Source organism: Pangasianodon hypophthalmus, chromosome 13, assembly GCF_027358585.1.
Source record: "Pangasianodon hypophthalmus isolate fPanHyp1 chromosome 13, fPanHyp1.pri, whole genome shotgun sequence".
Lineage (NCBI taxonomy): Eukaryota > Metazoa > Chordata > Actinopteri > Siluriformes > Pangasiidae > Pangasianodon > Pangasianodon hypophthalmus.
The window spans coordinates 23,483,971-23,596,959 of NC_069722.1; the positions used below are offsets into that span (position 1 = coordinate 23,483,971).

At 37.1% G+C, this 112,989-nt stretch overlaps 3 protein-coding genes and 1 long non-coding RNA gene across 5 annotated transcripts; 3 read left to right on the plus strand and 1 right to left on the minus strand.

The window, feature by feature from the left end:
• Window positions 1–624: 624 nt before the first annotated feature.
• On the plus strand, window positions 625–3,972 carry si:ch211-76l23.4 (uncharacterized). The gene is made up of 5 exons (XM_034309778.2): window positions 625–785; window positions 2,553–2,656; window positions 2,752–2,881; window positions 3,177–3,419; window positions 3,528–3,972. Exons 2-4 carry the CDS (start codon window positions 2,554–2,556, stop codon window positions 3,382–3,384), a joined length of 441 nt encoding a protein of 146 aa, XP_034165669.1. The 5' UTR covers window positions 625–785; window position 2,553; the 3' UTR covers window positions 3,385–3,419; window positions 3,528–3,972.
• Window positions 3,973–36,884: 32,912 nt separating this feature from the next.
• Window positions 36,885–61,101, plus strand: gsg1l (gsg1-like). Its single transcript, XM_026947119.3, has 5 exons — window positions 36,885–37,533; window positions 47,724–47,771; window positions 53,240–53,392; window positions 56,791–56,902; window positions 59,755–61,101. Exons 1-5 carry the CDS (start codon window positions 37,245–37,247, stop codon window positions 60,077–60,079), a joined length of 927 nt encoding a protein of 308 aa, XP_026802920.1. The 5' UTR covers window positions 36,885–37,244; the 3' UTR covers window positions 60,080–61,101.
• Window positions 53,266–104,463, minus strand: LOC128319751 (uncharacterized). The gene is made up of 3 exons (XR_008303221.1): window positions 103,931–104,463; window positions 55,364–55,515; window positions 53,266–53,385 (listed from the first exon to the last, which is right to left on the minus strand). It is a non-coding gene; the product is annotated as an uncharacterized LOC128319751 (long non-coding RNA).
• fbxl16 (F-box and leucine-rich repeat protein 16) lies at window positions 84,758–111,936 on the plus strand. 2 transcript variants are annotated; one of them, XM_026947022.3, is made up of 6 exons: window positions 84,758–85,150; window positions 97,089–97,680; window positions 99,997–100,505; window positions 101,588–101,672; window positions 104,495–104,558; window positions 105,509–111,936. In XM_026947022.3, the coding sequence occupies exons 2-6, from the start codon at window positions 97,105–97,107 to the stop codon at window positions 105,655–105,657; spliced, it is 1,383 nt and encodes a 460-aa protein (XP_026802823.1). In that variant the 5' UTR covers window positions 84,758–85,150; window positions 97,089–97,104; the 3' UTR covers window positions 105,658–111,936. The 2 variants fall into 2 exon arrangements, with proteins under 2 accessions (XP_026802823.1, XP_026802824.1); XM_026947023.3 differs by having other exon boundaries at window positions 110,750–111,936.
• Window positions 111,937–112,989: the final 1,053 nt, after the last annotated feature.

Genomic DNA, 112,989 nt, shown 5'->3' on the forward strand with positions numbered 1-112,989 from the left:
AAAATAAGTTTAAATATATTAATATAAATTAATATATTAATAACAACAACATTAATAATAATAATACTAATAATACTTATCCATTATATAATATTTACATAAATAAATACAACAACAGCTATATATATTCTGATGAATTGTTCTGTGAAACTCTGTGACTAGTGGATGTTTATCACAATCACAAAAAAATTCTGAATGAAATTAGTTTCTTTGACATGCAAATAAGCCTAATTTGCATACAAGAATAAATACATAAATAAAATAAAATAATCATGCAAAAATTCTTCTGATGGAAACTTTCAGCAAAAGAAGTTTGTTTCATTCTGAAATGAGTAAAAAAAAAGTCAAGTATATATATATATATATATATATATATATATATATATATATATATATATATATATATATATATATATACATTATGCTACATCATTGTGCAGTTTTAGCTGTTTTTGTTTGTTTAGTCAGCAAATTTTTTTAATCATTTCTGCCTCTGGCTTCTTTTTGCCACTTGCACTATTTATTCTCACTTGAAGAATGTTATGAACCTGCAGGGTGAAGATCCTATTCAACTCACAATGACTTGCTTATACTTGCTTGTGTGTGTGTGTGTGTGTGTGTGTGTGGGTGTGGGTGGCAGCTCAGACGATGAAGAGAAAATGAGAGGGTGTGTGTTTTGTATATTCAGGGCTTTCTGAAGCGTGTGCTGTGTACTGAAGCTGGAGACTCTGTTTGGACACTACTGAGGCGCCCTACTGAGGACACACATCTATACTCACTAACAGGTATTTACACTTCTTTTAGGTTTTGTTCATGAATATAAATATTGTAATTCATTAAATTTCCCTTATATATCCATGTGTGTTATAATGTGGTGAGCACATGCAGGATTCTGGGGTATTTGAGCTCCAGTTTGAGGTTATGGAGCCATTTCCATAACCTCACTTCATCTCCAGAGTAAAGTTATGAAGCAAATTACAGCTCAAGTAAAAATCTCAAACATGAGTTTGAGACCAAATTTGAAGATGAGAAAGTAAAGATTATGCAGGAATTTTTTAAATGCAGTTAATGTTCAGACTAAATTATGGAGGCATTCAGAACTCAAAAATGGGAAAATAATAAATTTGAGACAAAGATTAAAGAAAAGAAAAGAAAGATTATGGAGGATTTTTAAGGCTGTTGTTCTTCAGAGTGAATGTATGGAGTCAATTACAGCTCAAAAATGAGAAAAAAAATGAGTTTGAGACTATTTAAAGATGTAACTTAATGATTATGCAGGATTCTTAAGAAAGTTAAAGCCCAGAGTAAATTATGGAGAGATTTAGAGGTCAAACATAGATAGAAAGTGAATTTGAGACAGAAATCAAAGATGTAAAAGTAAAGATTATGCACAATTTTTAAGGCAATTATTGTCCAGAGTAGATTATGGAGGCATTTAGAGCTTAGAAATGTTGGGATTTTAAGCCAGTTCATCTCCAGAATAAATGCGTGGAGCCAATTACTGCTCAAAAATGGAGAAAAAGTGAATTTGAGACAACTTAAAAGAGGTAAAAGTACAGATTATGCAGGATTTGTACGACTGTGGAGACATTTAGAGCTCAAAAATGTTGGAAAAGTGAATTTGAGACAAAATTTCAAGATGAAAAGATAAAGATGTGGAATTTTGTGGAATTTTGAAGGCTGTTATTCATCAGAGTGACTTTATGGAGCCATTTAGAGCCAAAAAATGGAAAAACATGAATTTAGGATAAAATTTAAAGATGTAAAAGTAAAGATTAGGCAGAATTTTTAAGGCAGCTGATCTCAAAAGTAACTTTGGAAAAACGTGAATTTGAGACAGAACTCACGATGTAAAAGTAAAGATTATGAGGATTTTTTTAAAGCAGTTAAAGTTAAATTGAGTTGTTTAGAGCTCAAGAATGTTGGAAAATGTGAATTTGGGATAAAATTTAAAGCTGTAAAAGTAAAGATTAGGCAGAATTTTAAAAGCAGCTGATCTCAAAAGTAAGATTATATTTAGAGCTCAATGTTGGAAAAGTGGCAGTTCATCTCCAGAGTAAATTTATGGAGCCATTTGAATCTCAGAGATGTTGAGGAAGGACATTTGAGACAAACTTGAAAGCTGTAAATGTAAAGATTATACAGAATTTTTATGGTAGTAAATTATGGAGCTATTTACAGCTCAAAAGTGAGATAAAACATAAAGATATAGTAAACATATAAACAGGTTACACAATCTTTTAAAATAAAAAAAGATTACTGAATATTTTTAAGGCAATAGATTTCAAAGGTAAATTTAAGGTGTTACACAAAAACCTAATGAACTCTTGGGAAACTATTATAAAATATATGGAAATATGCATAAATTTGCAGTTTATGTTCTTCTTAACTCACTTATCCAGAAAGCAATAGCTACTTTATTCCGATTGGGATCTGGGATAAGGATGTGGGTGTGGAACGTTCCTGCTGTGGGACAGAAACGTCTAAACATCTCAGAGTTTATGTTTCTCCACCCGTTTTGTGTTTTTGTGTTTTGCTGTTTTGCTTGCCAGGATGGGATTCAGGGTGAGCTTGCTGCTCCTCGCTCTAGCCGTGGTTGTCGTGTTCGGCCAGAAGAAACGCCCTGGAAATAAGGAATGGAACTACCGTGATGGATGTGAGTTACTTTTATGGTCATCAAGAATGACAAACATGCAGGGAAAAAAGTGCTGACAAGGCTCTTTTTTTAAAGCATATGAAATGTCTTTCCAGCTGAGAAAGTGAACATGCGAGGTGTGGCGAATTTGACTCAAGTTCTGGATGACTGGAGGTTTGATATCTTGAACCAGGTGAAGAATCTTCTGCAGAACGACCACCAGACCTTGCTGCCTGATTACTCCAGGTAGTGTGACATCACTATGATGTGTTTTTTTACTTCCATCGCCTCTTGACTTTCCATCATCTAGACAGCAGACCGTAAACTTTGCTGGTTTGAGGTTTGTGGAAAAGCCTGGAACTCAAGTTCCTGGATTTATTTCAGTGCAGACCGTGTGATTATGGCTACTGGAAATGCTGCATGCTCAACCAAGAACTTCCTGGATGGTTTACTTAGTATGGCTTGGATACGAGTCAAGGATAATTACACTCGCTAGTGGTCACACTCATATCAGTTGCACGCTTTCTTTTTTCTTTTTCAGGATCCAGCCTCTGTCTGAGGCTTTGGATGACTTGTACAAGGAGTTCAACGCCTTGAAGGCCCACCTCGGCGAGCTGACGGAGAAGTTCACGCCCATCGAGACCTTCATCGACGAGCTGAAGACGGAAAAAGCCAACGCCGCCGCACCAGTCGCACCAGTCATTCCGGTGCGAAGGAGACTGGTCAAGACTCGAGCTCCAGCTTCGTGAAGCCGCTGAGCTTCCAGAACTTTCCATTAGAGCTGGTACTCTCTGAAAAACCATACATAGAAATATATCTATATTAAATAAACCACCACAGTATGCATTTATATAGCTGTTTTTCTTTTTCTTCTTCTTCTTCTTCTTTTTAGCATCTTGTTACTGCATGTTGCTGGGAAACAGGTAATACACAAAATGCTGAACAAGCCAAGTCGCCCCATTTTGTGTTTTCGGGTTGCATGTCAAAGCAACAATCTGTAAGAAAACAGGAAATATATACACAAATCTATACATAAATCTAGATCTGTAGACTCATTTGATTTGATATATTGATTATGTTATTTATAAACACACATATATCTCTCATTATATAGAATTCTATCTTTTATCAACACACACACGATCAACACACACACAAATCGATATGGATTTAGTGTCATGACCCATTGTAATCAGGACATATATTATTTCTAGCACATGAGCTAACATATTAGGACATTACTGTGCATTTATATCTCTCTGAGAATGGTAATGTGGTGCTTTATTTCTTTCGGCTCATGATCTGATCTAAGCTACGAATAAAATCTGATGTTTGCATGTATGATCTCTGAGTGATATTTTGCGAAAAGAGACACATTCTGTGGTGACGCTGATAAAAAACACTTTGTGTCGTGCTGTTATGGGAAAATAATCAACTTTGGGGTGATGTGATGTTACCAAAGAGTCTCCAAAGTTGATTATTTTTCTGTAATAGCACCTCTTATATCACGGCAAATTGCCAGCAATTGCATTTATTTAAATACAAAAATTATTTTTTTAATCCTTTTATAGTTACGGTTAGTAAAAAAAATTCAACTCTATATTCTACACTTTGTTTATTCAGGGTTGCTTTTTTTCCACTGGAAAGAGAACAAGACAAATTGTAGGAGAGATAAGATAAGATAAGATAAGATACCAGGTAAAGCCTGGAAAAAAATTCAATGTTATTTGCAATGTCAATGCTTAGATCTTAGGAAAAATGTTTCCCAAGTCTGAAAAAAGCCTCGTGTATCAGATCTGACCACATCATTTTCTCCATATAAAGAAATCAAGTCATATCACCTATCCAGTCATAAGATGGAGGACAATCTACAATTTCAACACAAAATCATGAACATCAACCATCTTTTTTGTCCTTTTTTTTCCACCCAATACAGTGATAATTCAGTCAGAGCTTAATTAACAAAAAAAATTAATCAACAAAAAAAGAAAAATCAGTAAAGTGCAATTGATGATGGGGAAATAGCCGAATTTAATCAGTGATAAAGTTTGCACGCAAGGTAGGTGATCCTTAAAAGTGGTTTAGGGTGAAATTACGTTAGAACATCATGGGAATGGGTTGGTGGGTTAAATTAGGCAAGAAGACCTGTTTTAATCACATTTCTATATAACAGTATTGTCCATATAATAACACATGAATGGAGTGGTGCTGTGTCCATATTGTTGGATATGAAAGAAGCATCCACCACATCCGTAATCCTAACTGAACCCCATCTTCAAAAGATCAAATCTAAGTTCTTGTCATTACTATGACCAGGTTTTACACACCAGTGAGAGCTGCAGCACTGGGATTCAGACAGCACAATACAAACCAAACTGAATTCCAGCTGAGAGTTTGGTGTACGAGCCGTGCACCACTAAACCACCACCACCAGGGGGAAATCTACATCTTTCTCTCTATAAACGATGACGCAGGAGTCATGGCCAATACATCAGGAATTGGAACATGGTGTGGGATGTTACCCCATCATCATCATCATCATCATCATCAACATCCAGTTATGAGTTCAAGTCTATGACACAATTGAAACCCACTAGAAAATGACAGAATCAATCAGATTAACCCGATTTTCTTGGGTTCATAACTCAGGAGTGTCAGGAATCATTTAATAAAAAAGGCATTTTATAATTAGAACAGGATTTCCTCATATATTTTTTCAAAAATTAAACAAAATATAACAAACACGTAAATAAATAATGTAATAAATATCCCAGTCATGGAAAAAAAAAAGAAATATCCTCATGTTTTTATTAGTTGACTTGTGAGTCACATTCTTGTGTGTCGAAATTCATCCCAAAATTATTTAATTCCCCGTGACGAATAAGTAAACAAATAAGAATTTTTTTTTTACTCAGCATTCCTCATATTTATTGAGATCCATTATATTTCCCAGGAAATGCAGTACCAATATTGAGTTTATGATGCAGGCCTAAATAATAGCAAACCAGAATCAAGAAGGTCTTTTAGATATTTGATTTAGTATTTGAAGTATTTTTACAGAAATCTTTTAAGCTCCATTTTCCACATAAAATCCTTCTCTTTGCTAGACAGCTTTTCTTTCATTTACTTACTCATCACTGCACATCCGGAAGTGTTTTATTCCTCTTACACCACAGCAGTTTTACAACACTAGGAACATGTTGTACATTTTATCCATTTATAGCTGCATTTAATGTTGATTTAAGTTAGCTTCCTGTTCTCATTTATGTTATAGCAGCGATAAACAGCTGTTCCCTTGCCAGGCTGTCTTTTCACACTGGAGACTCCTTCCATAAATGTTAAATAAACATCTCCTCACAGACAACTTCGCCATATCATCGATCCCAAAAAGCACTTTTTTAACACGGTTATCTGGAGCGTCAACCATACAAGTCCATGTGAATGAGCCGTTACTATAGAAACAATAAGATATTAATATACAAGTGCGTTAATATAAACTTGTGATTTGCAGCTGCAATACTGTCAGAGCTGCTCTTATAGAAAATTAATCAAACCTTCTGACCAATCAGACCTACAGCAGGTCCAAACTTTTGAACAGCACTGTAAATATCACGTATAAATATCCAGATTTAAATAAGTTTCAGAAGTTTTTTTTTTTGTAACTCTTCATAACTCCAAGAAAGACAAAGCGCTCACAGAATTACTTAAGCAGGAGGTAATTCATCACTGTCAGCTGCCAGACTGACTGTTTCTTTCTTAGATCCTTACGTAACTCGTTCCATGTTGCAGTCACTCCTATAAACCTGAGCAGAAACACATAGCACAAGAAGATCGACAAGCTTTTATTGAGTCTTGACTCGGTCTCGATAAAAGTGCCGATCCTGATTAAAGATTTAACAAGCTCTCAAAGCTGGAAGGATTTAATCCAAAGAGATTGGAGGTCTTCCAACTTGCCGAGACTGCCAAAGAGGAACAGTGCGATGGATTATGGGAGACATTTCTATGTTACTGCAAGACAGTAAAATGCATTAAAATAATAAAGTGTCGTGGAAATCAAATGCTGTAGAAATTCCAAAAAAGCAGTATTTTGGATGTTTATCAGGTGTTACACAGAATTCAGAACATGAATGAATCTACAGTGTATTCAGAAAGAATTCAGTTCTTTAGAGAAAACCTTTGTTTTCTTTTGTATTCTCACAAATAATCCTATCAGAATCTTCACATATGACAAAGAAGCTTGAGCTCAGATACTTCCCATTGTCACAAACTCTCAGATCTCCATGAACTCCAACTCCGAGAATCCCCGGCTGATCAACGGTATCTGCTTTCTTGGGCTTCCCATTTTGGATTGGTCATTTTGGCTCTACTGGATTCATGGTTTTTAATTTGTTGCCTGTTTTCCCACTTATTTCCTTGTATTTTGCCAGTGAAACCTGGCTTTCTATTTAACCTGCAGTCATCCAATAATGATCCTTTGAGATGTTTCTACAGCTTGATTAGTTCACTGTTGCTTTGAAAAAGCACACCTCTATATAAAGCCTCACAGCTGACAAACACCAAGCTACAGAGTCAAAGGAATTGTTGAAGCATAAACCTGGGATATTTTCTGCAGGTTTGAAGGTACTGAAGAACACAGCGGCTTCCATTATTCTTAAATAGAAGACGTTCTGAGCCATCAAGCCTTTTCTTAAAGCACACAGGAATATGGAACTTAGTCACGGAAGTGGCCAAGAAGCCAAAGTTCACTCTGATGGAACTCCGGAGGTCCTGCATGGAGATGTGAGAACCTGCCAGAAGGACAACCTTGTCTGCAGCACTCCACCAATCAGAGGCTTGCATGGTAGATAGGACGGATGGAAGCCACTCCTCAGGTTAAAGCCACATCATGGCTCATTGACAAAACACTTAGAGTACTCTCAGGCCACGAGGAACGAATCGAAAAAGAATCTGTGATCTGATGAAACCAATGCTGAACACTTTTGCCTGAATACCAGGCATTAAATCTCTACTGTGAAACATGGTGGTGGTGGCATCATGCTGTGGTGATGTTTTTCAGAAGCAGAGACTGCAGCAGATCAATGTACAGAGACTAAATTGAACAAGAAACATGCTCTAGGTCACTTAGGACATTAGAATCACCTTCCAACATGATACTGACCCAAAACATACAGCTATGAGTGACTTTAAGATCAGTATGTGAAGGTTTTATGAGCGGCCCAGCCAGAGACCCGATTAAAGATCTCTGGAGAGACCTGGCATTACAGCATCGTTCCTTCTCCACCCTGTGATAAGCTTGTGGCATCAACCCAAGAAGTCTTCAGACTGTAACAAACTGCTGAAAAAAATTATTTTAAAAATAAAAAAATTAAAAATTAAAAATAAATAATACCCAAACTACTGAGTAAATTATTATTATTTTTAAAAAAAAATTAATTTACAAAAGTTTTTAAAACCTTTTATGCATTTAAATTTTTTTTATTTTAAACAAACAAGCCAAAAAGAATAAGGAAAAAACAAGCATAATGCTTTCTGAATGCACGGTATGAACTCCAGGAAATCTGTTTTTTTTTTTTTTTTTTTTTTTTGATTAGTAACTAAAGAACACTTAATAAAGTGGCATTATTTTCATTGCACAAACCCAGCTGCGTTTAATTACTTGTTTGTGTTTGTAATATTTTAATATTGCATGCAAAGAGAATTCCAATATTAATCTGTTGCATTAAAACAAACCTCATCTATTATTAACTAGCTCTGTAATATGAAACACATTCGTTTAATGAAGTTTAAATAATCTGCATAGATTTACCTCCACAAGGGAAGAGACTAATGCAAATTGATTTGGCTCTTGTTGACATAACTGTTCTCATACTAACATTTGCAAGCATATTTTATTTTAAAAAAGCAATTAGAGTTTACTCGAAGCAATTAATTATTTAGGGGTTAATTCGGCATTCAGACTGGATTAAATTTCAATATTGAAAATCCACCTCATTATAATTTGTCTAAATATGAGAGTCGCATGTACAGAGGAGTTTATGAGAAGTATTTTGTAAAATATCATTTGCCAAAGAAATAGACAAGACACAGACAAGAAATAATGCGAGAAATAATAGTGAGAGGACGTGCATGGTTTGTAATTGAATTAAAAATAAATATTCGAAAAATCGCTTGTTTGCGTAACTAAACATCGAACAGTCGTTCAGCCATGTTTGGTGTCTTACGTTTGCTCATTTAGTTTTGTTTATGAGCTACAAGGCTAATTTTGCGAGTTTATAAAAAAGTAATTGAAGCTTATAGCTACTGAATGTCTAAAAAAGATGTTGTTTGGATCAATAATAAAATTTGTACATAAAAAATGACAAAATGTCACAAAAAAGCACAACAGTGGGGTGGTGTATGAAGCAGAGTTACTGTTACTACCCTACAGCTGATTATTTTCCTATAACAGCATGTCCTCAAAAGTATAAAACATGCTAATTTTATCTGTTTATAGTTGTGGAACATCCAAGAGACAAGTTAGTTCCTGTCCTCACTTATGTTATAGCAGCTATAAGCAGTCTTTCCCTCACTAGCCTCTCTTATTTCTCTTAATAAAACATAAAAATGCATCATGTCATGCATGTTAGAAAACCTGATACTGGAGACTCCTTCCATAACCGCTAATTAAATGCCTTCTCAATGTTTAATAGAGAAGTATAAACTCTTAAATTGAGTGAAAATAAAAATACAAATAATAAAAATAATTCACCAAGGAATGTAGGAAAACATTTGCTATGGCTAGCTACCAACATACCAACATACAGATTATTCCTAATCTCTCAAAAGTCAGCTAGCATGATAATAACTCGGCGATACACACTAGCAAATGCTAATCACTAGCTGCCACAGTTCAATGCAACAGATCTCGTTGTGGTCACGTGTCAAGAAGTTGCCGTACGATGTTACAAATATATTATTCTATTGAAAATGTAGCAAGTAGAGTTTTTTTTGTAACGTAGAACGTAAAAGTCAAAAGAATTAAGTAAAAAAAAAATTAAATAAATACAGGAACAGTGTGGCAGAGTGACAGCAAACAACGTGCCAAAGCAAGAAAGGCTTCAAAATGGCCGACAGATTTTAGCTTTGCGACTTTCCATTTTGTGCATTTTTTTGTGTCAAACTTCACATACACACACACACACACACACACACACACAATAAAATAAACAAGCGACCGTCAGACACCACATCTGTGCTAATTTTATGTTCAGACAAAACAAAGTCCTCGGTTTTGAAACAAAACTTAGAGATTAAGAAGAGTTTATTCGCCCTACACGTGGCAGCCACGAGGAACAGGGCGTGACCCATCATTTTTCAATTACAGCCCACAGCAGGGAAGGACGTCCATTACACAAGCAAAGTGTGTCTGAAACAGCTGTGGCGGGGATTAATCGAATAAAAGACAGATAGAAAAGGAGATTAAGTGTTTCCCCCCGTCTGTTTCACAGCACTCGACTTCTAGAATGTCACTCTGTTTTCTAAGGATTAGCGCCGTTTGACGTGATGTTAAGTGAAGGTCTGCTGGCGTGCACATTAGGAGAAACAAATTTAGTGCAAGACATAAGGGGAAATTGGTTTCCCGAGTGAAGGCTTTTAAATGAAACAGGAATACTGTTATTAAATGTAAGCAAGACAGGAGGAAGCAGACTACAGGGCCTTGCCACTGGGGTGCCACTTAGCCCTTATAACTTAAAAATTAAACTTCAAAAATCATTTTTTAACATTGAATGTAAGAAAATATGCATTTAACTACTCAGACAACACTATTTCATTTTTTTGTGAGGTTTCTTTTATGACAAATTGGATGTTGCTTTTAAATAAATAACACTATTCTTTAGCATAAAATTAGCTAATACACACAGTGTAGTTATCTAGCAGCTATGCTAATGACTTGAGGACATGCAATTTATTTACTTGAAAAAAAAAAAATATATATATATATATATATATATATATATATATATATATATATATATATATATATATATATATATATATATATATATGGTAATCCTTTCAAAGTAAACTCATCAGTAAATATCACAATATCATTAAAAATATAGTAAAGAGAATACTTTTCTTCTTCGCATGATCTTCAGGAAATCTGAGTGATGCAACTTCCTGTTGAACATTCCACAGGGACTATTTCATAGGGGTGAATTTATAGGAGTGAATAAACTACAATAGGCAAATTTTAATAACTTATAATGGACGAATCATGGAAAGGGACATTTCAAGATTGATGAGGATGTTCCAGGCATTAATGCAAAAATAATATGATTTCTAAAGTGTTTTAAGGATTAGATTTGAAGGTAAGGTGTAGATATGGTGTGCTAGAAGAGGCGTAAAAATGCTGTTTTACTAATGTTTTAAGTGATCGCTCTGAAGCATGCACATTTAAGACACTTTAGCTGTCATAAATATGTTTTTTTCAATTATTTATTTCATACAGATTTGGAAATTTAATATCAATGGCACCCCAATGTTTATAACCTGTCATATCATGTGTGATGATATTCTCAAATCCTAGCAGTCTTGTTAGTATTCTGTAAGAGTTCTCTTTTCTTCTGAGCCGTTTGACATTGCGTTTCAGAAAAAAGGTGACACCAAAATGCCACATGTCAGAAACTTCGACAGGAAAGCCGTCGTGAGGGGAAGTGACATGAGGGGAAGCTGAAGTGTCTCTGTCATCGCAGACTGACTTTATAAAGCCGCACACAGTAGATATTGTACATTTGATAGGCTAATTATGTGCCATGTTGGATGATACGTAATTGAACAGTGATGATTTTACTGTTCATTTGCACTGATTTAGCTAATTAAAGCTAAATAAAGGTAATTCTGATTTCTAAAATTTTTTACTATTTTTGGACAATTTCCTCCACCAGCCAGCTCTCATCTATCATACGACAGTTACTAACCCAGGAGCGTGAAGACTAACATGTGCTTCTTCGTGACACCTCAATATCTCTTCTAACTGCTGCTCATGCTGCATCACAGGGCTGTGTAACACACTCAGAGGACAGTGCTTTCTGCCCTCTTCCACATACATGAACTCGTGACTGACTGGTGTTGTTGCGATTGACAGGGTAGAGAGAATATGCCCCTCCCACCCAGAGAGCAGGGCCAATTTTGCAATCGCTGGTTGATAGGGCAAACGCTTTTCTGTTGTGCCACTCGATGGCTCAGCTAATTTTTAAATAATATTTTTTTCCAAAAAAAAAATTTTTTCCAGCTTTACCTCTGATGGTTACAATGCGCTGACACTGGAGACTCCTTCCATAAACGTTAAATAAACATCTCCTTAGACAAAACATCATCAGAGCTACATTTTTGTATATTGTTTTTCATTGTTAAAATCTGCTTGTTGTTAGTCTAAGGTTATGTAGCAAATCCACCATACAAAACTAAATTGTTACAATTAAAAAAAAAAAAAAAAATATATATATATATATATATATATATATATATATATATATATATATATATATATATATATAAAATCTGATTGGTGATTGATTTTATCATATATATATAAATCAACACCTTCTCACCAATCAGATTTTAGAATTCAACAGTGCTATGGTAAAATGTCATATAATATTCATATTCTGTATATTATTAATATTCTGTAAAACAGAAAACTGCCTTCGGACATAAAAAAAGGCTCTTTATTGATTTATTTAAAGCTCAGATCTTCAATCTTATCCGTGAAAGGGCTGGTGTGGCTGCAGGATTTTATTCCAAACAGGAGTCACACATAATTCTTCTTGTTTAATTAGTCATTCTTGGATATTAGGTGTGTCTCCTATGTCAGTTGAATAAACAAAAAATAAAAAAAACGTGCAGCCACACCGGCTCTTTGTGGATAAGATTGAAGATCGCGGGCTTAATCTATTCATTTAATGTTCATTTGTTTGTTTTGCTTCTTTTCATGTATGAGCCGTATATATTACATTATTATGATCGATTGATATATATATATATATATATATATATATATATATATATATATATATATATACACACACACACACACATTAGGAATAATCAGGACATTCAATCAAATTTTTAGTGACTCTGTGGTGATTTCAAAAGCGCAGCGCCGCCTGACACGTGGCATAAATCTGCAACTCCCACTGAACTAATTCACACTCCATTCAGTGATGCACATTATAAACTATATTTATGGAAGCAGTCACAGAAAAGCCTGTCTGATGGCAGGTTTGTGTGTGTGTGTGTGTGTAAACAAGAGACAAAGTTAACATGACATCATTGTAGTGGGTTTCATCAACAGTGATGACGGTTCTAATACAATACATTAGAGATATATCCATAGAGCAAGAATTATATTGTCCTCTTAGAATTCCTAAGAAGTAAGCAATTAACATATGAAAATAAGAAAAATAAGAAAATGATCAGTCTGATGTGAAGGAGTTACTGTTACCACCCCAAACCTGATTATTTTCCTATGACAGAACTTCCTGAAGTGTTTTATTCCTCTTATATCAAAGCCCAAAATGACATTTTTTTATTTATTAAGGAATGAAACATTATACTTTTTTTTTAGTTTACAGTTTTGGGAGTTTACACACATCTGTATTATTCCGCTGATTATGAGCTAAGCAATGGTCACGATTACTCCAAGCTCTTTCAAATAGGGAACCATGAAAATTAGAAAAGATATAAAAAAAAAAAAAACATTAAAAAGGGCATACAAACAACTTACTAGCCTAATTTGGTCTGAATTGGAAAAAAGAGTGGAATAAGAGCAATACCTCTTCATTCACCGGCAAACAGCGCGTTACTAAACATGCTAACTATATTAGCTGTTACGCCGAGCAGACGGCTAATGGAGCTTCTAGACTAGCTGCTAGTTTCCAGGCTCAACAAATGTATTTATTCAAACTTCTCCTTGTGTTGTAAAAGCAATAGGACACACAAGCTTGTGTGTTATCGTGAATAACATTGGCTGAAGATCTACAGCTATAATGTTCTTCGTGATCATTTGTTTATTGCTTAAATATTATACTGTATGCTGTATACAGAATGGTAATAAATTGTCAGATATTCTGACACTGATGCACCATGGAGACTTTATAATAATAAACTACACGCTTCACATCAATGTAGACTATTTTGTAGCGCTGTCTAATGTAACGCTGTCTGACAAATCTACAGTGATAAACTTCCGCTGAGTTAATTCGCCGAAGTTCGATGCTCATTGTAAAAGTCAATTTAACAATCTCATTCCAAATTTAGTTCATTTTGGCTCATTGTTCTCCCTGAGCTGAGTAAAGTCCTTTTGTCTAAAACCTGGTTCTGATCCCACTGTGAGATAGCACAGCCCGTTCTCCATCATCCCCCTGGCATCCCACTGCTACTTACCGGGTTTGTCAAAGAGTGCAGCACAGCCTCCCCTGGGCTCAGGCGAGCGGCTAGGCGCCTGTCATATCACTCCGAAACTGACTGCTGCTTCTCCTCGCGCTGATGGAAACTCGTCTGCCGTGAATGATGGGGGATCTGTTATCAAAAATACACGGCAGGTACAATCCTCTCTCTCTGGAAATAAAGGTTATCCCTGAAGTCTTTCTGGTGATACACCGTCATCTTTGCAAGGCACGGTGTGTGGGAAAGGGTAAAAATCTTCTGCCTTGATTGACAGGTGAGATCAGGCATTGTGACAGAGAGTTGCCTGAGGTCTAAAATTGCACTGGGGGTCTGAATTAACAACTTTGGGGGAACAATTTCTAGAAAATGAACTCAATGAAGAGTTTTCTATGTGGAAGTCCTACTCTAACTCAGTATTCGCACTTGTTTGATTAAGAATTACTTACTGATACTGCCACCATAAAACCCCCTCTCTATAAAACTCTAACAGGGAACATGGGATATAAACTTGAGAAGTTCAGAAATGCATGAATACAACTAGCAAGACTTCGCAACAGAAACAGCTATAAATGGTATAAAGAAAAAAAAACAATTAAGGGTTAATACAAAAGAGGTGAACACAGTCAGATAACAAACCAATGACAGGACAGGGACAGCGACAGGACTAGAACCAAAACAAAGGCAAACATGAATGAAAGCACCTGTGATCAGTGTTCAGCATGCTCTGAACCACGCTGAGGGGAATGTGTGATGCAAAAATCTTCATTGATACATATGATAGGTGCTATATCTTATTATTTTTATGCTTTGACGTGATTGGCTATGACACTCTGACTGTGGTCTACGAAATTCATCAAATAGTTTTTACTTTGAAAATGATGTCTATATATATTTTTAATAAATAGTTTTCTGGCTTGTCCTACACCCACAGGCCAATTCCTTGACATTCCACAAGACATTAATATTCATAAAGCAGGCACCCAATGATACAAGCAAGATATTTTACCGAAATTAGTTTTTTTTATGACCCGGTTTCAAAAAATTGAGCAAGATTTTTTTCATTACTATTTAATGCTGTGAAAGCAAGAAATTAATCAGCTGGACACAGTTGTACTGCCTGGTGTGTGTGTGTGTGTGTGTGTGTGTGTGGGTAGGTGGGTGTGGGTGTGTTTTCTTACTGCTATCCTCAGATAAATGAGCTATTCTGTAAGTATGAGGAGTCAGAAAACAGTTCAGTGCTCACTGAAAAAACTTTCCCCAGAGATTACGGAGAGTTTTATGATTGAGAAACAAATTACAGGAGATAGTTTGTACCAAAAATGTCTCATTTTTCTCACCTATTTCTAATAATTTTTCATTTTACGTCACGTGATCAAACTACAGACCTCATATATCGTCCCTAGTAAACTAAATCATGTTGAAAATAGTAAACTGAAATAGTAAAGGCAAATCATGGATAGAATATGGATATGGATGGATTGGGAAACGGAAGTAGAAAGGTGTCATGGCAGGGCTTAAAACGTTTTATGAATCTTCTGGTTCTTTACAACAAAACTTGGAAACAATTTTACATCCTTGTCTTACACTATCTTAAGAAAAAATAGGCACATAAAATCTCATCATGAAAATCAATGACTATCGATGTTGTTCTGTATTATTTGTTACTTTTTGGTTCTTATCCTCATTTATTTGTCTTTGTATTGCTTCCTGCATTGTCTTTATTTTCTTTAGAAAGGATGAAATAATGATAAAAAGTATACAACGTACAGAAGTATTACAAACATAGTTATACCTAGTCTTATTTCTATTAAAAACCAAAAAATGCTATTTATTATACATTCCACTAACTTTCCACAGTCTCTTTATAAACCCCTAGAGATGCCGTAAAAAGAAAGTGTCTCTCTGCTGTACTAAAAATGAAAAAGAAAAAAAATTAGCCTGTTGGAAAGCCGTCAAACTTGATGGAAAAGATAAAAAAAAAACTGTATAATTGAAACTGCTGTCATCTTTATGTCTAATAGCCCAATATCCTAGACTCCAGTTTTTATTTTCTCCTTTTCACAAATGCTGATTACTCCTGTGTGAGCATAGCTAGTCCTCTAAAAACGTTTGGCACCTGACAGAATCGAAGCCTCCTTATATATGTCAGTAATGAGGCATTAACTAAGCGACACTAAGAGGGTGAAGAAGGGATTAATTTGACACTTAGAAAAAAAGGAGAGAGAAAAGTAGAGATTTTCTCCTGCCATAACCAAGAGAGAAAGTCGAGGCGAAGGTACAAACGAACTGGCTAAGATTTCAAATGTTTCATTAAAAATGCTGCCAGGGCTTCGGAGCGTTCACCGAGGAGGCTTGTGCTTAACTTCCTGGCATTGCTAATAGATTTTTAGCCCCGAGAGGCCGCAGAGATTCAGCCTGCTTATCTGCTCTGCCTGTTTCCAATTTTCCAGCAGCACTTGCTCCTGTCGGTTCGCCTCCTTTCTGTCACGGATAACAAGTGTAAACTTATCCTGTACCTCGACAGGACCGCACAATGAGGAATTGGAACCCAAAAGGATGTGTTTGCACTTTTGGAGATGCACTATAGAAAAGTTAGGACCCTTTTAAAATAGAATTAAAAACATTCATATAACAAAGACAAATCTTCAGTTAGGAAATGTTTAACTATTTGATAATTAATTGATGTGACTGTTACATAGTAGACATGACAATTCATTACCTAGACATAAACCAAACACAAAATGAAACACAATAAACACAAAACTAGGTTACGGCTAGTTATAAATAAAAGCAAATAGTGTGATAATGCGAAATAATGATGTATGATAAACCAGGATACAAACGCACTAAGGTTTTTTTTAATAAACGAAAGAACTATAGCAAGAAGCATGAACATGTGATAACCAAGAACATTAACTGGAAATATAGTACATACACAGCATGATTAAATCAAAACATAACACAAGTGGTACCCTTTTCTGGAAGCTAAGAACTCTTAAATATCCAATGAACCCTTGAAGAACCATGTCCATGTATTAACCAGGTAAGTGTGTGGAAGAAACTCCAAATTATTGATCTTACAGTTTTCTTCTTAATATCTAAAACTTATCAAATATTTAACATTTAGCTATCATGGTACTTGGTGCACTCCACAAAGAGGGTTCATTAATGGCTCATTGGATATTTCAGGATTCTTTCACTTAGGTGGTATTAAGAAGAAGATACTTACCAAGAATTTGGAGAAAAGGGGGTTCTTCAAGGCTTCTTTAAGTGTTCATTGGGGGGGAATTAAGGGTTCATAGCTGCCATGAAAAGGCGGACCACCAAGGAACACTCAGTGGAGAGTTCCTTAAAAGAAAGGATTAGTTTTTAAAGAACCCTACAACAAACTGCTTCTGATCAGAAAGGATACCAATAAGAAATAGAAGTTACCAACCCTTAATTGAAGAACCCTTGAAGATCTCCTTTTGTAGTGTGTGGTACAAACTCCAGATTATTGAAACTTATCTTCCTCTTAACACCTACAGCACTTGTTATTTCTCAAAGGGTTCTTGAAGGGTTCTTTAAGGTTCCATTGGGTAATGAAGGGTTCTTGGCCTCCTAAGAGGGACCTACTTGGAATCCTTTTTGATGGAGAAACACTCTGTTTAAAGGTTTCCTCAGAGGCACAACCTTAAGGGTTCAAAATGTTCAATTTGTGAAATTTTATCCATTCCCCAATCCCACAAGAAAATATTGGGATGGAAGACACAGGATGAGATTGGAATATTATGGATGTAACCCTGAAATGCATATTGGACACCATTTTCCCACTCTTCTCTGGAAGATGCTTTACATCACAGAACCTCACACTTAAGAACACATTTATCCATCTTGAAACTTACTGAATCGTCTCCACCCCATGGATTTTTGGTAAGCTCTGCCTAGGTAGGAGGAGCTGGATCAGGTCTGACTCCATATCCCAGGCAGGAGAAGCTACATCAGGTGTGACTCTTCCCCCCCCCAAGTAGGGGAAGTTGGATCAGGTCTGGCTGCACCCTTGAGGTGAGTGGGGCTGGATCAGGTCCATCTCCACCCCCTGGACCTTTGGTACTGCAACGAGAGGTGCTAGCTCAAAATCTTCTTAGATGTAGCAACAGTAGGATCCATCCTGAGACCATGTTTAAAATTAGTCTGGACAGTTGGACATATGCTTCTTTCTCTTTCAAAGATGTGTTTTAAAAAATGTATAAACATCTCCACATCTGCAGTGCTGCGTGGCAGTTGGGAAAAATATGAATCGGAGTGTTGATGAAAGATCAGGATCTGCAGGAGATGCCTCCATAACTCATTATGACAGAACTTTAATGATGCCACAGAACAGCAGGAGGCTGAAAGAGAGACACTCAGCTAATCCTGGAGTTTAGCTGGAGCTCACTCTGAGTTTGGCTTGATAAAAACCTGAAATACGCAACACAGTTCTGATGTCATTCCGTGTAATTCCTCAAACAAAAAGCTAAATTTAGATGGAGAGCAGCCTGATATACAGTTTGCTTGAGGTTCATAGTGAATATGTTTGATGTGCGCTTAGATGAGGCAGGATGCATGGGTGTAATCTCAGCATGGTACTTATTAGGTATCGTTGTCAATGTTCACAATTGTAAACTGGGAAAACAGGCATGGGTGAAGACCAGGAAAAATAAATTCAATTCAATTCAATTTGTATAGCACTTTTAACAATGGACATTGTCACAAAGCAGCTTTACAGAAATGAGTCGCAAGACTTATAAACACATGAGAAAATTCATCAAGACTTTGAAACAGAAACATCAGAGTTTAAATAAACAAACTAATCAAGGCTAAGACATGGAACAGGTGAACACAGTCAGGTAACACATCACTGACAGGACAGAGGTTGAGACCACAGTGCTTATTGCATCATTACATAATGTTGTTACAACATTTTTAGAAATTTCTATTAATTGTGTATTTATAATTAGGACAACAATTACAAAATGCATAATTCTATGAATCTATTAATCAATAATTAACACTTAAAATCTAAAACAAATGGAGGCAGGATAGTCTGATATATATTTCAATTTAATCAAATTCTTAAAAAGCATAAAATGCATTTCTGGTAAGTGATAGGATTATTTAAATAATAAATTACAGGATTCAACAAATAATGAAATCTTTATCATGAGCTCAGATTTTTTTGGACCCCACAATAAATCAGGCAATATCACAGAGAGAAGATGATCCGATATACTCCGAGTCCAACAGATGTAGCCACGCCGCTGATGCAATTTCAGCCGACCTTTTCCAGTTACAGAAAGAAACACAGAAGATGGCGTGTATTGATTCATTTTCGGATTGAGGCAGGGGGCCTTAGAGCTCAATCAACAGGTTTCGCCTGGAAAAAAAAAAACAGACGGAAAATAAAATCTGACCCACTGAAGGATGCGTGCTCCACCTGTCAGTCAGCATTCGCCACTTTATAGACACACACACACTGGCTGGTGAGAAGGAAGGTGAGAAAGGCAAGGATTTGTGTTGTAAACATTTGAAGTTGTTCTAATAATTCCATGCAGCATATTAAGTTAGTGCACCGCAGTACAAATTAATCTCTGTTCATTAAATTGGCTGCCAGACACAGACAGACACCAGTGTGGGATTTCTTCTGTCTGAGCCATTAGTCTGCATAAAGAATTAAAACAAAGCCCACTGTCTGAGGGCACTGCGTTCATTCAGATTCAACTATGTCCTTTGCCAGTTGCTTTTTTTTGTCTTATTCCACAGTGCTATTGAATTCTCTATTCTGATTGGTCAGAAGGTGTGGATGGACAGCTCTGACAGTAGTGCAGCTGCGAATCACATGTTTATATTAATGCACTCATTCTAATACATTATCGTTTCTATAGTAACAGCTCATTCACAGGGACTTGTACGGCAGACGATTTAAAAAGTCAATGATATGGGGAAGGAGTCTCCAGTGTCAACGCTTTGTGACAGTCAGAAGTAAGCTTTAAGTTTAACTTTACGTTTTCTGACACTCTTCAGGACTGAGGTGTTTACACTTTGCGTTGTCTTGGTAACATGACAAACACTGATACTGGAGACTCCTTCCGTAAATGTTAAACAAACATCTTACAGAAAACATCTTGCTTATCCTAATGAGCTGTTACTATAGAAACAACAACATATTAAAACAAGTGCATTAATATACAGTAAACCTGCTGTCAGAGCTGCTGTTATAGAAAATTAATCAACAACGTCTGACCAATCAGAATCGAGAGTTCAGTAGAGCTGTGGTACAGTAAGTAAACAGCACACTCAGTTTTAAAGGATGTGTGAGGAACTGATTTGACTGGATGTCACCTAAGTAATAATGTATTCACTGTAACCCCACCTTTGTTTTTTTTTTTTTTTTACAATTATGCAGATCTTAAGAATTTATCAGCCATGCCTATGTGCAGTAATAGCATGATTATGACAAAACAGAGCATAGGGAGTGCGACAAAGAAGCTTTTATTTCATTATTACATTTTTTTGAACCAGACCAAGCTGCTTTAGCTGATTAGTAAATTTAGCTGAAGGACAGTGATCCATCAGCCTACCTGTCTGCCTTGTCAATACCCCTGGAGCACACATTCACACACTTTCATAATCCAGTCACGGATCTGAAGCAGGAGTTGCTGGAGTGTTTTTGGCAGCAGGATCGGGAGCTGCCTCAGCCTGGAGACGCTTTCACACCTCAGTGATTAGCATGCTGCCTTTTCATTACATTCTCTGGCCTGGAGTTGGAGCGCAGTTCTTGCCTTTATCCTCTTTTATTGGTCTCCGTCTGGCTTCTTTAATTACAGCGCAAGCTGAGCAGAAGCCGATTAGATGCTGATGGGAGAACGCTGAGCTGTGTGAGCAGCATATGGGAGCTGTGCATTAGCGTGAACCGGGGGGAATTTAGTCGGAAAAGCGTGGTGTTTCTTCTTTCTCCGAAATGTCATTGATCTCCGCAAAAGGCAACAAAAACAACACTTTTAAAGAATCTGCTAGTTTCCTACCGAGCAGCTAGCATTGGCAGAGCTATTTAAGCAATTTCCTTGTTTTTTCTTGGATTGTTCATCATTTAAAATACGCATGAACCCCTACTGAGGTCAAACTTAAAACTTTAAACATTTAAATGTGGATTTTTTCCCCTTCGAACAATAATGATTTAGCCGCTAATCTTGATTACACACCTTTTATTCATGTTTATTGTACGTGGAACATCCACTATACGATAAAATGAATCAATGCCTTCTGACCAATCAGATTTGAGGATTCAAAAGCAGTAGGGAATAATGATTTTCCAATGAGGTAATATACACTGTTGGTTTTTATTTTGATCTCTACACCATTCCTGCTGTATTCTCGCTGCACAGTTACTGTGTTGGCGCTGAAACATACTGTTCCAGTATAGGAGCATGTGGGTTACACAGGTGGCCAGGCCTCAGTGCCTCCTACACAGGACGTGGGCATCGTCATGGGCTGAGCTCATGGACACTGCCGTTAGTGACATGTGTGAACCCAGAAAGCCATCTGGTCTTCCCACGGGACGCATCATTGCACTTCTGACCTCATTTCCAGCGCATCCACTCAGTTACTTGTTTACTATGTGTTTAAACTGCCGGCTCCGTGCAGGGTCATGATTTTAAATTTAAAGGTGATGTCTGTAATTTCTGAACATGTTCCTTGAATTTTTTTAAAACGGTTCTCAGTTTAACATTTGGAGAGTTTCAAATCAATGATGTTTTAACCTTTTAACATATTAATAAAATTTATAAATAATGTTTTTTTTAAGTTTTACCATTTTTCCCCAACATTCTTGACATTGAACCTTTTAGCCTTTAAAACATTTAACCGTTTAATGTTTTAACATTTTAAATTCAATAACAACAAAACATTGTAGTCTCACATAATCAGGTCTTTTAATGTATTTAGCATGTAATCAGCTCTGTAAGTGTGTTTAGCAGTCAAGTCAAAACAAAGTTCGTCTACCCTTCTAGCTGCGATTGTAATTCACCTCGCAGGCAGCAGAGGGCTCTGAAAGTAATAAACCACTCCTTTAATCAGGCCAAAGAAGTTCAAGGAAGTGTACTGTAGCTATGTGGAAGGCCAACTTTGTTACGTCTGAGTGACACTGAACCTGAGTGACTGTATAATTTATCACAGAGGATTTACTACACACTACTGCACCCTTGATCCACTCATGGGAAACTAATAACAGCCGAGCGTTTGCTTGTTGTTCAGTTTGCCCGTGATATTTGTCTCGCTGGAAATGGGACAGATTTGGAATAGCAGCAATAGATAATGTCCTCTAACTGAGTCAATCCAGCAGGTGTTTAATATCGCGAGCCAATATGGTGGCCACTATGTGCGTACTTCAGGCTGCCAGGTGGCCCATGTCACATTTCACCACCTGCAGCTCTGAGCCAAGCAGATGCTTCCTGCCGAGGGGGGCCTTGAGGATGAGTTTGCATGGCTGTGTGTATATGTGGAAGTTGGCGTATAAGCACATTTGCTGAGATAATAATCTCCTCTGAATGACACGCGCTAGGTGTTAACGTCGGCTTTGCCGGAGTCAAGGTGAGTGTTTCATTAAGTCTTGGTGTCAGTAGGCAGAGCTGAGTCATCTGCTAGTTTATTTGCTACCAGCGTTATTGGAACTCGGTCTGTGTCAGGTGCGGCGGAAACGGTATAGCAGCGTCTGGAAAACTTGCCGAAAGAATATATTAAAAGATGCTTCTTAAAAATAAAACTATTTTTGGTGATGTCAGTCGAGTCCCATTTCAGAGGCGATAAATCATCAGATTCATCTGTTTAGCTTGACATCGAAATTCACTTATACTCTACATAAATGATAAAACACTTTCTGTCATGCTGTTATTGGAAAATAACTAACGATGTGGTGGTGTGATAAAGTGGAAGACTTTTACTCCTACACCAAGTTGTCAACAATTCCAATTTTTAATTTATTAATGCGTGACATCATTTTTATCCATTTATAGCTACATTTAATGTCATGGAACAAGAACAAGTTAGCTCCTGCTATCACTTTTATACTGTATACTTATCACATGTTATACTGTGGCAGCTACATACAGTCTCTCTGTTTTGCTCTGTTAAAATTACTAGGACAAAAAAAGAGAGAAACTGCAAAGGTGTGCTGAAGACTTTGCTGTTACAAAGCACTGACATTTGAGACTCTTTCCATATGTTTCCACAAAAATTTAATGTTTAAACATTTACCTTGTTCTTTGATCAAAAATAAAAAAAAATGTAAGTGCTGGCAAATTGCCTTCGTAAAAGTGAATATACTTCAGATTATACTGTTTATTTTCCTATAACATGAAGAATGAAGAAATCCTAAAGTCCCTCTAGAATAACGCTTACTCACGAGTCGTCTGGAAAATCACTGCCTGACCGATCCGGTGTCAGTTTCAGGTTGGAGTTATGACGCAGTGGCTGATGATCAGTGAGCTGATGAGAAGAGCTTGGGACCTTAACGAGCCCTTGTGTCTTTCTCATCGATCCATTTGGCAGACTTTAACAGAATACACCAGCAGTTTGGATCCTAATCTCTTTCTACAGCATCTGTAGTATTATCCCTGTAGTAACCATGACAACTACAGCTAGGATCACATTTAGGACAATAGCTATTAAAGAAGCACAATTCCTATATTGTTTTATTTTTAATTTTTTTAAAAAATCTTATCTTAACTCCAGATAGCAAAAGAGGATCACCCTAATGCCCCTAAAAAATGTCCTAAACCTAATGGTGGCTTAACTTCTGCTAGATTTTTGTTTATCAGAAGATAAAATATTTTTGTTGCTCTTAGGCACAATATTAGCTTGCTTACTAAAATTAACATTAACATATTGGCATAGCATAATGGCTGTAAAAAAAAAAAAAAGTTTTGATTTTACGGAAAAAAAATTTAAATGTAACTCTAAATGGATAAAAAATTACATCATTTTTTACTAAATAAAAAATTGTAATCCTTGGAAATTTGTTATTAGAGGAATAGTAACTCTTCTTCATCTCACCACCCTGTCGTTGATCATTTTTCTATAACAGCATGACACTGATTGTTTTATTCCTTACATAAAATATTAAAACATTTGATATAAATAGAGAAAAAGATATTATTCCTAATTTAAGATTTTTTAAAAATGCCACATTTTTTAAAACTCCCAGCCAATCAGAGCGTAAGTTGTTTGCCAGGCAACTTTAAAAACAAACATGGAGGACAAAGTGCCATTTTTAAGTGAATATAAGGACTTTACGACGTGTTGAATCAAAAATACTTCATTGCTAATATCCCAAAGTTGTTGGAATGTAACTACAAATAAGAACAATCAGCAGTAATGTGACCTGATGTGACGTCTCGCTTTAAATGCAGCTGCATACAGTCAGGAAAGGAAGCTAGGCTAGTTAGTTAGCGGATTCTAGCTAGGACTGAAGAGCGTTGTTATGGTTACAGTGCCGATTTTTTTCATATCTGCACAAAAAGTTGTTTAAAACCACAACATTCGCTGCTGAGCTTCAGTGACTGCGCTTAGACAGTTTTCCGTTCTGTTCAACACAGGGAAACGTGTCGAAACTGTTGTTCACGATAATCAAGGACACAGTGACGAGACGTCAGGTAGAAAAATGAGTGAGTGAGAATTCCTTTTCAGGTGCTGTCACGGCAATCATTTAAGAACAACGTCTCCTCGGTTGTATTGGTATCATTTATGTGATTTAGCTTATCTCCGGGCGCTATGATAAAGACATACTTCACGTATCATGTCAGTTTTGTTAAATGATGTGACGTATCTATCAAAGCGATAACATCTGCCCATGATACGATGCTGCAAGCGAATCACATGACTCTAACAAGACTCTACTGGCAATATGTTCTCATCTCGTCTCATCCCTTTTTTTTTTTTAAACCTCTGCCTCACCTGATCCATTCCCGAACCCATAAACCCTGCTGAATGAATTCCAGCATTATTTAATGCCTGCCGTGAACGAACGCCTTTTAGCTGGATAATATATAGTAAACAAAGTGTTGAATCATACGTTTTAACGTGAAACACATTAAAAATTAAATATTGATCCTCTCCCTGCTTTCAGTGTCATATTGCCCAGGTTTTTTTTTGTTGTTGTTTCTTGAGGTCATCTGTCTGGGCCCGGTGCCCATCGATCAGCCTTTACAAGCAGCACTCCAGGTCAAGGCTGACGAGCAAGGCCGCTTGGCATTCTCGTGAGACATCAGAAGACTTGTAAAGATTTCTGGTTAAGCCTCAGCCGAGCAGAGGAAACTGTAATTGGAACTGACAAGATGGCCAGATATCGCTGTGATCATACGGAGGAAGCGGAGATTAAAGGGAGAAGACTCTAAAATGTGGTTCGTTCTCATCAATAAGACTTTCTACAGAAAGTTTTACAGCTGTGGTTTTTTTTCCTCAGCTAACAAGTTTCGATTAGCAGAACATTTTTCTGAGTTTTTCCTCAATTTGGAATTTTTTTTATGCCATTCCCTGGATTGCTGTCAAATTGTGTTTTTGTTCTTTGATTTTTTTTTTCTTTTCTCTACCACTTCTTTCCTTCTCTTTTTTTTCTCTTGTTCTCCTTGGAGTGCTGTTAATAGTCCAGAGAAATATAACTTTATAAACTGCAAAACAAAGACGTTATTGTCCTCAAAAGAAGGGTGGCGAGTGGGCTAATAAATAAATAAATAAATAAATAAATAAATAAATAAACCTTTACTACATTACCTGTTTTCGAAACACTGAGTAAATATTATTTTTTAGAATTTTATATAAAGTGAAAATGGCCATAATACACATTCATAAATTTAATTGGAAAAATAATCCAACTAAATTACAGAGCTCTAACCTCAGAACTTGTAGATAAATATAGACACAAACAGTGCAGTTTAAATTAAAAACTTTTTTGTAAATTTTTTCAAAATTGAGAATATATATCTAATAGCCACATATCCTTGTCTAGCTTGCATTTTACTACCGTAAAGGCAGATAACGATGCATGACGAGTCTTCAGTGCATTTCTTACAGCATTTTATTAGACATTAATGAGCCTTAATACATGTGTTAGTACATTACAAAGAATTCTAAGCACAGTTGTAATGATTTATGAATATGATACAATCCACGTGCTACCAATCCATGAAATAAAGAGCTCCTAAAACATCCAGAACAACAAGAGCAGAGACACATTCAATCTCAGTGCAATGAATAAAACATGGCTTACTGAAGCAAATTAAAGTCAAAAAGAAGTCTCAAGCATAAAGCTGGGGGAAAAAAAAAGATTTGATACATGACTCCGGGGTGGGATTTGGCCTGCGATCCCAGGCACTTTCATTACAAAGTAAAATCAGAGAGTGTTTAGGCACAACTGCTTCAAATGTCAATTAGTGTTGGGGAGACATTAAGGCTAACAGGAATGCATATGCAGAGACGCCTAAAAGGTTTTTTGATTTTTTATTTAGTCCTGCCAACAATTTTTTTTTACATTTGCATACATACAGATATGTACCAATGCACGATAAATGCAGAAAGTTTTATAGTGTCAAACTTGTTTGCTTTACACTTGAATCCTGCATCATAAGACTTGCATAAGCAGGTCATAAACATCCTTTTTGCATGTTTTTATATCTTTTATTATACATCTTAGGACACAATTTAATCGGAACGCTTGAGGAAATAAGTGTTACGTCTGCTTTTGACTGCCAAACGTTGTAAAGTAGGCATAACGTGCACTCATCAGTGGCCATTTTATTAGGAACACCAGACTAATACTGGATAGGACCCCGCTTTGCTCTCAGAAAAACCTCAGTTCTTCATGGCACGGATTCCACAAGGTATTTGAAACATTCCTTTGACAGTCTGGTCGGTGTTGACATGACTGATTGTGATCACATACTTGCTACAGATTTGTCAGCTGCACATTTATGCAGCGAATGCAACAATACTTAGGCTATGGCATTCAAATGATGCCCAATTGATTGTACTGGGAAAACATTCCCCACAGCATTACTCCACCACCACCAGCCTGAAGTCTTGACAAATGGCAGGTTCATGGATTCATGCCGTCGACACGAAATTCTGACCCTAAAGCCAAAATGCTGCAGCAGACATCCATCAGAGTAGTTGATATTTTTTCCAGTCTTCAACTGTCCAGTTTGGGTGTTCCTGTGCCCACAATAGCCTCACATTCCTGTTCTTTGCTGACAGAAGTGGAACCTGGTGATCTCTTTTGCTGTTATAGCCCATCCATCTCAAGGTCCAGCATGCTGTGTAAATTGAGATGCTTTTCTGCTCACAACGGTTGTAAAGAGTGATTATTTGAGTAGCCATAGCCTTCCAGTCTGGCCATTCTCTTATCAACAAGGCTTACCGGATGTTTTCTTATGCACCATTCTGTGCAAACTTTAAAGACTGTTGTTGTCATGTAATCCCCCCTCTTGCGCATAAGACATACTAACGAGCATACAGACGTTACACGTTTATGACATGGCTATGTCAGCCTTATGATGCTGCGTTCCCATGTTACAAAACTCTCACTAAAATCATAGAAATAATGGTAGATAGTATTAAAGATAAACCAATCAGACAGACTGAGCTTTTTTTTCATCCTAGTCTGGTTGTGTAAATCAGTGGATGGTGTTGTAATGGGCTTGTTGGGCTGGCCGGAGGAAAAGAGGAGATTTACACCCGCTCTCCTCCACCCTGATGGATGTCTCAGAGTGTTTGTTCGTCCGGCTCTCCTTGCACTATTTCAGAGACAAATATGAGCTCCTGGCAGCTAATTCTCTCATGCCACGCCTGATACGCAGGGCTATAAAGCAGTGAGGCCTGGCGAGATGCGGCGTGTGCGAGGTGGGTGATATGTGTCGGAGTTATATAGACGCCTTCTTGAGAACTACAACGTGGAAAATGGAAATTTGATTATCTGCAAGCTGTAAAGCTGCAAACGCGTCAGCTGTGACAGAATCATAGCATTCTTCAGACAGCCTGTTATAGCAAGTGCTTATATTCCCGGGTCATATTTGTTTTTTAAAATTTCACACACAGATAACTTTATAGACTGCACTGAGCAGTAATATTACTAATATTACTGCATAACAAATCAACTCAAAGAGTGACCTCGCATGAGTCAGCATTAAGAAATGAATAATACCTCTGTCTGAAGCTTAATGCTTAATTGTCATAATTACACAGGTATAGAACTACTGGAAGGTTGGTGTGCTATTATATCACAGCACTGCTGATATAATTCTCCAATCTGATTGGTCAGAAGGTGTTAGTCCTTACTTAGCCTACATTATATCGTACGGCTGGCGCTGTGCTTACACAAGCAATTTCCATCAAAATAAAATTAACATGAAGCTCCCTCATCCATCAGAGCAGACAGATTCACTGACAATATTACACAATTGCCTCATCCACCATATGGAGCCATCCAAATAAAGACACATCTGGATTTCTGATGAAGGAACAGACTGAAGTTAGAAAGCAGCAATCAGAGGATGGGTTAAATGGATCAGCCGAGGCTTCAGCAGAGGAGTGAGTGTCTGAGCTCAAGTCATGGCTCATGTCAGAGCCGGATTTATCCCTCTAACTTTTCTTTTAAAGAGAGTGAAACTGACACGCAAGCAGCTGTCGGCACCTCTGCTTCAATCCACCGGGGTTATTAAAGGAGACAAGACAGCAGCTGTTCTCCTCACCACTGTCCGCTCCTCTTTTCTTCTTTCCTCTTCTTCGTCTTTCCTTCTCACTGTCCTCTCTCTTATCTTTTCTTCTTCTCTTTCCTCTCATACTTCCTCTTCTCTCATCACCTCTATTTTGATCTCCTTTCTTCATTTCTGTTCTTTCCTCTCTGCTTTCACCTTCCATGTGATATATATTAGCAGCATATAAAAAAAAAAGCAACAGGAAGATCACAACATGAACATCCCTTTTATGAGCGATCACTTATGCTTGACCACTCTGCCAGCCTGGATCACACAGCCAATGATGCTCAGAATCAGAAAAATAAAGCCAATGAGCCTCAAAATATGAGTCATGAAGCCAACAATTCAAAATCATTCAGACAATTAACTGATTAACTTGAATTACAGAAACTATGAGCATCTAAATCTGAATAATAAAGCCACCGAGCTCAAAAATGAACCATGAAGCCAACAAGCCACTAAATCAGAATCACTGAGCCAGTTAACTGATGAATTTGAAATAAAGAAGCAATGAGCCTCTGAATCCAAACCATAAAGCCAATGGTCCTCTGAATCTAGATCACAGCGCCAATGAGCATCTAAATCTGAATTATAGAGCCGGTAACCCTCTTAATCTTAATCACAGAGCCAATGAGCCTCTGAATCTGAATGATAAAGCCAGTGAGCCTCTGAATCTTAATCATAGAATTAACTCTGAATCTGAATCACAGAGCCAATATGATACTGAATCTGAATCTTACAGCTAATGAGCCATTGGATCTGAATCAATAAGTCAATATGATTCTAAATCTGAATCAGAAAGCAAATGAGTCTCTTGATCTGATTCAAAGAGCCAATATAATTCTAAAACAGAATCACAGAGCCAGTGAGCCTCTAAATCATAGAGGTAATGATCATCTGGATCTGAATCAAAGAGTCAAGATGATTCTGAATCTGAATCATAGAGCCAAATATATTTCTGGATCTGAATCATAGAGCCAATTTCCATTTATATCTGAACTGCTGAGCCAATGAGCTGCTCAATCTATGAGTCTATGAATCTGAATCATGGAGCCAATGAGCCATTAGATCTGATTCATAAGCCAATAATTCTCTGAATCTGAATCATAGAGCCAATTAGCATCTGAATCTGAATCATAGAGCCAATGAGCGTCTGAATTTGAATCCCAGAGCTAATGAGCCTCTGGATCTGCATCATGGAGTCAATGAGCATCTGAATTAGAATCATGGAACCTCTGAATCATTGTGACATTCTCCTGTAGAAAGTTCCTGTAGAAATGTCTGATGAAGTTGCTGTTCATTGTCAGGAAGAATCGTATCCTCTCGTGATCTAAAGGGCCACACTGGCGTTCTGTGAGGTTAAAGGTCAGGACATGGAGACCTGATTCTTGTTGCTCATCTGTCCTGCAGTTCTGCTGAATAATGATCTGTACAGCTTCCCTCCATAGTGACTGGCAGTTCTGGCACATGACATGACCGCCTGCAGCGTGCCAACGGCTCTCTGTCTAACTGCTCATAACAGTTCAGGCATTATGGAATTCCCAGTGTGTGTTTTTTTTCTTGCTGTGACCTAAACTTAGAAACTAAACTCAAGGCTGATCCACCTGGATCTCATTAGGAAACAAAATGCACTCAATGGCCTTTTATGTGATTGGCACATTGCAATGCCTCACTGCCCAAGCTGGATTGCCCAGGGCTTAAATCACACTGACGGATTTTTTTTGGAAAAAAAAAAATTCACAAGCTGAGCCTAGGTCCAAAAATGTATCTGATTCCTAGTCATTCACTCACTCACTCACTCACTCACTCACTCACCACGAAGCTCTTATATCTGTTTCTGCTGCTACATACAAAAGTACAACATGTAACTTTTTTTTTTTTTTTTACTGATATCAATAAAAATCTCTCAGTCACAGAACGAATGAGTTTCTGAATATAAATCATACAGCCAATGAGCAGAATCATAGAGTCAGTAATCCTCTGGATCTGAATCATAGAGCCAATGATCCTCTGAATCAGCCAGTCAGCTTCTGGATTTGAATCATAGAGCCAGTCAGCCTCTGAATCTGAATCCTAGAGTCAATAAGTTTCTGGATCTGAATCATAGAGCCAATTTCCATTTATATCTGAACTGCTGAGCCAATGAGCTGCTCAATCTATGAGTCTATGAATCTGAATCATGGAGCCAATGAGCCATTAGATCTGATTCATAAGCCAATAATTCTCTGAATCTGAATCATAGAGCCAATTAGCATCTGAATCTGAATCATAGAGCCAATTAGCATCTGAAACTGAATCACAGACCCAGTGAGCCTTTGGATCTGAATCACAGAGCCGATGAGCCGCTGGATCTGAATCATAGAGCCAGTGAACCTTTGGATCTGAATCATAGAGCCAAATAGCATCTGAATCTGAATTATAGAGCCAATATGATTCTGAATCTGAATCACAGAGCCAATTAGCCTCTATATCTGTATCACAGTGTCAACAAGCAGCTGGATCAGAATCATAAAGTCAGTGAGCCACTGGATCAGAATCATAAAGCCAGTGAATTGTGTGTGTGTATGACACTAAAGGTGTGAAACACTCTACACAAACGCAGACTATATTCAATTCTGCTGCTGTGACAGCACGACAAACTTTTTTTTTTTACTGATATTAATAAAAGTGCTCACTGAAGTATGTCGGCACTAAATCACTTTTGAACATAGCACACAGTTTTGTCATCTGAATGACACTGAAAACGAAGCGAACACCGTTAGGAGTGTTTCTCCTCTTATATACACAGAGCTGTCAATCATCTCTAAACAGAAATGTTGAGCAACTCCCTTGTATTGTATTGGTTCACTTTCATTACAGAATTGCTGTTAAAAGCAGAACAACTTCCACATTTAAAGGACAGGCTTCAATGATCTCATCTACAAACACTCACATCAGCCTCGACCTGCGTACTTCAGCTGGGGTGTGGATACGAGTACGGTCAGAAAAAACCCCACCAGGGTTATCTGTAAGAGCGCTGCTTCATATCAGTGACCAACTGCGTGTCTTTGTTAGCAGTAATTTAATATTCCTTTTCCAATTTCCTTTTTTAATAGCGTGAATGAGAAGCAGCACAATCATTGTTAATTGAGTACGTTTTATATTTAAAAACAGTAATAATTCAATTAAATGAAATCAATAACTTACCTTTCCTTTAACAAAATAATCTTAAATAAAATGTTTTTTAAAATAATAATAATAATAATAATAATAATAATAATAATAATAAAATATTTTAAATATATATATATAAGAAAAACAGAAGACACAACAGAGACAAATTGAGGCAGTTGAGGAAAATTCAGGAAATGGTAGTCCATGGGATCTTAGACAATACAGACATGTTTTTTTTTTTTTTTTTTTTTTTTTTTTTACACACACCTAACACCTAACTGTAGAGGTGCCAAGAATTTTGAAACCAGTGCTGCAGATTTAAACATTTTCATGATTGTTTTGTTCGTATAAAACAACCTGAGTGTACACTATTTGTGCATCAAAACAAGGAAATGAAAGATTACATTATCTGGAAAACAAGAAAGAAATTAACTTGTGATTTCTTTTTTTTTTTTTTACCCTGGTCAGGATTCAGAGAACAAAAAATGGATTAAAAAACGTCTGCAGGATTAATATCCATGCTGTAATGAATTATTAGGTTATTGAAAGGGACAAGAACGTTGGATCTGATATTAAATAACCTCGCTGCCATGCTTGCGCTAGACTCTGTAATGCAGTGAATTTGACCCTGAACAGTAATAAACTGTAGGACTTTGCTAAAAAAAAAAATCTGAAATGGAAAAAAACTGTGAATGACTCGGCTTATCAATGTTTTCCAAAAAAAAAAAAAAATTGCACGGTTGAGTAATTTGCATAAATGTCATTAAGCGGTGGAAATGACTAACTTCCTCTATTTTGCTGATGCACTTTCAGCAAAATTGTACTGAAAATGACTCCTGGATGTGGCATTGACTCCAGATGACTTCTACAGTTTTGTTTGATAGTCTGCTGTGAGAAAATGAGAGAGAGAGCGAGAGAGAGAGAGAGACAGAGAGAGAGACTATGACTATAGGAAGATGTAAGCATTTCTGGACGTGACAGAGTGTTTAAATTAACCAAAAACCAATTTTTGGACCAGAAAACCTTGTATTTGTTGACATTTGTTAAACCTAGCATAGAAAACAAGCCAGCAGTGTTGCCGCTAGCTAGTGTGTGTGTGTGTGTGTGTGTTTGTGGGACAGAAATATTACGCCATCTGATGCGACAGCCGTAACAGTCACCTTGCATTTCCCCGTGTGTTCAATTTGCTAGCTGCCTCGTTTATTTCTCCGGAGCCTCACACTGTTTCAAATCAACTTTGGATTGAAAGTTGTGTAGATTTGTGTGGAGAAATAAAAATGAATGAAAGATAACTGATTTGTTTTAGTTTTCATTGACCGTAATATCAATATCACGTGACTGACAATTGGCAGAGATTTAACAAATAGTAAAACAAACAATTAATGCAGTCCTTTTTAAGATTTATGTCAGCTTTGTATATTGTTTTAAATAAAAAACTCAACATTTTCCCAGAAAATAATTACAAAAAAAAAACTATTTTCTAGCATTTTCTTTTCATTTTCAAGCATTTTCTTTCTTTCTTTCTTTCTTTTTTTTTTTTAGGCATATTTTCGAGACTGGGACAGCACAGATGTCTGCAACCACAAAAATGACATCATGTACCAGACATTTATTTTATAATATTAATGAATGAAACACTTGCTGTCGTGCTGTTACAGGAAATTAATCAACGACATGATGGTGTGATGAAGCGGAGTTACTCTTATTACTGCAAAGTCGATTATTTTGCCAAAAGAGCACATCCTGAAGTGTTTTATTCTTCATATACCACAGCAATTTGCCAACAATTACACATTACCATAGTTATTTATTTATTAAAGAATGGCATTTTTTATCCATTTATAGTTACATGCAAATGCAGCTTGTCATGTTACCAAGAAACCACAAAACATCAACTCTTTTGTCCTGGAGACTTTCATGTTACGAGAAACGTAAAGAAACAGCTTAACATAAACATCTCCTTACAGAAGCCTTCACCAAAAAACAAACACCATTTTTAAACTCTTTATTATACAAATCCCTGTATCAGTGTTACTATAGAAACGATAACCAATCAGAACAAACGCACTGATAATTAACAAAACCTGTGAATTGCATAGGCTGCATGACTTCCAGAGCTGCTGTACAACACCTCCTGACCAATCAGAATCCAGAACACGATGGTATAAAATTCCTTACAGCATGTGTTCAAGTTCGCTGATATTCTGAATGTCTATTACACCATTACGAGATGTTTGCAGTGATGTAGTTTGCTTTTTTCTCAGAGTGTATCTCATACACTGAGCCTTTTTATTGATCAGAAAGTGACCATTAAGGGTGAAGTGATAAATTTGTGTTGTGGGAGGATGGCATGAGACGAAGGGTTTTGTTCTAATCGATAAATAGTGCTTTGTCTTTATGGAAATGATGGCAAGATAGGTTTAAGCTGTTTGTTTACTCAGTTTCAGTCTTACAGCCCACATGCTTGTCAAGCGCCAGCGTTGGTATATGGCCATGAAATAATGAGGAGCGCAGGGTGGCCGGGGTCAAACAGCCTCCTTTTTGCAATGCTCACATTTTCAAAACGGTGGTTGTAATGAGACGCTATGAATAGGCCAGTGCCGGAGATGTGGTTATATATTTGCAGTCTTCCTTAAACAGACAGGATCAGAAAGTGAGGAAGAACAAAATAGCTTATAGTCATCCTCAGGTTATCAAGGGTCATGGAACTGATACGATAATGGAAGGTGAAGGAGCTTCCTAAAGTTCTCAGTTGTTTAATATTATTAAACAACACTCAAATGGAAAAAAGCCCTTAAACATCTCTGCCAGTATAACTTGTTCATTGAGAACCACAAATAATCGTCCTTGGACTAGTCTGCCACGTGAGATTTCGCAACATGCACTCAGTGTAATGATAAAGAAGGGAAGAGAGAAGCCTGCAATCACTCGAAAAAAGCACTTAGAAACCGAATCCGGGGAGAAGACGGACTTTTCAACAAGATGACGAACCCAAACATACAGCCAAAATAACTCGAGACGTAGTAGAGGGTGCTCGCGTGGCATAGCTAATCTCTCGACTTTTTGAAATTGCGAGGGATCCTCGTAACCTTGGGAATTGAAGCCGATGGCCAAGAGGAATACACCAAAAACTGAATGCTGCAAAAAGTAATTATGTCTTCCTGAAGCTGCAACTGCCAACAACGGCCTTATAACAATGTTGCTCATTTGTGGTGCGGAATGGAAACAACTTATCAGACATTTTCAATCAGTATAAACAAATGAATTACAATATCTTATCTGTAAAAATCTGTTATAAGATTAGTCAGGGCACTGTTGGGTTTCTGTGTGTAGAGTATCGTGACTGTGTTCAGTTGCTGGTGAGTAGAGTGATGGGAAAGGGGAAGCGTGTGAGCCCCCTGCTGGGCAAACAATTCACACCTCTCCACAATAACACAGGTACAGAGATAAAACGGTCAGCACAACTAAAGCTTTTTTAGTAAAATATTGTAGACAATCAAATGATAACAGTAGGCTAGGTTACCACTAAAGTTTTTTTAATGCTCTTGAATACATACTTTCTGTTCATCTTTATAAGCACATACTGTAAGTCAAGTCATTATGTGAGTGAATGTGACGTGGATATACAGTATGCACTGGAGGTATATTAAATAACACACACAAAAGTGTCTGAATGTTTATCATCCTCCCTCACTGTAATAGTTTTATTAACATTCTCTTTTCTCTGTTCTTACGTTTGGGGTAAAACATGAACTCATGAGAACTTTGGACAAATTTGAGCGAGGAAAACTAATGTGGTTCAACTTTCTTCAGTTTCATTTCTCTCTCTCTCTCTCTCTCTCTCTTAATTCTAACCATGAACTGTGCACTTAGTTGTGAAATTGCAAGTTTCAAACTTGCAGAAAGACTGATGAAAAGAAATGAGAGATTTAGAGAAAAAGAGCATGCAAAAAGGAGTTTGAAGGAGATGGAGGGAGAGGCAGAGGATGTGAGGAAGAGGAAGTATGAGAGAGAGATAGAGAGGAAGCCATGTGAAACAGAAAAAAGGGAGAGACAAATATAGAGAGAAAGGAAGCAAGAGAGGGAGAAATAGAGAGGGAGAGAGGACAAGAGAGACAGAGGGAGTCGAACAAAGAAGCAAAGACTGATAGATAGAGGAGGAAAGAGAGGGAGATTAAAAAGAAAAGAGACAGAGAAAGCCAGAAAAAAGAGAGTTTGAGAGAGAGAGAGAGAGAGAGAGAGAGAATAAGGGCAACATAAAAAAGAAAAAGAAAGAGAAGGAGGTTGAGAAAGGGAGAAAGAGATAGACCAGACCAAGGGGAAGTGAGCTAAATAGTAAGAGACAGAGAGAGACTGGGTCAAAGACGACAAGGAGAGAGAGAGAGAAAAAGATAAATGTATGAAAGAAGGATAAAAGAGGGAGGGACAGAGAGACTGATTGTCTGAGGGAGAGAGAGAGAGAGAGAGAGAGAGAGAGAGAGTCAGGAATGGAGGGAGAGACAATGACAAAGAAAAACAGGGAGGTTGAGAAAAGGAGAGAGTGATAGACAAACCTTAATAATAAGAATAAGGGAGAGAGGGAAAAAGGGAGCGAGAGAATTACAGAAAAATGGTGAGACATTGATAGAGAGAGAGAATGAGAGAGAGACTGCATGAAATGAAGAAAATAGAAGGAAAGACAGAGAGACACAGAGGGAGAAAGTAAGGAAATCAAAGAGAGAGAGAGAGAGACTGATAAGTGCAGAAAGAAAGAGAGTGGGAGGGAAAGAAAAAATCATAGGGATAGAGGGAGATAAAGAAAAAGAGTAGGAAACGTGAGAAAGAGTATTTCAGAGAGAGAGAGAGAGAGAGAGAGAGAGAGGGGGGGGGGGAGAGAGAGGAATCAGAAATGTAGGGAGAGGGAAAGGTGAAGAAAGAAAGGGACAGATAAAGAGAGAGAGAGAGAGAGAGAGAGAGGAATCAGAAATGTAGGGAGAGGGAAAGGTGAAGAAAGAAAGAGAGAGAGAGAGAGAGAGAGAGAGAGAGCACACCGTGCGCGCGGACAGAGCGGCCTCATATCTGCGCGCGCTCTTGCTGAACTCACATCTCCACGTTTCCATCTTCCTAGCGGAAAGTCGCGCGCGCTCCTCATGCCCTTGAAGCGCACCTTTCCGATCCCGTTAACCCTTTAACGCGTCGGTGAATGAGCTCGCGCGCGCGCTCTCTCCGTCTCCGGTCTCACCCGTCCCGCGCATGAGCCCCGCGCGCTTGATCTCTCGTGTGCCATGAAGACGAGCCGCCGGTGTCGCGCGCTGCTCTCCGTGGGCTTGAACCTGCTCGCGCTGCTGCTCTCGAGCACGGCGTTCGCCACGGCGTACTGGTGCCAGGGCACGCAGCGTGTCCCCAAGCCGAGCTGCAGCAAGGAGCGGCGCCACCACTGCATCGACTACGGAGCCAACGACACCGACCCGAGCAAAGTGCACTACAGCTGGGAGACCGGGGACGACCGCTTCCTGTTCCGCCGCTTCCACGCGGGCATCTGGTACTCGTGCGAGGAGAACATCCACGGCGGAGGTAGGAGTTACACTTCACTAACTTATTATAACGCGTTACAACTCTGATCGTCATCACTTACGACAAAAAAATAATAAATATTGCAAATTATGTATCACTATCATAAAATCTGATTGCATGAGTAAAGGTGTGATGACTTGCCTGCTCAAACGCACGTGCCTAATCGCGTAAAACGCCTTTCGCATCACATTTCACACGTGATAAGTTGGACAAGTTGAACACGTGACGTCATAAGTTTTCCCACGTATGATTACGTGACTCATATGTGACTATGTATGAAATACACGTGAATGTGCATTTCAACGTTATGCCATGAAATATCACGTTGCATCATGGGAATAACGTGTGATCACTTGGGGCGTCATGAAGGTGCATTTCAACATGTTATTCCATGAAATTGCACGTGACATCATGGGAATAACATGTGATCACCTGGAAAAAAGTGAAGGTGAATTTGGACGTTTCGAATTGCACATTGAGAACTTTAGTAAACACACATGACATCATGTAAACAATACAGTATGAAATCACGTGAAAAAAAATCATGTGAAATGAAACATGAAATTTTTTTTTTATTAAAATAAATAATTATTAATATTAATATACGGGTCCATAAGTATTTGGACAGTGACACATTTTTTGTAGTTTTGCTTCCGTACACCACCACAATGGATTTGAAATGAAACAATGAAGATGTGATTGAAGTGTAGACTTTCAGATTTAATTCAAGGGGTTTAACAAAAATACTGCATTGACCGTTTAGGAATTACAGCCATTTTTTTTTATAGAGTCCCTCCATTTTTCCAGGCTGAAAAGTAATTGGAAAGTTGGCTGATAAGCAGTTTAATGGCCAGATGTGGCCTGTTTCCTCATTATTACAAGACAAATTAAGGAGGTAAAAGGTCTGGACTTGATTCCAAGCATTGAATTTGCATTTGGTAGCTATTCATGGGAACTCTCAATATGCGGTTCAAATAAGTTTTGATGCAAGTGAAGGAGGCCATCATTAGGCTGAAAAACCAAAACAGACCTATCAGAGAGAGCAGAAACTTTAGGAGTGGCCAAATCACCAATTTGGAACATTCTTAAAAAGAAAGAATGCACTGGCGAGCTCAGCAACACCAAAAGGCCTGGGAGACCACAGAAAACAACTAAAGTGGATGATCACAGAATTCTTCCCCTGGTGAAGAAAAACCCCTTCACAACATCTAGCCAAGTCAAGAAGCACATCATTGTCAAAGTCTACAGTCAAGAGACGCCTTCAGGAATGTAAATACATACGGTTTACCTCAAGACGCAAAGCACTGGTAACACTCCAGAACAGAAAGGCCAGATTAGACCTTGCTAAAAAAAAAAAAAAAAAAAAAAAAAAAAAAAGTCTGACCAGTACTGATGTAAGATTAACTTGTACCAGAATGATGGGAAGAGAAGGATATGGAGAAGGAAAGGAAGAGCTCATGTTCTAAAGCATACTACATCATCCGTCAATCATGTGGAGGCAGTGTTATGGCATGGGCATGTATGGCTGCCAATGGAACTGGGTCAGTGGTGTTTATTGATGATGTGACTGCTGATAGAAGTAGCAGGATGAACTCTGAAATGTATAAAGCTACACTTTCTGCTCAGATTCGGTCAAATGCTGCAAAACTAATAGGGCAGCGCTTCACAGTACAGATAGTTAATGACGCAAAACATACCACGAAAGCAACCCAAAGTGCTTCTTAAGGCAAAGAGATGGAATGCTCTTAAATGGCTGAGTCAGTCACCTGACCTCAACCCAAGTGAGCTGCTTTTCACTTACTGAAGACAAAACTGAAGGCAGAAAGACCCACAAACAAGCAGCAACTGAAGGCAGCTGCAGTAAAGGCCTGGCAAAGCATCTCAAGGGAGGAAACTCAGCATTTGGTGATGTCCATGGGCTCTAAACCTAAGGATTTGCATCCAAGTATTTAAAAAATAATCCTTATATTTATAATTAGGTTAGTTTGTCCAATTACTTTTCAGCCTGTGAAAACGGAGGGACTCCGTGGCTGTAAAAGGTTAATGCAATATTTTTGTTAATCTGCTTGAGTTAAAGCTGAAAGTCTGCACTTCAATCACATCTTGATTGCTTCATTTCAAATCCATTGTGGTGGTGTACAGAGGCAAAATTATGAAAGTTGTGTCATTGTCCAAATACTTATGGACCCATCTGTAATTAATAATAAATCGCACAAAAAATTATCACGATTTAATTATTTTTACATGCACTAAAAAGCCTAATGCATGTGAAATTAATTGAATCGTGGGATTAAAAAAAGTCACACGTGAAAATGTACTACATGTACAAACGTGTGACATGTAACAGATGAAATGTCTAAAACTACATGTGTATTTTTAAGTTTTAAATTTCTGATTATTCATTTCCCTTAAATAACTTTTTATAAAGTCCATGTTTGAACTCTAATGTCCCTGAGGATAAATTACGGTGAGGAAAATGTTTATTTTATGATTACTGGGCATCTGTATATTGCTGAGTGTGTGGAGGTGTTTGAAGAAGAAACCCCCAGGGGTCATAAAGAATATTTATGTGGTGTATATTTTAAAATACTGGCGTTCCAGTAGTGGAGTTCTCAGTAGACTACTTATAAAGTTGTTATGGTTTTTTATAGTTATAACTACTAAGCCTAAATGATTGGATAAATTTACAGAATTTAATACAAGCCCCAGTAATGTCAGAACAATACTGTACATATAAATAATAAAGTTATTCATAAACACCATATAACTTCTTTAGACTTCAGAAAATAAAAGCTGTAATGGTGCCATCACCTACTGCATATATCTACCCTCTTCTGCATACATGTGCTCATAGACACCCACGATTGGCTAGTGTTGCTGTGATTGACAGGGGAGACATTGTATGCCCCTCCCACTCAGAGAGCATGACCAATTTTGTTCTATCGGACTCCCGGCCATGGATGGCTGTGGCATCTGTATTGGGATTCAAAGTCGCAGTCTCTGGAAGAAAGGTTGATTTGCGCCACATGGGAGTCCTGTAACTCATAAAACATGGCCACCATCAGCCAATCAGTTTTCAGCAGGCATTTAACAGGATTAGCATTGAGCTACTGTCTCAAACAGTATGTTCATCTATTTTTTTTTTTTAGTGTTCCGTGTAATTTGGTAAGAACTGGCCACTGGAGGCGCTGTTTGTGACGGGTGCTTGGACCCCGCAAATCACTGCTTGTAGCTATTAATAGTAGCAGCAGTAGCAGTAGTAATGAATCACAGCATCCAAGAATAGATTTTTTCCCCCACTTTTTTATCTTAAAAATATAAATAAGTAGCTAGCTTTATTAATTAGTCATTAATTGTAAAAATAGTAATAGTTAGGAGTAATTTTATGGCAGCAAATTCTTAGTCACACCCCTAAAGTCTTTCCTTAGCTAAAGAAAAATCATACTTTATATTTAACATTTAACGTAAACCCTGAGGTGCTTCATGCAAATATAATGTGATCATTAAATTCTATTAAAGTATTAAATCAGATGTGTTTCAGGAGATAAACCTGTAAATTTACACACTGTGCTAGATTAAAAGTCTTACTTCATCACAGATAAAGCAAATCTCACAAGATGTGCATGTTTACTTTCTTTACAAGTTTACTCCGCTTTTGCATTTCAGTAAGAACGTTGGTTAATTATCATAATTTAACTAATAATTTCTTTATTTCAGTGTGTAATTATTACCTACTACGCACCAATTTACTGTCATCCTGCTGCTAACGGAAATAATCTGCTGAATTTGCTAACACAGCAGCAGAAGCATTAATATTTCATTTCTTGCCCAGAGCAACAGTTTTGAAAAATCTCCAAAATGGCACCTTACTCCCTCTTCCCTACAAACTGTAAAGAGCATTATGGGAGCTTTTTTTAATCGCCCCCATTCACATCATTCCTCATTCACTGGAAGGTGTTGTAATTTTTGTAATTCTTTAACTGTATATTTTTAAATATATTTTATTTTTGATTTTGATTTTTTATTTTATTGTGTTCTTTGTATTTTTTCAAATAATTTGTTAATTTTAATTTTGTAATTTTTATAAAAATTTATTTTGATTTTTTGTTATTTTTATACTTTATTTTTTATTAGCTCGGACAAAAATGAAGTTGGAGCAATAGTCGCAAAATACAATGTGGTTTTGAGTTAAAAGTCTGAGTTAAAAGTCACTAACTACTGAGAGCCCATTGTCACCTACTATTAGTCAGGTATTTTTTTCATATATTTTTCTTCATGTAGAACGATCTTGCTGTTTTAATTAACACACATTGGAGATCACTTAGCCGACTGGCAGAGGGATTTAGATCGTCTTGTGGGATTTAAGGTTTAACTGGAGAAAATCTCAGACATGCAGATGAGCAGAAACATAAAGCACCAATGTAGAAAACATTAACACCTTTTCTTATTGGAATTTTTCCCCTTTTGCCAGGTCAGCTGAGATTCCTGAGTTTTTGTCCAGATAATCGAATAATATGGCTTTAATCAAACCTCCATTTTACTTTAAAAATCACAGCTACAAGTTTTTAATAAACAACTCTAACTCACAGCCAGTTTTCCCTAAGACGACCCACTAGATGCATGGATAGATGGATACATTATTGCCAAAACAGTGGATAGATGGATGGATGACTAATGGAATGATGGATGAAGATATACCGCATTGTCAAACGCAGTGGATGGCAGGATGAATGGATGGATGGATAGATGAATGGAATGATAGATAAATAGATTGATGGATTAATGGATGGATCGATGGATGGGTCGGTGGTAGGAATGATAGATAAATAGATTAATGAATGGATGGATGGATGGATGGATACAATATTGCCAAAGCAGTAGAAGGTATGATAGCGGGATAAATGAATGAGTGATTGAATACAGTTGTGCAAAAGCAGTGGATGGAATGATGGATGGATGGAATAATGGATAGACGGATACAGTATTGCAAAAGCAGTGAATGGAATGATGGATGGATAGAATGATAGAGAAATAGAGTGATGGATGATTGAATGAATGGATGGATGGTTGGTTGGAATGACAGATAAATAAATAAACATATGGATGGATGGATGGATACTAGTGCACTAGTGAAATACTGAATGTTGATTGGCTGCCATGGGCCAGTTATATAACGTAACAGGAATAGGATGTTTTGTTATCCCTGAACTGAAGAAACGGCACTAGGTACAGATTTCACATTTTCTAAGTGTTACTGCAGCTCATTATGGTCAAAACACCACCAGAAAATCTGGGAAAAGTTGATTTTCACAACAGGATCTCTGCAGAAAATGCCTACAAATTGCTGTCAGATGGGTTATAATGGTTAACATGGTGTGGAGAGCAGACTGTACAGTGACATTACACCCTGAGTGTTCATTAGGGCATGATATAGTACGAGTCAGAGGCAGAGAAAGTAAGAAATATTCATGACTTGACATGACAATATCGCTAAAATAGTCTAACACCAGACACTGAACACGTTTGACTGATGGTAAGGATGTCCAACACGGCAATAAATCCAAGAACCCAAGCTTAACGGAGATGGAGAGAGAGAAAAAGATGAGAGAAGACTATGGAGTGATAACATTTATATGGATTAACTTGTATGATTTGATGTTTTTTTTCCCAAAAAAAATTTTGCCACCTCTCATAAACTCATAAATCATAATTTCTGTTTTTACGTATTATTTTCATATAATTTTATTTATTGCATTTTTATTTTTTTTACATTTTATAAAAAAGACACATTCACATATAACACACCCATACAATATGTAAGCATTATCAATATATTCTTGTATGATTTTCTTGCTCGAAAGAATGTAAAAAAGTGTAGCAATTGCTAAAAAAAAAAAAAATAATTCAGTCACGCTCATTATTTAGACAGCCTTCCTATCAGAAATAGGAGATTGAGTCATCGTAACCCGATCGAAGGCCAGGCAATCTCATTAATTCTGCATGTGAGGTGTTCAGGCAGTAAATTATATTAGCGAGATTAGAGTGATTTGTTATGCATCATGCTGGTGTCACTATAGCGCAGTTGCTTAATTGATATCTAACATGGCACTATAGCGAGAGATCACACAAGTTGTCATAGCATCCTCAGAGTGGAATAAATGCTTAAAAGCTTAAAACATGGAGCTGGAGATGATTTCAAGAAATATTTCACTGTTTTTCAACCTAATTTCTAATCTACAGCATCTGCAGTGTGTGTGTGTGTGTGTGTGTGTGTGTGTGTGTGTGTGATTATGACACAGAAGAATTTCAACACATTTCTCTGCAGTGAGAAAAGATAATAAAACCAATTTACTGTAAACTCACTTATAATAGAAATTGACAGGCATCAGAATACGACGTCTGCAAGGGTTGTGTGTGGTTTTGTATTGCTTGTCATATACTGATGCTAGAGTACTATACATGTAGTGTCTGGAGGTCATACGTAACTCTACTTGTAGGTGAAATACACAGACAAGGACCAAAGCCAAGAGAAATGAGAACACAGAAACACGAGGCTTAGAAAGACATGAATACAATTGGCAAGACTTCGCAAAGAACAGTGATACACAGAGGATATAAGAAGGCAAAGGTATCACGAAGCTAATACAAAACAGGCGAGTATAATTAGTAACAGACCAATGATCGGACAGGGGCGGAGACAGGACTAGAAGAGAAACAGAGGCATACTGCGTAATAAACAAAAGCATGTGGAGAACCCTGAAACAAAACATATGGATTTGTGATACCATGACTACAGGAAAAAGACTGTCACTCCTCCATCTTGGCATCATTCATGAATCGGCTTGTGACGATTTCACAGGCAAGGTCATATAATATGTTGTTTCCCATCAGTAAGCACTTAAAATAAATAATCAATAATGCAAACTGAACACTACAATAATTATACATGGGTAATAGAGTAAAAAAGCAGTTCAGAAAGTTTGATAGTGTCATTACGCCATAAAGCCCACACATCATAGATAAAGGTGTGGCATTAAGCTAGTGATGTCACCTGCGTGACTTGGCAAATTTCCAAATTGTCCCCATTTACACCACAGCTCTGTTGAATTCGCAATTCTGATTGGCCAGCAGATGTTGATTAATTTTCTATAACAATACAATAAAGCAGCCGCATATCACAGGTGTATATTAATACATTCGTTCTAATATGCTTTAATAGTTACTACTGTTTCTATAGAAACATTGTAACATTGTAATACACTATCGTTTCTACATAAACTGAAAAAAACGTGTAATGTGAAGTTTTCTGTAAGGAGATGTTTATATAACATTTATGGAAGGAGTCTCCAGTGTCAGCACTTTGTAAAGCTGTAACAAGCTGCATTGTTTTTTTTTTTTTTTGTTTGTTTGTTTTATAACTTCAAGAAAGAGAAAAAAGAGAGTTTGGTGAGGGAAGGACGGTTTATAGCTGCTATAACGTAAGCGAGAACAGGAACTGACTTGTTTCACCGACGTTCCACAACATGGATAAAATATTGTTCTTTCATTAATAAAAAAAGGTAATCACTGGCATATTGCTGTAGTATAAGAGGAATAAAACACTTGTGCATGTGCTGTTATAGGAAAATAAGTAACTTTGGGGTGGTAACAGTAACTCCATGATGAAAATCCATAAAAAATAAAAACTGGAACACGTGATATGTTCGTATTTATTGCAACGATTATATTTAATTGTAATGAGCATGATTTGGAGCATGTAGCCAGCTGGCAGAGGGATTACGTTCACCATCAGGAATTCCAAACTTCAATTGAGAAAATCTCAGCCATGCTGATGGGCCGAATCCAAAAAGTATCGCTGTAAACAATCATTTGCACATTTTTATTTCCTGGATAAAATGTATATAGCTTTTTTAAAATCAATTTATATCTTTTTAACCATTTATCATTTTTTTCCTAGATTTACTTCTGTTTTTTTCTGACTTTATACATTTCAAAAGTTGAGATTTCTAAGTCTTTATAACAGGGATTCATATTCTTCAAATCATGTTCCGAGCTAACAGAACGTCCTTTAAACTCCGTGTCATAGCTGTGACTTGTGCCTTAAATAACGCGCTTCGATTCGTTGTCTTTATTTTGCACTTTGTTGACATGCTGCCAAGTTTTAAGTGTTCCTTCCACAGACAGAATGACTTATGGAAATAAAATACTTTAACAAGCTTCTATCTTTTAAAGAAGCTCACCTTGCAAGGACAGCCAAGTCATTTTGGACAAATTTGTAATGACTGTCCTGTAAAAATGATGCATTAGAAGATGAACTTTAAAAAAAACCCTCCACATAATATTGTACTATGCACCTGAGGCTGTTTGAATACTACAGCGTTGTACGTTTGCGATTCCTAAGAGACTCCCGTCGATGAATGAAAGTCTACATTGACTGAGAGTGTAGATGTGCTCCTTTTGTCTGTAGGCATCCTCTCTGGGGAGCGCTGAAGGAGGAGCATTACACTCTTGTTGACCTCTGTCTGACCTCAGCCCTCATCCTCAGAGAGCGATTGCACAGTTTCAGTCGGGCTCCATGGGCTGACTTTTCGATTAGAGCCCTGGAATCAAAAGGTCTGGGAAGAAAAAAGTCCTGCTCATCGCTCTCACAAATATAATTGGAAGTCTCGCTTGAGACAGGATTGGGGCGCTTGCCAAAAAACAATCTAGTTATCTCTTTTTGTTTGTGCCTTCTGGGTTTCTTTCACTTGTCTGTCTCCAGAAATATAGTAACAGAATTACATCGTAAGTATAATTCTGACTTTTTTCCCCCGGGGATATTATCATTTATTGCATACTCATACTGATGCATATCCATTTTTCTAAACAATCTGCAACTAAATAAAAAACTGTAGTTAAAAATAGTTCGCAGTGTAATGTGTGTGTGTTAGAGGTGAAGAGGCAGGGCACATGTGCATAAGATCAGCTTGTACTATATTAGGGCAAATCCAAGAATCATCATCATCATCAAATTTCGTAGCGTGGCTCATATCACAGGTGGGCGGCATTAAACAAGGATAAGCTATATTAGGAAATGTGAACGTGGGCGTGGATCGAAATCAGGAAATCGAGACGTAAACATGAACATGAACCACGAAACCTGGGCAAGAAACAAGGCTTAGTAACAGACATAACCTGAACGAGACTTCGCACTGGAACAATGAAAAACAATGCCTTAAATATACAAACTAATCAAGAATGAATACAAAGCAGGTGAGAACAACCATGACACATTAGGAAGCTAAACCAATGAAAAGACAGGGGCGGTAACAAGACCTAAACTAAAACTAAACGATTTATAAACAATAATATAAAACACAGAAGCAACGTGGTTCACGCTAGCAGTCGCAACACGCACTGAGAGCTGCAGCGAATCATGAGAAGGGGAATAAGTCACAAGAAGTTGTTGATTAATTATCTATAACAGCAGCTCTGACAATAGTCTATACATCACAGGTTTATATTGATGCTCTAGTTCTAATATGTTATCATTTTTATAGCAACCACAGCTTCAAATAATCTAAACCTAATAATAAAAAGATTAAATTTGTTGTTATTGAACACAGAAAATCATTGATATGTTGATGTTTTCATCATGAAGAGCCGTTTGTTTAACATTAATGGAAGGAGTCTCCAGTGTCAGCACTTTGTAACGGTTAGCAGTAAAACCATAACTAAGTTTTTCCAACAAAGTCTTCAGGACAGAAACTTTTATGCTTCATGGCCTCTAGGTTAAATGACAAGTTGCTTTTTTTTGTTTTATTAACTTAAAAAAAGAGAGGCTGGTAAGAGAACGACTGTTTATAGCTGCTATAACGTACGTAAGTGAGAACATAAGCTAATTTGTTTCTTGGGTGTTCCACAACATTAAACGTAGCTGTACATGCAACGCGAGGATGATGTGTTATTCTTTAATGAATAAAAGTTTGTAATTGTTGTCAGACTGCTATGGTGTAAGAGGAATAAAACACTTCAGGATGTGGTGTTGTAGAAAAACAATCAATCGATTGAGCTACACTTTTAATGACGTTTTGAGTTCACGTTATGGACGTGCTAAGCAACTGAAGTCGATCAAGTCTTGCAATGATTGGTGTTCTGAGAGCACACATGTTAACACCGTGGTTACCTTGGGTTTCTTTTTTTTTTTTCAGGTGAGAAATGCAGGAGCTTTATTGATCTGGCTCCAGCGTCAGAGAGAGGTGAGTAATGAGTGTCATTAGAGCAGCATCGAGGCTTGTCTGATATCACACTCCGCAAATACAGCACATTTACTATCTGTTCTGATTGTGGCTTCATTTATAGCTATATGTATAGTATATTACTTTTTTCCATTTCAGTCCTCCATGTTATTGTAAAAAGTTTCGTAGGCTTGGGTGATATATCAGAAATGTTGTATACTGGCTATTAAACTTTCCATTACTATCCATATTGGCAATAAGATAGAGATTTGCTTCTAAACTCAATGAAATACATCCCACAAGGCTAATATTCAGAATATGCTGACTCACACCTGAGTTAAGACCACTGAAATGTATGCTATGCTAAAAATGTGCATAATAAAGCTTCACTAGGAATAATAGTACACTAGAAATAAGACTGCATTAGAAACAAGCTTACTTCGCACAGGTTTTCATGCTGTGTGTGAGATTTATGCTACCAGGTCAGGGGTTGTGTCAAATGACTGCTGCTAATCACAACCAATTGATCCAATCATGTGCAACTCTATCAGTCTCACAAGAGAGATGGAGAAGAAAACTGCAGAGACGGCAGCTTCCAAGAAACGTTTTCTCCTCGAAGGGCTTGGCGTTAAAACTAAAAACAACACGGGCATGTTATTTTTAAAAAAAAATATGTTTTAATGTGTTATCGTTTAAATAATAACAGCTAATCACAAGGACTTGTATGATGGACGCTCCAGATAAGCAGATTTTATAAAATCTTTATAATCAATGACAGTGTGTTTCCTTTAAATAGATGTTTATGTAACATTTATGGAAGGAGTCTCCAGTGTCAGCGCTTTGTAACTGTTAGAGGTAAAGCTGTAACTTCAGGACAGAGGAGTTTACGCTTTGCAGTTTTTCTCAATAACGTGACAAGCTGTGTTTTTTTTCCCTCTAGGTTCTGTATAGCACTTTTCAGCGTTCTTTGGTTTGTAAAAGTTCTTTGTGGTAGCATTTCTCTATGAAAGATGATTAAAAGAACCCTTAACTATCCAAAGAACTCTTTAGGAACCTTTGTTCTAAGAGTGTAGAATCATTATGCATCCAGAGAACCATTGAGGAATCCTTTGGTAAGATTAGAGAACAATTAGCCATCCAGGGAACTCCTGAGAAACCATTTTTGTCATCTAAAGAACTCTTTTTAAGATGGAAGAAAATTAAGGGACTCAAATAACATTTCTGGAACCCTTGTTCCAAGAGTGTAGAACCATGAACCAATGACAAATGCTTTTTTGATAGAACGCAGAAAACCTAGCCCGCCAAAGAACCCTGAGTGTAGAACAATTAACCACCCAAAGACCCACAGAGGAAGCATTTTTTTTAAGATCACAGAAAGCATAGCAATCCAAAGAACCCTCGAGGAACCCTTTTTGTTAGATAGTAAAAAAAAAATATCAATCTAAAGAACCATTTTTTAGGACTGCAGAAAAATTACCCATCCAAAGAACCCTTGAGGAACCCTTGTCCTCAGAATGTAGAACCATTAGCCATGCAAAGGACCACTGAGGAATACTTTTTTAAGATTGTAGAAAAATTACCCATCTAAAGAACACTTGAAGAACCCTTTTTAAGATTATAAAAAACAACTAGCCATCTAAAGAACCCATGAGGAAACCTTTTTGCAAGATAGTAGAAAAATTAGCCCTACAAAGAATCCTTGAGGAACACCTTCCATAAGATTGTAGTTAAAAATAACCATCCAAAGAACCCTTTAGGAAACCCTTTTAAGCTTGCAGAAACATTAGACATTGAAAGAACCCTTGAGGAACCCTTTTTTAGAGTGTACGAAAACAACACATCCCTCAGGGTAGAGCTCAACAGGAAGCAGGAGCTAAACCAGGAAATGAGGTTCTGTTAGTTAGAATTCTATAAATGTTGAATAAGTGCAGTTTTGCATGAAAAACTTTTGTAGTTTCTGCAGTGACTTTAGGAGCCGACTGTGCACTTTTTAGCTCGCGTTCGTGATTCTGGGAGGTGTTTAGCTGCAGAAGAGAACCAGTGTTTTATGGAAAGACAGAAGAGGAAGCAATGAGACGGAGGCGTATTTATTACAATGAATATTTGATCAGACAGCTCTGACGGCTCCTTAAGAATATGCAAAACCTCAGCAACTATCCAGAATGATATATGAGAGATGTAAACATTACAAATTAGTCTGAAGTGTCTGACTGTGAATAACGTCAATGTCTCAGTCAGCATTTCCGTGCATACTGTATATCAAACGACAGAGGCGGATATTTTAAGGCGGTAAAGAAACACTGAGATTAGATTAGTCCTGGAAGGGATTTTATTTTTGTCCTGAAAACGGGAAGAGTTTTTTGTGTGTGTGTGTGTGTGTGTGTGTGGGATTGGTGTTTTGGCATCCATGCAAGAAGTGCTCATGAAGAGGTATGAAGCAGGGTGGAACTCTCAGTGCTAGGCTGGAGGGCAGTGTGTATTTGTGAGTGTGTGTGTGAGAGAGAGAGAGAAAGAGAGAGAGAGAAGCGTTAATGCATGGTATCACTCTCATACAGCCCATTTGTCGTCTCGATGCTTTCCTCCAGAGGCTCTTATCTATCCCCGAATGAGCTGCCAAGCCTGGGTTGCTCAGCGAAATGATTGTTCTTCAGCCACGGGCAGGTAGGTCCGACCTCGCCTCAGGTGCAGCGCTGGTGTCATTGTTTTGTTCACAATCCAGTGTGTGCTGGGATGCGATGGTGCCTTTGCGGGGAACTTGCAGAGAACCATATAAAAGTTTGTATATTATTTTTAATATGACACAATTTCATATCCTTATGAGATTAAATACTCATATTTTTGTAATTATTTTAGGGAAATAAATTGATAATGTGTTCTAAACGAATACAAATACCGATAGGGGGCGCACTATTAGTTTGGAATCCTGCAGGAAGTTCACAGGACAAACAAAGACCACGGTGATGTTACTGTATTTATAGAATCTGTAGTAACTGCCTTGTCAGGGTCGCGGTTTAATTCAGCTACTAGTTCATATTTCAAATCTGAATCCAGATCCAATGACAGATTAGGTGACGTCGCAACAGGTTGAAAAAAAAAAAAAGAAGATTGTGAACAGTAAAACGTATCAGATGACTACAATTTTCAGTTTCCATTTTGATCAGTGATAGTTCTTGGTAATGGATTCAAACTTTCTCCGTTCTTGACTGTCTCACTCACGTCAAAAGAAGAGTTTAGTTGCTACCATTTTCTCTTGCTCTACCGGAGAAATGATTGAGCCATCAAGAAGATCTCTAAGCTTCGAGGGAAGATTGAACTTTTGTTTTGCTGGCTTTTGAAGAATAAAGGCTTGATTCTCAAAGATATACCACTGCGTCTTGAACTCGGGAAGATAAGTGCTTTCGGACATAAATATTGCACGTTGCTGTCACATCTCAAGTTTGGCTTTTTTCATCACATCCCAACACTCAGTTCTTCTCAGACTTTTCTAATTCTCACAGACTTCCCTTTGAACCAAGAGCAAGCATCAGAAGATCCAAACCCTTTAAGGATCTACATGAGTTAACAAATATAAGAAAGATAAGAAGCAATCCAAAGCCCTATTTGGATGGGATTAGCTTCTCAGAATGACGCCACTCCTGAAATATCTGTCTTCTCTGTCATGTATGTGTCAAGGCTGTGCGTTCTGTATCCTAGCCATATGTTTTCATCCTACATAGTGATATGATCGCATATTGAATCATTTTTTTTCTAAAACACTATAATCATGACATCATGGCTTATGCAAATATGGTATGCTCTGTGTTCTCCATTGTCAGTTGATTTTTCTGATTTCTACACACCTGCTTGCTTTTTCTTTTTCTTTTTCTTTCAGCTTTTTGATTTGTTTAATGATGTACATCATGAAACCAAATAGCAAATGAACCAAAAGTATCAATTTGATTTGATTTTGGTTCATAGTAAACAGACTAATAGGTGTGGAAGCATGCTAAGATCACCATTTTGGGGCTAGTATTTTTATTTTAGGTTTTTTTTTTTGTGTGTATATGTTTTTTTTTTTATCAATTAGGTGCCTCTAAATGTTTTGTAAAAGGATGGGTCTTCACACTAAATCTCTAAGAGGGTTTTAGCTTTATGCTAGTTTTACTAAATGGGCTATTTGTACTTGATAATTCCCACAATTAACCTCTTAATGGGCAGTAATTAAATATGGTCACACTTGATTATTAATTACTAAGTTAGTAAGCACGTAACCATTTACCAAGGAGCAGATGAACAATTAGTTACCATAATGGTTTATTGTTGATTACAGTTTAATCACTATAGTAGCTTATTGTGGTAATAGGTAATTAATCAAGAACTACAGTGTAATAATTGGTTAATTAAGCATTAATTAAGGAAACATTTTGTAAATATTCTCCTAGAAGCACCATTTGCTTGTAAAATCCTATATCTGTCTATCCATCTGGACAGGAGTGAAATGATCAGACACTGACATTTTGTCTAATGACAGCAGTTATATTGGTCTGAGGCACACCATGTAAACTTACTGTCCGAATAAGACTAAAGATATGACTGTCTTCTCACCCGTGTTATGAGGCGATGAGCAAATGTAGAATGCTGATAACTTTGGGAACACTCCTGGGACCGTCTGATAAGAGATTTTCCCAGCTCACTTAGAAAAAACATCAATTTCTCAACATGTGGAAGCCAGAGGGGAGTTGGGGAATGTTGTCTCAATGTATCTTTCTGCTTAACCAAAGCAGAGTGGAAGGAAGTTTATCATAAGCACTTTCATATTTGAGATAATGAAAAACACCAGCAGGATGGTATGTTAAGTTTTTGAGTAGGTGGAACTGGTGCTTAGAATATTGCAAGTGTTATAGTCCATAGGTATGTAAAAAATGATCGTTATAATGTAAAATTCAAAATAAGAACGTACAAAAAAACACAGGAGTCGGACAACAAGACCCGGACTCAACTCTAGAAAATGCGTAATACAACTTCCCCAAGCTACTATGACACAAAAGGTTATAAATAAACAAACTGATTAAGAAATTAACACAGAACAGGTGAACACAATAGGGCAACAAAGCATCATTTCAGGGGTGGAGACTGAACTAGAACAGGAATAAAAACACGAGCATGTGGATTTCATTGCGATGTGAAGGGGGAAATTGTGGTATATAAGACAATCTAAGATTGCTACTCCCACTGCTGCTCCTTAGCTTAACCGTTAGCAAATGTGAATTAATACAAATGTGAAGATATCCAGGATCTAAGTGGTCTTTCAAAAAAATATAAATCATGAAAACATCCTTTGAGCTCATAGTGTCAAACTTGATTTTGTTTGCTAATAATGAAGGCCGAGCCATTCACTCTTACATGAGTGTGTGAACAGGAAATGACTAAATTTATTACACAGTGGTGGAGTGCTCACAAATGTGTGTGTGTGTGTGTGTGTGTGTGTGTGTGTGTGTGTGGGTTTGCAGGTGTCCTTTGGCTGTCAGTGGTCTCCGAGGTGTTATACATCATGCTGCTGGTGGTTGGCTTCAGTCTAATGTGCTTGGAGCTCTTTCACTCCAGCAACGTGATCGATGGCTTGAAGCTGAATGCCTTCGCCGCCGTCTTCACGGTGCTGTCAGGTAGCCCAAAAAAAACTGATTATACATTTCCTCCTTACACATACAGCTCCAATTGATGAAAGCTACACTGACCTGAAGTGCATGCTAGTTGGATATTTTAAATAAATTGAAGGATATGACAAACTGAAGAACCCCTTAAGAGTTCTAGATTTAACATGTTTTCCACGCATCCTCAGTGTAGAAAGGATCTTCAGGGGTCCTTTGAATGTTTAACCATTCTATCGCTCTAAAGGATTCTGTTTGGGGAAACAATCCTCTGTTGTTGGGATCTACACAGGACCTTTAAAGGTTCCCACAGAGGGGAAAACTAAAGAACCCTTTAGACTGCTAGATGAAACTTTTAATAAATGTGCATAGCATCTACTGTTACCATTGGAGACCAATAAAATTCATCCACCCACCCCTCATCCACCCCACTACACTCATCAAGAGTTCTTAGCTTATTAAGGGGTTCTTTAAGGGTTCCCACAGAGGGCCAATGCAATGAACCTTTTTTAAGAGTTCATAGTATCTTGTTTTACCTTTGGAGATCAATAAAGATCATCTCTCCATAAATCCATCATCTACACTTTTCAAGAGTTCTTAGCTTGTTAAAGGGGTTGTATAAAGTTCTCTAATAGATAAACACTGTTGTAGGGTTCTGTATAGAACCTTTAAGAGTTCCAAAAGAAAGGCAAGCTGAAAACACTTAAAGTTTCTAGATTTAACCTCCAACCCATAAATCCCCCACCCCCAATACACTATCTATAGAGTCCATCTATAGATATACATTCTTACAAAAAAGGGATCCTCATGGTTCCTTTGAATGTTTAACCGTTCTAGCTTTCTAAAGGGGTACTATATGGAAACAACAACTAATTGAAAACAATCCTCTGTTGTCAGGTTCTACACCGCCTGAGCCTTTAAAGGTTCCCTCAGAGGTACAAACTAAAGAACGCTGTATGGTGTTAGATGAACTTCTTTAAAGAGTGTATAGCACCCAGTTTTACACTTCAAGTTCAAGTTCAAGTTCATCCATCCATCCATCCATCCATCCACACTCATCAAGGGTCTTCAGCTTGTTAAAGGGGTTTTATTTGGAACCTTCTCTGATAGAAAAACACTGTTGTAGGGTTCTACATAGAACATTTAGGGTTCTCCATGAGAGACAACTGAACAGCCACTGGGGGTTCTTAATTTAACTTTCCCCCCAAGACACTAAGAGTCTATTTATCTATCTACGTTCTTCCCAGAAAGGGATGTTTATGAGTCCTTTAACTGGTCTGGTTTTCTAAAGGAATTCCATTTGGAAACCACCCTCTGTTGTTGGGTACTGCACAGAGCCTTTAAAGGTTCTCCTGGAGGGTCACTAAAAAGAGTGCATAGCACCTAGTTTACCCTTGGAGGTCAATAACATTCACAGGTCCCACGATTCATAAAGTTGTTCTATTTGGAGCTTGCACTGATAGAGAAACACTCTGCTGTTAGGTTCTACATAGAACCTTTAAGAGTTCCGCCTAAGACAAACTCTTCGACTTAAACCAAAGATGTAGGGATCTATCTACATACTTATAATAAATGGATCCTCTGGGTTCTTTTGGAAGGCAAACATAGAACCTAGAACCTACATATAACCTTTTAGGACTGACAAACTAAAGAACCATTTAGGACTAGATAGAACCTTGTTTTCAGAGAGTGGACCTGCCTACTGTATGTAAGGAAAAGGGAAATGTTTTGGCCCAATTATGGAATAAAAAAAAACTAACTTTAGACTTATTCAGATGTAGAAATGAGTAGTGAGTTTGAACTTTTTTGCCTAAGATTTTTTTTAAACTCTTGAAAATAAAGCGAGCCTGCATCTTAGCTCTAGCTGCCTCATTCCCTGAGCCCTTGCTGTCAGATTGCCAGGAACAGCTGCTCCTTTTTGAATTGAGATTATTCGATTTGCCCAGCTGGCCCCCAGCTCTGTTCATTTGGGCCTTTAATACTCACTAATTCCAGACGCAGCATCCGGTCGGGGAGAGATCGCCGACCCAGAGACGAGCCTCAGTTCAGCCAGCTGACACAGATTAAAGAGGTTCATGCTGGTGCTATCAATCAGCATCTGAAGGAGGAGTGGGTTTATGCTGGCTCACCTTCACTTCCTGTAACAAATACCGAGATCCGTATTCGTTTTATATACTCACTGCTGTCTTGATTGAAAATCCTGGATTAAAATCTGAGAGCCTGCTTTGAGTTACCAGCTCATGTCACGTGATCATATACGCAACACAGGGCTTCTCAAGCTTTTTTTGTGCACTGACCCCATTTTAAAGGACCAAAATTCTGGTGGACTGGGCTTGTGCCTTGCACTGCATCATATCAAAATCATGCAGTGTAGTTGAAAGTGTGCATCTCATCTCGGCTGCTACATCCAACCTAGATCTTTACTTTGATTAGATGCTTATAAGAACACTGAAACCTGTATCCCTTGAGTAAGTGCTATAAAATAGTTTAGTTGGGTTCACATGGTGCGTTGTATACCCTCTGTGTCAGGTGAACCACAGCGTTTGGGTTTTAACTCCAAGTTTGATATATCGGTTTATTGAAGGTAGGTACTTGTTTAAAATTTAGTTGCACTGATTAGGTTGGTTTCAGAGCTGTTTTCTCAAACTTCCTGAATTTCAGTCAAGAATTTGCTGCAGCTATTATTAGCAAAAAAAAAAGTTGTTTTACATTTTTCAGCTTTAATGCATATGTTCTTCTCCTCTAATTACCTTTTGAACACTATCCTGTGTGAGCTTTCTAAAAACCTCAGAGAAATAGTGTTTTTACAGTGACTCATAACGCCTTGCTTTGTGTAGGCTTCTGGCATATTGAATATATAAACCTGAAGCCACACACACTTCTCAACGCATACGAACACCTACATCCTCCAAATCCTGAGTCCTCCCTACGCTGAGAAATCCCCAGTGTAGAGTTACACCTACAGTCCAGCTGGACACTAAGTTTGAAATGCACTAACCATGCAACTGTTTTCATACTTTTGCTGTTTTCATGAGGTTTCTTTCCTTTCTGATAACATCTGGCTTGGTGGCGCCATCATTTGAGATGGGAAGCATTTTAACCCAAAAAGAAACCTTGACAAACTTCATGATCACCTTTCAGAGTTAGTAGAACATTAAAAACACAACACGGCTGCACAACCACAACAACACAACAACAGCTAGCTGGCTTACTAAAGCTACGTGAAAATGAGCTACTCAAACTAGAAACATCTTTAACATTTCATCAAACTCAAAGAAGGTTATCGTTGTATCCATATAAGCTGACCTCTAGGCCTAAATTCAGTGCTGGGATTGTTGCTTATTCTTTTACGAGAATTGAATTATAATTATACGTCAGTCACGTGTCACTGTATCTGAATGTTTCCACTCCAGGACTTTTGGGGATGGTGGCTCACATGATGTACACCCAAGTATTCCAGATCACAGTCAGTCTGGGACCCGAAGACTGGAGACCACACACCTGGGACTACGGCTGGTCCTTCTGGTCAGTGTTTCTTCTTAGCATTACACACCATACGCTATGAACAACTTCTTCTGTTTAACTTAGTAATATGGCTTAGTTCTGGGTGCAATTATTTTAAAACATTTTGTAAAATGAAGGTTCCTGTTAGGAATCTGCTAGCACAGAAGAGCAATAGTTTCAAAGAAGGTAGTGTTCTTGGGGCTGTATTCAGACTGACCGACTTAAGTCCAATATTTACTCAGGGAAAGTTACACGTATTCAGAGTATTCGGTTACGCAGCTGCTTAAGTTGATTTCATTGCCTCCCCATTCAGATTATGCAAAATATTTTCTGCGTGTTCTCGTGTTCTTGCCTCTGAGGTTGCCAGTTTTTTTCTTGAGTAGAAAACGCCAGAGATGGGGTTCATCCATATCGTCTAGACCACAATTTTTAAAAGTAAATACTTGCCTTTAAGCTTGAAAAAAAAATCATGCATAGAAAATGTGGACTGAAGAAGGAAATAGCAAGAGACAAGAAATTTAGACATCCTATTATTTTACATATAAAATTTTTTTTTTTTTTTTTACATGTGCTTGAACATTTAATGGTGCGCAACTTCGTGAAGCTGTGAGATACTAAATCATTGTCCTGAATTGTTAACATAATGTGTGCATGGGATAGAATCTTTTATGATGCTTTGAAATGATTTTGTTCATTCGATGCACTCTTTTCTAAAGAAAATGTGCCAAGAGTTTGAAGGAAAAGCTGACTGAGCATTCATCTACTACACATACAGCTCACTTTAAGTGTTATTTATAATAAATTTGGTTCTTGAAATAAGCAATGTTTCTGATTAAGACGCTCTCTTTTAGCTGGTTTCTCGGTTTTATTTCCACTCTGTTAGTGCCAGCAGCTCTCCGCAAAGGAAAAGGGTAAGAAGTAAAACGCATTCTGTGCCACACGCTGAATGAAAATCTGGGCTAATGAATCGTGCTAAAGAAGGAGCAGTCACAAGTGTGTGGGTGTTTGGTCCTTATTCTGCAGCACATGCAGCTCGCTCTAATGGACTTCTATCACTGAAAATCCATTCCCATTAACGTGCGTCTTCCTCACAACACTGCCCAAGAATAAAACACTCACATCACAAAGTGCAGCTTTAAATGTTTTTTCCTCTCTGATGGTACTTTGTGGAAAAAGCTTCAAGCTTGGACAAAAAATATATATTTAAAGAAAACTGTACATTGCAAACTTTCCACCATTTTGAGTTTTTGTGAGATTCCTACAATGATCTATTTTAAGATGTGGATTACTTTAATACTTTTTGTATAGAACAAATAGTAACACTTTATGCTAATGATAGTGTTCATAGGGCTACACAACACCTGCATGATCTCTTCATGACTACTGATCTACAGAAATATTTATAAAAGCTTATTCTAGTAGGTAGAAGCTGACATACAGATTGTGTGTGTCAGTCTTCATATCAAGTTGACATAACCCATGAGTCAAGTGACGAAAGGCTGTGTCATGACATTTTTCTAGCAGACTTTGAGTTGAATTGAAGTCGTAAACAGCCTTGTTAAAAGCACTATGCAAATAAAATTGAAGCGTGCTTATTAAACATGAGTACGAGGTGCCATGAATTGCACATAATGCATGAGAGCAGTTCAGTTCTGCGAGCACTGAGCACTGAGAAACATGCACTTTCCCCTTCCCCTTCGTTCGCCAGGATCTACACTTTGCTCACAAACTGCGCTCAGTCTGCATATTAGTATTGATGCATCCCTAATTACAGCATTCTCAAAAAAAAAAGAATCATGTAGCATTTCAAAAAAGCTTAATTCAAAAGTCTCTTATGTTTAAGCTTGAATTGATCATTCCAGGATTAACCGCGGATTCTCTAGGACACCCTTACTGAAAGATCTTTAACCGCGTGTTTTCATCCAGAACAATGCTACATGCGAAAACCTAAAGGAGGAATTAAATCCAGGAGCATTTACTGGGAATGTTGCGTTGAGAAAATATATGTCCGTATTAGCCTCTCTGTTCATATAGCGATGAAACATTTGTATTGTGCGAATGATTTGTGGTATTTTGGTACTTGGATAAGAGCTCTTGAGACATGCGCTAGGTTCTGACAGGCATGAAAGTGGTATTTACATTGGCTGAATTACCCCAGATGCTCTACTGCCATCCATTAGCCCAGGATGAAATTGCTTCATTTGTTTTTTGCCATCTGGCCAATTTCTTTTAGCGTTCCCCCCTCCCCCCCACACACACTTCTTTCTCGTGTGTGTTTTTTCTTGCATCTTTGAAAGCAGTAAGCTAGAAACCTGTAAATCAGAAGGTAATTGCAGTTCAGGCTGGTTGAAATCCATCAGGGTGTTGTGTTAATTTTCTCTACCTCACAAGCTATTCCGGCACTTTCGGGACTTTTGGATAGGGTTCATTTCTCAAGCATGGACGCAAGTCATGGACATTTTTCGTCCAGAAAGTTTAAGGAAATGAAGCAAGAATTTTTTTATTTGGTTTCTGTCAGTTTTTATACTCCTGACTATAACTCCGTATTCAGGCAGGTGTAAGTAAAAAACAAGTTCTTAGGTTATAATAACAAAAAGTACAGTTTGAACATAACACTCGCACACGTAACACTCGTGCAAAATCGTAATGCTCCTTAAATCCGTAGTTACGCCTGAAGTCTGAATACTTACGATCTTCTTCAATTATAGCTCCAGTGTAGATGAATAGATTTTACTGATAACCTAAACAACACGTTTGTACCAGTTATGATTGCAACATTGACCTAACTACACCTGATCGTGAATCATTCAGAAAACATCCACATTACTTAGAGCTGCTAAGATGAAAAGTTTCTCTGTTTTGTCTTCTCTCAGCATGGCATGGGGATCTTTCACCTGTTGCATGGCAGCCTCCGTCACCACGCTCAACTCCTACACGAAGACGGTCATCGAGTTCCGGCACAAGCGCAAGCTCTTCGAGCAGGGTCTCCGTGAGGAACAGGCCTTCCTCGACCAAGAGGCCTTCCACTACTTCCAGGATCGCTCTGTGCAGTCCATCTCCAGCTCGGTGGACCTGTACCCAGGCCACAGTAACGCCCATGGTAGTGCCTATAGCGGTGGCCGGGGGAAAATGCGTGCGCCTTCAGCTTCCGTGGACATGGCGGACAACGCAGATTCTCTGGGAGAGGAGCAATGCTGAGGACGGCTAACCGCAAAGACTTTTTTATGGTCTGAATATATTCCAACATGGAGTCGTTAGGATTGAGAACTCTCTAAGAGAGTCTAAGAACTCTCGGGAAGACAGCTATGATTTGTGATGGACCTATTTTTGGGGTGTGAACAAAAATGAGTTTATATTTGATTATATAAACAAAGGTGAAATATTTTGTGCATATGCGAAAAGGAAAGAAATGAAAATTGTGCTAAAACTGTGATGAGAGATTGATTGTTGATTGTGAATTGAGAACAGGGACAGTTTCTGAACGTAGCCACGAAAGGTGCACTAACACTGCCACACAAATAACAACACATTGGCTATCAACAGGGTGCCTGCGGGTTCTTAATTAAGTAGTCCGAAATTACATTTTACAGATTAACAGCCTGAAGTACTAAACTGTAAAACTCAACTCTATATTTAATAACGTTTCCTTATATGCAAGTTAGTTTGAGATAACTTTTGAGGACTTTCGGAGGCTGTTCTAAGGATGCCATTTTGTTGTTTTTTGGAACTTAGGTTTATGAAAACGTCTTGATGTTACCTGCAGACACCCTGTTACACTGAAATCTGAAGAATGGTTTTATAGCCACTGCCAGATATGCAAGTGTTGCATTATCTATCTATATATAAATATATATCGAATGTCCTCCATCGCTGAATATGCCTTTGTGTTGAAAACAGCAGATTAGCCGAGTGTTTACATTCGATCTCCAGAAAAGCACAGTGTGCAGTGTTTGTCAGCCACAACAACCCAAGACTTGATAGTTTCACCATCTTGAATCCTTGATTAGATTAGCCTGTTCTTGATTTTGTGACTTTCATATGCATTACTGAATTGTTGAGCAATGGCGATCAGTGGCCAGGCCTGTTTATTTAATTTATTTATTTACTTCAAATAATTTTTTTATGTATAAGTAATTGAATACATTCTTCTTTGAACGTATTAAAATCTATTTATCTATGTATGCATTACAACCATTTGATGAAAATGAGTTTCAGACTGATTTATAGCTTTTGTGTTTTTCTTGAAAAGTGTCTATTCAGCTCCATGTGTTAAATACACACACACACAAAAAAAATGTCACCGATCTCACATATTGTATCCTGCTATATTATTGCAAAGAGAAGCTCAGGACTGTTTTTTAGTAAACGAGTTTATCTACTGGTATCATCTGATACTACCAGGGGTTCAGCACACAAAAAAATAATAGACACATCTCAGAAGAAAAGCACACCTTTCTTTTCTGGCTCTGAGAATGTTTATCCCTCATCTGCAGTACTCTATGGCCAAGTAATATGTGTGTTTCATTTCAAAAGGATTTATGGCATGTGAGCCCTTGATTTTGACAAAATTTACTGGAAGTCATAAAAATAGCAAGTAGCAGCATGTTAGCAAGATCCTGTGTTCAGCAGAACAGCGCAGATGAAACTTCATCTTGGGTTAACTTCAGCTGAGTGAAATCTTGCTTAAATATACAGTGCCTTGCATAAGTTTTCACCCCCATTGAACATATTTCCACATATTGTAGTGTTACAAACTGGAATTGAAATGAATTTATTTGGGATTTATGAAGCATGGTGGTGGTAGTATCATGTTCAGAGTTATCCTTGGCCTCTTGGTTGCTTCTCTGACTAATCTCCCACTTTATCCAGTCAGTGATTTTTGGCAGACAGCCTCCTATAGGCAGATTTGTCATATGTTCTTTCCTTTTTTGAAATGATGGATTTAAATCCTGTCGCTTCACATAATATTCGGTTTGATACTTTTTTTGTTTGATACTTTCCCAGAATTTTGTCACAGACATATTTTAACAGATCCTTCCCCATCATTTTAATATTATAGGCTATTTTGTGTAGATTCATTACATATAATCCTAATTAAGTGCATTTAAATTCAAGGGGATGAAAGCAAGAAACGGCATCCTCAAGAATCATTGGTGTGTATACCAGTTCATGCAAATGCAAAACTTTAGCATTAAAAATCCCTGATTGCAGCTTCAACACAATGATGGGTGGGGCTTCTGGTGTACACCCAAACCCAGCAATTTTTATAAAAACATTTTTATATTGATGGCTTGAATGGCATAATGGTCTATTTCCTTTTAGCTACTCTCTTTTTTAGCAGAATAAACACATAGAGCATCTTGGACTGAGAACCTGATTGCTTCTGAAGTTTATGGTTTCAGATTTCAGAAGTTTATGGACCTTGTGCCAAAAAATGAACAATACTTCCCGCACCTGTGACACAGATGGTGGCATATTTTGTACCGTCATGCCTGCAAAGGAACTGTCAGGCTGATTAATACCCTCTTGGGTTCTTTTGATTACATTCCCTCTCGCTTCATCAGTTGCTCTCAATCACTGCAGTAACACACACACTCATAGTGGACCAACCGATGGATCTTGATGAGGACACATGATGTTGTCATGTTTTATGGTCAAACAGAGAAGATCTGCTGCTGAGAAAGCAATGTGCACCATCGTAACCCTGAAACCCTCACCTATCCTTTCATCCATCCATCTCCCCATTATCTGTCAATCCTCCACTGTTCATTTTAATAGCTAATTTGGTTTTAGATGTAATTTTAATCTTTAACGGAAATACACAATAGTTTTAGTTGTATTTTAGTCATTTGGCTATTGTTGTAGCATGCTGTTAGAGGCCGGACGCAAGTGAGTGCAATCAGCATGTGCTTTATTACAGCAAATCCAAAAAAATGTTGTGGTTGATCAGAAGTCAGCAAACAAGCAAGAGTCAAAAACAACCAGAAAACAGGAAAATAAGGCTTTGAACTTGACAAAGAAATGCATGATCAGACTTCACAAAAATTCTTTGACACAACAGGATATAAACTGGTAAATTAATAGAGGGCTATAACACAGAACAGGTGAACACAATAGGGCAACAAATGACAGAAACAAAAGCACACGAAGGACCCAAAACAAACCACATGACAAGGAAGCAGCACTTCTTGTGCTGGAAACGATTTGCGCCGAGAGGGGGAAATTTGTGACAATTGTTCGTTTTAGTCTAGATTGCGTTCTTTTTCAGTTTCCAAAATACAAATGCAATAACCTAGCTAACACATTAATTAACAGGGGGGTGGACCCCAGTGTAGGACGCCAAAAATTCCTGCAATTTAATAGACAACTTAACTAGTATGGATTCACAACATTGTGGAGATAGGATTTGCACTTTTCTAGTTGTCACAACATTACATTGTCACAACCTTACTTTGCTACAACAAAACCTAGACCCTCGTTGTGGCTATGTAATAACAACATAATTTGTTTAGCTGGGAATTTCTTAAATGTCAAATTTTAAAACTTTTTAAGACATGAATTCTTTGAAACTCGTTGTTGCATTTTGCCTGGAGGAGCTATGAACACGAAATCTTTGGAAGGAAACTAGTAGAAGCCTAACTTGCTTAGTGGACATCCCAAAACAATGAAGGTAACTAAAAATGGATAAAAAAAAAATACAAAAAAATATAAAAATTGAAAGCATTGGCAGAAAGCTGTGGTATAAGCAAAAATGATAAATGCTATTATAAGGTGCTAAGAGTAACTCTGCTTCATCGCTCCACCTGGTCGTTGATTATTTTCCTAGAACAGAATGACACGGAGTGTTTTATTCCTTACTTGAGCAGCAACCAGACTGAACTAAAAAAATGGAGTCCTATTGACGTTTTTAAAAGCACTGTCTCAGTATTTAATAAGTACGTGAACTGCGAACTGTCAGAGACTTTATCCGCAGCTTAAAATGAAAAGGAGTAACAATTAGTCCTGTTTGACGAGGGTCACCGCCGACGCGTGTTACAACAGCCGAGGGAATTGTTCCAATTAAAAAACGGACTGCGACAGCAATGATGGACAATTATCTCTCAGCACAGGAATAAAGACAACTTCATTTGTCCCTATTGAGTTTTACATACTGAAATGGCATTTATTTCATTAGACCTTGTGGCATGGCTGGAGTTCACGAGCTCAATTTCAGCCCTGCAGATGAACCAATAATGGGATTTCATTTAAAGACAGCAGATAGAGTCCTAATGAAGGGAAATTTATCATGGTTGCTTTATGGGACAAATCCTTTCTCTAATAATAGTTCATTTAGATCCATAACAAAGTGCTTGCTCATGTTGCAGCAGGACATGAAAAAGCAGCCTATTAGCACAAAAAGTTTCAGAATAAATTTCTAATGTGGTGTTTTTGCTTGCATACACACATTTCTTCGACCCCCTCATCATGTTAAAACATTGTGGGTAGATAAAATTCTTCACAACAGAAAATCTTGGAAGGTCGTACGTGGCTCTAGGAGGTCACACCGTTCTGCTAGTCAAACACACTTCTAGCCATTTGGCAGGTGGGAGGATATACATGGTGTACATAAATACATTATACATTTACTTTAAATCTAGTTCTTAAAATACACGGTTGGACTTTGACTTTATTTAACTTGTTACATAACTTTAATAGATGTGCAAAACATGTTCTTGCAAGATTTCTATTTTGCTTGTTTTAAATGTTTTGCAAGGATCCAGGGAGTTTAAGTAAGTAAATAAGTAAGAAAGTAAGTAAGTAAGTAAGCCAATTCTGATATTCTGGCACCACTAATCTGGGATGCACAAGATTTTTCCCATGAGTCTATTTTCAAAAGTACCACCTTCTTATATTCATAAATAAGTGTCCTCTATAACCAACGTGTCAAAGTCTACATATTCAGTATGAGCGAATATGCAATATGCAGCTTCCTTTCATTCAATATAAAGTAAGTACTTTATTAATTATTGTACCACAGCACTGTTCTCAAATTCTCAAATCTGATTGGCCAGAAGGTGTCGATTTATTTCAATAACAGCAGCTCTGACAGTATTGTCTCCTGCATGTGTTTGTTCTAATAAAGGATCGTTTCTATAGTAACAACTCTTTCACAGGGACTTGGTGGACACGCTGCCTAACTCAAGGCTAAAAATGAACTGATTTTAAAAACTTTTTTGTTATTTAACAGCAAAAAGCACAAATGTTGCAGTTTTAAGTAAGGAGATGTTTATTTCACATTTATGGAAGGAGTCTCTAGTGCGAGTTTCTGAAAAACAGCCCTTTTTTATAAGAAATACCTCAGTCATGTGACACGTTTTAAGTCTGTGTGATCTTTGTTCTACTGTGACACGTACACACATGATTTATGGCACTGTGGGGCAGGATAATGGCTGGTGCAATCAGATTAGCATTGATGCTTAGCTCTTTGTGTTGCACTGCGTCACTGACCACTGCTAAAGGATTGGGCAGATTTATAAATGCGCACACATATATACACTCGTCCTGATTATTCTGCATTTATACATCATCTTATAACGTTACAGACATGCAATGGACCTGCAAAGAAATTTAAAGAAATAACACTGGCATTATTTCAATAATTCAAAAAATACCAATAAATGAAAAGTGTGATAAAAATGGACTAAATCCTGCATAATTACGATTTCAGGACTTCGATTTAGAAGTGTTTGGTGACTCCTCTGAGTTTGGTCGAAATTATAGGATGTACTATAATATAACTATCAAGTGCTATTTTATGAGCTTCTCAATAACGAGTGTGGAAGCCATTTTGTTAAACCAGTGATTAATCTGTATCAATATATCAGTATAGTATCAATAATATATTGGCACTATATTATTAGATTTATTGATGTTTTCACCATCTTCTTATTCATATATCATCATATTAGACTTTTTTTTTTCTCTCTATTACGGTATATCATGTTACATTTGACAGCAAAGAAAAAAATTTTTGTGCTTAAAGGAATGTGCTTGTGTTTACTAAATTATAGAGGCCACAGGGACAGCATCATCATCATCATCATCATCATCATCATCATCATCATCGAGACCTTAAGTCTTCCCTCCTAATGCACAGGCATGTACGCTTTCAGTAACAAAACCAAACTAATGAGGGAAAAAAAACAATTCAGTAAAGTCAACTGCAGCTTTGAACTGACGTACAAGGACATTTACAACAATACACTCATTTCCAGCACTGACACACAATCAATATCTTTATTAGCATGAACTGAATGGACAAATGGACATCTTTTCTCTAGTCTCCAATCACTCCAATACACATCCACTCCACTCTGAGAGATCAATTTGCCTCCGTCCTCCGAATGACGACATTCCAGCTCATTTGTTATTTGTTAATTATGCTGAAGTGTTTGGTGACTCCTCTGAGTTTGATCGAAATCGGTTCAGATGAGTTTGTCTAAATAATAGACACACAGCCTTGATGGAATCTCCCAGGATTCCTTTTCTCTGGTGCTCATCTCACGTAAAGGTAAAAAAAAACACCATGAACGACTAAAATCTTCATCTTTACAATTAATATGTCATTTTCTACGGCATCCAAGATTCATTTTGAGTTTTATCATTTAAACTTTGATATGGTGGTTAATAGTAGCACCAGTGGGATATAGCCTTCGCTAAAAGAGAGTGATGCAGCGGCGCTTTAGGCTTTTAGTCAGTCCAGCTCCCTCACCTCCTCATCTGTACATTCTGCTCAAACGTGGCAGCTTCCAAAGCTTCAACATTCATGCTAACGCTGCCGTCAACACCTTCGCGGTCAACATCTCATAGATCGCTAGCTAGCCGTGCCGAGTCTCAGCGTAATGTCTGCACCAACGTCTCCTTTTCTTCTACACTGGAGTTGAAGTTAAATGTCACTGGAAAATGGTGAGTCCACAAAGCAGCTCATTCTTTCTAAAAAAATGATTTGGTATAAGAGGAATAAAACACTTCAGAACGTGCCGTTAAAGGAAAATAATCTACTTCAAGGTGGTAACAGTGACTCCACTTCATCACACCAATAATTTGTTGATTATTTGTCTATAACTGCCTGCTCCCAAGTGTTTTATTCCTTACTTAACATGTGACACTAACCCAGAACTGGGCCATAAAAATATCATAATACAGCAATGTAAAAATAATAGTAAACAACATTTTAATAAACTAATTCTATTAAATACAATTGCAATAAATATTTAAATATTTTTGCTTGTTTAAAGCTTGTTAATTTTACAGACAATATTAATATGCACCAATATTATACAATATGCTTCTAATTGATAATAATTTACTGTGTGTGTGTGTGTAATCATGTATTTTATACCCAGCTTTCTTCCTGCTCCTTTTCACCGGATTATGTATTATCATTAATGATAGTTTATCCACAAATCTTTATGCATAATCATAATATGAAATGCTGTGATAATTATTAAGAATTGTAAGATTTACAACAGTGAGATTGCAAATATATGCATAGTTTTTTCTATATTTTATTAATTTATAGTGAAAGTATTATGTGTATGAGTTCATGGAATATTTCTGATATGCTTCCCAAGCCAATGTACTCCATAATTCTTATTTAAATTGATTTCTTTTTTTTTTTTCCTCTGACGCAAAAACACTTTGATGTTTTTTTTTTCCCACCACAGCTGCTTTATTGGTTATTTATCAGCTTCCTGGACGTCTCTGTCTCCGAGCTATCATGCCAGTTTCATTTATGCATGACAAACGCATCCCTCCAGCGTGAATATTATAAAGCTCAAGCTTGTATGATTAGTGTTAATCAAATTCAGCACACAAACTGATTACGGCTTGATAAATAAAACGGAATCCTCCAGGAATAAATTAATCGATGCCCACCAGTCAATTCTAATTAGGTTTTTGTCACTCTGAGCTAAGGATGGCAAGGTGAAGGAAACAAATTGCTGCTGTGGATAGGTTTTCTTGCATCTCTGTTCATGTGTGAGTGTGTGAGTGTGTGTCTGAGTGTGCGAATCTCCTAAATGGGTAGCTGTAAGGTGAAAGAAACAGCTGCGGTGCCGTATCGGTTCCCGAGTGTGCCAGGTGGAAACAAGCCTCCACCATTAAAAGTGTACGTTAATTACTGTTTAATTAACCCTGGGGAAAAAATTCAGATCCATCACACCGATAGAGCTTAAGGAGCTTTATAACGTTAACATGTCACATCCAGTTCTGTCATCTGATCTACATTTCCATGATTATTAATCAGCAGCATACAGTATGAATATAATAATAAATAGAGCCATTCTGCGGGGGCCAAGCATGCTTCATAAATACCGCCCCCAGTGCCAAGTTCCTGCCAAGTTACACAAAGTTTCGTGACAGTAGTTCAATGTGAAATGCATGCTGTAATCTGCTCAGCTGATGTCGGCCGTGTTTTTTTTTATACAACTCATTCTTACTTATAAGTCCATGGAGAGATTGGCACAACTGCTCACGACACCAAATATTAGCTTATAATAATAATAATAATAATAATAATAATAATAATAATAATAATAATAATAATAAAACAATTTACATTTTGCCTTTCTCAAAACCAAGGTCTTGAATTTAATCTGAAAGTGGAAAGACAAACAGTGCTAGAAAGTTTAAGATATCCTTGCATTGAGATGTACTTAAAACGTTAAGATATTCATCTAAGGTTCAGCCTGCAAAGTTGTGAGTGACAACAGCAGAGTGGCTGCTGAAGCTGTGGTTCCCCCCAAAGTAACAGAAAAATCTTTTATCTTTCAGTTCTCTATAGAGTGCCTTATATAATTGTAAGGATTCACCCCTCTTGAACATTTCCACATTTTGTAGCATTACAAACTGAGACTGAAATCAAATTCATTGGGATTTATGAAGCATGGTGGTGGTAGCATGGAGTTGAGCATTATCCTTAGCCTCCTGGTTGCTTTTCTGCCTAATCCCCTCTCTACCCAGTTTTGGTGGATGGCCTCCTCCAGACAGAGTCGTCGTTAGGCCATATTTGTTCCATTTGTAATATTGGATTTAATGACGCTCTGAGGAAAGTTTGTTCAAAGTTTGGGATAGTTTTATAACCAAACCGTGATTAATACTTTTGCAGAACTTTCCGTTCGGCATGGGTTTTTTATTCTGAGCAAATCAAAAAATCATAATCCAAATCCAGAGTAAAACACAGGTAGGATGAGTTATAACCCATAATCAGAAACAAGGGGAAACAGGCAAGACTCTAAACCAGGAAAATGTGAATCTAGAAAATACTTAGAATCACAGCAATCAAGGCCAGGATTTTCAAACTTTGAAACAAAAGCATGATAAAACTTTGCAAAACAGACATTGACACAATGGTGTATAAAAAGACAAACCAGTCAGAACAACAAAACAAATACATGGCATTTGTCACCATGGCAACGAGATATGATGGGGGGGGGGAAACCATGGCACTTCAATGCTTTTAACTGGATAAAAACATTACTCAGCTAGTGTGCAGCATCTGGTGTTCATTTTACTGCAGTAACACAAAATCAACTTCCTCTCTCTAAAAATATGCAAGGGACAAAATTATATGAAAAAGAAATTTTCCCAGGACATCTGCCTGGTTTTCAGTCAATACTATTTAAACGTATGTCACATCGTACTTATGACTTTCAACTCACAGTTCAGTGGAACTCTCGAAGGCAGTGTAAGGACACTGGAAGTGTTACAAGATTGTGTGTATTAACTTCTTCACTTTCCATTCCATAATCGAATGTTGTGTAATTTCACATAAAAATTGTCCATTTGGGAACCATTGCACCTGGCCAATCACATAAAATGTCACTGGGTGCACTTTTTACCTAATGAGGTACAGGTGGAACAATGCTACTTTTTTAAAACTTTTTTTTATATATATAAAAAAGGTTTATATCTCCACAAAAAAGGGCCACAATGAATTTGTTTCTTGTGTATTCCATAATAGTTGAAATGTCAGGAGAAGCGAGATACAGAGAGACCCAGTGGCATGCTAAAGGTTGCCATGTCATGTGCCGTCATTGCCAATCACTATGGATTAAAGCTGTGTTCTGATTATAAATCATTTTTCAGCAGACCAGCCATCATCACCCTCTCCTGAACTTTGACCCCACAGAGCACTAATGTGACACCATGGATCAGAATATCAATAGACGAGGTGACCATCTGCCTGCTAATGGTTAGTAAATTGTTCAGGCTCTTCTGCTGGATCTAATACAGATTCAGAGATTCACTGGCTCTGTGATTCGGAATCAGACTTTCAATGGCTCTGTGATTCATATTCAGAGATTCACTGGCTCTGTGATTCAGAGTCAGATATTTACTGGCTCTATGATTCATATTCAGAGACTCAGTGGCTAAATGATTCCTATTCAGACATTCATTGGCTCTATTTTTCATATTCATAGATTCACTGGCTCCATGATTCAGATTCAGAGATTAACTCCCTCTATTATTCATATTCAGAGATTCAACGGCTCTGTGATTCAGAGTCAGATATTCACTGACTCTATGATTCTAATTCACAGACTCACTTTTACTGGCTGTATGATTCATATTTGGAGCTTCATTGGCACTCTGATTAAAATTCAGAGATGCACTGGCTCTATGATTTAGATTCAGAGATTCACTGGCTATATGACTCAGATTCAGAGATTCACTGGCTAAATGATTCCGATTCAGAGATTAACTACCTCTATGATTCATATTCAGAGACTCACTGCTTCTGTGACTTAGATTCAGAGTTTCAGTGGCTCTTTGATTCAGATATTCACTGACTCTATGATTTAGACTCAGATATTCAACAGCTCTATGATTAAGATCCAGAGATTCACTGGCTATATGACTCAGATTCAGAGATTCACTGGCTCTCTGATTCAGAAGTTTCTGGCCATCTCATTAACTGCTTCTCTGTTTCTTTCCTACTGTCATTTCCTCGTGTCTTCGCTTCTCCCTCTGAGGATGTCAGGAAGGTATTCAATAATGGAATTCAAGGAAATAGGAATCGACGCCACACATTTTCCACGAGGCGTCCTTGCTCACTGAAGCATCACTTATTGATGACTTGTTAGCCAGCTGTATGGCCTGTCACCGGGAGTAATGCACAACATGATTACACACTGAATTAACATCAATCACAACATTATTAGTGGCTCTCTTTGGTTCTCCGAGTGTCGATGTTTTAATGATTCAGAGTGAGAGACTCATTAGCGACTCAGACTCATTCAGATTCAGTTCCAGACCATTTTTTTATTCATCCATTTTGTCCTATTTTCACCTGGTTGTTACTCTCATTTAGGATTTCAGTCCAACAAAAATCCTGCTGTTAATATTGTGCCAAGCTGTTTAAAAAGTAGCGAATGAAATACTCTGTGCCATGCTGTTAAAGGAAAATAATCAACAATGTGGTGTGAGTGGTGTGATTTAGTGGAGCTACGGTTACAACCCGAAGTGGATTAATTTTCCAATAACAGCACGTCCTGAAGTGTTATACCACAGTAATTTGTCAAAGAGTACAATTTTAAATTTATTAATGAACAACATTGTGCTTTTTATCCATTTATGGTTACACTTAAGGTTGTGGATGTTATAAAACACGTTAATTATAGCAGCTAGGAACAGTTGACTCAACAGCACTGTGGTGTATAATTTCTTTCCAAATGCAAATACCTTTAAAACAACTCTATTCTAATAGGTTTCATGCTAGCATTTCATATGGAAATGAAATATGCAGATGAACTTGGGTCTGCTCTGTCACTTCTTAAAGTGATTTGATCAGCACCAGAATTAGTGAAGGTTATTTTTTTCTGCTTTTCACTCTGAGAACATAGCGACCATTCATACGTTCATTTTTCTCAAAAATCTTTTAGCTTCGCCTGTTATAAAGTGCTGTGCCGCAGCCACCATGAGGCTACTTAACCTTTAAAAGGAGCTTCATGAAGCTTTCCAAACTATCGCAGCACTTTAGGCAGTGCTTAAAATAATATTCCCCCAGCTCCGAGTAATGCTATAATGATTATTTAGGCAGTTCTCCAACAGCTGGGCAGTCTAATGAATACTATTCATTTCAGCCACGGATTAATCTCTTTAGTCTCTCTTTGTGCAGTTATCCATATGGCACCGATATTATGTTCTCATTTAGACTCAGTCTTTTAGCCTGCCTATATTTAGAGCATCGGTTTCTTTTCTTTTATGGGCTGGAGTTTGTTAAAGCTCTAGTGTGGATGCCCAGCTGGGGAGGAAAATCCATTTGGATCAATAGAAGGGATTTCTTCAAGAACATGACAGAAAATGCAACACTAATACAAAGAGAGCAATAGAACTGCAGTATAGTAGTGAAAAGGACAGACACTAACAATGCATGAAGTAAGGAATGAAACACTGCGTGTTGTACGGTTATAGGAAAATAATCAACGACAGAGTGGTGTGATGAAACGGAGTTATTGCTGCCATTCTGAAATTGATTCCTTTTCCATTCCTTCCTTCCGTTTTCTCCATTTCTAGCTGTGGAACGTCCTCAAAGACAAATTAATTCCTGTTATCGCTTACGTTATAGCAGCTGTAAACTGTCATTCCTTCATCAGCATCTCTCTCTCTCTTTTCTTAATCTCTCTTGAAGTGAAGAAAACCAAGAAAAATAGTTGCAAACTCATCTGTTGTGCTAACAAAGCGCTGACACTGGAGACTCCTTCCATAAATGTTAAGTCTGTGTCCTTGCAGAAGCCTGTCTCTGTTTACAGAGTTAGTGATGATCAGCATATCTGCAGGTGACCTATCCTCAATAAGGAGAGGAAATAATGAAATTAAAAGTAAATATTAAAAAAAAAAAAATGGTGCAAGTCTAGGTTAGGGGCAAGAAATAACACTAATACTAGAGTGGTTTTTTTTTAGATGTAATTTACTAATAAACTTCATCCAGAAGCAGTTGTGAGAGGTGATTATCTCGTAACAGGTGGATATTATTCCCTGAACTCCCCCTGAGGCTGAAGTTAATAGCTTAAACGAACTGCCAAAATGAATTCCATCATATTTGACCTTTATTTTTTTCAGCCAACACTTTATTAATTCACAGGAGAGAGGTTTGGGAAACGCACGCAGGTTTCAAGAAACTTAAAAAAAAAAAAAAACCTTGGAACTTGGAACTGAAAAACTTCTTAACTTCCCTCACTTGTCTCAATTGCATGACTGTCAGCACCCAGAAGGCTCCTCTTTCAGCAGTAATGATATCTTCGCTCTTTTCTTTAACATTATTGTACCCTCCTTACTTAAGAACCTTAGCCTCCTTCACCTCAATTACATCTCCGTTTGTGCATTTGGTGCAGGCTTTTATCAAGCACGGAGCTGTTATAATGATACGAGGACCACTGAATGGAGAGGAGCTGGAGGAAGAATCACGAATGAACTCACACACACTCTCAGAGAGCTCAACACGGGGGTTGGAGTAAATGCTGGTGCTCTGAAGTGCTAGAAAATCTAGTCACGAGCCAGTAAAATGATGCAAGTTGAAGAATTTAGATGTAATCGTGTATTAAGAGTCATCTAGCATCTTAAAGTATAACTGATGTAACGGTAAATTGATTGAGTCCGCTGGTAGGTCAAGCTAAAGACCAACCAGTCAGGATCTTATAAATAAACAGAAACCACTTAAAGTTATTCCTACCCTCAGAAAATGGGGGAAATAAATGAAATGTATTCATCAGTATGACTGTGAGACATGATTTGATCAGCACGAACGCTGACTCAGCAGGAACACAACTCATTTCCTTCACTCTTTCAGCATCGCTCTCTATAACACGAGACTGATTTATATCTCCATCTACACTTTAAAAACAGACATTTCTAGAAAAGTCTTTTGCAGGGTTATCTTTTTCTTTATATCTTTATTGCTTTCAGAGATGTTTCTAAAGAAAACTTTTTTTTTTGTAAAAGATTTCTAATAGAACCCTTTTTGTGTAGAGTTTAGACTAATCTTTCAAGTTAAGTTGATCCTCACTTCATCAAGAAGGATTAACCCTTTCATTCAGTATCTACATTTATAGCTCATTGATTTAAGGCAGTTTTTAAAGGAAAATATAAGATGTAGATCAACTCCTAATCACTTGAGACAATTACGGCATTATAATCTAAAATAAATAATTTTTTTTGCTTGCTAGACAATTTGTCGTTCTAAATGCTGGATATATCTGATATATTGTTATAAACTTTCTAGAAAAAAAAAAAGATTAATAGATTAATATTTCAGACTCCAATGAACACCTTCACTGAACATATTTTTTTAAACATACTTTAAAAAAAAAGATTACACTCTAAAATCAGCTATATATTTGCGACAATCTTAAACTGCATAAATGTTGTACATGTCAAAGAATATTGTTATATTTTGTATAATTTTGGTCATCTTCAGACCTGAATGTTACCAAGTTTGGAACATTTTTTTAAATGTCAGGTTTGTTTTATCCTTTTTTTTTTTTTTTTTTAAAGACAATCCATTTGCTTTTTTCCCCTAAAAGTCAAAATTCAGTGCAATTTTACATACCATCTAAAGAATCTGGAGATATTTATTTTTTACCTACTTTTTGCATGAAAGGGTTAGAATGAACATCAAATTGGAAAGAGAGTTCTAATTTCCTCCTCTGCTTTGCTCTACATTTCTGTCCATAATTCAATGCAATTTCACAATGTTTGGATTCAGATGGAGTCTATAAAAGAGATCATTCATTATGAATAAGGTCTTTATGAACTTCGGTGAAGTGTCCTGCTTGTGGAGGAGATCAGAAAGTCAGGAGCTTTCCTCTGCTGCCATCTAGTGCCATAGATAACAACTACACTGACTTCCATCTGTCACGATGCGAAGCCATGATGCTGGAAGTCAGTGATGCAAAGATGCAAAGCCATGATGCTGAAGCTACTAGCTGGTGTCGCTTGTAGTTTGTCTCTTATGGCCGTGTAGGTTTAAAAACATTGCTTATGAGCTTATTAACGGCTTTCACAACTCTCTAGTTAGTCCAGAACCTTCACGAGCCTCCACTGTTCTTCAGATGTGTGAGTGGGGAACTGAAGAAACGTCGGACCACACGCACCGCGGGATAGGACCAAAGAATCATTCGAACCGTCTGTTGCATTAACGTGTCATATATAATTTGCATAGTAATCGCTCATTGCGCTGTCACAAAATATATTTCATATAAATCTCAGTATACGTACATTAAAGGTTCCATCAGTGATTTTGGCATAATCTGAGAATACACAATTATTGTTCCCTTCAAAGCCACACCCCCAAAATATGCAAGAACTGACATTCGATATGACTAACAGCAGAGTAAAGACACCTCCTTGTCCTGATTGGTTGGATGTCGGTGGTCCTCCTCATGTGTTTTTCTTCCGATTATCACCTGAGGCTTCACCGAAACCGAGTTTTTCCTCTACGCAGAAATGCACTGACCTTTTTTTATTCAGTCAAAATATCTAAACAGTGTTCAGACCCATCTTTAATATTATTATTCTTTGCCTGACTATAATGTCTTTGTGACGCTGTTAATTATTATCTTAAATAAGCACACACACACACACACACACAATGTTTTTTTTTGACAATATGAGAAAGATCATAGTTCATGAATGTGCAGGATACGACATCAACCACAAGGAGGACTCGGCTTGTCATAAATAATATTTAATTTTTTTTTTTCAGTATGAGTGCCTCGCTCTATATATACACATATATATAAATATATAAATGTAAGATAATAATCAGTCTTCTGACAGCTCACTTATTATTTCAGCCAATGCAGTGGCTTAGAAAATAGAACTCTATATAATATAGTGTATATATAATATAATATAATATAATATAATATAATATAATATAATATAATATAATATAATATAATATAATAGGAAAATATATTTTTTGCAGAAATATTATACACCAACTGAAAAAAGCAGAACTGTATGCTACATGTTGTATGTTACAAAATAAAATGCAAAGAAGAAAAAACAAATTAAAGTAATTTTTAAAAGAGAAATCAACATGCATCATGTAAATACTGGAACGATTAAGTAAGAAATAAAACACTCCGTGTCATGCAGTTATAGGAAAATAATCAACATCAGGGTGGTGTGATGAAGCGGAGTTACTGCTACTAATCTATAGCTGATTATTTTTCATTCCTCTTACGCCACAGGAATTTGTCAACAATTACATTTTTTTTAATTAAAGAACAACATCATAGTTTGTATCCATTTATAGTTACATTTAATTATTTATGTCCTGCTAGCTCTTATGTTGCAGCAGCTGTAAACAGTTCCGTCACCAGCCTCTCTTTTGTCTATCGCAGCTTCTTGAGAAAGCACAATGTGTGTCCTGAAGATGTCAGAAAACTTAAAGCTTCACCTCTGACTGTTACAAAGCTCTGACACTGGAGACTCCTTCCCTAAATGTTAAATAATCTCCTCCTTCTTCGCCATATCATCAATTACGCAATATGAAGCATCACCCATACAAGTCCCTGTGCATGAGTTGTTACCACGGAAACGATAATATATTAGAATGTATTCACATACATCTATGATTAGATCCGATTTGACCAATCAGAATCGAGAATGCGACAATGCTGGGGTAAAAGATAGCAATTTGAAAGAAAAAAAACACCTTTCCGAAATGTTCCATTCCATCAGTATTTTCGTCAGATTTGTCGGAATTGATCTAACGTCCTGTTTGCTGTACGTTTGCACAAATCTGGCAGTGTGAAGAAGGCAGTTACTTAGTAGTGACACCATCTGTCCAGCTTTCTTTTTCTCTTCCAGTGAAGATAAACAATTCTCTTTGATTTGCACACACACAGTTCCTTACACACACACACACACACACACACACACACACACACACACACATACACATACACATACACACATTAAACCCCTGTCACAGCCTGTTCTGGGGTAAATTATGCTCTGTGTCTGTGTCTGTGTGTGTGTGTGTGTGTGTGTGTGTGTGTGTGTGTGTGTGTGTGAGTGTGTGCTCTTTGCAAAACTGCTCATGCTGAAGAAAGTAAAGAACGTGGAGATCAAATCCAGTTCACATTGACGTAGAACACTACTAAGTATGCACAGAGACCAGAAGATGGACAGATCGAGAAGAACAAAAATGCAAAACGAGGAGCAGCACTACATATTCCATGTAAAAGGGACTAAACAAAGAGCAGCCGCCTCCATCCTCCAGCCACCCTCCCTTCCTCCCTTCACTCACTCCCTCCTTCACTCACTCCCACCCTCCCTTCTCTAGCACTTGCTAAAAATATTTCTTTTTTTTTTTTTTTTTGAGCAATGCTTGTGGATCGCCTTTGATCCGCGCGCCACTTGGGGCGCCGTGCGTCATCTCTGACGTCATCTGAGAGTCTGAGGGAGAGAAAGAGAGAGAGAGACGCTCTCTCAGTGGAGGTGGACCGCCTCGGCCTTTATGAATGAACAGAGGAAAAACAGCAAAAATATTTAACCCTTCTGTTCTGTCCGGGTTTAAACCAGCTCGTTGACAGAAAATTTCAATTTTCTGGAGTATTCTTTGGAGCATGCATGATTTTTATGAATATTACACATTCTGTCCATCTCTTTCAGTCCAATGCAAAAGTTTATACCCCCCAATAGTGTCTAGGTGGGAAAAAAAAGGAAATGGAAAAAAAAGGAAATGTGGGTGACATTTTGCCATGATCCTTTCAGTTTTCATGACCTGATTTTAAAAAAGCAGAAAAATGTCAAAAAATTATTTTACAACTGAGATAATCCAAGAAGTATCCAGAAGCTGTTCAGAGGTTGGACATATTGTTAAAGGCAAATCTTAAAAGAATACTTTTATCATATTCATGAAGATCATTTAGATTTTTTTTTCTTGCATGATTAATATCTTTACCAAAATTTTCATCTATTTGACCATTTTTCTTTTTTGTAAAAAAAAAAAAAAAAAAAAGGAATATTTCTGAAAACACTCTAAATGCTTTGTTGCTATAAATTTTAATGCTCTACAGTAGCAGCTCATTCACACCATGCCATCATGTTTTATTCCTTATTCGTCCTTGTTTAATTTTGTCCCAAGTGTCTGCAGATGTTTGCGGCCAACTTTTGTGTGTTGGGTTTCATAAATATTAATTATTTTGCTGATAATCAGTGGTCAAATTGCAAAATAAGAAATATGCAAAAAAAATGACAAGGTTTGGAGCTAATAAAAAAAACTGTTTTTAAATTGCTCTGTAATTTCTAAAAATAAAAATCAATCAATCAAGTAATCTATAAATTATAATTATAGAATTATAACAAATATGCATGTATATAATTTATATGTTACAATAGTGTTGGGGTAAAACAGAAAAAAGGTTAATAGGACAGCTTATTAGTGTTAATTAGTAAACAGAACTCTGTGTGTGTGTGTGTGTGTGTGTGTGTGTGTGTGTGTGTGTAGAATCATTTACATTTACATATGTACATGCTCACATGCGGATAATGTGATTAACTGCTGTGTTAACTAATTAATTCCTCAATCAAAGCTCCTAATTCAATTATCCCGAATCAAACGGAATTCCACGGACAAACCTGAGCCTCTGACAGGAATCCGAATGATCCCATGACACACTCGGAACTCTTTCGACACTTTTCCTCAACTGCACTATAATTATCCCCTGAAATGAACTAATCGGAAAGCAGTCGATATCAGGATGACTGCGTAATCAGATACAGATCTAAATGTAACTCAACACACACACACACACACACACACATGCTGTTACTTGGCAACAACACTGTTACCAAGAGACTGATTGCAAGGGATGCTGGTTTCCATGGTAACGGCGGTGGCTGAGTCATCCGCAGTGCAGCATGGTGAGCCGTTTAAGTTCCGAAAGTCACACTGAAAGCATCTCTTACATCACACACCAGGATGAGATCTGCCACAGCACCCTCAACGCACATCGTGTACGGTGTGTGTATGGTGACATGGCGCTAACAGTCGAACGTACACACTCGGCCATCAACACACTCACTACATAACATCACATCTAGTTACTGTACCAGTTTACACGTAACCAAGTCACTGTTCGTCAAATGACAGGTTTACATTAACACATTCGTTCTAATATGTTTCCATAGTAACAGCTCATTCACAGGGACTTGTACAGCAGACGTTTAACATAAACTGTTTTAAACACTGTGTGTAATTGTTCAGAGTTGTTTTTTGTAAGGAGATGTTTATTCAAGATTTATTAACGATGTCTCCATTGTCAGTACTTTGTAACAGTATGTTTTGTCGTATGTTGTAAAGTTGTAAGGTTTGTTGTAAAGTTACGTTTTGTACTATGTTGCAAAGTGGTAAGGTTTTGTAATATGACGTATGTAGTGTGCTGTAAAGTTTTGTACTGTAAAGTTGTTCCATTTTGTAGTATGCTGTAAAGTTAAGTTTTGTAGTGTGCGGTACAGTTATGCTTTGTAGTATGTTTTAACATTATAAAGTTTTGTAGTGTTGTACCATTAAATTTAACAGTATGCTGTAAAGTTGTTAAGTTTTGTCGTATGCAGTAAAATTTTCTAGTGTGTTGTACAGTTAAATTTTGTAATATGTTGTAAAGGTGTTAGGTTTTGTAGTATATTGTAGAGTTACATTTTGTAGTGTGTTCTACATTTATGTTTTGTAGTATATTGTAACATTATAAAGTTTTGTAGTGTGTTGTAAAGTGGTTATGTTTTGTAGTATGTTGTAAAGTTGTAAGGTTTTGTAGTACGAGATTTGTAGTGTGTTGTAAAGTTGTAAAGTTTTCTAGTATGTTGTAAAGTTCTTAAGTTTTGTAGTATGCTGTAAAGTTAAGTTTAGTAGTTTATTATAATATTATAAAGTTTTGCAATGTGTTGAACAGTTATGTTTTGTACTACGTTGTAACGTTGTAAAGTTTTGTAGTGTGTAGCACAAGTTTTGTAGTACATTTTGTAGTTTGTTTTGTACTAGGTTGTAAAGTTGTATGGTTTTGTAGTGTGTTGTAAAGTGTTGTGATTTCATAGCATGTAAAGTTGTTAAGTTTTGTAGCATATTGTAAAGGTTTTAAGTTCTAAAATTATGAATGTTGTAAATTTACATTGTGTACTATATTGTAAGGTTTTAGTAGTTACACATTTTAGTTACAAATTTTATAGTATGCTGTCAAGTTGTATGGTCTGAAGTTTTGTTGTTATGTTTTGTTGTACGATTTCATGAAATCTCTCTGGTATCATTCAAATATTAAAGAAATAAAAAAAACATCGAGGCCAGTCTCATACTGTCACGCCACTCAGAGCAGAGGTATTTGTGATTATAATGAACATCATAAACATTTCTTATATTGCAGCATGCAACAATATCTTATAATGCAACATTTCTTATATTGCAGCATGCAACAATCCATAATGCATAATAAACCTAGCTATAAAGTATAATACACTTTCATAAATAGTTATAACAATTTGTATAATGCCTTATGAATGCATTATGATATTTATGATATGAATGTATTCATAGTTCCTTTTAACTATGACCTCCATATGAAGAGTTACTGTTACATATCAGCAATTACATAGAAACGAGAACATATTAGAACAAGAGCATTAATATAAATATGTGTTTTGCAGCTGCACTACTGTCAGAGCTGCTGTTATAGGAAATGAATCAACACCTCCTGACCAATCAGAATCCAGACATGGATGCCTCTTCTCTGAGCCTCCTGTATCTGCTCTGCACACACACACACACACACACACACACACTTCTCCAGCCACATTTTTATCGTTGGTGGTTTGATTTGACTGCCAAACGTAGGAGAGCAGTGCCAGGTGCAAACGCTTCTCAGTTCTACACTTAACACTTTTTGCATAATTTTCCAGCTCGGCGCTGTCGTTAGATAACGCACTCACCGAGGACAAAAATAAAACGCCTAATCACACACGCTCTCTCATTATCCTTATATAGTACTTATATAATCGGTTTTGCCTTAAGGTTCCTTTTCAAACACTGTCATGTAGTTGATTGTGAGAGAAAGGTGGAAAATATGGGCTGAAACCCTTGTGCTTTGTGTTTTTATTGCTAAACCATAAAAGCCCGAACGTCTACCTTTTCGCACCGACGTGTGCCCTAATCTGGCGTAAACACAGCTTTATGACAATCCCCAGGCCTGTCGTTAATTTGTGTGCTGTTGTGGAGCGGGGCTGATAATAAGCAGAGCCATTGTGTGGTGTGTGTGTGTAGGGAGTAGAGGGGGTGACCCCGGCTCTCTCACACTGGCACCACTCTCACTCAGGATGAATCCCAAGTGGCTCACTAGTCTTGCTATAAGTGCACTACATTAGCAGGGAAATAATGGCTTCTGCGTCTCATGTATATACATGTACACTTAGACAGAAGGCTTGTAACCCCCACGGTTATAAAGGGTCCATACAATTCCCTGTTTATTTATTTATTTAAAATGAAAAGATCATTATTCGCCAGCTCTAGGATTTGTTCGTCAGCTGATGAAAGCCAGCAAGTCACACTTGTATCCATTTCTTTTTCCACTCTAAAACAGCTGCTGATTCTAAGAAAGAATCACAGCTGGAAATTAATTAATCGGATATGAATTTTTTTAACGTGGTCTAATTGTTTGCATGACGAGAGCCAGTTAATAAGCATGGACTTGGAAAAAAAAAAACCATACAGCTATAATGCAGATGTAATGATCACTTTTGGTACAAATAATTATTAATCTAAAGCCGAGGGAAGTGTCTGTGGAACCAAAATAATTACAGCAGTAAAATCTTTCAATTTATGTCAAATATCTGAAGTTGCAGGTTTATTAGTTCTGAACCTGTATGTTTAATACACTAGTGACTCCACGTATCTGATTCCTTTTCCCATAATTATTAGCAATACAAACAATATATTTTAAAATTGGGATAAAAAAAATCCTTTCTTCTGTAAATGTTAAAATAAAAAAAATAATAATATTCCTGCGTTTTATTATTACAAATTATATTAATAAATAAACAAATAAATAATTTAAAACAATTAATTCACTGGGTAGAATTAAGCCAATTTATAAAAATCATAAATTAGAAAAAGTTAGAAAAATCATTTTAGTATTCCACAATAGTTCCACTCTCAAAAACAAACAAACAAACAAACAAACAAACACATACATACATACATAAATAAATAAATACATAGATAGATAGATAAATAAATAAATAAATTTTTATTCAATTCATATGCTATAAAAAAAGGAACAAAAAATCATATTGTTCCAATCAAACAAGTATATATGACAAGTATATAATAATGAATGAAGGAATAAATGAATTCATAAATAACTTCATCTGTCTGAAAAATTAATTATAATGCATTTTAATATTTTTTGTCATTTTAGTAAAAACAGTGTTAGTATTGTTTCAGTTTAAAACATGAATAATAAATCTGCTGGACAAAATTATTTTAGAATATGGTTTCACTTATAGAAAATATTATTAATAAACAAAACAAACAAAAACAAACAAACAAACAACTAAATAATATGTAGAATTAAGAATTAAGAAATTGAATATGTTGGAAAAATATGATATTAGTATTGTTCTGCTTAAAATAAGAAATAATCAAATGAATGAATGAAATTCTGAGTCAAATCTATCATAAGGGTTGCTGCATCAGTAACAAATGACCTAGCAATAAAAAAGACAATCCCATAATCCCCTTTTCTAGAAATTTGAGATACCACGACCCCCCATCCCCCCCACCACACACACTCACACACCATACACACACACACACACACACACACAGCATGCACACACCCCCTGCATTGATGCATTATTAAGAGGGTGTACTTCTCTCTGCACCCCTCTCCTAACTCCTAACATCACCGAAAATCCCTTCATTATTCATGTCGCGTGAACGCGCAGCGCTCTCTAACAGGCGTATAGGATTTCTGCGTGCATTGTGCACGCGCTGTCCAATGGCGGAGGCGCGAGCTGGGGGCGAGTGGGTGCGAGCGCGAGCGCGAGCGCGCGCGCGCGGGTGACGAGCTATAAATAGAGCAGCTCTCTCTTTGTGGAGGAGCGCGCGCACTGCATGCATAACAAGGTAAAGGTGGAGCAGGAGAGTTCAGTTCATCTGCTGTAATTATTATCAATATTATTAACAGTATCCAATATTATTACATGTTTAGAGTAATTATACATGTATTTATCAATATTATGCTCCATATTGTGTTACTGTTGATATGGTGAAGTCTTCTGTAAGGAATATTTAGCATTTATGGAAGGAGTCTCCAGTGTCAGCGCTTTGTAACAGTCAGGGCTAAACAGCGATAACTTAAAGTTTACGCGCTGAGGTTTCTTGCTAACATGACAAGCTGTGTTTTTTTTTTTTTTACGTATTAACTTCACGAAAGTGAAAAAAGAGAGGCTGGTGATGGAACGATTGTTTATAGCTGCTATAACGTGAGGGAGAACAGGATGTTATGTAACTATAATGTATATGTAACTATAAATGGATAAAAAGAATGACTAGTTCATTAATAAATAAAATGATTGTAAACATTGACAAATTGCTGTAGTATAAGAGGAATAAAACACTTCATGATGTAAAAACAGTCAACTTCAGTGTCGTAACTTTACTCTCCTTCATCACACCACTCCATCGTTGATTATTTTCCTACAACTGCACAACACTGAGTGTTTTATTCTGTACTCAAGATACAGTAAGGAATGGCTAAAAACGTACACACAAACACAAACTATCACACTACCCGAAGACGTTGTTATGATACATGATATGTATCAGGACGTATTATTTTGCTGGGGTTTTGCTAAGAAAGCACCAACAAGGGGAACTATAAGTACAACTATAAAACATACAGGGTTTTTTGTTATTGTTGTTGTTTTTGTCTTTTTTTTTTTTACAAAGAAATATCAGGTCAGTTGTTTGTAGCTTTGTAGGCCCATTCTTCACATTTTCACAGATCTACCTCCAGCATCTTCTGTATGTTCTTTATCCTCATATCTGCTCTAAATTGATCAGACTGCCATCTTAAAATGAAGTTCGGACATCATTACAGTTGTTTAGGGTTGTTTTGTCCACTTTTCATTTTGGAATTTAGATGATTTTTTGTAGAAATTAGATGATTTTTTGTAGATAACTACTAATGGAAGTCACAGTGGCTTAGTGGTTAGCACTGTTGCCTCACAGCTGCAGGGTTGGGGGTTTGAATCCTGCCTCTGCCGTGTGTGTGTGTGTGTGTGTGTGTGTGTGTGTGTGTGTGTGTGGCATTTGCTTGCTCTCCCCACGCTTCAGGGATTTCCTCTGGGTACTCCAGTTTCCTCCCCCAGTCCAAAGACATGTTGTAAACTGATTGGGATTTCAGTCCTTTGTAGGATAAGCAGTACAGAGGATGGATGGATAACTACTAACAAAATCAAGGTAGATTTTCTTTTATCCTTTCACAAAACACATATATATATTTATATAATCAATTTTTTCAAATAATATTTTTTACTAGCTACAGAAACTACCAAGAACTAAAGAAGTAGAATTCAAAGCATCATTAGGGTTTATATAGTACTAAAAAAAAGGAAGAGTATTTATATCAATATTCATATGATTGTTATGCAAAGATCACATTTGAATGGATGATGCATTATTATTATTATTATTATTATTATTATTATTATTATTGCTGCTCGTATCTCTTTAAATGGGATCGGTCTGTTTTTGTGCGCGCGGATGAGAGAGAGAGAGAGAGGGAGGGAGAGAGAGAGAGAGAGAGAGGGAGGGAGAGAGAGGCTTTGTGTGCACATACAGGCTGAATAGACACTAGATGCCGTTATTTTTAGCCTCCATCATCACGCTGTTTGGTTTTTGCGCTTTCGCGTGATCTTTGCTTATAGTTATAATAATAATATTAATAATACTGCTAATAACATTTTTTTTAACAGTAAGGAGTTCGTCAGATCTCTATGGCAACATCGACACGTCGTAGCATCACTGATCGGCGACGGGCAGGGCCGCTCTTATCGCATATTTATTTATTTCCCCGTCCCTCGTGCGCGCGCGCCGCGACGTTGTGGGAAACGTGAACGCGCCCGGGCTGGAAGGCTTTCACCCACCCATCATGGATTAGTCCTCGCGCGCGCAAAAAAAAAACAAAAAAAACAAAAAAAAACAAAATACTCCATCATAAGGTAAGATTATTCCGCGTTATGAACCATAATAATAATCATAATAATCATGATGACAACAAGAGCAATAACAACAATAACAATAACAACAAGGACAAACGTGGTGTCAGAATGACGTGCGCGCGAGACGCAAGGATGAACCGAAAACGTTCGCGTGCAGGCTCTTTCTGTTTCCCGGTAATAACGGTGCTCTTCTGGGAAACATATTCATGTTATACATCCTGTTATATTATGTGCAGATAAATCTGCTCGACTGCTCTGGTGAAGGAAATGAGAACTGAGAAACAGGGAACCGCATCATCATTCGGCTCTTTGTCTATTTTTTCTTTTTTTTTCTTTTTTTTTTTTTTTTTGCATCACTCTGCATCATCGATCGTGTATTGGAGCGAGAGAAAAAAGCGACGCTGAACGATCTTTATGACGTCATCTCCCGTTATTCCCATGCTCGAGCTCACACAGGAACAGGAAGCAACTTGGGCATCATGATTGCAGTGATGTTTCATGATTGCTTTCCTTCCACCTCTTTCTTTGGACTGCATCTGGATGGTTCTGTACGTGTTAGAGGTGTAGCGGAACACGGATACGTTTTTCGGAACGACCCGATAATGTGGTCTAAACGGATACAAATACGGATACGAATAGAACACGTGATATTGGTTTGTTTGTTTGTTTGTTTGTTTGTTTGCGTTTTGTTTTAAGAAAGCTTGCCAGAATAACTAACCGGGCGTCTGACTCGGGATTCCGAACGCAACAACATTTACGCAACTTTTAAGCTACGAGCTGTCAGATATGAAGCTCGTGGGAAGACCACGTGAACGTTCGGTGCTGTGTGATGCATTTACTGTGTTCGTTCGTTCATCCTTAGTAACTGCCTGCTCAGGGTGGAGGGCTTTAAAGTCAGCTACTAGTTTGTTTATATTTTGGGAAAAACACAACCAACTAAATGAATTAGAAAATATCGTGGAACATAATAACTTGCGTGAGCGGGATTAGAAAGTTGAGATCAATTATGAACTGGAGTGATGTAGCTGAGGTCGAGGAACTGTCAGAGCCAGAATTCACACACCATGAGGACATTTCTACATCTCGTTACCCCCCCAACAGTCTTTCCATGGCATAGAGTTTACTGTATTTATTTCCAAAATGAAAAATCCTTCAGGTTTAGGCCACGCCCACTTCAGCTTTATATCTACGTATATGTATTCATCTTTATATCTATGTCTACAGATACAGGTGTGAATATTCGGAGCACTAAACAGATACAGATTGTGTCATTTCGTTACACCCTAATCATATGTGCTATGCATGTTATATGTGCTATAATGCATGCTATGATGCACTAAAATAGGTTCTGATTTTGATTTTCAGTCATGATAGTGATGTATTTCCTAATTGTGGATTCGTAGTTCGCCTGCACTGCACAATTTAATTACACCTATTAGTCAGTTTAGTCCAAAATCAGTGCTATTGTTACTCTGGATTCATTTGCATTTTGGTTTGTTTTCACACTTGAAAACGTATCTGGACCACTCACTCACAAGGAGTTTCCTCGTCCTTCTTAACCTTCATAAGTGTTCTTCATAACCCCTATCCCAGAAGAACACAATTTTACATGACCTGTTTATCCTAGAGCGATTTTGTTGCCACTTGAAGTCAAAAGTTACGTCAGACAACTTAGCTAGCTAATGCATTGTTTGGTTTAAAATATATATATATATATATATATAAATCTAAGCTTTTTATCGTTTTTTTATGCTTAGCCTTTCTGGTTAACAAATTGATACCAAATAACTAGCTAATGTTTTTTTTTTTTTTTTTTTTTAAATACCACAGCTATACATGCATCATTTGCAGACGTCGACACCTAGTGGCCTGGAGAACTTGAGTTTTTCGTAAAAGCTGTTGTCTTGTGAGTTTGCGCTGAATGCTGGAACAACATGGCAGCGTAGAATGATTGTCGTGGATCTAAATGTGAATACTGGACTTTTTGTGGAGCTTCCAGCTCTTTTCGAATAACCGTGTCGAGGAATGGAAACATTTCTAGCTCTTCTCGTCTTCAGGTTAGGGGTGTAAGGACTACATTGGTTCTCTTGATAAGAATTTCAGCATTATCAAACCATTATCAAAATCTTTCCATTAACTTTCTACTAGCTAATATTTGCCACTCTAGAGTTGTCACAGTTTGGATACCATGTATAGTATTACAATTCTCAAAAAAAGCCATATTCTAGTCCTATATATTTGGACAGGATTATTTGCAATACCTTTTTTTTTTTTTTTTTTTTTTACACGTCTTCTCTGAAATAAAACTCTTCTATCTGGAAGGCAGTTAAATTAACACAGGGTGATCGTGTTTCCACAGGACTGTTTTTCTGACGAACCTGAGTGTTTCCATCACACATACTCCTATGTTGTTTTATATACACGAATGTAGAGATCACAATCATTTATGATTATATTTATTCATTTGGCAGCATCTGATATTAGATGATTGAGGAGAGAGATGACAGCAATATTGCTCATTCATTATTTTGACTTCATGGCTTGTATTAATATAAAATGGCTTTATATGTGTAATGTCACATGCTAGATGAGTAAATACGGTGAGTGTTTCGATTTTTTTTCCCCCAATGCAACAGTGTCAATCCTGATGGGACTAAAATTCTGGGAATGCCTGCAGAGTTGGTTAAAAAAAAATTAATTTGGTCTGGTAGGAGTGAGAAAAACCCCACTATGGCTAATTCATCACGCTATTTAAGACAAATATGGTAGTACATAATAACATTTTGTATTTCTGTTGCGTACATTACTGAATTAGCTAAATTTTTCACCAATATTTTGTAAAAAAAAAAAACTACTTTTGCAATTAAGATAGCAGTTACATTTTTCACACTGGTTTTCCAAAACAGCATCGATTTATAATTTTATAATTCATAATTTTAGATTTTTCTGCTTTTTAACACCAATTTTTTGCTTTTCAACACCGACATACTGTATATTTATGATGTTTACATAAAATTAGGCTGCGGACAAATCACTACCGGATTTGCTAAATGGATTTTGTGCTTCATTAAAAAATAATCCTCGTCTGTTGGTCTAATACAGCGTTAAAAATGTGTAAAGAAAGAATTTTACTTTAGCGCATCACACTATTTACCGCATGGTTTGCTACACTGACAAAAGTAACAATTACACAAACCATGGACAGGAATTAAAACCTGAACCTGATTTTTAGCTTCAGGTAAAAAAGCTTATAAAAGATTTTCTCTGGTGTTAGTTGTTTTGTCTTGATCTAAAATAACCTTAGGTGCACTTATCTTGTTTTTTCTTTACACTCAATGCTTAATTTATTACGTCCACCTCCCATGTCGGCCACGTTGTAGGTGTACGATTACTGACTGGACCCCATCTGTTGCTCTAGACAGTGTGTCCGCTCCTGTCTAGCCTGTTCACCCATGAAAACGGACCACCACTTTTTCACAAATTAGTTCATTAAAAACAGATATTTGTTCTGAGATGACCGAACACTTCATCATTTCATTTTAGATCACTTCTCCGTGCAGTGTTTCTGAGGCCCTGGACAAAACGTTGAACTGCTATTTCAACTTAATATCATTATGTCGACATAATAACTCCTTATTTCACGATATTACGTCATGATTTTAGGATATTTTGCTGATATTTTTTTCGAGTTATCACGTAATTGCAACATTATCTCATTACTGTGCGTTAATATTCATCACCCTATAATCTATTAATAAGACTAATTTATTGAATACTAGATTATAATTCTTATTGTGTATGCCTTGTACCAGATAGTAAATAAGCCAGAAGTTGTTTTAGTGGAATTCATATTGTAAATTTGTTTGAAATAATGAGATATTAAGTTAAAATAATGACAAAATTTTTGAAAGTCAAACAGTTGCATATTTTGTTAACAGAATAAATTATTCAAAGTCAAAATGATGACATTTTGTAGAAATAAGGACATAATATCTTGAAGTAAATAATTTCAGTCAAAATAAGGATGAGGAAACAACACGTTGTACTTTTTATCATATAAAGTTACATTAATGTCATGGAATGTCTGTGAAACAAGTTAGTTCTTGTTATCACTTACGTTATAGCAGCTATAAACAATCATTCCATCAGTCCCTTTTTTCCTCTCTTGAAGTTAATTAGACAAAAAAATTCTGCAAGTTACCAAGAAACCACAAAGCTGTTTGAGATCACTGACACTGGAGACTCCTTCCATATGTTAAATAAATCCTTACAATTACAAGTTTTTCTTTGTTAAATAACACTTTTTTTTAAATCTGTTGATTTCACAGTGAGTGAGCATAACGAGCCGCTGTTCCTATCCCATGAATCCCTGCGCTCTGTCGTCCCCTCCCCCCCACTGAGTAGTGCACATCTGTCCATGGCTGCAGCATTCAAGCTCTTTTTCCTCCTTGTTTATTGTATACCAATTTGGCTACGTAGGCTGCCTCAGTGTAGGACACATGAGCAGGTTTGGGACGTTACAGAACTCGCAGTCGCTCCAGAAACCTTTAATTAACCCACAAGGTTCAGTTTACTACTTAGCAAAGGATGTCCCACTATCCCAGGACGTCTCTTTGGATATTACTTCTCATGTATTAAAAATATAAAGCGTGTGATTCAGAATGTAAACAAGAGATGAAGCTCATGTGACAGGAACTGAACAATTTCTTTACATGTCTGTACAAGAAATTTAATTTTATATAGAAATAATATTTAAAAAATGAATTTTCGGGTTTGTTAGGCAAATTGAGTCACGTAGAAGTTTATATGTACTTATGTAGTAAATAATTTGTAAAAGTGTATAAGTAAATATTTAACTTTCAAGGCAAAACCTCCACAGGTAAATCAATTGCTTCCAACTAACTGCTAATATTCCTACAAGCATTTTTTGTATTTTTCAAAAATTACATTTATTTATGCAATTATTTCTCATCATTTATTTACATATTTATATTTTACTTATATTTAAGGTAAAACCAAAAATGTAGTCTTTGGATGCTGTTAGAATTAAAATGTAAATTATATTATTAGAGAAAGACTTTAACAGAAAAGATTGTTGGAATTTTTTATTGTTTAATCAATAAAAAATCAATCATTTAATGAACATTTTCAGAAATTCCTCTGATTCCAAATATGAATAGGAATGAAAATGAACATATAAAATTTGATGAATGGAGGTCATAATGAGGTTTTTTTTGTTCTGACTACAGAAATAAAGAAAACAGATTTCATGAAAAATAACTTTTAAAAGAAAAATAAATTTCTGTGTATTTCAATTCTAGTTGGTCTAGTGTGGTTTATAATGCTTATAAAGGAACTGGACATGGATGTCATAATGACATAAATTGAAATATATATCAGGAAACACGTTTTCATATGATATGAAATATATACATTATATATGACATGACGTGATTGTGCAGAGTGGGCGGAGCTTAAAGTCTTCATCAGAATGGCTACGTTTAAGATAATAAGGCCACGAAAAGTAAAATAAATATATTACCGCTGTATTTCGCTATTTTTTTAATTACTACAGTGTATGAGAAGACAGACACAATTTATCAGAATTTGTGAGAAAGTAAAGAACCAAAATCACCATTTCAACCTGCAGTGTCTTGCCTTAATACAGATGCTCAGTTTTGACTGGAACACAACATAATGGTTAATGTGTTTAGGGTGTGGCTGAGTCAGCATTTAAAAAAATAAAAATAAAAAAAAAAAGCAACAATCCAGAAGGATAACGTAATATATCACAGCACATTTGCATTCCAAAAGCATTTTGGCTGAAGCTTTGCATGACATTGTGTTCAAATGCAAGACAACCTGAAAACATGAATAACAAAAAGCACGCCGTTGTTATGTTCAGTAACGACTTGGTTTTGTACGAGTTAAACAATGAGATGATTTTAATCCCCTGTCACATGACCTCCGTGTCTTGTTTACACTCACACCTGCGCACACACACCTGCCGTCAGGAGGATCCCCGAACCTGTGATGAGATTTATCTCTAACTGTTTCTCTAACTACTGTTTAAATCACCATTATAATCGACATTTCTTTACAGTATAAAAGCAATCCTCTCTCTCTTTCTCTCTCTCTCTCTTTGATTCTCTTATTTTAAATTGCGTAATATAGTTTAAAGGTTGTAAGAATGTTTCTGTGATTTCATTACAATCTCGCTTTTTTTCCATCCTGGTAAATCAACACACTTCCTGTTAAAACTTTCCATCTCCATCTGTCTTGAGTTTCACCGCACTACAATCTAAAGCAGTGTTAACTGCCAAAACACTTTAATTAACACAACAACTTTATCCCAACACTCTGTAGTAACATCCAAGTATCTCAAAGCACGGCATGCCTCAAGTCCATATATTAGGCCCGTTTTTATTTGGAAAAATAGCCCACTGGGTGCATGTTGACCCAATTTTCATGCTTGTAAACGCACTTCCAGTTATTTAAGAGGTGTCTGTACGCCTCGGGATGTGAGACCGCACATCTGGTTGGCAGTCCTGCCCTCCGTTTATCCTGTCTTCTGAGCAGAAGAATCTACCTCTGTTTTGTTGTTATCATTTGATTCAGTTAATTGTGAATGGATTCATATAGGGATTTTTTTTTAAGGAGTTTAATTTTTAATTTGTAAATAGTATTTAAAAAAATAAAATTTACCCAGCAGAAAAACCAATATACTAAATTGTTTCTGTTTTTTTTATGTTTTAAGATTTCCAGATTTTGAGCTCTTTTAAACATGCAATAATGATATGATGTTATAATTTTTTTAAATCACAGCTTATATTTTCCTAGTATTATATCTAATAATATTTAGTTGTTTTTTTTTTTGCATTAGTTGTCATTTTGTTTTTCAACTGTAAATGAACCTCAGCAGCATCTTAGCTTAGATATACAATACGGAGTAAAACAATAGTGACTCATTTAAATTTACAACATGATGATAATATTTTCCGTGTTGAAAACTAAATTGTAAGCATGGTATGGCCCGAGCGTTGAGTGTTACATTACAAAAGTCTGTTAGATTGTGCAGCATTTGTCTTTGTTTTACCTCTGACTGTTATACAACGCTGACACTGGAGACTCCTTCCATTAATGATAAATAAACATCCCCTTAGAGAAAACTTCACCATATCAACAATTATATGTTTTTTCTTTGTTATATAAAAACATGTTATGTTTATTATTAGACCAGTTGTGCAAATTGTTTCTATGGCAATGATAACGCATTAGCTGAACTACTGTCGTAGCTGCTGTTATAGAAAATTAATCAACACCATCTGACCAATCAGATTCAAGACTTGGTATAAGTCAGATTTATCTAACACGCACCTGTAGTAAAACATTACACATTGAGAGCTAAGGAGACTGACACAGACGCAACCTTTTATTTCATCTCCTTTCATGAAAACAGCCACTGTAATTAACAAACCCTGATTTAGGAGCTCTTATTGTGTGTCTCGCTTTGATCTAGCAATCCTTTTTTATTAAAGTGCTCTGGTGCAGGTGCCTTATTTTAAAAAACGGCCAGAATGAATCTCAGTAAGCACGGCATATGGATATGACGCTGGCGTGCCGCCATGGCTCACTTCTTTGGCCCACTTATGGGTACAGAGAGTACCAACCGAGGCTGATTTATTGCTAGACGAGACATTTTAAAAAGAGAGATTTCTGGTTTTATGCCACATGGTTCACAGGATGGTGCAGGATTGTACTCGGATTATGATTATGATCTTCAATGCAGTTGTAAAGTACAGCTGATTTCAAGGATTTCTAATGATACCCTTCTATAATATCATATCAGAGGTGCCAATATTTATGGTTCAGATGTAGTATTTTTGGTTTTTGCGTTCGCTTGCTACAAAACCCCAGACATGATGGGATACAGTTACTTTCATGTCTTGCCAGCTTTATCTAGATGAACTTGATGACCTGTGAATTCGCAGACCTCGGTGTTGTGAACCAATAGAAAGCAAGAAGGCGGAACTACGCGGTCTTTGGTCATTAAAAAAATGGAGGCGCCACTAATTATTAAGTAGCGCCCACATCTGACTTATGTCTCGCTGGTTTTTGTTGTTCTTAGATACTGTACCATATCAGAGGTGCCAATATTTAAGGACTATAAAAGATAGTGAGAGAGAGAAAAAATTTTTAAAAAGAATTTTAAAATTAAAAACAGATTTTGAAAAGGAATGATTATGCACACAATTTGACAAAATTAAAAAACTAAAAAAATTTTAGAAAAAAAATGAGAGAATAACATGAACGATGAGCAAAAGACAGTCTTTTTGATTACAGCAGCAGTTCTTAGGTAGAAATATTGAGTATCCATGTGAGATTATCCACTGAAGAATGGCTGATAACTGGACATAAAGCAGTCAAATGTGAAATTAAAATACCCAATACAGACAAAATTTCTAATGTTTCACATCTTGGAATTGTAGCGATCAAGTGACAATTGTAGTTTAGATAAAAAGGCAAAATGTATAAGAATAAAATCGATGTGTTTTCAAATTTGTCCACATTAATATTGACTAGGAATTTATTTTAGCAAGTGCATATTCAAGAGGCTAAAAGATAGAGTTCATACCTTCTTGATGTAGCATGCGGAACAGCTACAAAAAGCAAGCGAGAATTGAAAGACAAAAAAAACAAAAAAACAAGGTACTGGGAAAAAGACAGTTTAGGTTTAACAATGGTAAGACTTCCCAATGAAACACAGAAACAGGTTTAAATAGAAAACCGAATCAATGCGCTAACACAGAAAAGGTGTACGCAGTCAGGTAACAAGCCAATAACTGGTCTAAAAGAGAAACAAAGGCAAATGAAAATGTAAACAAAAAGAAGTAAAAACAAAATGACATGAGATCAGTGCTCAGAGGGCGAATCGTGACACTTAACATGTTCTTCGTTTGAATTAAACTGAATGACATCTAATCAATCAGTCAAATTTGTACGCCGTAATCAAAGAACAGGTTCACATACACACACTATCTAGTCAGAAGTCCTTTCATTTCGGTTTAAAATCTCTTTAAATATGTTTATTTACGTCTCTGTAGCCAATGCCAGGTGCAGGGCGGAGTCAAGGAAAGAAAGGTAAACACAATATTAATGGCTAGAAAAACTACAAACCACTGATTGTAACTTGTCAAGCTACAAGTTACTCATAATTTACAATAGCTAAGCTATCACCAGATTACCATTTTGATAAAATAACTATGTGCAAATAAGTCGCTAACTACACTGAAGCTATTTTGTCAAACTAAGCAAAACCAGCTGTTACATTTTCATTGTATTGTGCAGCTTGTTTATTGCAAGAAATAAAAAACTGACATGCTTTACGCCATACTAACGAGATTTAACTTCTCAATTTGTAAACCAGTCTTCGTAAGAAGCAGTTAATGTTACTTAACTGTGAAACACCTACCATTAATAAAAAGCGATATATAAAGAGAGGGCTCACTCCAATACTCTCAGTAGTTCAGTGTTTGTGGAAATGTCTAGCTAGCTAGTTAACATTAATGGACATATGTAAATCTATATAACGTTGAATTAAATAGCTACATTTGGACCTTTGCTGCAATGTGAGTAATAATAATAGTGCTTGTCATTCTTGCTAGATGCTAGGTGCTAGCTACTTGGTGAAAAGGTAGCTTGTTACTTGAAAAGCTACATTTGTTTGAAAATATCTCAGCTGCTGCCACACTATTAAAAATATAGTTAAGCTAGTAGCTGTAATGATCATAACAGAATTTCTCATTTTGAAGCCTAACTTGTTTGCACTTTTGTTATACAGATGTTGAAGGATTTCTGCTCTAAACGTCTGGCATTATTGCTCTCCCAGAATCGTAAAGCACCCAAATGTTCGCTCAGCGAGGAAAACAGCACCACACTAAACATTTATATAGTTGATTGTTATTTTCTTTTCCATATGTTTTTTTCTCAGCACAGTGCAGCTGGGTTGTCCACGCTTGCCTCACTTCTTCTCCTCCTCTATCTAAAACCTCTCACAGTTGCTCTTCATTATCGAGTCTTTAACTGTCCAGCACCACTGGCTTAGAGTCAAGTCTTTAATTCTGAATTCTGATTGGTCAGAGGGAACCCTGTAATAGACAACTGAGAGTCAGCAGGTACAGTCATCGAGCATACAGTCTAGCAGCTCGTTTTTAGAGGTTTTAGATGCATGTTTGTTCAACTGTGATTTCTTTATATTCCCTGCTTTTGCATGGGGAAAAAAGGTCACCGTGGTGTGCACGCATTTCTAATGATCGACTCCATAATCCTCCTTTCCTTCTCTCAATCTTTGCACTATATCTTACAACAGAAATGGTTCTGTACATCATAGACACACTGTCTGCACTTAACACTTTGTTTGCAGAAATCTATTAGATTTAATTTGCTTATTTGATATATAAAACAAGATCACACAGCAGAGTTTTTTTCTTTTTTTTAAACTAATATAGTTCGGCATAAAAAAATGTGTCCTTGGCTCCTCCTCCACTAAAAACTTTCAGAGCGAGAGTGGGGGCGGTGTGATTCCTGCCCCAATGGGCCTCTATTAGAGCTTGTTGTAGTTCCTGTTTGTGACCACTAGGTGCAATGATAACTCTGTGGAGCGAATGATACTGTATACAAAAAAAAAAGTGAGCAAAACAATGGAACATCAGCTTATGTCTATGTCAAATAGCAACTTTTTTTTTTTTAATCGCCAGTCATGCAAAGGAGTTAATCAGTATTTCAGTGGAATTAAAAATCAACGTGGTCATATTCGTTCCGCCCCTTTAAAAAAAAAGGCACTGTTCTCTGCCAGCATATGAAACTTCTCACAGTTACATAATGCAGTTAAAAGAAGGTGCATATACATACATTTTTTTTTACTTTAATAATGTAATGTTTCATCCCATTGTTAAACTGGGACTTTCCACCCTGCTTGTTTCTGATTGCATAAGCAGTCGTGGCATTAAGCTTCAGATTTCCCAACATGCACTGCCTGTGTGTCTTGCATAAGCAGTACAGTTGTGTGTCTGTTGTGTGAATGTGTTATGCAGATGCTGTAGTGTTAGTGTGTTAGTGTGCAGGTGCTCACAGATCTGCGTTTATATTTAGATATTTAGATATGTATACTAAGGCTGCTGAATCGAATGTGTGCGTGTTTTCTGCGTCTCTGTCGCGGTAAAAGCCTCTCGAGAGGTTCATTCAGGAAAACGGATGAACGTGAACAACCTTCATTGACATTTTCCGCTGCTGGCATCAGTACACTGAGCACGCACATCTGCGCTCGGATTTTAAGGTGGACTGAGATAAATAACTGCATGATGTCACGGCGTGGGTGTGCATGAGACAACGCTCAACAGATTTACAGTTCTGCCTGTGGGTCTGTATCATTCTTCATCATTAGATAGATAGATAGATAGACAAATGCCATAAATGTAAATGGACAAATAGATGGAGGGATGGATGGATGGACGGACAGATGGACAGACAAGCAAACAGACAGAGAGATAGAATTATGGATGAACAGACAGATAGATAGATAGATAGATAGATAGATAGATAGATAGAAAGACAGACAAATAGGTATATAGATTTGTTCTCTATTTTCTACTGTTTTTCTTTCTTTCTAACATTTTTCATGTTTTGTAGATCATTTTTGTAGAAAATTGTTATCGACGTTATAGTTATTATATTATTTGGTTATTTTATTTCTAAGCCTAATTGATTACTCACTTGAATTTATTTAATGAAATGGTAAACAGTTACCTGTTGTGTCTAATGTGTTCTGTGCACATTTTTTACACTGGAAGTGGAAAAACTCGAGGCCTCCAGATGCAGATTATGGATTATAGGACATATAATCTGTATAAATGATAATTAGTTTGTTGTTCTCTGGCAGGCTCTGAAAGCTGAACATGTCCACTCCGAGTGAGCTCAAGCCTCCGTGTGTGACGCGGAACGGCATGGTCAAGCTGCCTCCCCAGCCCAACGGCCTCGGCTCGGCCAGCATCACCAAGGGCACACCGGCCGCCAAGAACCGTCTGTGCCAGGCGTCCTCAGTGCCCCCGAGCCTGCCGTACCACTTAGAGCCGCTTCCCATGGCCGCCGATGCCAGGCAGTACGCTAAGCTGGAGAGGCAGCTGGCCCTCGATGAGAAGGTGTTAAACCGGCTGCTGTGGTACTTCACCACAGCTGAGAAGTGCGCTCTGGCCCAGGTGTGTAAAACATGGCGTAAAGTCCTGTACCAGCCCAAGTTCTGGGAGGGCGTGACCCCCGTCCTGCACGCCAAGGAGCTCTATAACGCGCTGCCCAACGGCGAGAAGGAGTTTGTGAGCCTGCAGGCGTTCGCGCTACGTGGCTTCCACTCCTTCTGCCTGGTGGGCGTCTCTGACCTGGACATCTGCGAGTTCATCGACAACTACCCGCTGTCCAAGAAGGGAGTAAAGTCACTCAGCCTGAAGCGCTCCACCATCACGGACGCAGGGCTCGAGGTAAATACTGAAAAGATGTCACAGTTCATCTCTTACTGGTTTATTTAATTCTTATTTTTTAATTTTGTCATTTCCGGTTTTAATGTGTGTAAATATGTGTAAAAATGCATAAAGTAACTTTCTTCAATTATTATTATTATTATTAAAGTTTCAATTATGTAAAATAGTATGTAGAATATTAATATACACGAACATGTGCAACTTATATTGTCTTCCATGATATAATGATTTTTTTTTGCATTTTTCTGGGGTTTTTATTTTGTATTTCTTATCTCATGAAATAAATAAATTAAATAAATAAAATTAATTATTTCTTATTAGTAGTAGTCATATTGTATTAATATTGCTACTGGTAGTAGGAGTAGTAGCATTACATCAATGGATACTAATATAAGAGGAAATAATCTGAAACTAAATAATACACATAATATACAAAAAAAGTAATGCAATAGTATGTGATGAGAAAAAGTTTGTGACCCCGCTGAATTTCTGTATGAATGATCGAATCTCGATTTAAGTCGAGTTAATAACAAATTAAAGTCTTATTCAAGTCTTATTATTTAAGAAGGCCACACACAAGATTTGATAAAGTTATATATTTATTAAACAATCGTTTGCACCATTTTCTTTCGATTTAGTCATTGCCGACTCCCATCTGTTAGCTGAGTGTAAAGAATCACCACCAATCTGCCTCCTCTGAGACACGTGAAGCCATCGCATGTAGCGTGACTGGAAGAGAACTCTGTTCTGTATACATGAGATAACAGAGAAGCGAGATATATACAGATATATATTTTGAATGGAAGTCCATCATCACATGCTGTGTATTACGTCATATTTATTTACATAATATTTTTTATGTAATTAATTACAAAGCTCATAAAGTCCACTTGTGCGACATGAGCTCGTAATACGACTTCTGCTCTACAGGCTGAATAACTAAAAAATCATCCCCCTTTTTAAACGAGCACGCAGCCACGGTTGCACTCGTCCCACTCGCCTCGGAGCTGCTGCTATTTTGAGGTCTGGCCTGCCGTTGTCATGGCGACCACTTGAGTTGTTAGTGATGCTATCCATGCCGCTGTTCCACTGATCAGTACCTGGACATGTTCCAGTTACCTAAATGACCAAGAGCTTGGATTAATCCCGTGCTTTATCTGAATCAATGTACCAGAGATGATCACTCACTCGAAATAAATCTCAAAATTAGGATATAACAGCATGTTGTGCTTGAAGAACGAACACTGTTGCTTAGTGACAGATATCAGGAATAAGGCTTGTTGTTGGCTGTAATGTAATATTAAAAATACGCAGTCATAAAATACGTTTTCTAACACGGGAAAGTCTTCAGGGCAGGCATTTTGCAGTTTTCAGCAATATGTCAAGCTACGTTTGTAGGAGCTGCGTGTGTAGGAGAGAAAAAAAGTTAGCGAAGGAATGGCTGTTTATAGCTGCTATAGTGTAAGTGAGAACAGGAACTAACTTGTTTCCCAAATGTAAATGTAACTATAAACAGATTAAAAGTACAACGTATCATTCTTTAATTAAGAAAAACTGCAATCATTAGAAATTGCTGTTGTATAAGACGAAGAAAACACTTCATTACACGTGTTGTTATTGGAAAACTTCAGGAACAGTGATAACAGTATCTCTGCTTCATCACACCACCCTGTCGCTGATTATTTTCCTATAACAGCACACCACCCCAAGCGTTTTATTTCTCACTTAAATATGGGTCTGAAAAATTTTGCATTACCAAACATGCATATTAGTCCTCTAAGCAATATCTATTTCAATTTCATTATCCGTAGTTTATCTGAACACTTGTAATGAATGAACAGTAAAAACAACGACCATTTTAATCTTATTAACTAGCTCTCTGTATGTAATTAGAAATTCGTTTAAAATCATTTCAGGGATAGATGAATCAAATTCGAAAGCTTGCGCTATAGTTACAGCATCAAGGTGCGTCGTACGAGCATGGTTTAAGCATACACGCCAAATGAAAATGTTTATTTAGCAAAATACAACAGGGACTATGATTTTGTTTTTCTGGTTCTTGAACATCCCCTGGGCAACTACAAAAAAAAAAAAAAAAAATCTAATATTTCAGGCAGGAAATCTGCTTTTCTCCAGGCACCCGGGCTACTGATTTGTCCACCCCTGAATTTATAATCAGGAAACACATTAAACCCACATTAAAGCCGCTCTTGGCGGTCCCTTCTAACGTGAAATAAATGATGACTGTGTGAGTATGATTAATCCCTGCTCTAAAACAAAAACAGAAACACTCAGTTTTCCTTCCACGTTTCTCAGGTGATGTTGGAGCAGATGCAGGGCCTGCTACACCTGGAGCTTTCGGGCTGCAACGATTTCACCGAGGCGGGCCTGTGGTCGAGTCTGAACGCTCGGCTCACGTCGCTGAGCGTCAGTGACTGCATCAACGTGGCCGACGATGCCGTGGCGGCTATCTCGCAGCTCCTACCCAACCTGTGCGAGCTGAGTCTGCAAGCGTACCACGTGACTGACACGGCAATGGCCTACTTCACAGCCAAGCAGGGCTGCACTACGCGTACGCTTCGTCTTCACTCCTGCTGGGAGATCACCAACCACGGCGTGGTGAACATGGTGCACAGCTTGCCCAACCTGACCGCGCTCAGCCTCTCAGGCTGCTCAAAGATCACAGACGACGGCGTTGAGCTGGTGGCTGAGAACTTGCGCAAGCTGCGGAGCCTCGATCTTTCCTGGTGCCCACGCATTACAGACGCTGCACTCGAGTACATCGCTTGCGATCTGCACAAGCTTGAGGAGCTGGTTCTCGACCGGTACGTGAGACAAAAATGATAAATGTGGCGACAAATCCAAACAAACCGGTGATTCGAATGATTCCTCAGACTGATCCTATGGGGTGTGTGGTCTGACATTTCTTCAGTTCCCCATTCACAGCTTTAGTTCCTGTTTACAATGAATTACAGTTGTATATTAAGTTGTATATGTTGCGTATTGTCATTAAATGTCTATAGAAAGATTATGAAGAAAAAGAAAGTTTGGAAGGAAGTAGCAGAGATTATCAGTGCCTCTGTACGTGAGTGTACACAGCTAGTAGAGTTAGCTTGTTTTGCTAATCTGCTAGCAATGCTAGTACAAAACCAAGCACGTAACATGTAAATCAAACAACCCATTTACACACATCGATTAGATCGTTAGTTGATTTGTGTTTAATTAGTTAGCTTTAGAAGCTATATGTAGCTAGTAGCGCTTTGCTTCGGAATTATAGAAAAACGCTAAACAGCAGCAAAAGACGAACTACAAGCAAGACAAGTGACTTGTCGCTTGCTAGTGTGAAAATAGGGCCAGGCTTGAAAGGCAGGAAGAAGCCAGACTGTTTTGAAAGTAAACATCTATGAAAAAAATCCATTCTCAAAACAGAATACCAATAAAAACTCGAAGTGACTGTGTTTTTTTTTTTTCATGCTGTATAGACAGACCTGTTCACGAAACAACTAATTAATTATGTCGAATCTTATTTTGTCAGAAGTGCAATGGAAAGGAAGGACAGGCATAATTAATCCCAACACGTGAAAAAGCAAAATGCTTCCAAAGCTCTTCGGAACAACGAACAAAATGATATTTATGGAGTGGATGATCTACTTAGATAGTGGACATTTATTAAGGCGCTTGATATATGGACGACTAGACTTCACATAATCTATAATTCATGTTTCTGATATTCCATAGACAACATATTGATATATAATTAATCGGCGCTCAGTGGCACCACAGAAAGTTGGTTTTAAAACAATTTCTCGTAGAGTGTGTGTGTATGAAGAAAATATGGCCTGACTTGCATTACCAAGTGAATACAACCTGAAAGTGACTGAAGTAAGTGTGTGATTTCTGTCTTTAGGTGTGTGAGGATCACAGACACAGGCCTCGGGTACCTCTCTACCATGTCCTCACTTCGCAGTCTCTATTTACGCTGGTGTTGTCAGGTAATTACCGTCTAAACCAACTTAAACCTGTAATTAAAGCAAAGTTCTGTGTGGGTTCTAACTGAGAAAATGTATAATGTATACTACTCCTACTACTACTACTATTTTAATACTACAACTTCTACTATATTTATTCATTTAGGAAATGGATTTTCACAAAGTGAGGCAGTATACAATAGAATACAGTTATCTAGCTGTTAAAAGACTCAAAAGCAATATAACAAAGTCCGGAGTTTGTTACAGATTTCTTGAAGTTTTGCGTATTCACCGACAGAGTTGAGTTAAGCATTCGAAGTGAAGCTTTGATACTGAAATAACCAGAGACATAACTAGACATAACTAGAGAACTTAGACAATTGTGTGAGATTGGTGCATGTGGGCGGAGTTTTACCAGAACAGAGGCGTGTCTCTGTTTTAGCACTGCTGTCTGACAATTTGATACAACTATACTGTATATCACGCTTAAAAACATTGTATTGTTGCATCGTATTACATTTGACAGCAAAGAAAAATCTCTGCTCGTTAAGTCTGCATTTTCTGTTCCTGGATTGTTTTCGGGCTTAAATGTTCATACTTATGGTTAAAGGCAGTTGTCTAGACAATAAACTCGGATGGAAACCTCATTACATGCAAGTGATTTGCGTTATATGTATGGGAAGCCCAGAAAATTGACTTAAGCAGGTGCAGAACCTGACTCTGAATACAAGGAACTTTCCCCACGTAAATATTGACGTAACTTTTGGGCATTGTTTCTATAAAAGCCTGATAACTGGGTCATAGTCTTTTAGACCAACTCTGAATACAGCCCTAAGTAACCATAAACAAGTGCAAGATAATAAAAAAAAAACAGAGCAAACTATAGTAGTATGAAGTGCTAGTACCCAGGAATCCTGCAAACATTCATCACAAAGCAAAAAGTTAAGCTAGTCTAGTCATCATATTGGTTAATCTTGACCCTATTCTGGGAACGCTGGTGATTAGGCGGGAATACAGTACATCCTAGATGGGATGTGAGTTCAGCGCAGGGCACCATGCACACACATTCTCACCCCGGAGCAATTTAGAGTCACCAACCATTAACAAGGGGCTTGATTTTAGACTCGAGACCACGCACTGGTGGTTTTTATCACGCACCATTTTACCACTAGCAGACTGTGGAGATCAGGCCAGAGCCTCGTATGTCCACAGTCCTCATATGTGCTGAAGAAGTAAAAAGAGGCTGGGTGGGTGTATGTGGCAAGAAGAACTGTCTGCTAATGCCCACCACTTTAGTTTCAAAGAGCACAGCCAGGGATGTGGGTGGTGAAGATGGAAGAAGATCGAGTGGAGGTGTTAAAAGTGGAGAACAGTTTGCATGGATTTGGAGTCTTGTTGCGGTAATCGCTGTTTAGCTGTTGCAACATTAGAAGAGAAGGAGGATAAGAGGATAAAAGTCTTGTATCTTTTTCTTTCAGTAGTCCTGTGTACCTCGCAACTGGCTAACGATACAAATTCCACAATGAAGATAAACCGAATCACATTCATTAGCTTCTCACCAAATTAAAGAACAAATTAATGCCTTACCTGTTTAACAGGAAAAAAGCTTAAACTCCAGGAGCCCTGAATCCATTTTTCATCTAATGGATAATATTGGACTCTATTGTTCTCTCTCTCCTGCCAGCCACTCAGTAGTTACACTTCCTTCATTCTTACAGTTTGGGAATGAAAAATTCTTTCTGCATGGTATTTATTAGCGTGGAATCAGCAATTCAATAATTGTAATCAAAGTTCAGCAAACAAGAAGACATCATTACTAGTATAATCCATATTCGACTCCTTGGCAATCGAATTCAACTTTGACCCAATCTCTGCAACCAATAAGACCTCATACGTGACTTAGCAAATTCATGACTCGCTAGTTACAATGGAGGAGTTGCTAATTATTTGCATGTCTTAATATCCAGAGCTATTTAACATAACCTTAAAGACATGACAGTAGTGTTTGTCAAAACTAAAATATTCATGGAATCCGTTGTCGTGGCTCCGTAGCTCTGTAATGAGGTTGAACACGCTGCTAGCTTGTCAAGTCTCATTGTCCAGCACCCATTTTCTTCCTCTCCAAAGAGCAACCAAAGCCAGGACTTTTTTGTTTGAAATTTAGATACATGTAAAATGGGCTAGCACTATGAATGATCCATGTTTTCAAAAATGTCTTGATGACATAGCACCACTTCAGTCTCGTGGGAAAAACACTTGTATCATATGTACAGTGTGCCTACCTTCGTAGTGAGCGCCAAATGTCGATCATCTGGAGTCACCCTGGAGGCTTGGAGACACACAATAACTATTGATGAGATTTTGCAACGAGACAAAGGAACAGGACAAACTCATCAAAGTGAAACACAGAACAGCTGAACACATTAGAGTAATCAGCCAATGACAAGGCAGGGGCGGAGACAGGACTGAAACCAAAACAATGGCACATGGCAGAGTAAACATAAACACATGAAGTCAAACCCAAATAAATGACAGCAGCTACCTGGTAAAGAGTAACCTCATAGCACTTTTCAGAAAATAAAACAATCTACTGAATGTCTTTCTTCTTGTTAACAAAGTGACATCTTGTGTGTGTGTGTGTTTTATTTTTGATGCTGCTTTCATTTGGGTAACTTTTGGACCAGTGAGGTTTAAAAAAAAAAAAGCAAATCAAACCGAAAAGTCCAACAAAATTATAAATGGAAACATGGATAATACACTGGATCATAGCAATTAATATCAATGTATTGTGTGTGTGTGTGTGTGTGTGTGTGTGTGTGTGTGTGCGTGTGTGTGTGTGTGTGTAGGTCCAGGACTTTGGCTTGCAGCACTTGTTTGGTATGAGGAGTCTTCGTCTTCTTTCTCTAGCAGGTATGTCCACTTCATTCTTTACATCTGCCAAGCTTTTATTCTTCCTTTCTTTCTTTGTTTCTTTCTTTCTTTCTTTCTTGTTCCTTTGTTATCCTTACTTTTCTTTCTCACTGTCATTGGTTATCCTTTTTCTGTTTTTCTCATATTTTTTCCTTTTCTTTCCTTCTCTGTTTTTTTTTGTTTTTCTTTTCCTTTTTATTGCTTTCTTTCACTCATTCACTTTGTCTATATTTTTTCTTCAGTTTCTTTTGTTTTCTTTCTTTCCTTTTGCTCTTTCTTTCTTTTTTCCTCTTCTCTCTCTCTCATTATTATCATTTTTCTGCTTTTGTTTTATTTCATTTCGTTTTTTGTTTCGGGTTTCTTCGTCTTTGTCTCGCTTCCTTTCTCTCAGTCACTTTCTTTTTCTTCCTCTTTATTTTTTCTCCTTCTGCTTCTCTCACCTTCTTTCTTTCTTTCTTTCTTTCTTTCTTTCTTGCTATTCCATTGCTCTCTCAGTCATCCTTTTGTAGTTTGTTTGCTTTTCTTCTGTTTCTTTCTCTCTCTCACTCACTCGTCCTTTGGTCTTGCACTTTATTTTTTACTTTCTCTTTTTTTTCTCCTTCTCTTTGCTTTTCTCATGTCATTCTCTTCTTCCTCCCTTCTTTTTCTTTCTTTTGCTCACTTTCTCTTTCTTTTGTTGCCTTTATTTATTTATTTATTCTTTTCACTATCTGTTCCTTCTCTCCTTCTTCCGTTATTCTTTATTGTCAGTTATATTTTATATTTATTTTTGTTCAGAATTCACTGCAACAAGTTACAAGCAGGAAGTACCTTCTTGCAGAAGTAAATTACGCTACAGCTTTATTGCTGCATGCGTCTGTATGCTCAGAACGTGATGAGTTCATTATGAGCAGGAAGTCCAGGACAGGAAGTGGCTCTCACCTGTGTGTTTGTGTCATCCCCTGCACCAGGCTGCCCCCTGCTGACCACCACAGGCCTCTCCGGCTTGATCCAGTTGCAGGATCTGGAGGAACTGGAGCTGACCAACTGCCCCGGCGCCACGGCCGAGCTCTTTAAGTACTACTCCCAGCACCTGCCGCGCTGCATGGTCATCGAGTAGAGACGATGAAGAGCCTGCACCCTCCTCATCATCGAAAATACCTTCCTCCTTCAGACGAACGAAACAGACTGATGACTAAACCCCCAAACTCATCTTGAAACCCATGAGGGGAATCGACGGATAAGGAAAAGGCGGAGTCGAAGATGAGGCAGCGCAAGAGGAAAAAGGGAAGCTGGTCGGAATATTCCGGATATTTCCGATGTATTCATTGGCTTCGGCTGATGTGCGAAAGTGACATGAAAGCGAGCGACACGATCCGAGGTGTCAAGCTTCCATCACAACCATCAGCCTTCACACACGAAACATGAACCATGAACCATGAAGCGAAATAAAACCTTTTCATCTTGCCATTTTTCTTTCTTGGAGCGAAAAACGCTTCATGCTGTGAACTCCGGAAAAACAAGACAAAGAGAAGCTACGAAAAGAAAGAACGTGAAAGAAACTGTCCCTCTTTGCTATATTTACACTCCGTTTAGTGAAGTCGCCTCTGAGAAAATAAAAATACTCAAATTATTAGCCGTGAACAGCCGCGTAGATTTTTTTTTTCGCGTCAGCGCTGTACGCTTCCTTACTTGCGCTTCGTTGTCATGCCGTTCCTCTTGTGTTCCTTCGGAAATCTTATTTTTCTAAACCGATATTTTGATGAGGATTACTGTGAAATGACTGCCGGGAACGTTTGGGAATAAAATAGGAATCCAGATTTGATGAAGGATTTTTTTTTTTTCGGAGGGAGTACTTCACTGTACGTGTACAGTAGATTTTCCATCAAGCTCGGCCATTTTATGACTTTTGGTGAATTCTGGTGTTGATCTTAGTGACGCAGGTTTTCAGTATCAATCCTCCGCTAACATGAAGACTTGTTGCAATGCAGCTGCTACTGTAGAACCTAAACACGGACAAAATGCATGGTGCAGTTTTCCATCATTTTAGACTTTTTTTTTCAGCTCAAAATAATATTTACTCAAATGTACGGATCGACGTGGAAACTGTAGATATTTATAACTCTCAATAACCACAGGCCTGCTTTCAAAACGCTCGTTTTTCAGTCCGGTTTGACGGTTTACACTGCGTCTGTGCCTCTCTCAGGCCATCACCAGGTACAGATACTGTATACACACACACACACACACACACACACATACACACACGACGCTGAAGTTTGTACCCCCCAGCTTGGCTTTCAAACCCTGTTTCACGCCACCATGATGACATTTTGTGCGATTAAATCATCTCTAATGTTACTGTAGATAATAACAGCGTTACGAAATAGAAATTAAAGGTACGAGAGCAGTTTTTATTTTTTATTTCCTTTCTGAATGAACAGTTTGTTCGAGCTCTGCGCGTGCTACACTGATGCTGTGTGGCCAAAAATGAGAGTTCATTCTCTAGTTCTTTCTTTCTTTTTTTCTGTTTACTTCTCTCACTCAGGCACTTTGTTTCTCTTTCTTTTTTCCTTTTCTTTTTTTCTTTAATTTTTTTTTTATCTTTCTCATTGTTTATCTCTGTTTCAGATTTTCTCACATTTTTCTTTCTGTTCCAGTTTTACTTTTCCTTTATTTTGTGCTTTATTTTTCTCTTTCTTTCTTTCTTTTGTAATTCATATTTTTTAAATTTGTTTTCTCGTTTTCTTTTTTTCTGATTTTTGATTCTCTTCCCTTTTTAGTTTTTTTTTCACGTAATTGCTTTCTTTCTTTTTTGATATTCCAACTTTTTTCCTTTTCTCTGTCATTGTTTTTCCTTTCTACTTTTCTCAGATTTTTTCTTTCTTTTTTTTCTATTTTTTCTTCTTTCACTTGCTCACTTTCTTCTTCTTTTCTTTCATATATTTATTTATGATCAGAATTTTACGCCGGGTTACGAGCAGGAAGTACGTTACTGTACGATTAAATAAGTTACGCTACAGCTTTATTATTTTTCTGCACAAAATGTGACGATTATTAAAAAAAAGACACTGTGACCCCAAGGCTTCAGGCACTTAAGGTCATAAACTGCTTTCTCTTGAACCTTTTAAACCTTTGTACTTTTATGACGACTCACCTTGGCAAAGGTCAAAGGTCAAACGCGGTACTAAAGCCAGATCGTACTAAAGCCTGATTCATCTTCAAGCTCTGAGATTCATATTTATTTATGTATTTTACTACTTAAGGTTAATTTATTGACTTGATGCGTATATTTATTTATTTATTTATTCACTGAAATGAAGAAGATAGTCTATGAGGTTGCGTTTTTTTTTTTGTTTTTTTTTGCACGATGTGTTTGATTCCAATCAAAGACGAAAGAGCAGGGAACATGAAGAGCTGCTTCTAAACGGCAGGGTTTAATTTTTTAAAATGATTTTACTTTATTTTTTATTTTTTTGAAAAAAAAAAAAAATCTGGTGATTATTTCTTGTTAAGGAGCTACGCTGACACCTGGTGGAAGAATTTTAGGGAAGATGGAGAGTTTTGGCACCAAAATGGACGTCCTAAAATGACTTTCCTCCAAAAGAACACTGAGGTTAAATTTAGTGACAGAGGTTAGCGTGGATTTTTTTTTTAAAAAAATTATTTTATTTTAACCGTGTTGCAGTATTTACACATCCACCAGCTCTCTGTATAGATGAGAACAGAAGTTCTGTGGAAGTTCTTCCATTATGCTATCCCTCCATCCAATAAAAATAAAATACAGAGTTACTTATTAATATATCGCTGAGGAAAATTATATAAAAACTTGGAGATGTTGTATTACACTTGTAAAAAAAACAAATAATGTAGTTTTTACTGCGAACCAAGCTGTTTTCCTGGAGCGAGAGTTTGGAATGATGGTGTTTAGCAGAACCTTCAATATTAACTTTTTTTCTTCGACCCTAATCTGTATATAAGGAAGGCTTGGGATCTGTTGGGACATGCCAAATAAATGTTTGTGGGCTTGATATGCAAAAAAAACCCTAATTAATGTCTCGAAGTGATGAATTGCATCAGCTGTGGATCGTAGAAACCAGTCCTGCTATGTACAATATTAAAAGACATGCTAACATGGGCTATGTGCAAGCATAGCATCAGGTGTGTGTTGTGTTTGGCAAAAAAAAAAAAAAGTGTGCTGTCTACTTTGTATAAGTGAGTTACAAACATAACACACTTAAAAATACACACTCAAATTCTTATATATAGCGTGTCCCAAACACTAGTGTTTAACCTACAAGTGCTTAGCAGAGCTCAAGCTAACAAATAACAGAAAATAATTTTTTTTTTTAAAAATGTCTTTGAGTAGAGTGTACATAAATACTGACCCGAAACATTTTTCATTTTCTAATTAGCTGTTCATGGTAAGGGTCATGGGAAAGCTAGCCAATTACGACATATAGTTACAGCTGGGTGCAAAAGTTTGCACCCCCCATGGGTTTCGAATGGGAAAAGGCTAAATGTACGTCAATTTTAGGATTTATATACAAACAACAGAATTTTGAAATTCTACATATGAAATGTGGGTGTTTCCTGTAACAAGACTATAATCCAAAACATGAGCCAAACTCAACAGAAAAATAACTTGACATTTTTTTTATCGTGATTCCTGTCAGACTCCAGACCTGAACTGAGGATGAAATTTGTGACGGAGTTGTAACAGATATCAGGAATAACAGGCTATGATGATGAAAGTTACAATTCTAAGGTTCGAAATGCTGTTTAGATGATATTAAACACCTTGAAGGTGGTTTTAAACCAAGTACAAGTTATTAGGGAATACATGCAGAAACTGAATTTTTTTTTTTATTCAAATTTAACTTATTAACATTAACAGTTTTGTTACTTGTGATAATTAAGGAACTTCTGTAAAATATCATGCTAATTGCTAAATTGTAACCCTTGGTTTTCTAAAGGTGTGCAAACTCGTACACTGAACTAACTTTATACCTTGTTTAATTCCACAATCCAACTTGCACCTTGATGCCAGTTCTCAGTGCTGAAACTAATGTCTCCCAATGCATTATGGGAACACACAGCTACCTAACCTGAGTCTATGTTCACACTAGCAAGCAAAAAGTCACTCGAGTTGACTGTATTTTTTTTTTCTTGTGCAGAATTTTTTTCTGAAATTGTAGTAGCTATATATAGATACTAAAAGCAACTAGCTAAACACAAATTACCAAAAATAATCAGTGTGAAAATTGTTTGATGTTAGTATTACATGCTCAGCTTCATACAGGAACATGAACAGTCACTTTTTTTGCTTGCTATTGTAAATGTTGGATTAAATTTGAACAGATGATACTATGTGCCATAAGTCTAGCATACATGAACAGACGACATGAAATGACGGTGATCTGGATATGAAAATATCAAGAGGAGGAACTGAAGCATCTTCCGAGTAAAACATCTTAAACATAAAACTCAGCATGAAGAGTTTATCGCTTGCAGCACACTAGCTAGGTGAGGAGAAAAAATTTACAGAATGAAAGAACAGCTCTTAGGTTCAAATATGTTGTTCTTGATGATTAGCGCTATCAGAGATCGACAATGAGAGATTCTGATGCAATGAAAACAAAAATTTTACTCAACACAGCAACTCAACTTGATCAAGCTCACTGATACTGTTAGCTAATTCACCGCATTTAAAATGAACTTGCTAATGTTATAAAGAACAAGTTCAATAGCGTAAACATATGAACACCCACATGTGCACTTTTCATGACCACGATTAGGAGGCAAATAAAATGTTCCATGGTTCATTTTGGTATCGTTATCAGTATCCTAAAAAACGTACACAAACTCATACTCAGTCCAAAAAACTGGTAGCGATGCATCTCTAATGTGAACCCTTGAAAATACTGAAACAAGCTTCAATCTTATAGTATGTACACTAGCTAGTGATGAAGTCTGGTGTTTGGGACACGGCCATAATCGTTATAGAAAAGCTCCAGATGCATGAATCTGTTCTATAGATAAGAAACCTGACTGATGCTGTACATTTAATCGATCAAGCCTCCAGTGATGATGGAAGTCCACCATCTGAAACACTAATACCAGATCTGCTCTTTCTCCCACCTCAAACACGTATGTAATTCTACATTGTACACGTGCCGCTAATGTAATTACTAACTCTACCATTCGCACAGGGTCTCTGACGAAAGCTTCGCTTTTTGTTCACGGTGTGAACGCCCGATTGCGTGACTGTGGCTAATAAAACGATGTCTGCCTCACACGGACCAGCTCTCCGACATCCAGCACTTCTCAGTCATCAGAATGAAGCTTTTGTTTTATTATTATTATTATTATTATTATTATTATTTATTTCCTGTAAATAATGCTGTAGTGAAAGAAAAAAAAACGTTTCTCATGGCTGCAGTGCCTTGTCAGACATGCGTTGTCGTTTTTTCAAAATGGTTTGGTTCCAGTCTGCACCGTTTTAGTAAAGGTTGTACAAAAGGAAACACGGCTCTGTGTGGTTGATTGATACACACACACACACACACACACACACACACACACACAAACAATGTCTTTAATTAGAACTTCTCATTGAAAACTGTGCATGATAAAATATGATGCAGGTTTGCGAATTATCTGTGCTAACTGCTATCTGAATTTTAAAAACTTTAATATTTCACGTCACACAAATTTCACTTTAATAATAAAACAAAAGCCTTAACTCCATTTATAATGGAAGTCTAAGGGCAGTTGTTCAATTCCGTCAATAATCTTTTTCAATCTACAATCTACAAAGTCAAAGCTACAGCAATAAACATGTGAGGGTGAGACGGACATGAAAGAACATCTTACCAGAACTGTTTTAATGTAAGGTCAGTGTCATGCTGTTTTAGGAAAATAATCAACGACAGAGTGGTATGATGGAGCTGTGTTACTGTTACTACCCTGAAGTTGAATATTTTTCAATAACACCATGTCCTGAAGTGATTTATTTCTCTTACACCACAGTAATTTCCCAATGATTACAATGTTTTATTTATTAAAGATCAACACACTGCACTTTTTATCCCATTATAGTTACAGTTTACAGTATGATGTGGAAGGTCCATGAAACAAGTTCGTTCCTATTCTGACTCACATTATAGCAGTTATAAATTGTTGTTCCCTCACAGTTTCTCTTGAAGTTAATAAGACAAAAAAAAAAAAAAAAAGATTGTAAAGTGTAAATGGACAACTTACAGAGTGTTACAAAACAGTAAATTAAACACTGTTACCTTCACTCGGGATGCAGCAATGTACAGGTCAATAAAATAGTTCATAATCGTCTGACCAATAATCAGTCCTGCCAGATTTGTAGAGGTTTTGCGCATTTTCTTTGTGCCTATGTTGAGAAATGTCAATCAACCATAAATTACCAAGCACAGCTGATTCACATTTAGCCACGCCTACAAAACTCCACAAAAGGCTCACAGTGACCTGAAAACATCCAAATTATGACTAAACGATGAAAGAGCGCCTCCGAAGTGTGGCGTGCACTAAATCTTCCATTAATGCAGCTCAGCCACTGCAGCGAATCAGCTACCATAGACACACACTAACTCCTCCTCTTTTTAGAGTGCGCCATTACTTTTGTCCTAATGGAATAGCTTAATTTATGGATTTGTTTTGAAATCGCTTTCTAATATGAAACAACTTTCACAAAATTCTCTAAAATGGTGTGTAATTGAAATAAATAAGTGATTTAAACTTGACAATGTAATCAATTTTTTAAAATACAAAACTATACAGTTTGTGAGTCTCATTATCCGTAAATTTACACAAATTCAGGATTTTTTTTCCAACTAATTGGATTTTCATGAGCACAAATTTCAGGTCTAAATGCTCCTAAGAATTATTTACGAATAAATTTGTTTGTAAACAACAATAAATAACAATGCCCATTTGTGTAACCTAAGTGTAGCCAAAATCATTGAAGTTTACGTTAACACTGTCTATGAATCCGGTAAATCTTGTTTTTTACTTAATATGTTTATAAATTCTAATAAGTGCAATATGTCACATAGTAATCATGTTTTTTATGTTGTATGTTTACGTTCAAAAAACCTAAGGTCAGTATTTTAGGTTTTATGGAAAATAAAAACAATGTGCAGTCAACAGTGACAATTATTTAATCATAAATCAATGGCATTTAACATGAATATTAATATTTGTAATGAGGACATGATGGAGCTGTTAGTACATGATGCATTATTATTAAAAATAAACAAAAAAAAAACAAAGAGTCTGAAAAAACATGAGTATGTACAGTAGCTTTCATGTAGTAAAAAAAAAATCACAATTTCGGACAGTGAGTATAAAACTGTGTACCATTGATGAAAAAACAGTGAATACATAATTACTGCTCTATTTGTTTTGTCTTTTTTTGCTG

Excerpts from the sequence above, each read along its gene's own strand:
- gsg1l (XM_026947119.3), top strand. The coding sequence starts at position 37,245 with ATGAAGACGAGCCGCCGGTGTCGCGCGCTGCTCTCCGTGGGCTTGAAC. Across the intron at positions 47,772-53,239 it reads GGCTCCAGCGTCAGAGAGAG|GTGTCCTTTGGCTGTCAGTG; the intron begins GTGAGTAATGAG and ends GTGGGTTTGCAG. Across the intron at positions 56,903-59,754 it reads GACTACGGCTGGTCCTTCTG|CATGGCATGGGGATCTTTCA; the intron begins GTCAGTGTTTCT and ends GTCTTCTCTCAG.
- fbxl16 (XM_026947022.3), top strand. The coding sequence starts at position 97,105 with ATGTCCACTCCGAGTGAGCTCAAGCCTCCGTGTGTGACGCGGAACGGC. Across the intron at positions 97,681-99,996 it reads TCACGGACGCAGGGCTCGAG|GTGATGTTGGAGCAGATGCA; the intron begins GTAAATACTGAA and ends CACGTTTCTCAG. Across the intron at positions 100,506-101,587 it reads GAGGAGCTGGTTCTCGACCG|GTGTGTGAGGATCACAGACA; the intron begins GTACGTGAGACA and ends TTCTGTCTTTAG.
- si:ch211-76l23.4 (XM_034309778.2), top strand. The coding sequence starts at position 2,554 with ATGGGATTCAGGGTGAGCTTGCTGCTCCTCGCTCTAGCCGTGGTTGTC. Across the intron at positions 2,657-2,751 it reads ATGGAACTACCGTGATGGAT|CTGAGAAAGTGAACATGCGA; the intron begins GTGAGTTACTTT and ends ATGTCTTTCCAG. Across the intron at positions 2,882-3,176 it reads TTGCTGCCTGATTACTCCAG|GATCCAGCCTCTGTCTGAGG; the intron begins GTAGTGTGACAT and ends TTTCTTTTTCAG.